Source organism: Pleurodeles waltl, chromosome 7 (genome assembly GCF_031143425.1).
Source record: "Pleurodeles waltl isolate 20211129_DDA chromosome 7, aPleWal1.hap1.20221129, whole genome shotgun sequence".
Taxonomy (NCBI): Eukaryota; Metazoa; Chordata; class Amphibia; order Caudata; family Salamandridae; genus Pleurodeles; species Pleurodeles waltl.
In genome coordinates this window covers 1,366,796,644-1,366,940,822 of record NC_090446.1, presented here as the reverse complement: position 1 = coordinate 1,366,940,822, position 144,179 = coordinate 1,366,796,644, and the positions used below count along the sequence as shown (strand labels likewise).

The window sequence follows — 144,179 nt, the reverse complement described above, 5'->3', positions numbered from 1 at the left end:
TTTTAGTTGCATTGGTTATGTGTTTTTTGATAACATATAGGAATTAAATTTATCAATTGCAGCCTTGATGAAGTCAATGCAAGGATTGGTCGCTTGACAAAACACGTGTTGGCTGGTTTTGGATGAGCTTGAAGAAGGAAGCTGCAATAAATACAAGATAACCTTTCATCTATGGATCTGTGGACTGAATTATTTAATATATACGAGTGCCTTGGACATGTTTTGCTAGACTTGTTACACTTAGCACCTAATATCAAGTTAAAGACAAGTATGCATTCTCTAGTTTCTGTTAGATGTATCACTAGAGTCTTTAGGTATGTAGTGTTAAATACTTCAGGTTTATTGTCATAAATATCTGAATTTAAATGGTGTGCGACTTGTAATTTCTTATAATCTCACACCTATGGATTTCTCACACTTGTTGGCAACACTCTGGGCTGGAATCGCAAACTGCATTGAGTAGTACTACTAAAAAACTACACAGTGCAATTCACAAACCTATGTGTGGAGATTTTTTTGTCTACCTCCGAAAACACATGGACACTCACAGGTACTGCAACACACTCCCATAGAAAATTATGGTGGCAGGGACTGAATATGAAATACCATTTAATAAATTGAATTATTTTTACATTCATTTAATATATATATATATATATATATATATATATATATATATATATATATATATATATATATATATATATATTTTTTTTTTTTGTGTCTGGTTCCACAGTGTTTCCCGTTTCCTCACTGCCTCTGGCGGTGGAGTGCGGTTGGGCTGGGAATGCCTCTACTCATTAAAGAAACACTTTGCTACACCTTCTCCAGCAACAAAATAATGCGCTCACTTTGAAAGTCGGCTTCAGTCTGATGTGATTTGGCACTTTCTCACAGACCGTGAATGATGGATTTGTTCTATCGCAATGACATGAAATTTCACATACTTTTACCACAACTTTAGTTTTAAAACAATTTCCAACTACTGTAAGATTTTTATTTAGTATATATTTTATTGTCTTAAAAGTATGTTTACAAATAACGGAAACATTTTAAAAAATGTTAACAAGTTTTAGTTAATTTTATTTTTAAAATAAGTTTATGTTAAAATAATAAAATACATTTTTTATAATTATATATTTACATTTCAAAATAAACAATACATTATTATATATATATATATATATATGCATGATCAAGGCAGTGGGGCATCTTTCTCAAAGTCCTGAGTGCATGTGTTAACGTTACTACCGAAAGCGTGAGGATTCCTATTTTAGCCTGGTCCAGCACCACGCAACACTTCCGTTAAATAGAACAGTTTCCAGCGGACTGCTATTTGGACATATATCCCATATATATATGTAAATATGTATATATATATTGTTTTAATACAATAATGTATTTGATTATATTGCTCATAAAAGGAGTTCCATGCAACTTAGTTTCATCCTAATATGGGTGTTTAAAGTGCAAGTGTATAATTCCCAAACAATCCTATATATTTACAAAAAAATCACTTCTTCTTTACATTATTTTCCAATAATAAATTGATAATATAAATAAGAGAAACATCATCATTCCCATTATTCTATAATCTGCATGTCTTGTACTGGGGCCAAATTTAAAGTGCAAATGCATAATTCCTGAGTACACACGTATAATGTAACACAATCCCCACATATTGAATTTGAACTAAGTTTTAAAGTGCCAGTGTATGATTCCCAGATATTCCTATAGGTTTTCAAAAATAAATTTTTCATCACATTATTTTCCAATACTCAATTGATAATATGAATAGCAGAGACATCATCATTCACCTTATTCCATAGTCCGCATGTATTGCATCAGGGCCACATTAAAGTGCTTATGCACAATTCCTGAGGACATACTCATATCAATATCAATGATATTATTTTCCCAAATATTACATAATTCTTGTGTATTCTGTCACAACCAATTTAAAGCACTAGTACTAAAATTCCTAAATTACAAATATATAACATGTCAAGTCCCATGAAAATTTAATATAAAGTGCAATAACCACACTACTAATAATAAAGTGCAGCATATTTCAAAAAGTGCATAGTACTATCCAAAGTTGACAGATCACCAGCGATATATAAAAATCTTAGTCCAAGGTTCCCCATATATCAAAGAATTACACATGATACATAATATTCTAGAACAAGTGATGTTGCAAAAATAGATGGTCTTCTCTAATATTCATAATTCCCGATGTGCATTAGCTCCCTACTTATATAAAATACATACTATTCAAAGTGCATATAATTTGTAAAAAAAATGCATAGTAGCTTTAAAAGAGAGGAGGGGAAGATTTTCCTTGCATGATAGTATATCAGAAATCCACAATAAACTCCACTATTATACCATAAAATACCAATGCAAATAACTTCTTATGTTCAAACTATCAAAATCAGTTCCTCAAACTAGCATTATAATGGATTACAAATAAACACCACATCACCCCATACAAATTCAAGGGGGAGGGGGAAAGAAGGAGGTAAAAGGCAATATAGAAAGACATAAAATAAAAAATGGAAGGAAAAAATGAATTAAAAAGGAAAAATTATAACAGAACATAATGTACTTTAATCCTCATTTACAAATGCACATGTAATTCAGCATCAGAATTATGACCCCCATGGCGTATCAGTGCCCAATGCTATTATTAATCGTGACTCTTGTTTCCTTAGTTCTCTTTCCCGATCACCATCTCTAGGATGGGCATGCACATATTTAATCCCATAATATTTAAATGTATCCAGGGATTGATCGTGATACTTCTCACAATGACAAGTCATTGGGTAGTTAGTGGTACTAATACCAGTGATTAGTGCCAAGAAACCACTATAGTAATGAACATGTGCTTTACAAATAGATATGGGGTTATTTTGTACCCATTTAGGGGGCACTGAGACTTTTGGTCAGACAGAGAGACTACCGAGACTTCAGAGAGCTCTAGGCTTAAAATAGTACTCCTAGTAACATGGAAAGTAGCCGGGCTCCTAGATATGTCAACCATCACTTTCAGTGTTGCTCTGCTACTTTTGGCTATACCACTTCTGATTCTGGGAGCTCTGAATTTTTTGGGGATTATCTGCAATATCATGGAGAGACATCCTGTTAGTCTTGGTTTAGAGCAAGAGTCACTCATTCTTCCGTCACGTAATCAGGCATTGAAACACGTCTTACTACTACTTCCCTGAATGGGAGAGTCCATGGGCACTATGTATGACCTGGAAACGATTCTGTGAGCTTACCCATGCAGGCCATGCTCTTGCATCTTTTTCCAAAGGTAGACAATCTGCCCTTTTGTTTTTGGCATCATTTCAATATACGCCATTCAAAGTTTCTTTAGGTCGCAGCCTACCAGACAGGGCAGCTGTCTGGTTTGCTAAAGACATTTTGGGGACATTCAGAACATTTACCTAGGAATGTATTCTGCCCTTTGCTTACTGTTGGCTTTGCATTTTAAAAGTCACATTTTCTAACTTTCTATTTTCTGGCTTTATTTGCTTTAGGCTATCTAGCTTGAGTTCGTCCCTCCCATTGCCTAAACCTTGTTTATTATATTGTTCCACAAACTCAGTTTCTGTAACCAGGCCTTTACATCCTATTCTTACCTTATCAGGTTTGCTGAGAGTTCAAAGACAGAGGTCAAATGTCAAGCTGTGTCTTCCGAGGGAGCTTGCTTTCACTGACTTCAAGGTGATAGCGTTTATAGGAAAGAGGAATGCAGATTACTGTCCCCATGAAGCTCGCCCATGGCCCTCCAGTGTTCCAGTTCACAAGGCTGTAACATAACCCTTAATTGAATAGCACATCATGTAACATACATATAACAGATTTGATTTAAGCTAGATAGCTAAGCAGGTTACTGCTTTTAACACAGACATCCTTTTGTTACTTGTAGTAATACATTGTAATCCTTTTAATATAGCACAGTAATGAAGGGCATGGTATTCCTACACCTTTTAACCATCGCTGTTTTATGCAACAAACAACTTGTCCATTGATTTACATACTTACATGATTTATTGTCAATGTATAATATGTATGTTACATAAAGCACTCTGACACCCTGCACTAGAATGAGTAACGCTATAAAAGAAATACAATAGTGGTATTTAAATTGTTATTTGTGCAAATACTGGGACAGACCAACACATCTGACGTTCTTACAGTGCATGCATTTCTCTTATAAATAAGGACTGAACAAAGTAAAAAGCATGCCTTTCTTAAGCACATGTGAAGTGATAACATGCTGTGAGTCTTTCTTTCCCCTCCTATCCATTTGCAGCTAAGTGTGAGCCTCCAGACTGCACCCAGCCAATATCAGATTGGAATAAAAGGAGGCCTGATGGCCCCTTAACTTCGGCCTTTATCTTTGGCCCAGTCGGAGGTGAAAATAAATAAAAAAGCCCCCTCCCCGCCTGCATGTTGCTGCTTAGAATGAAAGCAGGCAGTGCATGCGCTGCTAAACGGTCACAGGAATAAGTTCATTAGAGGCAAAGTTGTTCTTCACATATAACAACACAACATCATTCCTGTACTGCATGCCTTGAAAATGAAAATTGCAAATAATAGAGAGATTTGGATTTTTTTTTTTTACTTTCAAAACAACATGACTTAAAACATTACAACTCCAAATAGTAGAGATATTAGTTTTTTTGTCATGTTGTACAGCTGCATAGCTGCTGTGCTGCTTAGTTAAAAGCAATATATATGTAACAGCATTAACCGCATCTTAGCACTTTTTAAAAAATATTTGCCAAGCTGCATTGTTGTGCAACTTGGCTAAAACAACCTTACCAAATTGAATAAATATCACATAGGCAAGATCGCCTGGCTTTGCCATTGCTTGTTATAAGGATATTAACATGTATGCCTCTCAGTGCTTAATTTGTAACATAATGAGTGCCGATGCCTAACCCTCTGCTCTGAAGCCCGCGGCTGGTGATAATAAATGCCCCAACCTCAAATACCAAGGCTGCACAGACCTCAATCTGTTTAATGCTTTCTCCCTTGTTTAGTTTTTCTGTCTTCTGTTTCATCTTCTTTCCCATTTTGTGCTTTCTGCCCTCTTGCTCTCTGGGAACGTCTGATAAGGGATAAACAATTGCTGGTGGACCCCACAGACCCCCAAAGTGAGTGCCCGTGGGGTCCACTGGCACCCACCATTGTAAATTAAGCACTGACACCACTCTCATCAGTTCTTATTCATTGTGCTGTCTACAGACTTCCCAATTTCATATTGCCTGGATGTGAGAAACTTCTGGGCCAAAATAAATTGCTTCTTGGCTTTCCAGGGCAGATACTAACTGCTCAAAAGATTCTGAGTTGACCTCTAACACCTGAAATGCTTCAATAGAATGGAAGGCTTTACTGTGGTGGATGTATCCATGCTTATTTAAAAAAGAGTTTTCATCTGTTTAACTATTTCTCCTTTTTAGGTCGAAGTCTACCAGACAACTTTGCGCAGCTGTATGGTTTGCTAATTATTTCTTGTGGGCATTCTGAAAGATTCCCTGGGAATGCACTCCACCCATTGCTTACCATTCGCTTTGTGGTTTTTAACTCACAGTTGTTTGCTTTCTATTTGCTGGCTTTATTTGTTTTAGGCTATCCAGCTTCATTTCATCAATCCTGTGAGCATTCCTTGTTTCCTTGTTTCCTGTATCCTTCGTAGTACCTGTCGTCTGTAAAAAGGTCTTTTAATTGTGTTCTTTTCTTGTCACATTTCCTGTGCATTCAAAGACAGAGGTAAAATGTTAGGCTCTGTCTTCCAAGAGAGCATGGTGTTTACTTTTCTTTCTATGACTTCGAAGTGAGAGAATTTATGAGGCAATCTTGCTGTGCAATGAAAGTCTTTTCTCTAGGACACAAAAACAATGAACTGTGCTGAGATTTCAGATTATATCAGTATCAGGAAAGAACAAATTAAGCACATTTTTTGTAATTTTGAAGTGTGATGGAAACAAATATTTGAATTCCATCTAAACACATTGTAAGGAAATGCATTTTTTTGTATGGTCACTCACCAGTTTTTAAATGGATGCTGCTGGTTTTTCAAATGAGAATGAGGCCTGCTAACCAGACCTGAGAGCCAGTACCCTGACCCTAAAGTGTATGATGAACTGGCTATACCCAATTGAAAATGGCAACTTACCTGTACGTCCCTAGCAAATGGTACCCTTGTATACAGGGCTTGTAAGTTAGAGGGGTGCTCCAGGGCTTGCAGCACTGTGTGTGCCACCTTGGAGGCACTCCGAGTAATACGAGTTCCCCAGTCCGACACTGAGGCATGCTAGAGCATCCCTGCGCTGCTAATCCAACTGTCCCATTGAAAGCAATGGCAAAGCCACTTCTTCCCTTGTACATGTGTATAAGTCAACCTTTTAGCAGGCCTACCAAGCCCTAAAGGCACGGTGCGATATATGCCCAGGGCAGGACATCTACTTTACATGTCCTGACAGTAAAACATGACATTTTTGATGCGGAAAGACTTGGTTGCCCAATTGGCATGTGCAGAGTTGCATGTACAGGGTTACACGGTGATCCTTCTGCTGTGCTAACTCCTGAACTGTGCAAACAAAGTGGGCACTCCAAGGTATCAAACAACTTCTTACATTAAGCCCGACTTGTATCTCAAGTTGAAATTAATGTAACTTGTTGGCGTGTGCTGCTTTAGCAAAGCTGCCACTTTGCTGCCTTTAAAACACCTGTGCCTTCCCAGGCACACATGATGCCTGTGCCACAGGACAGCTTTCTGCCCCACTAGAGGGACACACACTAATTGCTTTCAGGAAGGAGAACAATGTGAGATTGTAGGCCACGGAGGTGTCACCTCCCTCCTTCAGGAAACCACAAAGGCGTTATCCCCAAAAGACAGGATTCAAAGGTGAAGCCACCTTCAAAGATCAGATGTGAGACAATGGGGGGGAGGTCTGTCTCACTGTTGAGCTAGACAGGCTGCCACAGACAACAGAGAGGGGAACACAGTTGCCAAACCAGTTTCCCCAGAGGCATGTAGCCCTGAAGTGGGCTAGGAAGGTCTGATCACCAAGAGAGGGTTGTCACCATCTTGAGAGTGGGCAGAATGGTGCATCCTGGGATAGCCAGATGCCACACTCCACAGGTAGTGGTCAACAGGTGGGAGAGCACCTAATAGCCCATTGGATACCAACCGCATCCTGCCCTGGGTGCACTTTCTGAGCATAAGAACGGCACCCCTGGAACCCAGACCTCAACCAACTTAGAAGAAGGACCGAAGAAGGACTACCCTCCTGCACCAAGAGGTCAGCAAAGACAGGCTGCACTGACAAGGACTGCTCCCACTGCACCTGGTGGCTAGCGAAGAGAGGGAGTGTGTCTGCTGTGTCCTGCTCATGCAGAAACTATCTCCAGAGCCCAGTCAAGCCAAGAGAACTCCAAATTATAAATTGGTATCAGATTTCTTGAGTATTGTGCTGATTTCGTCTTCATTTGTTTTGGTGCTGTTTAAATGCTGTGCACTTGATCTAATGTGAAAGCCTTTCTGCTCAGTGCCACAGCTATCAAGGATTGAGCTGAAGGTTTGACAGATGAAACCCTAGGGTCCTAAAGGGGTTAGTAAGTGTATTACACAGCGAGACTGCACTACTACACCATATAATACACCCCATATCCTCATAAACATCAATACACTTCATGATTACATTTCCACACATTATTATTTGTGCACAGGCAAACTGTATGCCTGTAAAAATGTAATGGTCATTTCAATTGAAAGTACGTGGTCTGTAATGGTAGTGCGCCACCACACCATTCCTATGCCCCACTATGCCACCCCAATCTACACCACTCCACTCTACAACACTCTACTCCACTCTATGCCCCTCCACTTAACTCCACTCCAACCTACCTCAATCTGCTCACTTCATTACACCCCCATCTACCCCACTCCACTTTACCCCAATTTACCCTACTTCACTCCACTCCAATCTACCCCCCTCTATTACAATCTACCCCAATCTACCCCACTCCACTCCAATCCAATCTACCACAATCTACCCCAATCCACTCCAGTCTACCTCAATCTACTCTAATCTATCCTAATTGACCCTACTCCACCCCATTCTACCCCACTCCACCTACCCCAATCTGCCCCACTCCACTGCACCAAATTCCACTGACCTCCACTCCGATCTACCCCATTCCAGTCCAATCTACCGATTCCACTCCAATTCACCCCACTTCACCCCAATACGCTTCACTCAAGTTTATCACAATCCACCCCACTCCAATCTACCGCAATCAAATCAACTTCACTCAACCTCAATCTACCCCATTCTACCTCAGTCTACTCCACTCCACCCCACTCTAGCCCAACCTGCCTGGCCCAACTCCAGTCTACCCTCCTCCAACCCAATCTATCCCACCCCACCCCAGTCCACCCCACTCTACTCCAGTCTATCCCAATCTCCCCAACCCCACTTCAGTCTATCCAATTCCACTCCAATCTACGCATCCCAATCTACCCCACCCCAATCTACCCCACCCAATCTACCCACTCCACCCCAAAATACCCCAGTCTACCAGACTCCACTCCAATCCACCCCATTCCCCCAATCTACCCCACTCCAATCCATTCAATTCCACTCCCATCAAACCCTCTTCACTCCAATCTACCCTCCTCCAAACTACCATAATCTACCCCACTCCAATCTACCCCTCTACAATCACCCAATTTACACCACTCCACCCCAATCTACCCTACTCTACGCCATTCGACCCTACTCCAATCTACCCAACTCCAATCAACCCCACTTCACTCCAGTCTACCACACTCCACTCTACACAACCCTTCACACTACCTCAAACTATTGCACTCCCCTCTACTCCAATCTACCCAACTCTAGCCCAATCTAGCACACTCCACTCCACCCCAATCTACACCACTCCATCCCAATCCAGTCAAATCTACCGCAATCTACCTGACTCCACTCCAATGTACTTGGCTCTACTCCTTCCACCCCAATCTAGCCCACTCCACCTAACCCCCCTCTACCCCAATATACCCCACCCCACTCCAGTCAACCCCTGTTGTGTAGCCATTTTAGCTATAGCTCCATGCAAGTTATTTTAACACACTAGGCCAAGCCGCTGTGCACTCTAACCTAGATATATTTTATTCGGCTTTATTTTATAATTGTTACAATAGCCTCTTTTACGGTCTTGTTTTACTTTCTGTTTATCTCACTGTTTTTGCCTAGGCCAGCACTCTGTCCTCAGACAAGACATTCTTGCTCACTCTGTGCTTCTTCCAAGGCTACAGCACGGTACATTGCCGGTGAACGTGGTAGAAGTTTAGTCTCCAACATTCTTAAAAAATACGCATCCTTACGTAGGGACATTTTCTCAGAACATCAGTTGTTTTATTATAAAACACTTCCCCGTCTCTTACATGTTAAGAGGGAGATTCCAGCCAAAGAACCACAACTGTATGCTGATTGCCGAATGCTTTGCTACAGATGCTAACGCAGACTACAGGCCTTTGCTCATGTATGGGGGAATGATGTCTTCCCAGGGGAACCTGAAGGGCCAAATTAGAGCTAAACACGCTGTGCTCTACTATAGCCTAGGTAGGAGTTAGTCTATTGACCATAGTGACAGTATGATAGCGTTATTTCTATGCTTCACTCTCCTAGTCACAATTTTAATATTGTTATGCTGTGTCGTCCTGGTTATTGCAGCTCACACTTTGCTATCTAGGATGCAGTTGTTTTATTAAAGTCATTATTGAAACATATACTGCCTCTGTAATTTATATATGAGACTAAGGTAACTGAGAGAAGCGGATGAGACCTGAGTGACCACGGCCTCCCTGAGAAACCAATTATGTCATGCGCTTGGTTGCCCAGTCATCCCTGCCCTTAGGTAAAGATGAGGCACTGCTAGTTAGCCAGAGCAAAACCTGGATTGGAGTGACAGGTGTCACCTGCAGTGGGTCAGACATAGTCTCCCATGCCGCAGGCAATTCTGCCACTCAAAATCCAGTAGTCTCATTAGAATAATGAGAGTTTACACGACACCCCTTTCTACCAACTCCACTCAAATCTACCTGACTCTAATCCAATCTACCCCCCTCCACCCCATTCCAATCTACCCCAATCCACTCCAATCTACCATAATCTACCTCACTCCAATCTACTACAATCTACCCCACTCCACTCCACTCCACTCTACATCAATGTACCCCACTACAATCCATCCAATCTAATCCACTCAATCCCAATCTACCCCTGTCGTAGTTGGATTCTTGCTCTAGGCAAGTCACAACTGCTGTCCCAAATCTCCCAGATCACAAGCAGCACCTCACCAAAAACCCAAACAGTAAAAGCTGATTTGTGGCAGCCTTTGTGCATGGACTCAAGAGTGTGACATCTCAGAGAGTGTCATGGTTAAACGGAGATTATCCCTCTCTCACATAAACACCATGTCTCAATCAAACACAGGCAATGAAGAAGATGCAGTAAAGGTTCAACAGGTTTTATTTAGCAAAACTGCAATCTGTGATAAATTGCATAGGCTGCAATGATTAGGATGATGAACAGTGCAAGAAACAGAATGGTAAAGACAAGAGTCATTAATACAAAGACCCCCCACCATCTTGCAAAAACATGTAATGACATGAGATGTGCTATATGTCCTAATACCCTACCATAGTGAGCCTAACCTCTAACCTAAAAGAGAGCTAGGTATGTTAAACCTAATCTGCCAGTGCCATGTCCATGAGAAGAGCCCTCCAATCCTCGTTACCTTGGAATGAGATCTCTAGCTCAGGCTCCATAGGAACACGATGACTGGGTCAGCGTCAAGACGACGTGCAGCATCGACAGCAGCGATGGCATCTGGTCGGAATCCCTCTGACTATCTGTCTGTGTCAGATGTATTTATACAGATCTGATCAGACTCCTGACATAGGTCTGTTCCCAAACAATATATAACAAGACATGCTTGGGACGGTAGTTTATATAAACAATTCCCTCGAAAGTGTGAAGAGGGAAAGTACCTAACGTGAACACCTACAGTTTGTTTATCTTTGTAGCTTCATATTGACACCTTAGTGCGGTGGCACTGATAACGTGATGAAGCAGAAAATGAAGGTTTTACATTTATTAACACGTAAACGTAGTGTGAAATAATCATGTGTGACTTTAACCGAACTAATAAAGATTGTACGGGGACAAAATGTACCCTCAGAGTAGTTTGCCAACATTAATAAGCGTGCTTTATATAACGTGGTGTATTAGAATTGCACTAATCCGACATAATCGTAAACGTGTGCTATGATTTGCTTGTTTGAAATGTTTTAGCTTAGCATTACTTTAGTACAGGCTTCGGCCTAGTGGCCTGGTCTCACGGTTTAGATGCTCGTATTTTTCCAATGTGCTATTAAACGTGTACTTTTGCTTGAAGCTGTACTTTTCCACTGAGACCGTTCACATGCTTATCTTAAGGTTTCGTGCCAGCCTGGCATATTTTCTCTTTACTCCAAGGTCGATCTGCAGGTGCGGACAATGGAGGCTCTGAAAGTGAGCTAATTGGTATAAAATGTTGCAACTTGCGTACCCATCTCCAAGGATAATGTATGCTTAAGTAAAGGCTTGAGAACTGTCGTTTTTGATTGGACAATTTGAAGCTAACCTATGAACCCTCCAATGGAAGACCCTACTGGATTTGAACTGTTGTCTATAAAAACCAGGTGCACGAGAAGAAGGTAGCCATTTGTCAGCGATTACGAACATTTGGACATTGCAGCTATTATGGCCCACTTTGCTGCGACGCCATTTTGAAAGAGACTTTGATGCTTTCTCTAATCGAGAGAAAGAGACTTTAATGATTCTTGCCCTAGAGACTTTAACTTTGATCCCTTGCATGAAGTAGTAGTTTTACCTTGCCGCCGTGAGGCAACTGCCCCGTCCACCCCTGCCCCTTTGCCCCGTCCCATGCTGATCGAAACGGTACCCATGCTGATCGAGAAACGGTACCTGTGAGATGAAGACTTCCTTGATTGCTGATCGTAATTGGTAAATATGAAAGGAAATTGTAAAATTGCATTGTGTTTCCTTTAGGTAACCAACTGCTGATTTTGATAAGAGCCCTAGTTAGGAATTTTTCTAAATTAATGTTGCTAAATTGTTTTTGCATGAAGTCCCACATGCCGATGCTAATTTGAGGTTAGACGAGGATTCCATATGTCGCACGATGCAATTTGAGATCTTGTTATGCTGACTAAATGTATGCAATTAGTTCGTTACAGATTATCGTATTAGTGATTTGCATTGCTATTATCGAATGCCTTGTGATTCAAATGCTACATAGATTGCACTTGTTTCGCCGTTATGGACAGCTATTAATGTCCATATATGTTTATCATTTGGTGTTGAGACACATTTATATTGTGCTAGCTTTGTTAATATAGGGAAATAAATTCACTAACTTTGAATAAACTGGTGTGGTTATTCCTGACTGAAAGGTCAGGGTTCGTCGAAATGTATTCTGGATTAATTGTCAAGTGTTATGTTGATCAGGGTATTGCTTATGTTCGTTATTGATTATTGATTTGATGCAATTGATCGATATAGAGTACGGAGAGTTCCACTTAGTCAAAAGATTCATCAGCCTAAAGAGCATCCGAATACAGGTAAATTATTAGTACGGAACGCTCTATCAGTAGATGGTAGCAGAGGACGGTTTCGTCTTTTGGGACCCTGTACTCTTAAAGTACATGGTGTTGAATTAACGGTTATGCATTTTGAGACCCCACTCGAGAAGTTGAATTAGATTTTTTCTTGGATAAAATAGATTGACAGAATGATGATGGGCTAGGTCCACCGCGACTTTCCCGGGATCTCGGAGCTTGCGAATGGAGAGAATGGAGGTGTGGATTCGGCGTTGGCGGTACTAGTGATGGTATGAGTGAAGTTAGGGTTTTGCGCTTGCACAGCTTATTGCCGCAGGGTGTGTGAAAAGGTTGCGAGGATTTTTCTTTTTTAGAAGATAGCGGAGGTGCGACTCCGAGTGTAGAAGTAGAGAAGTCGTCGAACTTCATAGAAATAGCGGAGGTGCGACTCCGAGTGTGAGAGTAGGGAAGTCGTCGAACTTCATGTGCATGTGGCGCTTTGTGCATAAAAAGGTCCACGTGGTTGTTGTTGTTGAGACGGGCCCTGCGAGGTCAAGAGACTCCGGAGTATGTTGTTCTATGTTGTGGTCTGGGCGGTTTAGTAGGTTGATCGGGCGTGGTCAACGAGTCGGTACGTGTGTTAGGGAGTGAAAGAAACTTCGACTTCGGGCTTTGACAAGATTCTAAGTGCACTAGAATAGATCATTGACAAGTTGAGAGTAGGTCTGCGGGTCAGATTTGCTTGCGAACGTGGGGACCGAGAAAGATGGAATAACTGCCGAGGCTAGTGAAAAATCCCTAAGGTCCTGAAGCGATTGTGTTACCCTTCCTGTAGTAAACCGACAGATCTGTTTTAGTTTTTGGTAGCTCGCGATACATGCAAGAAGTTGTTACGAGAGGAGCTGAGTGAAGGAAGACTAGCCGCAAGGCTTTGTCAGCCGCAGTGTGTGTGAGTGTGACGTCATTAGGAGCCGCGCTGGGATAGGTTGGTTGCAGAGAAGGGTCGCGCACGGATTGGACGCAGTCCGTGGGACTCGATTGGAAGGGGAAAGGCAAGCGAAGAGTATTCCGGGAATCAAAGTCACCTATTGATTACAAACTTTGTGAAATAAAAGACGAGAAAATGAAATTCTTTAAAGCATTTAGGAGTGCGATGAAGGGGGAGTCTTACATTAAAGCGAGCGTAGGAGAGGAAACACCGCCCGAGGGCACACCAGCTTACATTGTAATGGAAGAGAAGGGGGTAGCTCCGTGTCTTTGGCTAAAGCAATGGCACAAACTGACAGAGAAACATGGGAGCGTAGCGTTCCCGATACATGGGACATTCAATATAAGGATCCTAGAGAATTTGAGATTCACGATGTACGACATGAAGGTACCTCCAAGGCCAGCACAGTTTGAGGCTCTAGCAATTTGGGAACTAATGGCTAGACAGCAACAGCAAAAGAAGTTCGAGACCAGAATGAGAAAGGTAGAAAAGACACTAGCGGACGCTAGGTGGGATAATGCACAGAAGGTGTGGAGGTCAGATGTATTGCAGGGGATAAAATTGTTTCCCGCAATTACTAAGGAAGAAGAGGAGACAGGTAAGAAAGCTACCTGTAAGACAAACAAGAGGTGTTCCAAGGATAGAGAGGACGAGGAAAAGTTGAGAAGAGAAGAGGAGTTAGAAGATGAGGAGTTAATAATGCAATTGCTGAACAACCGTCCACCACCTTATGCGGAGAATGGACAAGGTCCAAGTACCAGTTCTGCCCCTCCGGCACCGGTACGGAACAGTGAAACCCAGAGTTCAGGAGCGTCATCGGGATCTAAGGACCCGAGTTTATTGTTCACCCTGCAGATACCGCAGGTTAGGAGAATGTATCCAGATGTGCCCATGTTGAAACCAGCAGAAAATTATCAGCCGCAGATGCCAGGGTACTACAGCAGTGACAACAGTGGAGGAATGATTCTAGAACAAACCGTAAGGGGAGTACAGAATGGTCACAATCAGACATTGGCACAAGCTGAATCAACTCAGTTTTTGATGCCCCAAAAGCAGATGCAGGGGGGAAACGCACATGCTCAAATGACGGGGAGTCAGATGGGCATGCCGGCAATGATGACCCATGGTGTGGGAATGAACATGCCTCAGAACATGGGAAATGGACAAAACCCAGATGCGATATCGCTACCCATTACTGTAGGTCCACCGGTACCTTTGTATAGTCAGCCTAATTTAGGTATGAGCGGTCAGGGATCAATGCTGCAGAACGGGACAGAAAGGAGGTGCATAGAAAACACTCCAGGGATAACTCCGATAGCGGCTCAGCCAACTGGACCCGGATCCTTGATGGAGTTTAGTCCCATGTGTGCTCAGTCAACACTGGTGAGGTCGAGCCCCCCCCTGATAATACCTCTAACATCGAACACTGAAAAGTTGCCGCAACCATCAATGGCCGTCGATGTGAACGCTACACTGATGGGGGTGAATGCGCAACAGCTGACACAGTGGTTCAACAGTTTGAATTCCACACAGGGCTCAGCCAGTGGGAAAGGAGAAGATTATCTGAATAGGATGAGGTTAAACATGGAAGCACAAGAATTGGTGGAAGGGACTATGGGTGTGAATAGGTTAGAGTCCTACTAGGAAGAAGAGTTGAGGTATCTATGTCCAAAGATTACGAAGGAAGCGAACAAGGTACATAAAAGCTTGCAGGAAATAGCCGACAAAAATGGGGTTGACATAGACAAGACAAAACATTTGAGCAGGAGCTACAGGCTGGATTTTGGGGCCACAGATTTTGAACACATGAGGTCAGCAGGCATGAAGGCGCACCTTAGAGAATTGCTGCAGAGTGCACAAGTGTGGAGGTGCTTAGACAAGTGGGAAAGCAGGTGGGTAAAGAGAAAGGAAAAGAGGAGGGACAGTGCTACAGAGCATAATGAGAAAAGACCACAAAGCAGCGAGACAGTAACCATGTTACCAATGAGGGAGACAGCAGGGGGAAAATTAATACATGTACCATGGCACAGAAGCGATATTCAGTCTTTTACGGATGATTTTCCCAAACTGAGAGAGAAACCGATCGAATGGTATCAACAGACTGATAGGTTTGTGAAGCTTGCAAAATGCCTCTGGGAAGACCTGAACACTCTCTTTGAGATCGTGGTTCCGGCAGATTTGTGGGAGGATTGCAAAAGAGCTGTAGGTTGGCCGACGAGTGAACCAGAGGGAGACGGGTGCACCATCACCTATGGTGATGAGCCTGTACTATAAGGTGATTGAGCATTTGAAGACGAAGGTAGCCGCGAAAAATGTGGATTGGCAGAAGATCGATCGAACTGCCCAAGAGGCTAAAGAGTCGATTCATAGTTATTATGAGAGGTTGTTAAAGGCGTTTAAGAACTACAGCGGCACGGAAACAATAGAGGCAAAGGACATGCTTCATTTTGTGTTTAGATTTGTGGAAGGGCTGAGGCCAGAGATAAGTCAGATGATAAAGTCGCACTTGATTTGCTGGCAGTCGAAACCGATTGACGAAGTCTTGAATTATGCGAAATACTGTAGCGACGAAATTGAAGTGAAACAGAAAAAGTTGAAAGAGAAGGTGATGATGATGCAGCTTAACGCAGCTCAGACAGGTTTGCAAGGTCTGCAAGGGTTGCAAGGGTTCCAACAGCAGATACCGCAACCGCAGCCGCAGTTACAGGGAAACACGGCGTTTCAGCCACAGGCCAGAGGCAGAGGAGGTTTTGTGAATAATGGTCCGGATTTGAACACTGTTGTGACGGGTGTGCAGGCAATGAAGAAGGTGATGCCGTGTCACGCGTGCGGAATCGTAGGTCATTGGAAACGCGAGTGCCCGATGGTGGTGCAGGAAGGTGCAGGTGCAGGTGTAGGTATTGGTCAGCAAAACAATGATGTCAATGCATTTCAGACAATGAGGGGACCGAAAATGAGAGGTCCAAACCCAAATTTTCAGACCATAAATCAATTGCAGGGATTACAACCTATGCAGCCGCAGCAGATGCAGATGCCTCGTATGCAGATGACGCAAATACAGCCAATGCAACAGCAGTTACCCATGGTACCTAATCAGCAAATGCAAATACCCTTGGCACCAATGAGTCAGCAGCAAGTGATGGTTCCTCCACAGGTCTCGGGTCAGGTAATGAGTACAAATGGCACCGTGCAACAGTTCCCACTACACAGTGAGAGTGGAATAAACAATGTATGGGAGAGTGAAAGCTCAGAAGAAGAAGGAGATTGTGTGCTTGCAGCATCCTTGGAAGTTGATCAAAAGGGTCCGTACGTAGAGGGAAGAGTAATGGGTCATCGTGTCTCGTTCTTGGTTGACACGGGAGCCACACGTTCAACTGTTAAGAGCAGTGAAGTACCAAATTTGCCACTCTCAGGGAGGACAGTTCAAGTGGTGGGAGTAGCAAACAGGCACCTGACGAACCCAATAACAGATCCGGTACCAGTCAGCATCGGTAACTATCAAGGGGTGCATCAGTTTGTGGTATGTGACTCAAGCCCGATAGCACTACTAGGGAGAGACCTATTGTGCAAATTGGGTTGTTCGATCATGTGTTCGAACGAAGGAATAACAATACAGACGAGCAGTGATGGGGAAGAAGAGGACAGTGTAGAGGGGGATGAGATGGAAACTGTAGATGAAGAGTATCCTCTGATTTGTCTTTTCCCGATGATAACTGAAGAAGATATTCCAGCCGAATTACGGGAGACAGTCGGAAAGGAAGTGTGGGACATGACAGGGAAAGAGGTGGGATTGATGAAAGGAGTGGAACCAGTGAAAGTGACTGTAAAGCCCAATGCAATCTTTCCCCAGACCCCACAATACCACATGGCACAAGACACCCTCATGAAAGTTGCTCAACTTATTGACGAATTTGTAAAACAGGGAGTACTGAAAGAAGTGTTAAGCAGTCCATGTAATTCACCAATAATGGGACTAATAAAGCCAAGTGGAAAGGTCCGACTAGTGCAGGACTTGAGAAAAATAAATGACATCATAGTCAAGTGTTGCCCTGTCGTACCAAATCCAGCTGTGATAATGTTTCAAGTCCCTTGCGATGCCGAATGGTTCTCAGTCATCGATTTGTCACAAGCATTCTTTTCTGTGCCTCTTCATGAGGACAGCCAATTTCTCTTTTGTTTCAAATTTCTAGACAGAGTGTACAGTTGGTGTCGAATTCCTCAAGGGTTTTCTGAGTCACCGTCAATCTTCAATCAGATTCTAAAGAAAGATTTGGAAGCATTAGAATTGCCATTCGAGTCAACCCTAGTACAGTACATTGATGACTTACTGGTTGCATCAAAGACAGAAAGTGGCTGCACAGCCGATACCATTGCTCTGTTGAACCATTTGGGAAGGAATGGACATAAAGAGGGTGATTCTGATTCTGGCGGGCGGCGGAGGCCGCCCGCCAGAATTCCGCCCTCCAAAATACCGTGCCGCGGTCAAAAGACCGCGGCGGGTATTTCAAGTTTTCCCCTGGGCTGGCGGGCGGCCGCCAAAAGGCCGCCCGCCAGCCCAGGGGGAAAACGACCTTCCCACGAGGATGCCGGCTCGTAATCGAGCCGGCGGAGTGGGAAGGTGCGACGGGTGCATTTGCACCCGTCGCGTATTTCACTGTCTGCCAAGCAGACAGTGAAATACTTGTAGGGGCCCTCTTACGGGGGCCCCTGCAGTGCCCATGCCAGTGGCATGGGCACTGCAGGGGCCCCCAGGGGCCCCGCGACCCCCCCTACCGCCATCCGGTTCCCGGCGGGCGGACCGCCGGGAACTGGATGGCGGTAGGGGGGGTCGGAATCCCCTCGGCGGCGCAGCTAGCTGCGCCGCCTTGGAGGATTCAACAGGGCAGCGGTACACTGGCGGGAGCCCGCCAGTGTTGCCGGTCTGACCGCGGCTTTACCGCCGCGGTCAGAATGCCCTGCGGGGCACCGCCGGCCTGTCGGCGGTGCTCCCGCCTACCCTGGCCCCGGCGGTCTAAGACCGCCGGGGTCAGAATCACCCCCAAAGTGTCTCCTTCCAAATTGCAGTTCTGTCAGAAGAAAGTGAAATACTTGGGTCACCAAATAGAGAAAGGGTCACGGAGAATAATGAAGGAAAGAATAACAAGTGTTCTTCAAATGAGTCCACCAAAGACAAGGAGGGAGGTGAGGAAGTTTTTGGGAATGGTGGGCTACTGTCGCCAGTGGATTCCCAACTTCTCAACCCTAGCAAAGCCTTTACTGAAACTGACCCAGAAGGATGCATTGGATCAAATTGAGCTGAAAGGAGATGAGATGGATGCTTTTGTTGAACTGAAAGAATGCATGTGTAGGGCTCCAGCTTTAGGTATGCCTGATTACACAAAGCCTTTCACATTGTTTTGTCATGAACGTGATGCATGTTCTTTGTCTGTCTTGACTCAAGCCCATGGTGGCGTAAACAGACCAGTAGCGTATTTTTCAGCTACTTTGGATCCGGTCGCAGCAGCACTCCCAGGGTGTTTGCGCGCCATAGCAGCAGTTGGTATCAGCCTCACTCAGAGTGAAGGAATAGTGATGGGACACCCAGTAACAGTCATGGTCCCTCACTCAGTTGAGATACTTTTGACCCGCTCCCGAACGCAACACATGACCGGAGCAAGACTCACAAGGTATGAAACGATAATTCTGGGCTCACCGAATGTGCAGCTGAAAAGGTGCACTACGTTGAATCCAGCAACCTTGCTTCCTGGTGAAAATGCTGAAATTGAGAACGCTGAAGACGTCGAGCATGACTGCCTTCAGGTGACTGAATTTTGCACAAAACCTCGACCTGACATTAAGGATACTAAACTTGATGAAAATGACCAAATTGTTTTCGTTGATGGTTCATGTCTAAGAGATGGGATGGGGATTTTGAAAGCAGGATATGCTGTATGTACTGTAACAGGTGTCTTGGAAGCGGCCTGGCTCCAAGGAGTCTATTCTGCACAAGTAGCAGAACTTGTAGCCCTTACAAGAGCATGTCAACTGTCTGCATTGATGAAAGTCACCATTTACACTGATAGTCAGTACGGGTTTGGGATTGTGCATGACTTTGGACAACTATGGTCACAGAGAGGTTTCCTGACTTCTTCAGGATCCCCAGTGAAAAACGGGGAGAGAATAAGGGAATTGTTACACGCCATTCAAATGCCAGCTGAAGTTGCAGTGGTAAAGTGCAGTGCTCATACAAAAGGACAGGACTATGTTTCTCTGGGAAATGCATATGCGGATCAAGTCGCAAGATTCTGTGCCTTGAACTGTATATTACTCAGGGATGAATGGAATTCGATAAGTGAGCCAGAACTCGAACCAGCTGAAGCATTTGCCTTAAAGGTCGTAGATACAATAGATGAACTAAAAGCATTGCAGAATAACGTCAGGGAGGATGAGAGAGATTCCTGGATTAAATCACAGTGTATAAAGAGACCAGACGAGTTATGGGTTTCAAATGAGGGAAAATTTGTTTTGCCAAACAGTCTCTTATCACAGCTTGCGCGGTTCTATCATGGGCAAGCTCACCTAGGGAGAGATGCCATGATAAGATTGTTCAAAACTGATTGGTTTAACCCCAGATTTCGTCAAGCTGCAGAAGCAGTTTGCCATCGATGTGTCACTTGCCAGCAGATGAACCCAGGAAAGGGAACAGTTGTGAACGCGAGCCACATTGGTAGAGCAAGTGGCCCGTTTAGTCGTATGCAGATAGATTTCATTGAGATGCCTGTGCATGGAGGTCTAAAGTATGTGTTGGTGATTGTGTGCATTTTTAGTCACTGGATTGAGGCATACCCACACGTAGAAATGACAGCCTTACAGTTGCAAAGCTATTGTTGAGAGAGTTGATACCACGTTTCGGATTCCCGATCTCTTTAGAATCAGATAGGGGAAGTCACTTCAATAACGAGGTGATAAAGTTACTTTGCGAAGCGCTGAACATTGAGCAAAAACTGCATTGTAGCTATCGCCCTGAAGCATCAGGATTGGTGGAGCAGATGAATGGTACACTGAAATCAAGAATGGCGAAAATATGTGCATCGACAAATTTGAAATGGCCTGACGCATTGCCCTTGGCACTAATGTCAATGAGAAACACCCCTGATAGAAAGACTGGATTGTCTCCGCACGAAATTCTCATGGGCAGGGCTATGAGACTTCCTGCAGTTCCCGCAAACGCGCTTTTGAATATTACAGATGATCTGGTGTTAGACTACTGCAAGGGTCTGGCTGACGTGGTTCGCTCTTTCTCTCACCAGGTGGAAGCGACCACCTTGCCACCGATCCAAGGTCCAGGACACGCACTGAAAGCAGGTGACTGGGTCGTGGTAAAGAAGCACGTGAGAAAGTCGTGTCTGGAACCCCGTTGGAAAGGCCCTTTCCAAGTGATCCTGACGACAACTACCGCTGTGAAGTGTGCGGGGGTTCCCAACTGGATTCACGCCAGTCACACAAAGAAGGTGTTGTGTCCCACAGATGAGGAAGTTGAAGCGCTAAAGCTGCCAGTGCCTGACAAAGCAGTGCTGAGTGCTGAGACAGAGCAAAACCGAACTGAAAGCGAACAGGCAGAAACGGGAGAGAAAGAGATATTCTCTGAGGACGAAGAGACTAACTCACTTGGGGAAGACCAAGGAGAAAGTTCAGACAGCGACGAAGCAGCTGAAGGTGACAAAGAACCTGAAGCAGCTGAGGGTAGCAAAGAGCCTGAAGCAGCTGAAGGTGACAAAGAACCTGAAGCAGCTGAAAGTGATACAGAGCCTGACGAAAGTAACGGTGACGAAGGGCTCGAAAAAGGTGAAAAAGCAGGAGAGCCTGATCAGAGGAGGGCTTTCCCAGAAGCAGACGATAGAGAAAAAGAAAAGGAGAACGTGATTGATTCCCCAGAAGGAGGGGACAAGGCAGAACAGAACGAAAAGGTTCAAGCTTCCTCAGAAAAGATCGCAGGTCCATCAAATGGACACGGTGCAAAGAGGAGACTAAGTATTTCACCAATAAAAGAAAGGACTAAAGAAAGTTTGAACGACGGAGAAAGGCCAAAAGTGAAAGAGAAAAGAAAGGAAGTGACTGTTGTGGAACAATCCTCAAGTGAAGAAAAAGACTTGACAAAAGAGGAAAGTACCAGCGAAGCAGAATCAAAAAGAGAAGCAAAATTGAAAAGGAATAGGATACCAAACAGGAGATATTCCGGTCCTGAATGGGCATATGCAGTCAATGACGATTGGACTGACGAGTTTGTATCTCTAAGCATCGAGAACGAAGAAGAAGAGATACCAATAGAAAAGAAAAGTTTTATGGACAGTGTTGATTGAAAGGGTGATAAATGACATTGCCTGCTACAATCTAAAGTGATAAAACCAGCTGAGACATTGCTAAACCGGATGAGACATTTGCTAAACCGATAAAGACTGAGTTATTGCCGAATTGAGACAAATGCTGCTAACCGATAAGTGATTGGCCTCTTGAAGAAAACTGTGTGAACATTGCGCTCGTTCAGCTTTGTAACTGAATTGCTAAATAGTTTCATTTATAGGTGCTTCTAGCTCTCTGATTCTATACAGATCATGACGCAGAACAGTAGAAAGAGATACTGTAAATATGTGTGTATAGGCTTGATAATTGCATGTGTACTAATAATACTGGCAATAGTGCTTGCAATGCATGGAAAGGGTGAGAATGAGAAAATTGACGCTTCTACTTTTGCTCCTGTTATTGTTACCGAACTAACCGCACTGAAAAGACTAGAAATAGATGAGAGACTCTTGCATGATAAGAAGGAGCTTTCGTATAATGTTTTCTATCGCTTACTAACAGAATATGTTGAGACTATGGATGCGAAAGATTGTTATGTGTGTACACAGATACCGACATCAGTAAAGGAAGGGGTGACATATCACCACATGCCTCTTACATACGGGATTACATGTAGTATAGTAATGTCTAGGTTTTATGGTCAAACTAACATACAGTATTTTTACTCAAATTATGATGTTACCTTTGCATATGTTCCTATAATAGCGCAGCTAAGCCAGATTGCTAAAGATTGGGATGCTAAGATAATGAGGGAATTTTTCGAGCCAATGCAACCTTTTGAAACGGCTCACGCTCATAGGGAAAACCTTACCTGCTCGCTCTCTGCAATAGAAATAAGTTTTTTAGATCGCACAGATGATAGAAGGGCACAAATGAATGCGAAATTAGAAAAGGAGCTACATAAGAGGACTTCAGTAGATAATTATGATTTTGCTGCAATAAAGACACAAGGGAAAATAGCTTTAGATGCTTGGCATGTAGGGAAATTTTGTATATATCGGGGTGAATCCTATTATGACAACATTTTTGTAGGAGCGAGTGAGTGTAAACATACGTTTATCTTTAAGGCCAAATGGACATTCATGATGGACGGACTTGACCCTGTCATTCCAGGTGTATATTACATTTGTGGGTATAATGCCTATTTCGTCTTCCAAAGGGATGGTGGGGGAGATGTTATTTGGGTATAGTGTTCCCAAAGGTTTATCAACTGGATGACCTATCGATGATTCAAAAGACATCTGGATCCCATCGTATCCAGAAAAGAGAGACCGCAGCTGCTGTGGTAGGAGATATATTTGGAGCCATGATTCCTTCGTTGGGAGTCGTGTTGAATTCCATCAAAATAAGAAAGTTGTCTACTATAGTGGATAACATGTTGACGAAGTTTTCAGGTGCTATAATCCTGATAGATGCTGAGCTTGCAGCGGAAAGAGCTATGACTCTTCAAAATAGGCTTGCTTTAGACATTCTTTTAGCAAATGATGGTGGCGTTTGCAAAATGCTTGGTACACGACACTGTTGTACATATATTCCTGACAATAGTGTGAAAATTAAAACTATGCTTGCTAATCTAACAAAAGAGAGTGCAGATTTGAAGGAATTGAAAGAACCAGGAGTGTGGGAGAAGGTTGGAAAAGGACTTGCTTCAGTGGGGAATTGGATTGGGGGAATTTGGAATGGAATATTGTTAAAAATAATAGAGGGAATTTTAATAGTGATAATTTGCATATTTGGAATTTGGGGAATAAAAAGGGGAATAGTAATGATTATGGAAAGAATTAAGAGAAGAAAAGAAGAGAACATTATGAAAAGAATGGCAGAAGAATACAAAGCGCAAACTAGGGGAATTAAAAGGAAAAGAGAACTGACAGAATTCTAATGGAATAAAATTTGTGGGCATGATTTGGTGTGATGACAAGTAGTCATCAGAGGAGGGATTGATGAAGCAGAAAATGAAGGTTTTACATTTATTAACACGTAAACGTAGTGTGAAATAATCATGTGTGACTTTAACCGAACTAATAAAGATTGTACGGGGACAAAATGTGCCCTCAGAGTAGTTTGCCAACATTTATAAGCGTGCTTTATATAACGTGGTGTATTAGAATTGCACTAATCCGACATAATCGTAAACGTGTGCTATGATTTGCTTGTTTGAAATGTTTTAGCTTAGCATTACTTTAGTACAGGCTTCGGCCTAGTGGCCTGGTCTCACGGTTTAGATGCTCGTATTTTTCCAATGTGCTATTAAACGTGTACTTTTGCTTGAAGCTGTACTTTTCCACTGAGACCGTTCACATGCTTATCTTAAGGTTTCGTGCCAGCCTGGCATATTTTCTCTTTACTCCAAGGTCGATCTGCAGGTGCGGACAATGGAGGCTCTGAAAGTGAGCTAATTGGTATAAAATGTTGCAACTTGCGTACCCATCTCCAAGGATAATGTATGCTTAAGTAAAGGCTTGAGAACTGTCGTTTTTGATTGGACAATTTGAAACTAACCTATGAACCCTCCAATGGAAGACCCTACTGGATTTGAACTGTTGTCTATAAAAACCAGGTGCACGAGAAGAAGGTAGCCATTTGTCAGCGATTACGAACATTTGGACATTGCAGCTATTATGGCCCACTTTGCTGCGACGCCATTTTGAAAGAGACTTTGATGCTTTCTCTAATCGAGAGAAAGAGACTTTAATGATTCTTGCCCTAGAGACTTTAACTTTGATCCCTTGCATGAAGTAGTAATTTTACCTTGCCGCCGTGAGGCAACTGCCCCGTCCACCCCTGCCCCTTTGCCCCGTCCCATGCTGATCGAAACGGTACCCATGCTGATCGAGAAACGGTACCTGTGAGACGAAGACTTCCTTGATTGCTGATCGTAATTGGTAAATATGAAAGGAAATTGTAAAATTGCATTGTGTTTCCTTTAGGTAACCAACTGCTGATTTTGATAAGAGCCCTAGTTAGGAGTTTTTCTAAATTAATGTTGCTAAATTGTTTTTGCATGAAGTCCCACATGCCGATGCTAATTTGAGGTTAGACGAGGATTCCATATGTCGCACGATGCAATTTGAGATCTTGTTATGCTGACTAAATGTATGCAATTAGTTCGTTACAGATTATCGTATTAGTGATTTGCATTGCTATTATCGAATGCCTTGTGATTCAAATGCTACATAGATTGCACTTGTTTCGCTGTTATGGACAGCTATTAATGTCCATATATGTTTATCATTTGGTGTTGAGACACATTTATATTGTGCTAGCTTTGTTAATATAGGGAAATAAATTCACTAACTTTGAATAAACTGGTGTGGTTATTCCTGACTGAAAGGTCAGGGTTCGTCGAAATGTATTCTGGATTAATTGTCAAGTGTTATGTTGATCAGGGTATTGCTTATGTTCGTTATTGATTATTGATTTGATGCAATTGATCGATATAGAGTACGGAGAGTTCCACTTAGTCAAAAGATTCATCGGCCTAAAGAGCATCCGAATACAGGTAAATTATTAGTACGGAACGCTCTATCAAACGCAAACTAAAACATGGGCCTCGCTAAAACAAGGCAGCCATTTTGAAAGATTTAATTAAATAAATGTGCTAAAACAGAGCAAGATAAGTAGGGTAAAAGTCTCTAGGTGACAGGGCACGAGTCTCAAGCCAAAGGCTAAGCTAACTCCTCTATCCCAATAAAACAAACTAGGATTCACTACACCCCACTCTACTCCAATCTACCCCACAACAATGTTCCCAACTCCAAACTACCTCTTTTCACCCCACTCTATCTCTATTCACCCCAATCCAGTCTACTCCACCCTACTCCAATCTACGCCTCTGTACTTTACCCTAATCTACGTCACTCCTCTCCAATTAACGGTACACCACTCTACCCCAGACTTATGCTACTCCAATCCAACCCACTCTACCCCAAACTATCTCACCCAACTCCAATCTACCCTACTCCAATCTAACACAATCTACCCCACTCCAATCTCCCACGATCTCAACACCACTCCAGATCTATCCCACTCCGATCCAATCTATCCCACTCCACACCAGTCTACCCAACTCCACTCCAAACTACAGTACTTGGACCCAATGAACCTCACTCTACCCCAATATCCCGGACCCCAATCAAATCTACCCCACTCCAATCTACGCCACTTCACTCCACCCCACTTCCAAACTACCCCACGATACCCCACTGCAAAATACCCCACTCTACTCCACTACAATCTACCCCAATGTAGCCCATTTGACCCCAATCTACCCCAGTCCAATCTACCCCAATCTACTCCACTCCACTGCATTCCACCCCACCCCTCTCCACGGATTAGCAAAGCTGAGCTGTGGCCATACTGTTATACAATATGGGTAAAACACATTGTAAAACCCGCATGCAAAAACTCCGAATTTCTTTGTGCCTTCTTACAGTGAGGTGCGTCTTGAGTAATCTTTGAACTCGGTTACACCTACTTCTGAACTCACTCTTAAACCTAGCCAGCCGCAAGTTTTATAAATGATGGTTTCAGACATCGCAACCAAGTCTCATTTATTATTAGTAAATAGTTGTACTTAAAACGCCCTAGAGTCACACATATGACGTCTTGGCCTGTTAAATTTCACCCATCTTCATCTGACTATGGCTTCTGTAATCCACAGGCACAAGAGAGGTGGTATGTGTAACCCGAATGTTATCCCCAGTGCACTGGAAATTATTAGAATGTCATCGAGCAAGGACTCGTCACACTTTACTAATGTGAAACCTAGAAAGTAAATGAGAAGGTGAAAGAAGCACCTACCCTGGAAAAGATACACGTTGTGGCTGACTACATCAAAGCATTTCTATATATAGACTTTCTACCACATCTGTCTTGTGAGCATATGATTGCACAAAAAGTGTATCTTTAGAACCACCCAAGTATGGGACTATCCAGAACCTACTTTCACAGTTCATACCTTAGTTCTGCTTGCTCTAGGCATCGGACATGCCTGCAAGAACACTGGCTGGCTTGCCACTCACGCTCAAAATAACCTCCGACACAAGCGATTTTTAAAGTGTGGTTTATTCATATTAACATTTATGCATATATCACTTTCGAGGCAAGTCTCCGTTAATGAGTTAATAAAATATTTCAGACAGACATTAACTGTAGGGCGGTGGGCGTAAGAGGACTTTTGCTTTGCAATTCACATCACTTTTTGTAGACAACCAAGCACCAGGAACCAGAGGCCCTAAAGCTGCCACGTGACTCTCCTTGCCATTTTCGTATATTGTCTCGTCCAGGGGCGTAGCTTGGTGAGTAAGAATGTGGGGGCGGTGCGGGTTAGCTTCAGATATCCCAACAGTCAGGCTGGCATTAATGTTAACATACACTATATGACAAGCAGGGCGCGTGAGGGGGGCTTCAGGCAGCGGAATGGGAGAGGAATGCGGATTGATAGGGATACTAAGTAAGAGAAAACATATATTTTATAAAATACCCAACAGTTTTTAAGACTTAGGCCCGTATTAATTTTTTTTAGCGCCGCATTTGCGTCATTTTTTGACGCAAAAGTGGCGCAAACTTACAAAATACAGTTGTATTTTGTAAGTTTGCGCCGCTTTTGCGTCAAAAAGTGACAAAAAATCGGCGCAAAAAAGTATAATATGGGCCTTAAAAAGAAGAGGGTGTGTGTTTTTTTTTTTTTTGTCTCTGGCACTTGTGCCCAACCTTTTACCAGAAACTATAATTTTTTTCTGAGGGGGGAGGAGTGTAACACCCCCAAACACCTTCCTCCCCCCAAGCTACGACCCTACCCTCATCCTGCGTGACTGACCAGCCCCACCCAACTTCAACTGCAACCACCTCAGCCAATTCTACATTAACGTGGGAGAATCCTCCATATCTGTTTGCGTTCTTCCTGACTTCCTGGCAGTGGGGTAGCGTGGGGGGTGCAGGGGGGGCCGGCTGCACTGGGCGCAACATCTTGGAAGAGACTAAATCCACGGGTTAGGGGGCGCAAATTACTTGCCTTGCCCCGGGTTAGGGGGCGCAAATTACATACCTTGCCCCGGGTGCTGACAACCCACGCTACGCCACTGCTTCCTGGCACAAATGGTGCCGAAGGTAGGCACTGTTATGCGAGGGGGAGCTGGTCCATTCATTGGTTATAGGGAATCATCTGTTTTTATAGTCTTTAGAAGCCAGAGGCAACCCAGAGGCGGGCAGTGGGGCACAGAGTGCCACAGCACTCAAGCTAACAGTCTGATTGTCAGACATAATGGTAAAGCCCCACACCTCGGTTTCTCGAAGTTCCTCTTAATCTTCCATCAAAGCCTGGCATGGTTGGTACACAAGGTAACTGGACAGAGATGAGAATGGAAGAATTGAGCTTCAACAATGGATGAAAGGATGGTGCAACAGCATTTCATCCATAGTAGCGATCTCCAAAGTTTCCTTGGAGGTGTGGGACTTCCCAAGACACACACCATTCAGCTTCGAAAATATATTTTAAAGCGACAAGTGTCATAGCCAGTGTAACTAGTGCATATAAGAGCAGTTGACAATGTAAGGATTCTCCAAATGAACTTTTAATTAACCCCTATGAGATTATACTCAAATATGAGTAGCTCAGAAGTGTTTCCATGCTTCCATCTAAGTTAGAGACGACACAAGACAGCTTCACTTTCAAAGACATGCTGCATGGAAGGCCCTTCCTTCAAAAATGTGATTGTCCTGAATGCTAGGAAATGTATGGGTAATTGAGAAAGAAAAGTTCTTAAGGGGTTCAGCATCATTCCTGTATTAAACCCCTCTGGCATATAACGATGCATTTGTCATATTGCTTTCTTATGTACCTCATGCCACACAGCCAAGGCCACTGTTTTGCTTTGCAAAGTTTTTGAAGTAGACCACTTTTGTCCATAGAGGTGTTCTAACAAAATACCAAGGTTTTTATATTGATGCACATTTGTATTCACTGCTTATTCTCTAGCCTACCAATGTATCATCAAGGTAAGTAGAGCCGTAGTATAATAAATCTTGCCTGCACAATGTATACTTACTTTGACAATATGTTGGAAGTCTATATATTGTGAAGTCAAAATAAGTTCACCTCAAAATTTTCGACCTCAATTTTTCAAAATACAACCATCCATAGATGACTTTATTAGGGGCACTTGAATCAAGTCTGTCTAAGACAGGAATCTTCAAAGTTAAAGACCCCACAGGGCTGTCACTCAAAGTAAGAGACCATCAAGGTATGCTTCTGACCAGCAAGGTGCTCCTCAAAGACAGGGTGTAACCAGTCAAGTATTAGTTATTAGTAGACTTAAAATAAGTGATCTTCTTCACTTCTTGCAGGGAAGCTCCGAGGCACCGCTCATGGTGGTGCACTAAAACAATGGTTCTTAACCTGTTGTCTGGGGACCCAAAGGGTCTGCAAGGCATACCCAAGGAGTCCCTGAATGCTTAGAAAATTAAATGTTACCAAATTAATACAGTGTATATAAATAAAGGCGTAAACTGAAAATCAAATGAAATAAAGGGCATAGCATGGATGAAACTGAATTTAGCTCTATCCTTCCAATTAAAATAAAAACATTGTTTTTTTCATATTTGTTTGTGAATTAAAATAAATATTACATCATTGTGTGTTTGTTTGATGAATGCCTGTGTCCATATTTTTGTGTATTGTTTTGCAGTTCAAACCATCAAAATTGCTTAAGCCAAGATACCTGGATTTTTAAGAAGACTCAATTGTGGTTCCCTGATTCCAGTAATGGTTCATTGGGAATCCGCAGGTTCTCGTAATAATTAAGTAGGGGTCCACAGAAGTCAAGAGGTTAAGAACACTGTCATTGAAAGTAAGCTTACAAACTGATATAGAGTTGAGTAGTAATGAAAAATCCTCTGATTTGTGGAGAAAGTGCTAAATCCAATCCAGGTGATAATCCAGAATTTCCTCCAGTATGGCAGCCCTTCCATACAAGGAATTTCACTCAGCATTGTCCCTTAGATTTAGCACTTTCTCCACAAATCGGAAGATTTGCTGTTGCCTCTCACTTTTAAATCAGGGCCCAAGTTGGCTTCCCCCAGATTTAGCCCTACCCTAAAGAAAAGCAAGTGCCCAAAAAGTTATGTAACCTCAAACAAGCTCAATAGGTAAAGTGAATGGAAGTGTTCTTCTGATACTGAACAGTTCCAAAATTAGCAACTATCCAATAAAATACGTGTATGAACTTCTAGGCCTGTGGACCAGCTACTGCAAGGTTTATGGTCTTTAACATTCATTTTTACTACGTCAACACACCTATAAAACTTGAGACATATTATTTCAAAGACCCTTGCTGGAAGAAGGCAATTTGCAGAGGTCAACCAGTATAGGAATTGTGCTTTCTCAATAGCTCGTGACAGAAATATGGTATTCAGCTGTATCCACTGCAGTTTCAAAATGTGATTGAATCCTTAGGCAATTTAAGTGAGTCGATAGTGAGGTCTTACTATTGGCAGACTATGAAAAACAATCAAGAATTTACTTTGCTTAATCAAGTGACACGAAACCTAGGGCTGGCTTGTGAATAAGCTGAGCATCACTTAGCTAGAGAAGTATTGTACAGAGGACTTGATTGTCATGAATAGGGTTGAGTATAGCTCAGTTTTGGTGAATTAGGTGTGGGTAGGTTGGACTGAATTAATTTTAGCTTTAGTTAGGATGAGTTGAGTTGGGTTAGTTGGGCTGGCTCGAGTAGGGTCGGTTCTGGCTCAGTTTTGGTTCGGATGAGTTTGAGTTAGGTTGGGTTGGGTTGGAGCTGGTTCAGTTTTGGTGAGGTAAGTCAGACTGGGTTAGGTTGGGTTTGCAAGAGTAGGAGCTGGCTTGGTTTTGTTTAGGGTGAGTTAGGAGAGGCTGGATTGTGTTGGGTTAGCTTTATTTGGGTTCATCCTTCCCTTTATCCGAGGTTGGCTGACCAGGAGGTAAACTATGGGCTTCGAGTCAGGCTGGTAAAGTCAGTCACATGGCAGACAGAGGCACCCCCACATCTGCAATTTGTTGAATTGGGAGCCCAAACTACGTTATTTTACAGTTTTATCGGTGCCTTTCTTCCTTCTTGTGTATCCTCACGTGGAACTTGCTTGGTGTTTCAAAAAAAGTAATCTGTTGATATATGTAAAGGTTTGGCTGAGGTCACAGGGATGAGAGGGCTTACTGGCTCTAAGTCTGGCTGGATTCCTCTGAGGAGACTGGAAGAGAGAGATGGTCCAGGGCTCCCACCTCTAGAAGAAGAAAAAAAAGTGTGTGTTCAGCTACAGGACAGTTATTGTACACATAGGATATAAAGTGACAAGATGAATTTTCATACATCAGGACGTGCGGGTTTAATTTGTCCAAGAAGGCTCCCTTCTGTTTACACTGAGGGCATAAGGAATCCCCCTCTGCCCTGCTATCGAGGGAGAAGACATATCCCTCCTAACCGTTCCTCGTGGAATTAGACCGTTTCCTAGCAACCCAATAAAGACGTAATGAGATATTTTGCTTCAACCTTTCACTTAATGAATACGTCCATTTCCCCCCTACCTTATTTCTGAGAGGACATAGCCTTTCCCTCTGAGGAGCTAAATCGTGCCCTTCCAATCTGTCACTCAAGGAATAAGGTATGTCCCTCAAACCTGCCACTGTCTGAGAGAATAACAAGTGTCGCTCCAATCTTTCACAGCAGGGATAAGATATGTCACTCCAATTCCAATGCCGCTCTAACCTGTCAATGACAGGACATGATATATGCCACCAGCCCGTTGCTGAAGGAATGAACAGCACCTCTGTGGCCTTCTCTCTGACAGCATGTTTAGCATAACATCGGACATTTGCATCTAGTCTGTCAAGAAAAGCAGAGGCCATGTCTCTTCAATCGGTGGACTAGTCACAGGTTGAGAAAAATGTCCTTCGGACTGAAATTGAAAGAATAAGACATTTCTTTCTGAATTCGCGACGGAGACATATCCAGCTCCCTCCAACATGACGGTGACTGGAAAAGATGGTTCCCACTGACCTACCACTGAGGGCATAAGACAAGCTCCCCTGACACTGAGACACTGAGATACTGAGCTATATCACTCAGGCTTGTCAATGGGGGGAGGATACATCACTGCAAGGTGCTGACGTGTCACAACTTCAAAAAGGCACCCCACTCCCCGCCTCCCCTCCCCCATCCACTAATGGGGTAAAACAGGTACCTTCTGCACATCACTGAAGTAAAACGATATATGTAGCCCCCACATGGCGCCGAGTGACCATCACTGAGGGTATACTACATGACTTTCCGACACGTTTTAATAAGATATCTACCTGCACTCTGTCGCTGAGGAATGAGACAAATCCCCGCCGCTTTCTCTTAGAGCGGTTAGCACGAAGGTTTGTCCTTTCATTTAAGGCATAAGACATGTCCCTCCGGTCTATCACTTGGGGGACAAGCTAGGCCCCTCCATCGAGACATTGAGTAGATTAGATCTGTTATTGAGGTGTAATAAATGGCTCCTTGACCTGCCGCTGACCGCATAAGACAAATCACTGCAAACCATGGGTGAAGGGAAGAGCCCGCCCCTCGCCTCTCTCTCTTCTGGGGTGTTTTAGACACGGTGAAGGGGAGATAAACTATATGCAATTCCCACTCAGTTTTACAAGTTCAGCATCAGTGGCTGCAGAAAGGTGGCATGTATGCAGAAAGCGGGATTCGAGTGTGCAGGAACTGAGGGAGACACTTACCTTTGAGACGAAGAAAGGAGAGAAACTCCAGGATCATCTGAAGGGAGTCTTCATCCATGGAATGGAGCTGAGGGCCTGTGTGCAGGAGAGAGAGAGGAGACACAGTGAAGGGACACGAGCACAACAAGAGAAAGAGAGGAAGACATGGTGAAAGGTGAAGAGGCCATGGGGAGGAGACGTCGTGACGTCGTGAGAGATGATGAGAGCTGCAGGCAGTCATGGGGAGAGGTCAGGCGAGCGACAGAGGAGAGAGGATGGCATGGTGGTGGGGGGCGGAGGGGGCAACAGGGGAGTGAGAGGGAGACATGGTGAGGTGTGAGGAAAGCTGGAGGAGAGAAAGAGGAAAACATGGTGTGCTGTGAGGAGAGCTGCATGGGAGAGAGGATGACGTGGTGTGATGTGATGTGATGTGAGGAGAGGAGAGCTGCATGGGAGAGAGGATGACGTGGTGTGATGTGATGTGAGGAGAGGAGAGCTGCATGGGAGAGAGGGCGACGGTAAGATGCGAGGAGAGCTAAAGGAGAAAAAGAGGGAGATATGGTATGATGTGAAGCTGGATGGAAGAGAAGATGAAGTGGTGTAGTGTGAGAAGAGTTACTAAAGTAAGCTGGGAACAAAACATCCAGACTCCTGGTAGTTGAATTTTAGTTGAATTTATTTCAAGTTACGTTTCCATCAATAAAATCACCTCAGCGCGTAGTAGAAACGGCTCTTCTCTCCTCAGATTAACAGCGCTCACTGCCGTTGCCGTCTTCCGAATGTTCGGCGTTCCTCGCGCTAATCACACGGAAAGGAACCCCGAACAACAAAAGACAGCCGTGTGTGAACACCCCCGCTGCGTGTGCGATGCCAAGGAAAAGCTGATCGGCACGCGCAGCGGTAACCGCTGCTATTAAGATACAACTTTTAGTTTTCTCTTTTAACACTTTAACGAAACAACAAGCAAAGAAAACAATAATAATTTTTTTTTTTTTTTTTTTTTTTTTTACATTAACCCTTACACAAAAAAACTAATGCACCTGACATTTGCTCAGGCGCACAATATAACCACTGGTGAAAACACCAAACAAAGGTAACCATACATGTTGTGTTTAACAATATCAAACGCTACACATAAAACCTAGTATAAGCAATTCTCACTTAATGAGACCTTAAAGGTAATTTGTGCACCCTATCACTTCTCCTGACAGGCACAAGATTGGAGCATGAATCCACCTCCTTTAAACTCGAGGACTTAACCCCACCAGATTTTTGTACATTCAAGAAATTCTGTGCTTTTGAAGTGTGATCAACCTTCTTGTGAAAAGGTAACAATACATCCTTAGGTTCAACCTTTACAACCTTCCCCATATTCCACCAGTTACGTCCATCAATACGCACAGCATTCCCACAAACTTTGTCAACCTTGAATGGTTCAGAAAACTTGGAATCACCTTTCCTGACAAACACCGGTAATTTAACCCGCACCCAATCACCCACAGTGAACTGCACCTCCTTCACACCTCTTTTCTTGTCATAATATGACTTTTGTTTCTCTTGTGAATTTTTAATACTCGAACACACCTTTGCGTAGATGAGTTCCTTACACGTAGAATGTTTAAAAAACTTGGACAACCAAGCTGGTCTAAATAGGGTGGCAGGCTTCCTCCCTCTAAGTGCCTCAAACGGAGATATCCCCGTGCTAGTGTGGGGTGTTGTTCTGTAAAACCAGAGCATACTCTTTACAACGGCATCAACCACACACCCATTAGCTAACCCCCACTGGATACACTCCCCAACCACTCTATTAAACCGTTCAACCAAACCATTTGTTTGCGGTTGATAGAGAGAACTCTTCAAATGTTTGATGGCACACTCACTCAGAAAATTTTCAACTTCACTAGACACAAACTGGACCCCATTATCAGACACAAGTTCTTTGGGCAAACCTTCTTCCAAAAATACATCTTTCAGACACGACACCACTGACGTGGAATCTGCATGACTCACAAACTTCACATGAGGCCACTTAGAAAAATAATCAATTACAACATAAGCATACCGCAAATTAGGAGGAAGAGAATTGAAGGGACCCAACAAATCGATGCCAATCTTTTCCCAAGGACCAGCCGGACATTCTATTGGCCTTAACGGAGGAGTTGCCGTTTTGAGAGCCTTATCACTAGTTGAACAAATGTGACAGGACTTGACCAAAGTTTCAATGTCTCTGTCCATTTGCGGCCACCAATAGTATTCCCTAACCCTTTTTTTAGTAAGAGTAGCACCCAAGTGACCTTCATGTGCTTTTTCCAGAATAATGGATCTTATAACATCAGGAGGCACAATTTTATAATTTCTCAACAGTACACCATCTTCAATCGACAGTTCGTCAGACACTTTGAAAAAAGGTTGAGTACTCAAATTCAAACATTTTTCATGCGGCCACCCACTCTCAACATACGTCAAAACATTAGAAAGTACATTATCACTTGTAGACGCTTCTTTCCACATCATTTCAGAAAACGATCCAATACGTTCTAATTCGACCGAAGCAATGAAGCAGTTTTCATCCTGAGTGTCCATTTCCTCTCCAATGTCTTCGGAAACAGGATACCTGGAGAGGTAATATGCTCTCACATTTTTTCCACCAGAGATGTGTACCACAGAAAAATCAAATTGAAGCAACCTGGCCGCAAATCTTGCAATTCTTGGTGAGCTACCTTTAAGATTGGTACCATTTAGAATAGAGACTAATGGCTTATGGTCTGTTTGGAGAAAAAAATGTCTTCCCCATAGAAAAGACTTAAATTTCTCTATACTCCACCAACATGCTAATAATTCTTTTTCAATTACAGAATAATGTACTTCATTAGGTCTGAGCACTTTTGACGCGAACCCAATGGTAGACTCCTGCTTTTCATTAATTTGCGTCAAAACAGCTCCAAGACCGAAATTGCTGGCATCGACAGTCAAACAACACTTCAAGTTATGATCATAAGATTGTAACACATTGGCACTACTCAAACTATGTTTTATAGTATCAAATGCTTCCGCACACTCAGCATTCCACAAAAACTCTGTTTTAGATTTCAACAGATTAGAAATTGGTCTGACTAGGGTAGCAAAATTTTCAATAAATCTGGAATAAAATTCACAAAGACCCAAAAATTATTTGACCCCAACTTTGTCCTGAGGAGCAGGTGCTTTTACAATCGCTTCTACAAGACAAGGTCTGGGATAAACACCTTCTGGTGTGATGACGTGCCCCAAATATTCTACAGACGTTTGGAGAAACTGACATTTCTCTCTTCTTAATACGACACCAGCACTATCAAACTTACTCAAGACCTGCCTCAGAATCGCATCATGTTCATATCGATCAGAAGCATGAATCAACACGTCATCCTGAAAAACACACACTTTATCGATGCCTTTAAGAATGGTAGACATTATTCTCTGGAATACTGACGCTGCTGACGCCAGTCCAAAAGGCATACGACAATATTGATACGTTCCCCACGGGGAGACAAAGGCAGTAAAGTGTCGCGACTCGTGTGTCAATTCTACTTGGTGTTAAGCAGTGGCCAAGTCGAGTTTAGTAACATATTTTGCTCCCTTAATACAAGAAAGCATCTCTCCAATCTTAGGCAATGGATGAGAGTCCACCCAGATCTCCCTGTTGAGTGCCCTCAAGTCAACACATACTCTCAATTCCCCATTTTTTTTCTTTGCCACCACCAACGGAGATAACCATAACGAAGAATCAATGGGTTCAATGATTCCCTTCATCCGTAAACTTTCCAATTCTTTCTCCAACTCATCCCTGACACTAAATGGCACACCTCTCAATTTATGTTTAATAGGAATGGCATTGTCCTTGACCTTAATTTTGTGTGTAAAGCCCCTTATCTTACCTAATTCACCCGAAAAAACTCTGGGAAACTCATTTAGCAAATTCTCTATATCAGAGGTATCTCTAATAACTGTCACCTGATCACCCGTACCTGAATGCAAAACCATTCCAAACAGCCCTTGGTGAAACCATCCTAAAATGTTCAAACCTTTTACAGCAACATAGACTTTCCCAACAATACGTCGTCCTTTGAAAACCAAAATGTCTTCAAAGAAGCCAACTAAATCAATCCTCCTTCACTCATATGAAAACGGAGTCCTATCTGGAGGATTCAATTTTCGCATGCCCCAATTTTGTTGGTAAAGTTCCTGAGTAATCATAGTGATTCTAGCCCCCGAATCAGCCAACAACTTTAAATGTTTGTCACCTACTTGTATTAAAACGTACGGATCAATGCAGTCCTCTGGATTGCCAGTGATTATGTCACAGTCACCCACAGTCAGAATCATTTCTTGCATTTCACTCATCAACTCATCCATCCTGCCATCATCGTCATCCATGACAGTATTAACCTTAGTGTTACCACTTTTGTTACTTTGACACACTCTTGCAAAATGACCAGTTCTGCCACATAATCTGCACTGTACATTCTTTGCCGGACATATCTTTCCTCCTTTTATATGTGGTGGATAGCCACACCTAAAACAAATGTTAGTCTGCTTGAAAAAACTATTGGATTTAGCCACTTCCACTTTGTTGTGCAAAGGAATACTCATCTTGCGTCTGTCGTCAGATCTCTGAACTACGTTCACATGTTCCGCCTGTGCACGTTCCAACTCTTTAGCAGATCTCATTGCTGTTTCAATGCTTTTAGCTGATAGAATCTGACAAAGATGGATCTCCTAAGGACAACAACTTTTGTTTGATCGATTTATCTGCACAGTGACATATGAATTGGTCACGTATTAACTGATCAGTAAATGTGTCAAAGAAACACTCAGACGCAAGTTTCCTCAAAGCAGAAATATAGTTATTGACATCCTCTCCATTTTTTTGTTCCCTCCTAAAAAACGTATGTCTTGCAATAACCAAACTTGGAGGTGCGTCAAATCTGGTGGCCAATTTCTTAAGAGCTTCTTCAAATTCATCCAGTTCCTCGCCTTCTTCCAATTGAATATCCGGTAAATGTTTAAACACCGACCTACCCTCGAAACCTAAAGAATGAAGCAATATACTTTTCTTTCTTTCAGGTCTGAATCTTGACGCTCCGATGGCACCCATATACGTTTCAAAAGCATCATACCATTGCTTCCAAGGTATAGCTGGCTCACCAGGAGTTTCCAAGAATGGTGGCGGAGGGTTGACTGACTGCATGACAGAATTTAAGAGAAAATAAAGTCACTTGAGACCATATAATAGCAGCTATATTAACTCCTCCACAGATTTTAACAGTAAAAGGCTAAAAAACTTGGTTAAAATAGCCGTTTAAAGATGGCCGCTACGCTTCCTCAAGAATGAAAACCACCTGAAGACACACCTTCTGACCTGAGGTTCATGGAAGATGAGACACTCTCACCGTACATACAGCTGACCAGAAAATCGAGGATAGATGCACGAGTGGGACTCGACGTAATAGCCTGGGGTGATCCAGTTCCACAGCTCGTCGCCACATAAAGTAAGCTGGGAACAAAACATCCAGACTCCTGGTAGTTGAATTTTAGTTGAATTTATTTCAAGTTACGTTTCCATCAATAAAATCACCCCAGCGCGCAGTAGAAACGGCTCTTCTCTCCTCAGATTAACAGCGCTCACTGCCGTTGCCGTCTTCCGAATGTTCGGCGTTCCTCGCGCTAATCACGCAGAAAGGAACCCCGAACAACGAAAGACAGCCGTGTGTGAACACCCCCGCTGCGCGTGCGATGCCAAGGAAAAGCTGATCGGCACGCGCAGCGGTAACCGCTGCTATTAAGATACTACAGTTACATGGAGAGAGAGGGAGACAGTGAGATGTGAGGAGAGCTAAAGGAAAGAAGAAGGGAAACATGGTGTTACGTGAAGCTGAATGGAAGAGAGGATGATGTGATGTGAGGAGAGCTAATAAGAGAGAAGGAGACATGGTGAGATTTGAGGAGAAGCACAGGGATTGAGGCACAAGGGCATCGGGAGAGTGGAAGAAATATTCAAGTAATACAGGATGACAAGGTTAGGAGAGCTAAAGCAGAAACAGAGGAAATAGAGAGGGCACAGTGAGAAGAATGAGAGTTACTGGGGGAAAAAGTCAGCCTGTTAAGAGATGAGGAGGCATGTTGAGGTATAAGGCGAACTTTAGAGGAGAGAAAAAAGAGAGAAGAGATTAAGACAACTAACAGGAAGAGCGAGACAGTGAGACATGCTGAGAGTTGAGCAGAGCTACGGGACAGATACCACCAGGCATGGTGAGGAGATAGTAATATTAAGTGTTAGAAGAGCCTAGTTCCAGAATCAGAGTGTTTGACTACAACCAATGGGACTCTACCCCAGGGCTTGGGGCGAACAGGATAAACCTAAATGCTCATTTGAGCCCGGGTATGGACTGATACAGACTCCCCTGAAATCAATCTTAGGGCCATGGACAATGCAGGCTCGCTTGCAGTCTAAGAAGGGTTCCTAGAGTGCGCTCTACCAATGATCTCACAGATGCTCCAGAGGTTGGGTCTGGCCAGCTATGGTGCAATGTCCTGGATGTCTCACTGCTTCAAGATGTCCTCCATGCAGGCATCGGTCAGCTGGGCGTAGGGCTCTTCCTGGTCAGGTGCCTGCTCATCTACTCACAAAGGGCAAGACATTATTTTCCCTTTACGGAAAGTTCCACTAACAGGGATTCTTCAGAACCTAGGGCCAGATGTAGCAAAACGCCAATTTGCGAGGTGCAAAGTGCGAGTCCATGCGACTCGCAATTTGCACCTCGCAAATTGGTATGCAGTACGGTGTCTCAGACACCGACTGCAACTCGCTATGGGGTCGCAATGACCCACCTCATGAATATTCATGAGGTGGGTCGCAAATTGCGGCCCCATAGCGAGTATAGGCACTCGCAAACATGGAGGCCTGCTGTAGTCAGCAGACCTCCATGTTCGTGACTGCTTTTAAATAAAGCAGTTTTTTTTTTCTCTTTGCAGCCCGTTTTCCTTAAAGGAAAACGAGCTGCAAATAGAAAAAAATACCGAAACCTTTTGTTTCGGTTTTTTTCAGAGTAGGCAGTGGTCCATAGGACCACTGCCTGCTCTGAAAAAATAATTTTGTGAGCATTCACAAAGAGGAAGGGGTCCCGTGGGGACCCCTTCCCCTTTGCGAATGAGTTACCATCCACTTCAAGTGGATGGTAACTGCGAGTTGATTTGCGACCGCTTTCGCGGTCACAAATCAACTTAAATTGCGGTGCGAGTCGCAAATAGGAAGGGAACACCCCTTCCTATTTGCGAGTCGGAAACACATTTTGCGAGTCGGTTCCGACTCGCAAAATGTGTTTCTGCATTGCTTGAGGGCTTTTGCACCTCGCAAACGGCGTTTTTCGCCGTTTGCGAGGTGCAAAAGCCTACCTACATCTGGCCCCTAGACCCTTGTCTGGAGTTAGCCAGCAATCAGCAGCAGTCTGTTGCAGTAAAATGTCTCTCTCAGATGGTGCAGATAGTCTTTCCGAAGCCCAAAGGAAGTACACCTACTGGCTGGATGTGGCTAGTATTTAGCTTGCTTTGAGACACTGGTGTGGATCTGTGGCTAAAATACATACTTTATTTACAATGTGGGCACCCTACCACTACAAATAGTACAGCTTTCCAGGCCTTTCCAACAGACAGGGTCAAAAGTTGCCTTTAACTGGTCAGTCCATGTGCATAACCATTCTTTGACGAATACCAGAACCTTTCATCCAAGTACCTCAGGTTAATACCTTATGCAGGAATTGGGGACAGAGAGCTCAGGTACTGGCAGACAGAAACCGAATGGCAGAGAGACAGAGGGGGTCATTACGAGCTCGGCGGTCTTGTAAAAAGACCGCCGAGGCCGCGGGAGACAGAATACCGCCATTGCCGGCGGTATTCCTGGCTCCCTATTATGACATTTCCGCTGGGCCAGCGGACGGTATTGCTGCCGGCTCGTAATTGAGCCAACGGCAATGCTGATGTGCAGCGGGTGCAGTAGCACCCGTCGCGCATTTCACTGCCCGAAACTCGGGCAGTGAAATGCGCGACGGGGCTATGCCTGCGAGTGCATGGGCAGTGCAGGGGCCCCTAGGGGCACCCTAAGCCCCCTTACCGCCAGCCTTTCAATGGCGGTGTCTGCTTGCACCGCTGCCCTGGGGATTATGACCGCCAGGCGGAATCCTGGCGGAATATTCTAGGGGCCGGCGGTATGGGCGTGGCAATTCCGCCACGGTCATAATTGCTGGCGGAACACCGCCAGCCTGTTGGCGGTGTTACCGCCACCTTATTGCCGGCCGCCAGGGTCGTAATGACCCCCAGACTGTACTTATTGAGCAAATGACAAGACAATTGCAGAGTGTCCGAGCAGGGAACATGAGGTAATGTAATTTTGCATTGCCACAGGGAAAGGACAGTAACAACCTTGATATGAAATAATATTTCTGCAGGCACTTATGTTGTTTTCCAAGGAACACCATTTCCCCCACCACACTATATCCCAGGCACAGAGCACCCATGTCACATGCCACTCACACCACACACCACACTACACACCCCAGGTAGGCATTCTCCCTCTTGAGGTACAAGTGAAAAGCATTGTGGGCCTCGAAATATGTCAAAATAAGTCATTCACCCATAGCCTTATACAAAGAGGCTGAGGCCATCCTCCACTATAAGTGGCCATAGGAAAGTTGGAAGAGTTGCATTAGTCAACTCACAGTAAACTGGCTTTGGTAACTGTTCAAGATGCTACCAGAAAACTTTTCAGATATTGACTGGTGTATTTATAAACAACCACTCTAGGAGTCGCCATTTTACCTATCTCGACATTTCCATCATATCTACCTTCAAAGAAGATGTAAGGCAAGGAGCAGCATGGAGGAAGCTTGCTATAGCCCTTCTGGGCATTTGTTGATGTGTGTATGTATGGTCTCCAGAATTACTCTATTGAATTACTGTGGGAGTTTGTTGTAGCATCCATGAACCATGAATGGAAACCGGTGTGTTGTGTGTGAGTCAAGCAATCAATCAACTCAGATTTGCAGAATGAAGCTAATCACCTGTGGGGGTATCCAGGCACTAAGTTCTTGCTGAGATCAGTTGAAGAGCCAGGTCTTGAGTCCCTTTCTGAATTCCGGTAGGGAGGATGATGTATGAAGGTGAAGGGGAAGGTCATTCCAGGACTTGTCTGCGAGGTAGGTGAAGGATAGTCTTCGACTGTAACTTCGGGGAGTGTATGCGAGGGCAAGGGAGGTGGAACGCAGGTGTCTGGAGGGGAGCTGTAAGTATAGTCGATGGTTGATGTACACTGGTCCTTGGTTGTGGATGTCCTTGTAGGATTGTGTCGGCATCTTGAATTGGCATCTCTTCTGGATGGGGAGCCCATGGAGGTTCCTGAGGGTGGGGTGGTGTGGGTCAATTTGGGGAGGTCGAGGATGAGTCCAGCAGCTGAGTTCTGCATCGTCTGTAGTCTCTTCAGAAGTTAGGTGGTGATTCCTGCGTAGACTGCATTGCCTTAGTCCAGCTGGCTGGTGGCTAGGGCTTGAGCGACGGACAGCCATCTGAAGATCTTTTGGAGCATTCAGAGGGTGTGGAAACAGGCAGAGGACCCGGGGTTGATCTGGTGTTTCATGATGAGCTTGCTATCCAGGATGATGCCAAGGTTGCGGGCATGGTCTATTGGAGTGGGTGTGGGTCTGAGTTCAGATGGCCACTAGATGTTGTTCCACAGTGAGGTATTGTTACCAAATATCAGCATTTCCGTCATGTGTGTGCTGAGCTTCAGGCAGTTGGTCTTCATCTATTCGGCCACACTCATCATGCAGTTTTGGAAGTTGGTCCTTGTGGTGGAGGTGTCTTCAGAAAGTGAGATGACGAGCTGGGTGTTGTCTGCATAGGAAATTATGTTGAGGCCATGGGTTCGGACGATGTCTGCCAGGGGCGTCATGTAGGTGTTAAAAAGGGTGGGGCTGAGGGATGAGCCTTGAGAGACACCGCAGAATATGTTCTTTGGTTCTGAGGAGAAGGGTGGTAGACAGACTCTCTGGGTTCATCCTGTGACGAAGGATGCAATCCATTCAAAGATGTCTCCCTGGGGTCTGAAGTGGTGGAATCTCTTGATGAGTGTGTGATGAGATACGGTGTTGAACACTGCTGAGAGGTCAAGAAGGAACAGGGCCACTGTTTCACCCCAGTCGAGGCAGGTTCTGATGTTGAGGCTGGCAGCAATCAGGGCAGTCTCCGTGCTGTGGTTGGTGCGGAAACTGGGTTGAGAGTCAACCAGTAGGATGCTTCTCTCCAAGTGTTCAGTGAGCTGTCTGTTAACGGCCTTCTCAAGGACTTTGGTGAGAAAGGGGAGCAGTGAGATGGGGCAGTAGTTCTTGAGTTTGCTTGGGTCTGCAGAGGGTTTCTTGAAGAGGGGTCTGACCACTGTGTATTTCCATCTGTCGGGGATATATGCATTGAGAATGAAGATGTGTTTGCAGCTGATTTCCCTGTTCCCAAGGTTAAAGAAGCGGTGGGGGCCGGGGTCCATGGGTGCTCCAGAGTGGATGGAGTTCATAATGGAACTGCTCCCATGCCACAAGTGGGTGGGTGTGGGTGGCGTCCGTTGGTGTGGGAGGTTGTAGAAGTTGGTGGGTTGATGTATAAAATTTCTGTAGCTGATGGATATCTTGTTGTGTAAATAACAGGGTGTCGCAGAGTTCCTGGGAAGGGGAGATTGTGTTATCAGTGGCTGATGGGCAGGAAAATTCTCTGACAATCCTGAAGAGCTCCTTGCTTTGGTTGTAGCTTCCTTCGATGCAGCTGGCCAGACCACATTTGCTTATGTCTCTAAGGCATTGGTGGTATTTGTTGAGAGCTGACTTGAAGGTGGCTCGGTCTGTGGAATCTCTGCTGGTGCATCATCTTCTTTCTAGTCACTTGCAGTAGCATTTCATTGTCCTGAGTTCTGGTGTGTACCATCTGAGTTGTTTTATGGATCTGCAGGTCTTGGGTGGTTTGATGGGGGCGACTCTGTCGGAGCAGTTGGTGATCCAGGCAAAGAAATTCTGGACAGCCTGCTCCTGACTGCTTGCAAAGTTGGACTGTGTGTGTTGAGGGCATCCATGCCCTGAGTCTCTGTCACGTTGTTCAAGCTGCAGTGGGAGGAGCTGGGGGGCCTGGTGCTGGTGCCTGAGGATGCTGCAATGATGAAGTGGATGATGGCATGGTAGAATTTGAGGTCCCAGAAAAAGATGTGGTGCTTCGAGTAAAAGGCTAGTGGGGAGATGAATTTGGGGATGGTGTCGCAGAAGCTGGGGCGTGCCCCTAAGGGACTGTAGGTGGGAGTGCCGCTGATGGTTGTTTTCCTGTTGGCTTGGAGTTGGAAGTTCAGTTGTTCTATTATCGGTGTAGTGTTGTTTTCTGAGTTGGTGCAACAGGTGATGTCTTTGTGGATGATGGCAATGCCTCCTGCTTCTTTGTTGGCGTGGTCCTGGTGTTTCATCCTGCAGTCTTTCGGCATTGAGGTGGCAATGTTGGGGGTCAAGGAGGGGTTGAGCCAGGTCTCTGTGATGAAGAGCACGTTGGGGGTGAGCGTGGTGATGGTGTCCCATATTTCGGTGGCATGTTTGCAGAGTGATCGGGCGTTCAGCATGAGACAGTGTAGTAGTTCCAGGGTGGTCATGGTTGGTGCGGTGGATGTGCCGAGGGTATCCGTGACAGAGAGAGGTCCTAGGTTGCAGGTGAAGAAGCAGTGATGGCAGTTAAACATTTCTACTATTCTATAGAGGTATCTGGGGTTGAGGACTCGAGCTTGTGCAGCAGGGTATCTGTGGGTGGACAGAGGGCCAGTGTTCCTGGCACTAGGCGCTCTCCAGGTGCAGATGGGCAAAGACAGGATTGCCTTTGGTGTGCCTTTGGAGCGCCAGTGGCACACCCACTGCACTAATCCACTGCATGATCATGCTGCAACCTCCATTAAGTAGGTCCTGGGAGGTGGGAGGGTTGCGGGGAGACAGTGGGCAGGGCCAGTGCTAGGGAAAAAAATGGTGAGAAGCGAGCAGGTGGTGGGGAGACAAACACAGTAAACAGACAAATGAATCAGGCAAGTAGACAAAACATAGGCAGAAAGTGACAAAACACGCACAATATGGACAAAGGCAACTGACCAGAAAATACAGGGTGTCGCAGAGTTCCTGGGAAGGGGAGATCATGTTCTCAGTGACTGGTGGGCAGGAGAACTCTCTGTCACAACATTCAGAGGCACAGAATAGCAGAAATGGCAAAAACAAACATGATATGGGCAGGAGCAAATGACCTGAAAACAGGGACACAATAGCAAGCTAAGCAATCAGATGCACAGAATTACCAGATTAGGGTGAAAGCAAACACAATATGGGCAAAGACAAATAACAAGGAAAACAGGACACAGTAGCAGATAAAGCAGTGAGGTAGCGAAGGAGCAGACGCGCATGTATGTAATATTGTGTGTTGCACGTTTAAACCCTCAGGTAATAGGCCTTTTTATGGAATGGAATACTGAGGGATTCCAAAAGGGTAGGAGAGCAATCCAAGTGGAGGACGTGTATGGAGAAACTGAAGGAGCAGCGTTAATGTTGTGGTTGCATCTCTATGTGATTCCTTATGTAAAGCAGCTAAGGACCTATGACTACCACTTCCAAATTCAATGAATAACCATTATTGTAACCATTACATATCTTGAATTACAAGGTACAAAATACCTATTACACATGCAAGTGGCCTATTTTTTTCTTATTCACTCTCAAATCCGCCACTTTGACCCCCCTGGCCAACATCGTCAGATCCAATAGAATGAACATCATATCCTAATCAGACGACACCCAACTTATCCTCTCATTTCCATAATACCTATCACCATGAAAGCCAGCTTCCACAGGTGCATGACAGACATAGCCGAATAGATGGAAAACAACTGTCTAAAACTCATTGCAGACAAGATGGAAGTGCTGATATTCAGAAACAACATCTCCCCATGGTACGACTCCTGTAGCCTACAGAACTAAGACCAGCACCCACCCAACAGACCATGCCCGCAACCTCAGCATCATCTTCAATAGCAATCTCACCTGAAAAACTGAATCATTGCAGTCTCCTCTGCCTGCTTCCTAACACTGCACATGCTCCATATGATCTTCAAGTGGCTCTCCATCAACACCAGATGCACTGGGACTCAGGTCCTAGTCACAAGTTGACTGGACTACAGAAACACACTCTACATAAGAATCACCACACACCTCCAGAAGAGACTGCCGACCATACAGAGCTCAGCAGCCAGACTTATCCTCGACCTCCTTAAACAGACCAACGTCACCTGTACCTCAGGAAGCGCCACTGGCCCCCCATCCAGAAGAGATGGCAATTCAAGATGCTGATCCACACCTACACGGCGCTTCACAACCAAGGACCAGCCTACATCAACCACCGCCTGAAATTCCACCAGCCCCCCAGGCTTCTGCCCTCCACGTCCCTCTTCCTCGCACACACCTCCCACTTCCACCAGAGCATCCGTTGAGGACGCTCCTTCTCCTACCTCGCAGCCAAATCCAGGAATGACCTCCCCTTTCACCTGCGGACCTCCTCTTCCTTTCTGGAATTCAGGAAAGGACTCAAGACCTGGCTGTTTGACTGAGCTAAGCAGCTACACTCTCAGTGCCTGCATACCCTTGCTGGTGATAAGCCGCACTCTACAAATCCAGTTTGGTTGATTGTTACATTTCTGAATGATTTAACAGTCAAAACCACTCTTACCTGCCATGCACTTGTATCTCCATTCTCATGCTCATGTACACGAGTAGCACTTAACAATAACACTTTGACAGAGCAAACCAGGAATTTAACAAGTCACCGCGCTATCCCCATCAGCATTGTTGCCTTTTTACACGCAACTGAACTTGTTTGAAAGTTCCACAGAGAAGCTTCTTTCTTTGTACTAAATTAGTCACCTGACTACTCAACAAGACCAGAAGAGACAACAAAGGCAATTGTGTGCATGGGATGATTATATAAAGCATTTTCAGTCCCATTTTCAACAGCATTTCTCTATTGTTGATTCGCTATGTGTGTAGCTTCTGTGTACTTTTGGGGGTTACCTTTCAAAATATATGTATCTTACACTTGTTATCCATTGAAAAGTTATGGCGACAGCATCATGTCAATTCAAATCTTCCTAATGAATGTTTTTCTATTGTGGATCAACCTAGTTTACTTTCAGAATGAATGGAGGAAATATTTTATTAATTACACTAACAAAATTGAGGGTGAAGTTGTCACATTATCAACTGAAAAGAAATGTGTGTTGCTACTGAGTCTAGGCCCTAAGGACCTCAGAATTTCTAAGAAATGGAGAAGAAAGAGAGAGGTACTGGTGCCACAGTTGTTTTTGGGCACACTACCAATAACTTAATTTAACACTTTGCGTCTTCTATGTACATAGCGAACACAAAGGCTCCGTTTTTTTTTCAACTGAAGCAGAACAAGTAAGAATCTTTTGAGGACTATGCAGCTATTTTGAAGACTTTTGCAATTAATTTCAAATTTGCCTCTCTACAAGTCAATCAAATCAATTATCAGATTATAATGCATACTAAGGGCCTCATTACTACTTTGGCGGGCGGCGGAGGCCGCCTGCCAAAGTACCGCCGTCAGAATACCGCTGCGCGGTCAAAAGACCGCTGCGGTAATTCTGAGTTTCCCGCTGGGCTGGCGGGCGACCGCCAGAAGGCCGCCCGCCAGCCCAGCGGGAAACCCCCTTCCACGAGAATGGCGGCTCCGAATGGAGCCGGTGGAGTGGAAAGGGTGCGACGGGTGCAGTTGCACCCGTCGCGATTTTCAGTGTCTGCTATGCAGACACTGAAAATCTTGGTGGGGCCCTGTTAGGGGGCCCCACGACACCCGTTACAGCCAACCAGGTTCCGGCGGTCAAAACCGCCAGAACCAGGCTGGCGGTAAGGGGGTCAGAATCCCCATGGTGGCGCTGCCTGCAGCGCCGCCATGGAGGATTCCTCAGGCCAGGGGAAAACCGGCGGGAAACCGCCGGTTTCCCTTTTCTGACCGCGGCTTTACCGCCGCGGTCAGAATAGGCCTGGATGCACCACCAGCCTGTTGGCGGTGCATCCGCGGTCCCCGGCCCTGGCGGTCCATGACCGCCAGGGTCGTAATGACCCCCTAAGTGTCAAGTAATACAAGATGATAGCCATCACCCTTTGAAAGATGTTATTGCAATGATAAAAAAAAAATGTGAACAGAAAGATGTGCCAGAGCTGAAGACACCAAGACTTAGGTCATGCACACATTTCCCAAAGTGTTCAAAAAAAAAATTGGGAAACTAAAAGAATTTACACACAAGATTATTCTAAAATTAGATGCTAAACCCAATATTCATAAAGTCAGATTCCCCTTAAAAGGATGAATTCAAAAGATTACCAGATGCTAAGATAATCGAACCAATTAAATCCTCCAAATGTATTCCTCTACTGGCAGTGCCATGCCAATAGAAAGATCAGTCTGTATGTAGACCTTAGATGTCTTAATGACAACATTGTGGTTGATCAATTTCCATTACCAAGAATTCATGAAATGCTTTCCTTTACTAGAAAAGCTCAATAGTTTTCCACAATTGATCTCTCCTTGGTACATAACCACATAAATGCATATTAGACTGAATATTCTTCACCATTTATTACACTATTTGGGTGTTATAAATTCTTTATGATGTCCTGTGGTTTAGCTTCAGTGGTCGCCATTTACTAAACGTTGATATCAGAACTATTTGGTGGTATGCTGGGGGTAGTTTGCTTCCAGAATTACATTTTTCTGGGGGGGGGGGTGTAGTAAACATGAACATCATATATGTCTTTCTGAGGTGATAATAAAGTATACAAAAAGTGACGGATAGAGTACTTGAATTATCTCAGCCACTGGTAATTACTCGGACCCCATCCTAATCCATTTTTATTTTGCCCACCATGCCATATAAGTTTGGACCCAGCTATATGTAAGTCAGTTTTGACCCTGCTCTATTAGGGACAGCATGCACAGGACCCATGTCTAGGCAAACCAACCCAACTTAGGACGACAAACTAAAGTATAAAAAAATTGGTGGATGGTATCCTTGAATACCTGGGTAAGATTTGTATATAGCTGGGTCCAAACTGAGGTGGGGTAGTGTGCAAATAACAGTGGAATGGGATGCGGGCCAGAGAAATTACCAATGGCTGAGATTGATTCAAGCATTCAATCCATCACTTTTTGCATACTTTAGTACATTTGCCTAAGTGGGATGGGTATGCTCAGACATGGGTCCGGGGCACACTATATCACTGGGACCAAGTTATACCTGGCTGACGAGCCCATAACTAGGGCAAAACCTGTGCTGGATTGCTTTTGCTCTGGTTCAGGAAGAACCTGGTTTAGCAGTTCGGGCTGGACAGTTCTTTCTAAAAAAAAATATCAAATTGCAAACATTTCATAAATTTAAGCCCACCACACTTCTGTCTCACCTGCAATTCTTCCCAATTTATATTCAGATTGGGGCCCCAGAAATAATGTTATGAACTTGGCCTCCGTGATTGCGTGGGCAAAAAATGTGCACCAGCGCAATCACTGCTGCAGAAGGAGCTCCTTCGTAAATGCCTAGGTGACCCAGAAAGCGAGAGCAAATATCACTGTTTCACCCAGGAAACGTTTAGGAACGTAATCGGACCCCTGATCCGGGTAGGAATCCCTGGCAGTAACCACTGCCTAATAATTTCAAGCTCCACTCCAGATTGGCAAATAACCCGTTATGTAGGTGTTATGTTGTTGACTGTATGTTATCTGTAGCAGGGCACCTTTATGGAAGGTTCCCTGCGGTGAATTCTGGCATGCTCAGCGGCATTCCAGAGTAGACAGTTGACGGCTGGATTTTCCCTCTGGAGGGCTGCTGAGGACGTCGGTGTTGATACGGAAAATAAAACACTGAAATACAAGAATAATTCTCGTGCTACTGATCTTCTTCCTGCACCGGATTCAACATAATTTGGCGACGAGCGGTGAACGTATCAACACCATCGGAACCTTCGCGTACTTGCTATAGGTACTTTCAGATGTCCTCGTAGTCCTTTTCTCTACTTGTGTTTCATTTCAAAGCGAAGGGCAAGATATTTAATCCAGAAAACATAGCTGCCTTCCCGCATTTCATGTGACGTATTTGCCTTTTCAAGTCTGCTGCCAGAATTTGTGGATAGTTCCTAGCGCTGCACTTTCTAGTACTGAACTACATTTTCTCGTCAATTTCAAGCGCTTTTTCCAATTCAAGTCTGCTACCAGAGTTATTGCTGTAAATTATTGACAGTTTCTAACGCTGCACGATATACAGTTGAACTACATGTTACTGGACAACTTCAAGCGTTGTGTACTCATGTCTTGTTTGTGATTTTGGCAGTGCGTACAATTACAATTTGGAGTTCATACCGGCATTTTTTCAACGTCGGTCTGTGCGCTTCCCACAGTTTCCATAGTTACTGTTCATTGTTTACTTTCTCACTCTGTTTCTACCGTGAGCGGATTTTCCAGGGTGAGACGGAGACTCTTGTGAACATCTGCTCGGCAATTATCACAGTTGGAAGCTAAGCAATTTGTACAATTGTTCTACTTTTGGCTCATTTCCAATAAACTCAGCTGTGAGTGGAATATACTGTCGCACACTTAAAGCGTCTAGGCGAATCATCGAATTGTTATACAGTCGGAGTATTCCTGCGTATCTTCAGTGATTCGCACACTTTATTAACAGTTGTTTGAGGAAACATTTTACAAAGACGCACGCAATGGACTGGAGTAATTGTTTTTTCGCTCTGTGTGTTTTCCGTGACTTGCACATTTCAGTTTAAACACTTGTTTGTGAGTTAATTTCATGGTGACTCACACACCTTAAAGGAAGCGAATTGAAGTATCCTTCAGGTGCTCACTTGGTCGCACTCTCTAGTCAATCCAGCTTTGCACCACTTGATTTTTTAAACTGTTGGCTATTTTCACCATGCAAACAGCAAATTTACCAGTGGCATTTTTACCTGAACCTGGTAATCCTACATTAAAATGGCACAACTGGTACAAATCTTTTGAAAGCTATTTGGTGGCTATTGATGGGCTACATTTTTCTCCTATTCGGAAGAAAGCGATTTTATATAATTGTCTGGGAACTGAAGGACAAAGGATTTTTGACCACCAACCTCAAGCAATACCTTTGTTCACTGATCGATGGGATGTTTTCACAGAGGCGGTCAATAGACTAGAAAATCATTTCAAAGATGATCTTAGCATTATTGTTGAGAGACACAAATGTTTCACCAGGAACCAATTTCAACATGAGTCGATTGACAGCTTTATAGCTGAGCTCAGGGTATTGGCTGCTACTTGTGAATTTATTGGTCCTCTAGATCAATATCTTAGAGATCAATTAGTAGTGAATTGTTTTGATACGAGAATTCAAGAGAAAAATTTATGTTGCAGGAACCCGACACTGAATGAAACATTAGAAATAGCCAGGGGTATTGAGCGTTCCTTAATAGCTTCTACAGAACTGAGCAAAACAAAAATGAACTTAATAGAAAATGTGAACATGGTTTTACCTAAATCTAAAACACTTACGTCAGCGACATCTGAGTTAAAGAAAAATAATGTCAAAGGTGTGCTTTGTTTTAGGTGTGGCTCTAAGTCACATTTAGCTAATGCAACTAATTGTCCCGCTATAGGAAAGGTGTGTATGAAATGCAAGAAAACTGGCCATTTCGCACAAGTTTGTAAACAATCGCAAAAGGTCATGATGGTTGAACAACAACATTCCCTATGGCAGACAGAGGATAGTGATCTTGACCTTGTTAAAAGATGTGTCTTGATGGTGGGTGCAAAGTCCAACTGTAATTCAAGTTGTAAGTCTTTGAAAGATCCTGTATGTGAAATCAAGATAGGTAATACATTATTAGATGTTACAGTGGATTCTGGTTCACCCATAACCATTGTATCTGATGTGAACTACCATTCGAATTGGAATGAGTTTACCTTAATGCCGCCTGACATAAAAACTGTTGCATTCGATGGTCAATAAATATATATGATGGGGTATTTTCAGGAGAAGATTTGTTACCAACATAAAACTATCAATACTAAAGTTTACGTAGCTAAAAGAGGGTATAACATCTTGGATTGAAGAGATCAAGGGCTGTTCGGCATGGTTCTTAGACCAGGTACGGATCAACCAATTACTTTGGTTGAAAAGATTGATGTCAAGTTAGATTCTCTTCAAGTGGTACTTGATAGGCATACTGCTATCTTCAGAAACAAACTTGGCTTGGTTAAGGGATATGAACATAAAATTGTACTTAAACCGGAGGCAGTGCCTGTAGTGCACAAAGTTCGGAACGTACCATTGAGTATTAGAAGGAAGTTGAAGGAGCATTTGTGTGAACTATGCGCTGAAGGGATTATTGAACCAACTGACTCATCTCAATGGGTGTCTCCGATTGTAGTGGCAATTAAGAAAACAGGTGATTTAAGACTGTACGTGGACTTGAGGTCTTTGAACAAGAACATTTTGGTAGACTGTTTCCCGTTGGCTAAGATTCAAGATCTGTTAGCACAATTGGGGGGGATGAAAGTGTTTTTCTCAATTGATCTTAAATCGGCTTATCATCAAGTTGAATTGAGTAGAGATTCTCGTAGTCTTACCACATTTGTCACACCATTTGGTGCTTATCGTTTTTTGCATATGCCATTTGGGTTGGCTTCTGCGGCTTCCGTATTCCAGAAGCTTATGAATCAATTGCTCGGTAATGAGTGCAGCGTATTAGCCTATCAAGATGACATTTTGATTGGTTCGGAGTCAGTCCAAGAACATCTACACAAACTTGATAAGGTTATCGGAATACTGGAAGTTCATGGAATTACAGTTAGAAAAGAGAAATGCAAATTCATGGTTGATTCAGTAGACTATTTAGGACATAGAATTTCGGCTCAAGGGATTTTTCCCAAGAAGGATTTGTTAAGTGCAATCGAAAATTCACCTTCCCCTAGGGATAAAGATCAATTAAAGTCATTCTTGGGTCTATGTGAGTATTACTCACGGTTTGTGCAGAATTTTGCTTATTTTACTGAACCATTGAGAAAAATATTGAGAAAAGGGGAAAAATTTAAGTGGCAAGATGAGCAGGTGCAAGCATTTTCTACGCTGAAGGAGCTCATAGTGAAGGTTCCTGCCCTTCAACCTTTCAGCAAAGATGCACCCTCCATCATTACTGTGGAGGCGAGTGGAGTTGGCTTAGGTGCTGTTTTGAGTCAAATGGTGAATGGTATGGAGCACACCATTGCATTTGCGTCTAGGCGTCTTTCTGAGGCTGAGGTAAATTATAGCACAATAGAGAGGGAGGCATTGGCTTGCGTGTGGGGTGCTAATCATTTTTTAACATATGTGTGGGGTAGAGAATTTACTGTGGTCACGGACCATAAACCATTGGTTTATTTGTGGAATGACAAAGTTTTTAATAAAACTAGTCCAAGGTTGACCAGGTTGTTAGCTAAGTTATATGAATTCAACATGAAAATGAAGCATATTTCTGGTGGGAGTAATGGCAGGGCTGATTTTCTTTCTAGGTGTCCGGTTTGCATTCCTAGTGATACAAAACAAATTGAAGATGAAGAGATTGTAGTGGGCATGATTGATGGTGTGGTTGTTTCAGGAGGAATCATTTCTAGACAGGATTGGAAGTAGGCAGTGGACAAGGACAACTCTCTTTTGCTTCTTAAAAAGTATATTTGTGAAGGTTGGCCTGGAGGAAATGGTGCTCCTGAAGTTATGAGATCATTTGGTAAAGTAAAAGAGGAGTTGAATGTGGAGGACAACCTTGTTATGAGAGGGGAGTGTTTGATACCTCCTAGTAGCTTAAGGTACAAATTAATTAAACTGGCTCACGAAGGACATGTGGGGATAACTGGCACAAGAAAACGGTTGCGATTGTATTATTGGTGGCCGGGTATGGACTCGGAGGTGGAGATGGCAGTCAAGAATTGTTATGAGTGCAAAGGGGCAGACAAAAGTTTGCATACGAGGGAGGTGCCATTGTGTCCAGTACCTTTTCCTGATAAACCTTGGCAAAAACTAGGATTAGATTTTATTGGTCCAATAGGGGGAGTGAATGGAGGCAAGAGGTATGTGTTGGTTGCAGTTGATTATCATTCCAAATGGATTTCATACAAATTTTTAAGAGAACCTAATACTATTAGTGTAATTGGATTTTTGAAAGAGATTTTTAATCTGGAAGGAATTCCTAAATATTTGGTCACGGACAACGGCGTACAATTTGTTTCGCATCAGATGAGGGAATTTTTGAAAGGTCTTAGTATTAAGCATCTTACTACCGCTTTATATAGTCCGCAAGGTAACGGTCTTGTGGAGAGGGTAAATAGAATGTTCAAGGAAACTATTTAATTAGCTATTCGTGGGGGGAAGAGTGTGCAGGATTCGGTTGCGGAAAGAATTTGGTGCTATCACAATACTCCTCATTCGTCTACAGGGGTAGCTCCTTTTGTTTTGTTAAAAGGTAGATACTCTTGCAATGAACTATCTCCTGAGTGGGTGGTGGAGGAAACCATGAAGGGAAGGGTCATTCCTGATATTAAACAAGTGAAAGAGAGAGTGGAGAAACTGCAAGATAGAAGTAAATTGAGATATGATCATTTAAAAAGAGTGTGGGATATGCAGTTTGTTGTGGGTGACAAAGTCAGAGTGAAGAGGCCTCATGGTAAAAGAAGTGGTGAGTCGAGTTTTTATCCTGTTACTAGGGTCATCAGAGTATCAAAGCATTCTGTCATGGTGGAAAATGGTAAGTGGTGGAATAAGAGGAATGTGGTGAAGGTTCGTCATGAGCAAGAGGTGGTTCATGAGGTTCAATCTCCAAGTATGCTTGTCGGAGGGGAATTTACTCGTGGGGGTATTGTTGGTGATGGTCAGGAAGTGGGTTCTGGCGAAACTATGCAGAGAAACCGGGTGGGACATGAAGGTGGAAACTACAGTATGGGAGGTGTGAGTAATCAGGAGGAGGGCTCTGGTGAAAACATACAGGGAAGCAATGTGCAACATGGATACAACGGTGGAAATTCAAGCATTAGATGTGAAAGCGTTCCGGGTGGAAATCTGGAGACAAACGTTAATAGGCACAAAAGGAATGTTGTTAGACCTAAACATTTAAATCAATATGTATTGTATTAATGCAGATGTACTTTGTTTAAAATTGGGGTATTTGTAGATCAATATCTGTTGTTGTATTTGTTAAGGGGGAAGATGTGTTATGTTCTTGACTGTATGTTATCTGTAGCAGGGCGCCTTTGTGGAAGGTTCCCTGCGGTGAATTCTGGCGTGCTCAGCGGCATTCCAGAGGAGACAGTTGATGGCTGCTGAGGACGTTGGTGTTGATACGGAAAATAAAACACTGAAATACAAGAATAATTCTCGTGCTACTGATCTTCTTCCTGCACCGGATTCAACAGTAGGCTTGCAATATGACAGAGACAAGAACCTCTGTGCATAATTTAGTTACAGCCTTTTGTACTGATACAAGTTTGGTCCTTCCCATAAATAGGAGAAACCCGATCTAACAGCAAATCACCATTAAGCATCAAAATCAACTCAACATCTTCAGGCAATGTCCCCTCGCCACAGTGAGACCGGCAGTAAGGCAGTCACCAGTCCTGGTTACAGAAACTATACGAGGACTCCATCGAACACTCACTTGTTTGTCATGGAGAACAAGGAACTGGAACAAAGCAGGGTGGTTTTGGTCCCCTTTTATCCACATTTACCAGAGAGTGAATGTGTATCTACTATCTAAGTCTACAGATCGGGTTTGGGGTTGTTCTCTTTAAACGATCATTTTCTCGCTGTTCCTCAGACCCAGTCTTTGTGCAAGGTGAAGGGACTCACAACAGGTAGCAACGGGGCTAACTCCAATTAGGAACACCCATGACATGGTCACAATGAAGTGTGAGATATCTGCACCTTGCTGTCACCAAGACTTTAAAAAGGCACAATCACGAACGAACAAAAGGACCATCCCTGTTTAAAAACATCCTCACCATGAAAAAACGAAACTGTAGTCCCACCACACACCCCTATTGTCTACCAAATGGTAATTCTCAAGAATAACTAATCAGCAGCCTTTTACTTACAAAGTTTTCATTGCATTTTTAGCAGAAGCCTTGTCTCCATCCTCCTTCACTTGAGTGTCTGGGCCTTCACCATGCAGTCCTCATCCTTCATATTGTGCTGTGCTGAACCAAAACCCCTCGCATCCAAAATGGATCACACTGGCCCCAGTACTCAGACACACACATACAGAGTCCTACTACTGCAGAGGTGGTGCATATTTACAACACACAAACACACTCAACATGCACATGGGATGTCAGAGTAAGGTTATGGAGGTTCACATAACAGCAGAACTTTACATGAGAGGAGTCAGTAGACTGCACCCTGTCTGATGTAGAGAAAAAGCTTGTCTAGGCCCACTAAAGATACACACAAAACATACTTTGCTGAGGCTTCACTCAAACAGTAAACACAATACGAGTCAGGCTGAACCAGAAACAGTTACTAAATAAACCTTAATTTAACCCTCTGATAGCTTGGCACAAAGCTGTCAGGCTTAACTTTGAGTCAATGTGTGAAGTATCTATGCAGGACACAAGTAACAACATGAAAGCACAACACAAGAACAATCCAACACTTAAGAATATTCTGAATATTTTATTAAATAAAATTACATAAAAATGGCAAAAATCCAATCAGTAGAACCTGAGTAATAAGTGATTAAAGCTTAAGGTGAAAATAGTAGCAGCTGAAAGTATCAGGTTGTGCTGGACCACAACAAAGTCAAGAGTTCAGGTCGACCACAATGGAACGCTGGTGAGGTATAGGACCAGATGTGGCCCACTTAGAGTTGTACTTTAGTCCTTTGTGTGAGGGCTGAGCAGTGCTATGATGCAAGAGTCCGTGCTACTTCATATCTGTCAAGCCACTGATCAGGAGCTGCAAGGTGCTGCAGTGCAAGGCTCTGCAATGCAAGGCCCTGCGTCGCACTGCATCAGACCCGGTTAAGTTGTCGACAAGAAGACATGAGGGGTTGCGATTCAAGGCTCTGCATCGTTCTGCACTGCTTTGAATCTGGTGAAATGGCCAATCAGGAGCTGCGAGGGGCTGCAATGTGAGGCTCCGCATCATTCTGAGCTGTGCTGTGCCGAATCCAGTGAAACTTTCAGTTGAGGAAGGAGGAGTACACTCTGACTCCAGCCATGGTTCTCGTACCTCCAGGACAGCACTTGGGGAGGGTCAGGACTCTCTTCCACTGAAGTCAGCAGAAGGCATCAGGTCTGGTCCGGTTAGGTCTGGTACGTTGGAAAGCAAGAAGGGCATCCAGAAGCCTGGTGTCTCCATGTAGCTCAAAAAGGAGGTCAGTCAACCGCCACTTGTCCCTGGGTCCCGGGTTCAAGGCAAGCACCTCCAGTCTTCCTTCTTCAGGCAGCAGGGCAGTCCTTCTTCTGAATCTTCTTAGGTGTAGGAGTATTCTGGTTAGAGATTATGAGGGTGTCACATTTATATCCAGAGCCAGCTGGTGTGTGGGGCTCACTCCATTTGTCTAACCATAAACTGGCTCTGATCAGTTCTTCTCCTTTGCTTGAGTTTGGCTTCAACCTATCTAGGAGGACAAAGGGCACGCAGGCCCAGGTGTGAGCTGCACTTGCCGTTGACATGGCAGGAATCTTCAGACTTCAGTAAGAGGTTCGGTACTGATCTCAGACTACCCTTTGAAACAAGGCCGGACTGGGCATCAGGTGTTTTCCTGGGAGGCTGGAAGGGTGGGGGGAGGATTTTCTTACTTCGGGCCGGTTTTACAGCAGTGTAGCAGTTTTAAAAGCACTACAGAGTTCCTTTTATACCCACCAGTTTTCAGACAAGAATAAAGCTGGCAAGATAACTGTGGTGATTAAAGTAGCTGATGTTAGGAGATCAGAGTTTTGTCTAGTGATAGTTTTGACTCATCTAAGGTAGCGCAGAGGTTTAATATGCCCGCTGCAAAAAGCATGTACTATGCAGAACACAGAACAGTATTTCACATGCAATGCTCAGTGGAATACTGCTTTTGTCACAGAGATCCTTTTGTTACTGTGTAGTTTATCATTTTCTACCATCATAATCTAGCACAGTGAGCTATGACCTGCCATCAAAGAGCTGCATGCAAACTGCATGGTACAGGTTAGAACGTTATGTGTTTTCCCCATTCTTTGACTATCATAATTTTGTTACAAAGGGTCTGTTTGGGTAGAAAGAAAATTATTATATGAAGTCAACCTTTGCCACTATGTTACTTTCTGAATCCTGAGTTTATGTTTCCCCAGACCAGGCACTCTTACAAAGTGGCCATCAATATGGATGGCATGTGAAACGTACACCTTGTAGTAGTGGGCGCTGTCTTTAGCAATACCTTATGAGTTAAAGGCACGTGCTGCAGAGTTCCCTGTGAGTCCCCTTTGTCTTATGTAACATTTTCTGTACACTGATTTGCACATGTATGATTCATTGTCTCTGTATGTGTAAATGATGTAAAGTGCTCCAACATCCTATGCTGGTAAAAGAGATGCTATAAAACAAAGGAAATACATTTGAGAGAGGGGCTATGGAGAGATGAGAGTCACTGTTAGAAGGTGATGGTGAGGGAATCATTGACGAGCCCCGATAAAGATTGCCATATACTGGTGCACTGTAAGGTCATCATTTACTATGCTTTAAAAAAAATACAATTGAATATATAATGAAAAATGTGCTGTAGAATACACAATTTTTCCCAAATTTTCTTGCAAACCCCATTGTAGTGGTCAGACTAGCTCGCTATGCACCCTATGGGGGCTGGTCTGACAACATTTGCCAGGACTGCTTTGGGTTTCCTGTCCAGCCCGGCTTTGAAGCTCAGGAAGGGTTGAGTACAAACCTGGGGCCATTCTGCTTAGGAGAGGGACTCCCTTTCACATACCCAAGGTCCTTTCGTCCCCTGTCTGGAAGGAATACACATCACATGATAGGAGAACTGGTATCACCCTTTAAGTGTAATAAGGTAACGCCAGTGTTAGTCAATGAGAGAGTGAGGCGTCTTACAGTGAAAAATGACTTTGAGGGGTTTTCACTAACAGGAAATGTAAAACCTAAGTACACATGTCCTACTTTGTGAATACCGCGCACCCTGCCTTTGGGCCTACCTTAGAGATGCCTTATAAGTATTAAAAAGGAATATTTAGGCCTGGCAAACGGGTGATGGCCAGGATGAAATGGCAGTTTAAAACTGCACTACATGCTGCAGTGGCATGCTTGAGGTATGCTTTAAAGTGCTACTTTAGTAAAAGGAACAGAGAGTGCTGCAGCCTACTTGTAGTATTTAATTTACAGGCCGTAGGTATATAAATTACCATTTACTAGGTGCTTATGAGTAAACTGAATGTGTCAATTAGGTGTGTACCAAATTAAACATGTTTGGAAAAGAAAGTACAATAACTTTACTACTGGTAAGTAGGAGTAAAGAGTGCAGAGCCATAATGCCAACAAAAACCGAAACAGCCAAAAAATTGGGCAATGAAGGAAAACATCTGGGGGAATACCACAATGGTCATTTCCAACAACAGCCACCACCACTTTATGTGTCTCAATCCAGGCATGGAGAGTAGCCCTACGCCTATTGTGAGGGCATGCTTTTTGCAGTGCTTCAGGTCACAGAACTGGTTTACAGACCTCACATTACCAGAGACAGGGACAGGTAGATTGGTGTGATGCTAGGGCCAAACTAAGTCAGGAGACCAGTTTCACATGCAGTTGAGCACTCAGAGTAGGGAGGGTTACATGTCCATTTACCCTGCAGGGGACATTCCATTTTCAACAAAGATACAAACCATTCTTGCTCTACACTGGACACAAGCAGGGCCAGCTTTAGGGTGGTGCTACCAGTGTGGCTGCACTGGGTGCTGACCTGGAAGGGGGTGGGGGTCATTGACTGCAGGGGGGGCGCTGTGTTTAGCACAAACTTATGAGTTAAAGGCATCTGCTGCAGAGTTCCCTGTGTGTCTACCTTTCAGGCAATAAGAACAATGTCAAGATAACTATTGTGGTTAATGGTCCTGCTAGAGAGAGGTTTTGTCCAGTGGCAGTTTTGACTCCCCATATAGTAGAGCAGAGGGTTAAAATGCCTGCTGCAAAGAACAAATCTGCATTTTATGTGGATAGCTGAATGGATTTGTAAAGCCAGCCTTTACCAGCACTTGAAAACAAATGAAATACATGTGAGAGAGGGGCTATGAAGAGATGAAAGGCACTTTTGCCAGGTGGTAGTGAAGGAATCCGAGGAGAAGGTCATGGGCGGGGTGTCAAAAAGATTGTCACAGTGGGCGCCACCAGCGCTAAAGCCAGCCCTGGACACCAGCATCACACCAGTAGCTTCTTCTGGTAGAAGGTGCTTAAAAAGCAGCTGAGACTTGTAAAAGAATGTCAATGTCCACTTTTCTCCATCCCATGATTTCAGGCGAGTTAACTTAAATCTGATGCAGTGCTGTTCCTTTTCAGTGTGGCTACTGACTGAAGGTCCCTTAAAGCATCAGAAGAGTCATTATGATCCTGAGCTGAATTGATTTTAGCCTTTCCAAAATATTCACAGATGGGATGCATTTATGATTGCACTATACAGAGAGGACAGTGCAACGTCCAGGGTAGCTCATATTAACAGTGGAATTTACAAATCTTATTAATAGTGGAGACAGGAAGAGAGAAATCTCATTAGCTTTCAAGTTTTGTCCTTGCTTTGGACTGCCAATAACAAGCTGCACAGGTTCAGACAAGTTGAACTCTGTGGACCATGTGTCTTTGTGCAGTCTCCTAGCCATCCCAGTCAGAAGGTGACAGAGGGGTCATTCTTACATACTGTGCCTTTTTGAGGGGACCCGCAGTCCTGCCACATCACATTTATTTATAGATTTTGAAAACAAAGCTGTTGTTTTTTTATCGATGAGGCAGCTAGCATGGCTAGTTCCACAAGATGGCAACAAATGCTGATCTGCTGTGTTCAATCTTTCCCCGCAGGACACATTTGGCAATAAGTACTGAGCCACAGCAAAGACACAGCATGACAGGGTGACCAACTCCTCCAGGTGATCAGTAACACTGTTTTCCATTTCTGCGTGTTAACCTAATGCATTGTGGGTGTTGTGGCCTTATTTTGCTTTCATTGAACTAATTAGACTAACACACCTGACATCAATAATTTGTAGGTGAAAAGTTCAAGAATGGAGACAATGTTCTTAATGACCTGGAGTGAAATGGTCACCCTGCAGCATGATAAGAGCGGTGAGACAGTGCCACTCACTGTAAATATCGAATCCAGGCTTGTGTAGATCGTCCAGCGCCTCTCGCTTGCCAGAGGGTCCACCTTTGTCAGTCAGGGTCCGGTGGGCATCTGTTGGAGAAAGACATGATGGCACATGAAGCAAGAAGTAGGCAATAAACTCCCACGTACCAACTCAAGGAAGAGTGAGAGCGAGTGGCATTGAAAGGGATGGCAGCAAAGGAGACAAAGATACTCCAGGGGCCAAGGGAGATCGGGGAAGTAAAGAAAGGGAAGACACCGCTGGGTGTGGGATTCAGGGGCGACGTTGAGATGGATGAGCAAAGATGAAAGTGCGCAAGTGAGGGTGAGGTGGAAAGGAAAGAGGGAGGAAGGAAGAAACAAAACAAGAAAGGATGGCAGGGAGAGGAAAATACCAAACGATGAAAGGAGAGGAAAGGAGTAGAGGGCAGGGTAGAGTAGGAGAGAGGAGAGGGGAGAAGAGGACAGGAGATGAGAGATGTGAAGAACTGAGGGAAGAAGGAAGGAAGGAAAGGGAAACAGAAAAACCACGAAGGAGGCAAAATGTGTGGATAGATAAGAGGAAACGATCTGACAATTAAGAAGAATAATTAAGAGAGGAAATAGGCGGGGAAATGTGGCAAGATTCGAGCGAGGCGCTTTCATCCCTGAGCATGAAAAAAACGAAATTAATACGAGCTGGTGCTGAAAACAAGACAGAAACAAAAATAACGGACTTAGGGGCTTATTACAACTTTGGAGGAGGTGTTAATCCGTCCCAAATGTGACAGAAATACCACCAGCCGTATTACGAGTTCCATAGGATATAATTGACTCGTAATACAGCTGGTGGTATATCCATCACTTTACCGTCACTTTTGGGACGGATTAACACCTCCTCCAAAGTTGTAATAACCCCCAAAGTGAGCCAACTCAAGTTTTAGTTACTAGTATATCCGTCACTTTACCATCACTTTTGGGACGGATTAACACCTCCTCCAAAGTTGTAATAACCCCCTTAATGTCAACTGATACCACCACCCAAGCCTAGTTCTCGAGTCTCATCGGAGTAACAGAAGTTCCACAATGAAATAAGACCTGCAGATAAATGGTAAGAAGCAGCATGGACCGCAGGGACGAGGCGTCCATGGCAGCCGGAGGACAGCTGCTGCGTGAGGAGTCATGTAGCCTGGCTTTAATCTGCCTGCCTAGTCTGGAGAAGTCTACTGATGCATGGAACGGCTGTTTATGTGTGCTCCTGAAGTATTCTTTTGAAATCTATTTCATGCCATTTTCCAGGTTGGTTTGACTCATTTGTGTATCTAGAAGGGTGTTTGGATCTATGGGTGGCAGAATACAACCCAACACACGTGGCCTGTTTCTACACGGATCCTGAGCTGCGTCTACTCTGCTGATGAGCCTTTTGAACTCATCCATAACTTACTTCGCTGTCGAGCTGTTCGGCTGGACATTGGTGAGATTGTCTGTGATGTTCTCAATCAGCCCACATCTGTCTCGTCTTATAAGACGTCTGTTCCAGGTAAAGGTAGAGATTTTCGTATGAAACATAGGTGTGATGGTCATTAGGAGACACTAGCAGATTTCACTGTAGGACACCAACTTTGAGAGGTTGGTAGGGCAGGAAAGTGCCAGCCACATGTCACAACTGAAAACATAACAATCATACCAAGAAAATAACTCTCAATTTCCAAAATGGACCACTCCACCTCTGGAGATATCAATATAGACTTTGGATGTCTGAAAAAACATTTTGGGAGAAGGGGCATGCATATGCTCATATTAAGAAAGCCATTTAGATGTTGGCTCTTCTCCCTACCAGACAAATTCACACCTTCCCCCTCTCATTTAGATTAGGGGGAACTGATGACTGACCACCAGGTGAGCCACTGCCAGCTAGTCATTCGAAGTCAACAACCCAAATGCCATAGTGTTGCTACTTTTCATGTATTAGGAAGTCCGACCTCTTTAGAGGGGTCATCCCAAGAGATATTTTCCCTGCAGAGCCCTGTTTTGGCAGGCATGATAGACTTGAGCAGTGAAAAATAAACAATGGACAACACATAAAGGGAGAAAACTCCCTAGTCATAAAGGCCATTGCTTTTGTGTTTTTCATAAACAAACCATACTTTGGAAATGTTGCTATAAAAAAGAAAAAGAATGCCAAAGGAGCCAAAACTCTTGGCACCCGGCTTGGCATTCGTGTCTGTTGAAAGTGCATCCTTCTCTTCGGGGGATGCACTTTTGGCAGAGAGAGCCTTGGCACACAGGTCGGGAGGGATCTCGCAGTAGAGTGGACAGGAAGCCTCTGCCAGGTTCTTAATGACATCTCTTCAACTACTGGTCCACTGCCTCCTATCCAACATGAAGCTCGACATATCTGGAAGTGTGGTGGAAAACATGAGTTGCCACTGAAATGAAGACTTCGTATTTTATCCGCCAGTTTCTGTGGTATGAATGGAACGTGTCTGGGTGACTAGCCCTGCTTACTGTGTCTATGAAAGACCATCACCATGTGTCCAGAACTGCCTTTCCTAATGGTTAAACCTGGAAGAACAGGAGGAGAGCAAGACCCAGCATAGGCCACATGAAATCAATGGATCACAATCTACACCCCGCAGAATCTACCCCGCATCATTTCAAATTGTTCCTACCAAATTGGTTCTACCCAGTGAAATGAGAGCCATGTCATATTGGCTGAGGTGGGAGTAAGCAACAACAGCTATCACTTTCATACCACCCTAGTAATCCTCTAAGCATCTTAGGTGGGTATTATTAGACCATGATAGTGAGTAGTATGCACGGTATTTGAACTGAATATAAAAGGCTCACAGTTGGTGGCAGAGCTGGGATGCAGGATGCGGCCAAGACTCATCTGAGCATAAAAACAGTAAGGCAAAGTAGTGGTATAACTATATAGCACACCAATCTAATGCATTATAATTCTGCATTAAATATCTACTGGCCCTTAACCATGTAACTCAATTTCTGAGGCTCTCCGCTGAGGCCACAACACATTGTTTATGATGTACTGGGTATGCCTCTTTATCATACCAAGCTCAAGTCTTTAAACATTGCAGGTGTCACTGTGACCATTACTTGTGCTTGTACTCTTCAGATTGGACAGGGTGCTAAATTCATATATAATATGCTATATAGAGTAGCGTTTGCTCAGATTTGCTTTGGCAATTCATTTATAGTTCTTCTAGACAGCCATAACCATATAAGAATTTGCTGTATTCGCTCTACCAAGGCCTTGCAAACCGCAAATTTATTTTCTGCTCCTACGTGTAGCTGTAACACTGGTCTTCATTGGACTCAGACTGTCTGGTTTACTTGAACACAAAAGCAGCAGGGTAACGTACAAAAGCGTACTTTGTGTGTTTATTAGGGACAAATGTGAAACACATAAAGAAAAACTTTGCAGGTTTCAGATTATGCAGTATCTACGATGGAAAAGTTTTAAATTGGCTAACAGAGAAGAGCACTTGACAAGTCGTTTCGTCTGAAGTTGCTTCTTTTTAACTTTCATAGGAAGCTGCCTGTTTTGAAGGGTTCCTTAGCTTCCATACAGTCCTAATTTTCGTTCTATGTCAAAGGAAGGTCGGATACCAAGGGAGCCTTCGTTGTAGTCCTTTTCTTTGGCTGCCATTGGACATAGAATGAAGGAATATAATGAGGACACCTGTGTCATCTGTTAAAGACAGGACTGTATTGCAGGCAAGGGTGCTTTCAATGTAGATTGACTTTTGTTTCTTAAATTTGCCTGGCTTTAATGTGCCTACACTGTATCTACACACCTTAACACATTAAACCCATACCGTTTGGCTCGTTTGGCTTTGCCAATGCCTGTTACTAATAATTTGCATCTTATTTCCTTTTGAGTAGAAATCACATGATTGCTAATTTCGAATCGCTATGGGAAATTTAGGTGCAGTCTATAAAATAAGGCATACATTTGTCACTTGATGAGGGAAGGAGGAGTTTAGGCAAATACAGCAATGGAGAAAGACGACGGAGTGTGGTACTCACGTGGTCCGAGCAGGTATCCAGCACTATTTAACGTCCATCCTCTTTTGTCTTTGGGCTAGAATAAGAAAAAGGAGGAAAGAACGAAAGAAGAAAAAATAAGGGAACGAGAATAAAATACATTAGAATGCATTTAATTTACGAATGCTGCATTTTTACACTGTTAATTTAGGTGAACACAATCTCTTTGAAACATTTTGGGCTTGACAAAGAACAGGAAACTTCCCTGGTGAAAGGAGAGATTGAGTTCTAAACAAGCTTGCCTTGTACAGCTAACCTGTCCTAGAGACGCAGAATCTTTCCCTACCTGGGAAATGAGGAACCTATGCAAACCTGACATTTAGCTGGTCTTGCAGACTGACGGGCTGATATAGGGTTTGGTGGACAGGATACTCCATCACAAATGTGACCGCCAAACCTTCAGTCCACCTGCCTCATTTAGCATCGGATGGACCACGAGGTTTCTGTTAACAGAGCCCCGACTGGCTCTGTTGTTGGAAAGCATTACACCACCCTCCCTAATGGCGATGAAAGGAATGATGACCTTCTTTTTCTGTCTGTCACCTCCAGGTAAAACTTAGCACTGATGAACATAAAAATACAAATAATGACCCTCCAAACCCAGAGGAAAATCTCAGTGGGTGTGGTTGTCATTAGTTTGTTTTGTTTTTCAGTAACAAACTCCGACTTTGGGAGTTTATTTTTGAACAACAAAACATTTGTTAAGTTTTGGTGGATGGCCACAGAAACCAAGGGCAGCGTCTACCAAAGTTTTCTCAGCTTGACAAGAACAACCATGATGGAAATTCCTGTCAGGGTACAGAGATCATCACTGGGCCAGAGGGCACTGGGCTTGGTGGACTGTACTCCATCAGGGTGGCAGACGCAATGTCCTCCACCACCTAAAGCAATGGAGTGCCATCGGTCAACCTCTAAATCTGGCCCCAAATCTGAACAAGACCTGGGCATTACAGAAGAACATGGGCTGTGAATCAGAGGGCAAAAGTCTTGCTGTCAGAGCGGAAACAATGTAGATTGACCCAGAGATTAAAGAACACAGACTGCCTATCAGAGCTACACACCTGACACCTGACTTTCACATGGAGATTGAGAATATCTGTAAACCTTGGAGAATGCAGAATCTCAATCTAATCCGGAGTTTAGAGGATCCCAAACTAACTGAGAAACTGCAAATACACAGCCTTGCAGTAAGAGTGAATAATTCACGTCTAATGTAGGGATTGGAAACCTCAATGTGACCTTCAGATTTAATTATGGAGTGCTCCAGCTTAATTTAGAGATTTGAGATTGAGGACCTCAATCTGATCTGGAGATAGCGGACCTCAATCTAATTTAGAGCTATAGAAGCTCTGATTTATCTGGAATTAGTGAACTCCCATCTGATCTGGGGTTAAATAATTTTCATCTGATCTGGAGTTAGAGAACCTCTGTCAGATCTAGAAATACAGAACCTCCAAATGATCCATATGAGCACATAGAAGGAGCAAAATTCCAATAATGATTGCCTCTGTGCAGGAAGCTGTCCCTGTGTTGGTGGTGGCGTTGCCGCTAGGCAGCTGATTTTGCACCGGCGCGGGGGAGAACACAGGGATGCCCCATATTCTTGTAAATATGGCACATCCCTGCATTCTAGAAATGACCCTGCTCAGCACAGCAAAATTGCTTGTGGCATCGCGCTGCGCTATTTCATTGCAAATGAGGCCCAAAGTATCCCAGTCTAGTTTGGGCACTGCAGAACCTCAATAGAATCTGCATAAATAGAGGCACACTAATGGAATTTCAAATGTACCCCAGCCAACATGTGTTTCGTCTAGGGGAGTGACCCCATGACTTCCTCAGGGCTGCCGTACTACTCCGTTATAAAGTCAATTGTAAAATTCACTCATCCTATTGGTCAAATTCAAAACAATGGCCCCCACATCGAATTTTCTCAAATATATCAAAACGATATTTAAAGAACCAACAATAACGGCATTCACGTCTAATGGCTGCAAGTACGCAGCCTGCATTTGAAATTCCATCATTTCACTTATGGAAACAGAAGGATCTGTTTGAAACCAATCAATTCCAGATTTGGTGAACTATACAGATGAACTCTGACGCTTATTTTCACCTTCCTAGAAAATAAAGATTCTGATTATGAGTATTTGTCTTGGACTTGAACATCTCATCGGTTTTTGAGTGAATTTTTTCCAATTGAACTTTCGTACTATTAACTGAAGCTGTGTGCTAATTTGATGTAGAGTGTATCTCTATTTATTTATGCATTTTTTTATGATTAAACTTGTTTTTTTCAGAGCTTATCAGAGCACCGCTATTTGAGTATATCCTTATTATACTGTTTGCTGACATGTCTCTGAGCACCCCTTTCTCCATTGTTCAACACCCTTATATTATTATCTCAATAGAATCTGCTGAGAGAAAACCTCAATCTGGCAGAGACCCTAGAACCTCAGTCTGGCATAAAGACTGCAGAACCTCATTCAGACACAGTGACTGGAGAAGGCTACCTGGAGATGAATAGTACCAGACTGACATAGAGATTTGATTTTCTCAGGTTTTTATAGTCTCTCATATTTTGAGTCTCATTCTTTAGGAACTGAAAAATGTCATGGGAGACTGTGATGCCTACAGAGTTTGCTTAAATGTTCTTTCTCAAAAGGCCCGTGCAACGTCTAGAAATCCAGACAAGTAAACCAGGCATTCCTCATCCTTACCTGCAATAAGGTAAGGCTTCATATTTACTAGTTGCGTTTAACATAAATGATCAGCTTTTAGTGTTAAAAAAAATAGATACTCTTCCCTGGTTGAAAATAGAGTTAGTTCACTTTGCAAATTTAAGTGGAGAAGTCAGGAAAAATCGGTCTGATCAGGCAGGGGGGTATTCATAGGTGTCAAATGATATGATAGCTATCACTCATAGATCAAACTGGCAATTAGAGGCTCAGTTGGTACTGAAATCGAAAATGCTGTTTTTTCACCACTTAACTCCAAAACTGGTTTGCATGCAACTTTTAAGATTGGTGCAGGATGGAAACATTTTTCTCAAAACAAATTGGTGGCAAAAAAGTGCCGATTGTAGCATGAAAACTCATATGCAGAAATCTTTGGAAACTGGGGGCAGTAGTAATCGTAGTGGTCTCGAGATCTAAGGGCAGCTTGCAAGAGAAAGACATTATAACTGCACAGTCTTAGAGGAGTATGCGATGGATTGATTACACTGATATAATTTCCTTGGAAATAGGGACTGCTTATGTTGAGGAGATCATGCAGACCGATATATCTGTGTAGCTTTAGACTTTTGCTACTGTTCCAAACAACTACTACACTTATACGGCACACACTATCAATGATCTGGTCTCTAGGTACTGGTGGAATTACTTATGACCAATGTCGGTGGTACTCACTTTACCAACCTCAGAAGGAAGCAATGTAGAGGGGCTCAGCGGGATTCAAACCTGTGAGCTTCAGTTTACACACACATCAATTCAATAGATATATTAGCCTAGTGAGCTGTCATGGCAGCCCACATTACAAGAGAACTAAACTTAGAACAGATAACTCTAGGAAGAGGAAATGTACTCACCATAAGAGTAAACCCAAAGCATTCAGTGACAAAGCCGCAGAAAACCAGAGAGACGCACAGCAGGGCTGTTGTGTTCTTCATCTGAAAGAGAGAAGGTGTGTTAGCTAAGCATCCACATGTCTTCTTCACCTTTGTTATGTGGCCATACAATAGGGGAATATATAAGCAGGCGAACAGAATGGTATGAATTAACATTTGGCAGACTGAAGTGTTCATGGGGATGCAGAGGATATTACCTCCACCATCCAGAGGGTACTCCACCCACCAAATTTAGAAATGACAGCACTGGCATCTGTAGCGGGAGCTAGATTAGGTCAATACCCCAGCACTATTTGTCCTGGCCCTCTGACCTTGTGCCTCACCACCCCATTGCAGAACGTGCCAAGAAGTGCACCTTGCCAGTCATATTAATTTGTCCAACTAATTTTAATTGCAAAGCAGTGTACAAACATGGGCATATAAATATATATGTATATAGCACCAGTAGGTAGTTATAGTTAGGACCTAGTTTTCATAGGAAAAGCGTTTTTTGTTTTGCCAATAACTTTTGCACAGTTTGATGAATCTTCACCAAATTTTCAAAACTAATACGACGGTCGGTTCAGCTGCTGTCTTGAAAAGTTTGGGGTGATCCGTCAAGTGGGGGGTAAAAAAAAGGGGGGTACTAAAATGCATTTTCCTCATGCATTTTCCCACAGGGTCTTTAGACATGACTACAGCCCCAACAGTTGAACGGATTTACACCAAATTTGGTAGGAAGCTATATCTTGATGAACAGATTGTGATTTTTGTTATTTAGTGTAAATCCATTCAGAAGTTTTGGAATTAATAAAGGACAAAGACATATAGATATCTGGCCAGAGCCTAAGCATAGATCTCATGGTGAGATGTGATTGGCTGTCAGCACTTCAACCAGGAAGTGCTGGCAGCCATCCTGGAACCATATACATGGTAGCACCCCATTTAAATGCATTGTAGTGAATGGCAGGTTTAGAGGTTCAAAAAAAGGGGAACATATAATGGGTGATAACAGATCTTAGTTACAATATAAATCATTTGTTGATGGTACCATAATACATTTAGGAATTGTGGTGTGTTCAAAGGTGATTTTACCCTGTGAAAAAGCTTTCTGCTGCTATTTTATGAATCATGTTGAGAGAAAACTGTTTCTCATGATTTTCCTATAGAGGTTATGGAAGGTGCTCCAGAAGCTAAAACTAGAGCATATTTTCAGTAAATTCACACTGTCTCAGTCATATGAAAATGAAGCCTGACATTCTCAGTAAAACCTGTACTTCCAAAAGGAGCAGCCTGTCAGTTGCTTCCCTTGTGTTCTACTGCAGCCTCCCAGAGGGTTGTAAAGAACAAGAGCGTAAGCAGTCTTACTCCTGAAGCCACCTTGAATGAATCAAACTGGTAACATTTAAAACATTTAATTTAGAAAGGAACAAAATGAGGGGTTCATTTTGCCATAGAAATTATGAACGCCATCTTGATAGAATCAAAGTGGAAAACTGAAAGTATTTTCTACTGAGGATACTGCAGTAAATGAGGAAATTAGGGAGCTTCATAAGAAATAGTTCTCCCACCATGGCCACCAGAGAAAAAGGAGCCCAAATTTAGCACAAATATCACCCACATATAGCACAAGTATAGCCTAATGTCAAAGGTTGCAAACCACTTAGGACCTCATTTATGAGGCCCAGGTGGGACACTGATGCTCTGGTGATGCAGTGTGCCAGCCAAAATTTACAAGGCCACGCAAAGCCGACTTGTGTGCCTTTTCATGGCCTTGTAAATAAGAACCCCTTTTATGTTCAACACTGCATGAAAGGGGTGTTCCATGGCTGTTGCTTGGGGTGTTCCCACACAACATCCATAGAACCCATGGGAATCTGACGCATTCCCAGATTTACAAGTCTGGGAATTCGTCAGATTCCTATGCCACCTCAGGGGTGGCACAAGAGTGATGTAACAGGGAGGAATATATTCATTTCTCCCTGTTGTTTCCTCATTTAATTAATTTCCCTTCCTGCACAAAACAATCATCCTCGCAACGCAGGCACCCTTGCACCAATCGTGCAAGGGTGTCTGCATTGGCTTATGGAAGCAATGTGTGCACCAGCAGAGAGGGAGAAGACAGAAATGTGCCGTATCTTGTAGGTATGGCAAATTTATGCCCTTTCCCAGTGGCGCAGGCTGGCACAGCAAGGCACTTGCTGCACCGCCCTGAGCCATGGGCCTTGTAAATCAGGCCCTTAATTTTTTTGTTCTTTGCAGTTTTATATAGCACAGACTTGACCCAAAGGTATTGGAGTGCTTTACATGAGCATCAGTTACATTACACAAGGACACATTCATTTTGGTTTTAGGCATGGAGAGATTAAGTGATCTGCCCAGAATCACAGGATGTCGAGCTGATGCTGAAACTTGAACCTGGTTCCCCAGGTGCAAAGTCTACAGCTCTGGCCATAACACAAAATCCTCTCCTCTAAGTGTAACATATAATCAAGTGATCAACCGGATAAAAAAAGGTCCATGGAACATGGTGGGCAAAAAGGAGGGAGCATTGGTATGCACAGACACATCGGAGGGCAGGGGGAAGGAGGGTAGAGGCAGCAAGCTACGTACAGAGGCTAAGCAGGAGGGCAATAATGGGGCACAGAATTGGACAACAGCGAGCAGGATGAGTGGGCAGAGATATCAAGCTATTTGGAGGGCAGTGGCAGCCCGTCAGACCATGCAGGGCAGGAGGTAGGGGGCAGGAGCATGGACTTGTACAGCAGAGGGTAGGGAGGCGGTGGATGGGGCAGCAAGCTAACTGTTCAGGGCAGGCAGGAAGGGTAGTGGCAGAATAACAGCCACACAGGACTGTAATGAGGAAGCAGGACCATGGACTTGAACAATGGATGGCAAGGAGGAGTGGGGGCAGGAGCTGCAATCTTGGGGGGGCAGTACAATACCAGGCCCTGCGTCCAACCCACCGTACATTGCAATGGACATCTTACTTAAGGTTTAAAAAACACTAGATATTCACTGAAGGAAACAAAAGTTACAGAGACGTTATAGTTAGGAAATAGAATTTTAAAAAACTTAGACATTCACTGAAAAACCAAAGGTTACAGGGATGTTATAGTTAGGTTTAGATATTACACACACAAAAACATAGAAATTCAGCTGTTATAGTTAGAGTTATTTCAAGTAACTACAACTCGTGCCCTAAGGTAACCATAACTCATGCCCTCACCATGCACTGCTAATTACCCCAGATATTACATCACTCTTGACATTTCTATGACATCATTGATAATAAAACTGTAATATTTGCAGTAAATATATTGATTATTGATAAGAAAACTGTGCTTGGTGAGGGCACGAGTTATAGTTACCTTACGGCACAAGTTATAGTTACTTGAACTAACACTAACTATAACAGCTGAATACATATATATGTGTGTGTCTGTCAGTCAAAAGTTATGTTTATTTAGACCATATGTGTGTGTGTGTGTGTCAGCCAGACAAAAGCTATATTTATTTAGACCATATTTAGGCTACAGCCTTTACAACAATCCACTTTAGTTCCACCTAGCTACATAAAATAAATTATCCTAGTAAATACTATAATATACAATAAATTTAAACATTTTAAAACATTATGGCTATCACACACAATTATCTATAATAATGTGTGTGTGCAGTGTATATATACAAACACACACACACACATACAGTATATATATATATATATATATATATATGCATATATATATATATATATATATATATATATATATATATATATATATATATATATATATATATATATATATATATAAATGTAATAATATATCTTGGAGATGGCAGATGGCCCCACCAGTTTGATCTGTGGGTCTGTAGGCATATGTATGCCTCCCCTAACTTTTACTTCTAGGCATGCCACTGGATGAGCCGACTGCAGTCGTCTCTGTACACTGAAAGGAACAGCCGCTATGGCAGTTTCTTTCAATATACCAAAAGTTTGTTTTACATCTACTGTGGGCTTTGACAGTCATACACCAAACTATTTACTTTTTTTTATTTTGAAAAACAAAAAAAACAATGGCCCCCACACCCTGGGAGTTTTCTCCCAGGGATTGTGGATCATTACTGTGTTTTTTCCTATCCCACATCAGCAGATTTTTCCTAGTGGTAACGGACAGGAAAAAAAAGGCACTACCCATCCACCCTAAATAGGGTGGGTGTTGTAATATCCTTCCTGCAAGGGCCCCTACTCCATTGGGCCGTTAAAGGAACTATTTTGTTGATGGAGCCACCGGTTTTTTTTTTGACGTAACGCTTAAGGTCTGCCTGACTCTGCAAGAGACGGGTGGACCGAGGGTCCTTCAAAAGTGAAGATAAGAGAGAAACTTGACGATAACTGTGCAATCCACAACTATAAAATAAGGGAAGTTATCAGGCAATCCATCAACCAAACCACTGGAAAAGTCACAATCACCAGGCAATTCTGCTCCAAAATGCAACTGAAACTAAAACAAACAGGAGTGGATTTATCTTTAAGGTTTACCGTGCAGCCTAACCTGTGAGATTGGGTTTCCCAGTAGAGAATCTTGTTCCTAGAAAAAAAGTAGGGGTTGAGTGGTGCAGGCAAATCCTAAACTAAAAATCTGAAGGATTCATGTGTACTAATGGGCTCCCAATACCAATCCTCCTCCTGTTCAGCCTGCCTATGCCCATTGGGGACATTATACAGTATATGATAGTGAAAAACATATTGCCTGTGATGCTTTACATATTTGGGCAATATGGATACCAGCCTGGCTGTTAGGTAGAATAGCCCTACCAGTATTAATTTTGCCCCAGAGTGTAAAGCCAATAGTCAGGCTAGTTTTTACAATCTCGGAGTATGCAAACCATAGTGCTGCCAGTTTCCATAATCCTCAGGACATGTAAAACACCACAGCTAAACCAGTATTGGCTCAGTAGGTATGAACAATAGTGGACTGGTAATACTAAATTATTTCTACCCAGATGTACTATCTATTCAGTGTGAGTCCCACATCTCCCATGTTGAAATTGGCTCTCCCTGCAAAGTCATCCCCAAATGTTTTGCCTTAACCCCCCTGTTTCTGAATCCATTTTTGTTGGCTTTTACGACTGCTAACTAGTGCTAAAGTGCTTGTGAACTCTCCTTTAAACATGGTAAAATTGTCATACACCCAATTGGCACATTTAATGTACTTGTAAATCCCTAGTAAAGTGGTATTACAGTTACCTAGGGCCTGTAAATGCTACGAGTGGTCCTGCAGCACTTTTGTGCAACCCACTTAAATAGCCCTTTGAAAGTGTCTCAGGCTTGCCATTGCAGCCTGTGTGGGCAGTTTAAACCGCCATTTCGACCTAAAAAATAAACCTTTTGCCAGGGCTAAACCTTCCTTTTTAATACATATATAACCCCTTGGGTAGGCCCTAAACAGTACATAGGGCAGGGTGCCATGTATTCAAAAAGTTAGACATATACCGTTTACTTTTACATGTCCTGGTCATAAAAAACTCTTAAATTCATTTTTATTACTGCAAGGTCTACCTCTCCCATAGGATAACACTGGGGTACATTATTACATTTAATAAGTTATCCCTCTCAATTGGGGGCAGGTAAGAATGTAGAATTTTGTGTTTAAAGAATTGTAATGTAAAACCCTCTTTAATAATAAAGTCGGGTTTTTATGTCAGAATTCTGAAATTGACACTGAGAACATTGACATTTTCTTGTCGCAACTATTGGGGGCATGTAGCTTGTATCCTGGGGCCACATGACTAGATGTATCTGGCAGTTGGTCTTTGTGTATTGCTTCCAGATTGATTTGTGGGTGTAGCGGTCACATACCACACTTGCATGTCACAAAGACTCTGCCTCAGCACACTCACAAAGGGTTTCACACCAGTCTACTATGGCCCAGACAAGCTTGGGCCAGGGCAGGGAGGCAGGAAATTCCACAACAACCGTCCGCTACACGCAGAAGGATCTTCACAAAACTGCAACAACCATCGGCGATGCTCTTCAGCTGCTCCTCACGGCCTCCTCCACTGCAAACTGGTCTCTTTGCTCTAGACTTTAGAAGGTAACTCTTTCAACAAGACTTACCTGGTCCTTGTATCCTGCCCACTCTTGAACGTGGTTGGCCTGAACTTGTGACTTTCACCCAGCGCTTTATGCTTTCAGTCACTATACTTACCTTTGAAATTGCATAACTCCAATTCTACTGATTGGATTTTTGTCATTTTGGTGTAAAATAATTTATTAAATTTTACTCTATTTTTCTAAATTGGAGTGGGCTTTTTCTTATCTTGTGTTTTTGCTCTATTACAGTTTGAAGTGCTTTATAAATGCTTTACACATTGCCTCTAAGTTAGGCCTCACTGCTCTTTTGCCAAGCTACTGTAGGGATAAGCATAGGTTACTTTGCTTGTGTTTCACCCTGACAAGAATTATTGTTGCTGCTTATGGAGGGCTTAACTCCCCCCAACCAGTAACCCAATTTTCTACATCTCCACTGTAGGTAGTTAAGTCACACTATTTATGTGCTACACTCTGTATCAACCATAGGATCAACCTATACAGACAATGGCCTGGAATCTATGTTAATGAAAAAAAGTTCAATCCCCAGCCTTGAGGATCCTGTCACAGTCCAGAGGCTTTATTGTGATTTTGGATTGTGTGGAGAGCTAACTGCCAGACTGGAAGAAACATCCGGGGTCCAGGATTCCACTTAATCAAGAGTAGTACAGCAAGTATTTAATGACAATACAACTTCACACATTCGTCCTTGGCTGGCAGCAATCAGTCATTTGTATTGACTGCAGCTCCCCCTTAATTCTGACATCTGGCTGTTTGTCCCCCACCTTTCTTGTTTTCTCCCTTCCCGGTTCCCTCCTCGGGTCAGATGTGTTACCCAGGACTCTGTTTGTTCATGTTGATCTTGGTTTTCTTTGCTCCTGTTGGTGGCTCTGCTGCAGTAGAGAGAGCTTCTGTTTCCTGGGTCTGCTAGGGGTCAATGCTAGTATCATAAGCGATGCTCTAAATATTGCAACTCCCACCTTCAGTTGGGTAAGCCAGTTCTCCTGTGGTGTGGAATTCTTAGCTGTTGAATAGTTGCTATCCCCTGTGAGGGGAATAGACCCTTGGTGCACTACTCAATGGTAGCATGTGAGTGCTCAAATGAATCCTCTGTAATGCTAATAATTTTTTTAGATATTTATTCTTGCTGTTAATATTACAATACTGACATCACATTGTTCTTAGAATTCGTCATCATCACTAGTTTCATCTTAAATCAATGTTGCAGATTTATATCATAAAGAAATCATGATGTTCGCTCAGCAAATAACATTGCATCCCCAATTAATTTTGAACTGGTTAGTCCTTTATCAGGGGGCTACACTTGCTAAGTTGTACATAAACTGTAAATCAAAATGAAACAGGAGAAATATTAATCGAAAGGTGTGCGAAAACAGGGCTTTTTGCAGTGCCCCCAACTTTTTTGGCCGATACCAATGACTTCTGACTGATTATGTCCTGGGCTTAGCTAACCAGGCCAAGGGGCAGTATTCTGTTTACACAGCTATATGGTAATAAGGCATAATTGCAGTTGGCTCTGACAACCTACGATAGGGCATGTAGGTTTAGAGGCTGAGCAGATTTATTGCATATAAGAGCGTACTGCTGTGTTGCCTGCTGTCAGTTTAAAAGCCACCCAGGCCTTGCAGGCTGCTTTTAAAATAAAACTATATCCAGATTTGGCATTGGAATTAAAAGTACTTTCAAAGTCTTAAACTACCTTATTTTGACATACAAGTCACCTCTTAGGTCTGCCCTTGGTGCCCCAAGTGTTGGGTGCATTGTAATAATAAGCAGGATCATTATAAAAGATGTTTTATATGCCCTCATGGGGGAAAGAAACCTGCCCTTTTTGTATTTCCCCATTGTAGCACTACTAGCTCCATAGGTTAGCATGGGAAGGCTTTATTAAACTTTAATAAAGTATAATTGTTGACAGGAGTGTGCTAGAACAGTCGATTAAGGGTCACAATAAGTTACAATGAATCCAACAACTTGCCAAGGTTAGATTTATTCAACTATTGCAGGAAAGTAGTTTTAGAACTGCTTTCCTAAAGTTACCTAAAATCAGCCCTGTAGCAGCCTCTCCTGATTGGTCAGTCGTTGACAGGCTGAGCCAATCTGCTCTGCTGAAGTGTGAAGTGGTCTGGGCTGAGACAAAGGAGACATCTGGTACGAAGAGATTGGCTGCCTGCAGATGCCAGGACAGGAAGGGGGTTGGGTAGCCAAACTGGTCCTCAAAGAGAGAAGAGCAGATAGTGCAGGACCCAGGCCCACCCCACAAACTGCTCCTCCAGCCAGATGGGAGCCCCTGTAATTGAATTAGGAGAGGGGCTAGAAGCAGAGTGTAGGTGAAAGTTAGCCACATCTGTGGGAGGGCTTAGCCAGAGCTGAGTCTCCAGGAGAGATTTTATCCATTTTGAATTTTTGAGGAGCAGTGTTTTTTGGGACAACATTATGCCACACTTCTAAGGAAGTTGTCATCATAGAGGGTGGCACCCTGTACCCCATTAGCCAGGGGTTCCCCTTGTTTGCCAGACCAAAAACCTGGATAAATATGGGAGAGCTGCCCAGCAACTCAGATCCCTGTCAAAGAAATATGAAGAAGAAGGACTGCCCTGCTGAACACCTGGTCTACACCAAGAGAGGACTGCACTCACAAGGACTGCACCTAATACACACACTGGGCTTCACCAAAAAGAGGGCTTTGCTTTGCTTCCAAGACTCAGGAGTGGACGCCCTTAAACTAAGATATAGAAAAGAGCTACTAAGAGTCACCTGCATCAACTCCTGAAAGAAGAGCACAGCTGACCAGCTTTCAGTGAACTTTTAAGGATTTGACCAGGTGCACTGTGGGAATTGAAGTCCGAAATCTCTTAGGAGCAAATCAGAGCTTCTGGGACCTTTGCAGGTGTTGTGGACCCTCCAAGACCCTGAAAGGACCTTCTGAAAAAAAAAGGTCCAGAAGTTTTGAATCATTTGGAGATTTTTTGTGAAAAAGCTCCATAAGTTGACCGACCTGTCTTTGCGAGTCAAGCTGGCGACGTCGAACCGCGACTCAGCCTGAAATTGAGGTTTGCCCTCCTGAAGCTCCAGAGTTCTTCGTCATTGACAATGAAAACCAAGACCTTCAGGAATCACCAAGGCCTTGAACTGAAGCAAGCCACCGTTGTCAAACTGCAACCCGGCCTGCTGAGGTGACTCGCTCGATGTCAAGAGAAAAAGCTCCAACAAAGTGACTAAGTACGAAGGTAAAAACTTGACTGGCCCCAACCACTCGCTGTATCCAACCCACGCTCCAACGTGGTCAGCCTAAAATTTTGATTTGGTCCCAGTTCAGCACAACCAGATAGCTGCTGTGGCCGCTTTTCACTTTTTGATGCTAGAAAGCCCTTTTTTACATTTAATCTTTAAAAATGAATATCTCTGGTTCCCTACATATGATTTTTTTAATTTTGGTGTCATTTTAAAGATAAATATATTCTCTATTTGTTTATAAATATTAATTTGTTTTGGATTTTTATTGTGTGTTGTTTCTTACTTATTTACTGTTTTGTTGATGTTAAATGCTTTACACACCTGTCTCCTATGTTGTGCCTGACTGCTCGTCAGCCCAGTTACCATGAGTTGAGCAAGGATTAATTTATTGAGACTTTGACTTCGTATTTCTGTAATTTTTGATGATTTTTAATTGTGATCTAGTATACCTATCTGTCATCTGTCAAGGTTTTTTTTGGATTGGATGTTTATTGGTTATTTTTAGATAATGCTTTTGTGGTATCTAAATGTGTTTTATACTATTTATAGATTTGTAATATGTATCTTTGGATGCACTTTTATGGCAACCGCCGAATAAAGTTCTTTGACTGACTGACTGACTGAGACTTTGACTGGGCCGTTTTTTGTGACTGTGGTGTTATTACTAGCTATAGGTACCTGCCTGCACCTACTAATAAACCACTTTCCAGCGAAAGTCAAAGGAGGAGGTTTGCAGTTAATACCAAAACCCTTGATGTGAGCGCTAAAGATCAATCAACAGTGGTTGTATAAATGGATGTTTCATAATGTGTCACTGCTGGTTATATCTTTAATTCACCAGTAAAAGATGGACATTTAGTGGTACACACAGATCTTAATATATTGTGCTAAAGCACTATGCATTCCATGTATAATGGACATTGCCCTGCGTTTCCACAAACTATTCCCATAACCAAAAATGTGACCAGGATGCCAAGAATGTCATCATTTCCTTATGTGATGCCTAGGGCCACAGGAATTAAGCAATTCTGCGTCCACAGCATTTTTCACATCATTGAGCGTTTGCCACATTTGCTACATAGTCTATCATCTTCTGCATAATCTACAGATTTTAACCAAAAAAGTGTTTCTAGCTCAAACGGATCAAAAGTTACTAAAACGTGGCACTATGTATTCACACATATTGGAACACCCTTAGCAAAAGTAAACTGGTCATCTTTCAGTTGCTTATTTATTTGGTTGTTAAACTGGTACAACTGAGGTGAAAGTTTTTCGCAGACAGTATTAGCATGCGTAAAAATAACAGAATAATGAAGTAATACAAAAAAAATGGGCCTCATAATGTCACATTTGCCTTTTCTTGCCACGTAATTTAGTTAACTCTGCCATATAATTTGGTGCTCCTCTGTCGCATAACTCCAGTGGCCCTAATGATACTGAATGCTGTGTTCCATTGTGTCAATATTAAGAGGCTGGTCATTTGGAGAAAAAATATATATATAATACATGTGGTTAGGTTTGATATAGAGCACTTCAAAAAAGGGCAAATGTGTGCTTACGCCTCATTATTTGTCAGTAGTCATAAGTAACGTGGAACAAATGCTCCTGCGTAAATAGTAGGAGTAAAACTGACTGCCACGTACAACATAACAAACAATGGTTGTACAGTGAAACGCTGATGTTAAAGCATACGTGGCAACACCAGGGGACAGATGTACGACCTACAGTGTTTGCGTCTCACAATTAGCATTTTTTTGTGAATTGCAAGTCGCAAATACTGATGTACAATAGAGTCTGAGACAATGTTTGCGATTCCCACATGTGTCGCAAGGGACTTCCCTCATTAATATTCATAAGGCAGGTCGCAATTTGCGACCTACTGGGAATGGCCAGCAATCACAGGGATGGTGGCCTGCTGGGTGTCAGCAGACCACCATGTCTGTCACTGCTTTTTTAAGAAAAACAGTTTTTGTTTTTAAATGTATCCCATTTTCCTTAAAGGAAAGCGGGATACATTTCAAAAATAAAAATGAAAAGTTGTCTTTTCATTTCTTAGAGTGGGCAGTGGTCCGTGCTCCGAAAAAATTTTGCTGCCCCCATTCACAAAGGGGAAGGGGTCCCTTGAGGATGCAGTCCCATTTGCAAATGAGTTACTGCCTCCTTCAAGGAGTTGGTAAAGTATGAATGTTTTGCGATTGCGTTCTCGTTTGCAAAATATTCACACATACCAGTGCAACTCGCTATTAGGAAGGTATTCTCTTTACACACCCCTTCCTAATGGCAACTCGCAAATCCTATTTTGCGAGTCAGTTATAGCTACTGACTCGCAAAATGGGGTTGGTACGTGCCAACATGCATTTTACTGGTCGCAAATGACTTAATCGGCCGTTTGCGACTGGTAAAATGCATCGCACATCTGGCCCTGAGTTATCACAAGAACGTGTTCATTAAAGCTTTCAATGCTAAATGAGTAGGTATCGAGTGTTTAAGCCTCTGGGTTGATGACTATACTGGAATGGCCACTTAACTATCCTCGCTTCAGAAAACAGAATGGTCATATATATGTTGTACAAAGACACTCACGTGTCACGTGTGTCATGTGTATGATGTACTATTGCTCCTACTGTGAAAAACCTATTGCATCACACAAATTGTGGCTGGAAAAGTTGCTGCTAGCTAGCATACCTTATATTAACTCACAAACATGTGGAATGTATTCAACACTATTGCACAGGACCTCAAAAAGACAATTGGGTGATTATATTCTTGGAAGACTGAGCTTCTGAAAGCTCCTTTACCAAATGTAATACATGCAGGTCTACTAACATCCTAAAGAGCGGCCATACTGAAATAGCTTAGTGACTGAGCTTACTTATACGAACACTACTGATGTAAATTTTACAAACATAGCATTGTACTAAATTAGATCATCAAACCAACAATGGTCCTCTGAATAGAAAAACTGGGCAGAGCCCAGTTATGTATGTTAACCATTATGTACACTCTGTTATTACATCCTAAGTAAATTGTTGTATAGCAAACAATGTGTAAGAAATAGGGCACCTCTGTGGGAAAAAACTTAGCAAACACATTACTGCCATGCTCAGACGTGTCCTAATGTCAAAACACAGAAAACATTGTTTATTAGGTAATATTGTCACAAAAACATGACATCTCAGCTCTATCATTTAAACCCCTGGGTGGAATAGTGTCTAACAGTTTCAGCCAAACAATTTCTGGTTGCAGCAATTTATTTGTGATATCACTACTTGCCATTGGGATTACCATTTCTAGTAACTAAAACTTGAGTTGGCTCACTTTGGGGGTTATTACAACTTTGGAGGAGGTGTTAATCCGTCCCAAAAGTGACGGTAAAGTGATGGATATACCACCAGCCGTATTACGAGTTCATTATATCCTATGGAACTCGTAATACGGCTGGTGGTATATCCGTCACTTTTGGGACGGATTAACACCTCCTCCAAAGTTGTAATAACCCCCTTTGTGTCTTTTCTCTCTGAAATAAACACATATTCAACTTGGCATTCTTTTTCCAAAATTTTATGTTCTGAGATACTGGTCTTCAATTTACATTCTGTCTTGCCCAAATACAGCACTCCACATGGACATTGTAGGGAGAAGGTACAATTAGAAATATACTATGTTTTTCTCTATTTCAATTACATTTACAGTTGATGTATAACTTAGTAAGTTGACCCCTCTAATAAAGGATCAACCAGTCTGAAATGCATTATGGGCACAATGTTATTTGTTGGATGTACACTATGGCCCTCATTACGACTGCGGGGGTCTTTTTCGCAGTGCTGGCGGTCTTCCGATCACCATATTATGACTGCCACCAGATGTCCGCACCACCGGCATTCGGATATCCGGCAGCATTCACGACAGTGGTCGGCGGTGCTTAGACGGTTCCACTGCCAGCACCGCCACGCCAGAAAAAGACCGTCCACAGAATTACGACCAGTAATTCTGTGTGGCGATCTTCTGGTGGCGGGGTGCTGCCAGCGGTGGGAGCGCCGGGTCTAGTACCCTCACAGATGAGCATCTTGTTGGACTAAGTAAGTGCCATCAGCAAGGGGAGGGGGCTTGGGGTGTGTGAGTGGGTGTGTTTGAGTGTGTGAGTGTATGTATGCGTGTCATGAATGTGGGGGAGGGAGAGTGTGCGTGCATGTCTGTGTGTAAATGTGGTGATGGTGATGCATGTGTGTGTGCATGTGGACGGGGTGGAGGTGTGTGCATGGGTGAATGAGTAAGGGCTAAGGAGATGTGTGAGTGAATGCGTGCGTGCATGCAAGTACATGTATGTTTGTATGTGTATATGGTGTGTGTGTGTGTGTGTGTGTGCATGCAGTGAGGTAAATTGGGGATGGGGTGTGGTTGTGTGAAGATGAGTGGTGGCGGGGGTTGTGTATGTATGTACGTAGTTGAAGGGAGGGGGTAGGTGAATGGAGAGTGTATGCCTGCGTGTGTGATGTGTATTGGTCTGTATGCATGTCTACGGGGTGAATGCTGTGAGTGCGTGTGTTAGTCAGGATGTGTTTGTGGGTGATTGTGTGTGTGTGGGTGCATGCGTGTGCGCAGAGGTGTTTGGGGGGTGTTCTGGTGACAGGAACGCAAGTTCCTGTCGTCGGGATACCTTTCTGCCAGCATTTTCGTGGTGGTGAGACTTCCAAGAAAATGCTGGCGGTGTCCCCAGTCGAAATAACTTCAGCGGTTATTCGACTCCCACCAGGATGCAGCTGGAAACCTCGAGCCCGTTGGGCCTCGGTAAAGCGGCAGGATGGACGGGGATGCATCGGTTTGGCTGTGGCCAAACCGCCACGTTCGTAATATGCCGGTCTGCACCGCCGGTCCTGTGGCGGTGAGATCGCCACCATGACCCTGGCGGTCATAATGAGGGCCTATGATTTCTGTGAGAAAGTGGAGAATTAATTGGGATGGTTGTGAGACCTCACCAAGTAATAGTGTCACAAATCCGTGTCAGGTCCAGCTAGGGTTCTTTAGTTAAAGCTTAGCTCAGCCCTGGGTAGCCGTGGCACAGAATAGTGAGGCTTAACTCAAAAGAAAACAATTGTAAAGCATTTATAATAAAGGTCTAGGACCTAGGAGGGTCCTTTTGGGGGTTAGAACTCATTCTCTTGGGCTACACCAGCAGTGTCTAGGAGGACTCAAGGGTGAACTACACAGCTGAGCACTTTGCAGGTGCTGGGCTTCGTTAGCTTCTGTGCTCTAAAGCTTAACTGAAGGCTATTCAGCTAGCCTTTGGAGTCCACTCACTTGGCACAAGTAGAAACAGTTCTAATCCTTGGGGTCTCTCTCCACAGGTTCAAGAGTAGGACCAGCCCTTTTCTTTCTCAAGTCCTGTCTTGGCTCAGTAGGTGCAACACCTGCAGTCTTGCTTAGTGTAGCCTTTCTTTCTCAGGTCCACAGGTGTAACAGGTGCAGTCTGTTTCCGTTCTTTCCAAGTTCAGTAGTATTCTGAGGCTGGAACCCAGGATTGGCACTTTTATGCCAATTTCGAGTTTTTGGGTAGGGAGGGCTCACTAGCCAATGTGGTTACAATTTCCACAGGTCAACCCTACCCACTTTTACATCATTATATGTGGAGTTGGCACTAATTTATCTCACAGTGCATTTCTCTTCCCAAATCCAAGATGTTGGGATCCTTCTTCTCTGGGACAGAGCCCTTCTGCATTATATTATAAACAGAAGAATAAACAACTTAAAAAAGTATCAATATTAAAGACAATTAATCTGAGCACTCACATGCTAACATTGAGTAGTGCACCTCAGGTCTATTCCCCTCGCAGGCATTGGCAGGTATTTGATTCATAAATGTATCCTAAAACAGAGGATATACCTGGGTGACACACTCTAAAATAGATTGAAGTTATAAACGAACAATGATCAAAGACAATCCTTTTGTGATTTTGAATTCTTAACTATAGCATCACTATCATGTGCGATAGTACATCTATCCTCCTATAATTCCAATAACTACCTTTGTATGGCTTGTGAAACACCCATCTGGCCAGCTTGTGAAACAGATGACAGACCATTCTGGATGTCCTCACAGTGCACTGCTACAACAAACTGCTCCATTGTCTCTCTCTCTGCCTTAGCTGTTTTCTCCTATTCCTTGTGCTGGGTATTCATAACATCAAATACCTCCAGAAAGACCAGGAGATTACTAGGATTCTTAGCAGGACTGTGCCTTCAGTCAATGTTTGACACAATGTTACTTTACATGCTGGGACAAACAACCTGTCCTCAGCTATTTTGTGCTGTTGTAATCTAAAGGCCTAAGGGTACTATAACGTAGTACAAGTGTTGCTTTTTGGCACCCAAATACACAGTGAAGGTTATTTTGAGGACAAACTCTTCAGCCACTGAGGAAACCATGAAACTTGTTCAACCCTTGGTACTCCACTCCATCTTTGTGAAGATAAAACAACACACTGTCTCACTGTGTTACTTTTACATTAAAGCAAACTAAGTAGTACTATGGAATCACTGCAAAGTGCTTTTAGTATAATGACTCTCAGTGGAAGTCAGGACCTCTTTCTAGTATATTTGAGTGACAAAACAGCTTGCTAACAATATAACTAGAATCCCCATGGTTTTTACAATATTTAAATACACATATGTGACAGAGCCACTTAGAGAACCTATACTCAAATTGCCATAAAAAAACAGACTTCAGAATTCATTAAGCCCTCAGTCTATGACAATTTAGTAATAGCCATTGCTGGACCTTGCCCTTTTTTCAGGGTCTCCCCAGATTGTTGTCTTCTGTTGTTGAATCTGTTTTTGTTGGCATTATGACTCTTCCCGTTTTCCCTACTAACCATTGGTAAGGTTCTTGTGCTCTCTAGGTAAAACGTGGTACAATTGGCCTACATCTGACTGGCATATTTAATTTGCTTGTAAGTCCCTTGTAAATGGTACTACCAGTACCCGGGGCTGTACATTAACAGCTACTAGTGGGCCTGGCCTGGATCTTTTGGTTTCATGCTTTCAATCCAGTAATCAGTTGAGGAATGGGCATATGGTGCATTTCATTATGTTGTACATTTTTGTATACAAACCTGTTTTGTTTAATTGCTCACTTTATATCACTCTTTCACTGCACCGTCACTTGGAGCACCTATTTGTTTATTTTCTGAATATATCATTTTTTGTAACATAGTTTATTTTCTGAATATACCATTTTTGCAACATAATGTGTGATATAATTTTTGCCCTGAAAGGTCAAACTTGACTTATGTGATTGGTCAATGTTATATTCATGTCTTGTTTTGTATCATTTATTGTTTCCTTCCCGGTTGAACATTTTGGTTGAATTCTTAGAAAGTTGGCATTTTCTTGTCCTAACCATTTGTGCCTTCTTCCAGTATCCTGGATCACATGACTGTGAATAGCTCTGCTACTGGGGTTTCTGTATTGCTTCCAGATAGTAATACAATGGGGGCTTAGGTGTGGACGACTGGGAGGGAATGTACCCAGCCCCACTTACATTTGGAAGGGCTCTGCGTCCTGCCCACACAAAGGAATTTGACACCAAGTCTGCCCTGAATGTTGTCATCCCCAAACAGACTGGAGCCTTGACAGGGAAAGAACTTTCCAGACCCAGATGTGGGGGTAGGACAGGAAGTCCACTCACTCAAAGGCTGGCACCAGGAATAAATATTGGACCTACAGAGCCACTCTTCACATTTCACCTTGACCTCTGAAAGTTATAGAAGAACTGTTGCACTGCTGCCAGAGGATTACCCTACTGCTTGAAGGACTGCCTTGCTATCTGAGAAGGATGACTGAACCTGCTTGACTTCATCCCAGACTAACAGGAAGCCAGGCAACAGGCACTTGGATTACTCTATGTGAGCTACAGAGACACAACAAGGTTCAGAGGCCTCCCTGCAACTACCCAGCTGACCTGCTGTGCTAGACCTGCAACTGGACCTGCCTGCATCCTATTGCTGGCTTCTACTGGAGTGAGTCTACGATCCCCAAGTTGTGCGTCAACAGGTCCAGGACATTAGGCTGGCATCAAAGTATACTCGTCCCTGCTTAACTGTGGGTTCCATCAGATCCATGCAATACTAGGCAGCTCGATGCAGAACTTCGCATAGGAGCCCCACACAGCTCCTGATTGGTGGCCTCATCAGAACTGATGAAGCGCGATGCAACCTGATGCAACTTCACACAGGACCTTGCATTGCAGCCCTTGTAGCTCTGATTGAAACCAACACAGCACGATGCAATTCAACAAAGGACCTTGCATTGCAGCTCTTGCAGCTCCTGATCAGAAATGAGGCAGCAAGATGCAACTCAAAGCGGGGCTTCGCATAACAGCATCACACAGCTCCTGATTGGAACCAACACCTTGCATCAAGAACATAAGGTACAGCTCTTAGCAGAACTAACCTGGTCCCTGTATCCGGCCTGCACTCCATCGCAGTCGGACTGCACTTGTGACCTTATCCCAATCCAGCTTGACCAGATGACCACATTTGGCATTTTTTGTCTTCAGGGCTATTTTTACTAAAAAACCTTAAAATCCAATATCTCCAGTTCACCTAATTGGATATTTGCCATTCTAGTATCATTTTATTTATTGGAAAGTACCCTATTTTTCTAAGTTGGTTTCGGATTTTGTTGTGTTTTGTTTTCACTTTATTACTGTTAGTGTTCTGCATAAATGTGCTGCATAAATACTTTACATATTGCCTCCAAGTCTACTGACTGCTTTTGTGCCAAGCTACCTGAGCGTTAAGCACAGGTTAATTTAGTGACTTTTGTAGTTCACCCAGACAAGGATTGTGGTTGTTGCCTGAGTGGGGCTCCCACCCCCTTAAAACAATCACCCAGTTTCTTACATCCATTAAGTACCATCATTTATACTGATCTTTCTAGAGATTATGACAGGAAAGCATGGACTGATGCTTGGATTTGTACGATAGGTGAATTGTTCTGCAGATCGTTTGATTCCTTTCAAGACGATTTTGATTTGAGTACAGAGTAATTTATGGCACACCCAGCACTTACAGCCAAATTACCATGCTGGATTATGTAAATTAACCTACGAATTTGAGCACACTCTTGAACATCCTATTGTTTGGTGATTGTATTCATCTTTCTCAATCCTATGTGCCACATTATCCCTCACATTTCAGGTCAGTACTACACAAGCTAAGGGCGTCTTGGAACGTTCTCTGGTGGATGAGATTGCAGAAGTAAGGGAACAAATATAATAGTTTAAGAAGGTGACTAGGAGTTCCCGATTGAAGATGACTCTAATTATGTACATCAAAATTATTTATCTCCCTTCAAGATCACCAAAATGTAGCATGGTGGGTAGACACTTGTCCCAAATTCCTGCAGACACAGGCACACTTTTTTCACATAGTCTGACAGTGCACGCAAATACCGGCATATTAGGGGGAGAAATTGAAGATTTTGGGAGTTTCGGATCAAGAGATCCTAATGGAACCACTAAAGTGTTCATTGGGTCAAATATGAAGGTCCAAGCCTGGGGCACACTCCTAATGGCTCTAGAAGCTAAATCAGATGAGCAACTATCTTGAAGGAACAAGTAGATCGAATGCAATGGATACTTAAGTGATGCAGTAATGAATTTCACCATGACTTTGTTGTCTTGTTGGTAGGGTCTGGCTGAACAGATTGAGGTGTGATAAGCTACACGGGGCGAGTTACACAATTTAGACTGATATTTAAGGCTCTTTATTATTAGCTATAGGTTGGACATGTTGTATGCCATGCAACAGTGAGGTCAATACATGCAGGATTCAATATGGCTGACACTGGGTATGTGTGACAATTTCTGAGTATGTGAAAACTTTAATAAATAATTAAAATGAAGTACCGTCGTTTAATTGATATTCATGCAGGGAAAATAATTAGATTGCTATATATTAGTATGCTAGACTTTTATACCAGAAAAAGTCTAGCAGGGGCAAGGGGTGCAGCCTTCCCAGTAAAAAGAGGAATTTCATTCCTACATACGTGAACAATGCTGGAGAACTGGGAGCTCCTGATCCATAATCAGATCAGAGGTTCAGTATCAGGTAGCTGCATTGGTATAACAGGGGTAGACTCAACTCAGTAGAGCTCTTGGGTTGTAATAAGTCCAGGAAGCTATGGGAGTAAAATAAGTTGAGAAGGAGCAAGAAATGCCAATGGCTTGGTCTGAGTACCGAGAGATTTTCAGTTATAATAAGGGAAAAAAATCAGCTCCTTTGAACTCTACAGGCATAATAATAAAATAGACACAGAACCATGACCTATGTAGGTATAAAAAGGACAACAGCCCATCACTCTCATACTCTTCATTGACATGGTAATAGAAACAGCAGTCTGTACACAACTCTAATATCAACTCTCACATCATAACACCAATAGTCTCTTACAAGGCTACCATTCCAACTTCATATCACACTGCAGTAGGGAGGCAGCTTTATTACAAATCAGAGACAATGCTCTCCCGACCATACATAGAGGTGACACCGGTATCCTGATATCACCAGATCTCTCAGCCACCTTTAACACAATCAGCCATCCCGCTTTCTCCCACGCCTTGAAGACCCAAACAGGATTTACTGGCATTGTTTGTTACTGGTTTTCCTCTTATCTAGCCAACTGACACCTGTTTGTCCCAGAATCTCTATCACTTAGAGTTTCCCATGGTTCCATATGGTCCTCATCATCTATGGGTCCCTACTCACTGATAAGAGCGTAAAACTTTAGCAATACGTCCATGACATTCAACTCTACTTACACGTCTCCTCTGCTCTTAACGTAATGCCTCAAAAACTGCCTACACCTCGTCCAGACCTGGTTGTCTAGAACCTAACTGAAGCTTCATTTCACCATTCCCTCCAGTCAGTGAATGAGTGTATCTCTGCCTTTAACCATGTCCAGCACTCCGCTGCCTGTTGGCTAGGTTTGCAGGAAACAAGTGCCACATACATTTATTTATCTATAAATATGGCTCAGCTCACAGGAGTTCCTTTTGTATAATAACGGAAAGACTCTGTTTCTTGGAGCTCCAGGTGTATGATTGGATTAGGAATTCGGCATGAAGGAGTTTCTACGATATAAAAGAATGGCCCAGCTACACAGCGCCCCTCGTCTATAAAAAAGGCAGAACAGAGTCATGGTATTAATGCAGGGATTCTTATGGCGTCCTGATGTATACTAAGGAAAGGTTCTGAGTTCCTATGGTTTAATAGCAGAACCTTAGCTCAAAGGAGGTCATGGGGTATAATAAGGGCATAACCTTAGAACCAGAGACTCATGTAGTATGCTAATAATAATAATAATAATAATAATAACAACAATAAAATTTACCGTAATAATAATAGTAATAATGATGATGATGATGATGATAATAATGATAATAATAATAATAACAATAATAATAACAACACTAATAATAATGATCATGCTAATAATAATAATATGTATAAGGGTGCAGACGCAGCTCCTTGAGCACCTGAGATATTAGGCCCAGAGATAAATACCAAGCAAACATTTGCTACAATAAGGGCACAGACTCATTTCCTACAGCACCAGATGTATAATAAGGCAGACAACAGCACCATGTGCATCTCAGCTACAAGAGCTGCTGTGGTGTAATAAGGTCCGGGAATTATTCCCAGTAGCTCTAACAGTGTAATAAAGCAAAGAATAGGCTAAATGATCTACTAGAGTATGAAAAGGACCTCCTAGGTATGGCAGTATGGGCCAGGCTCAGCTTGAAGAGATCTTGGATAGTAATGAGGCAAGGCACACCTCTAGGGACTCCTGGAGGTATAATAAGGAATAATACAGCAACAGACTTAATCCAGGAGCTCCTAAAGTCCACTAACCTCCAAAGAAAGGCTTCTAGGCTCAGTGAGTTGAGAACATGAGACAGACTCTGCTTAAAGAGCATATGAAGTATAGTAAGTGCAGGACATGACTTCAAGACCACCTAAGGTATACTAAAAATGCAGATGCATCTTCTGAGGAATAAAACAAGACTTTTCCCTATGCACTCCAGTAGTATAGTAAGTGTAGAACTGAGTTGTAGGTATCACATGTGGTATAAAAGAAGCAGTGTTCCAGCTCCAAAAATCTGCCTCCTAAGTGTAGCAATGTCATGAATGCAATGGCATTGATTAAAGGCAAGGGCACAAACTCATGAAGCAATAGGCACAGCTCCGTGAGCTCTGCACGTGTGATATGGGAAAGAAATCTACACCAGGAGCTCTTGAGGTAGAAAAGGGCAGGCCATAGGTCCTGGAGCTAGTGACATAATAACAAAGACTCACCTACAGGAGCAACTGGAGATTAATATACCAGGAATTAGTTTCTGCAGCCACTGATGTATATTAATGACCCACACTAATTCCGAGGAGCTCCTGGAGAATTATTTATACTAGGGCTCAGCTACTGGAACTACAGAGATAAAATATGAGAACTGGGACTACATTTAGGAGCTTGTAAGGTATATCAAAGGTAGGAATCAGTTCGTCGAATCCCTGAAGCAACTCAGAACAGTCACAGGGGACCACTCCCATGGAACTCCTTTGGTAGACTTAGAGCAGGGGCCATCTCTGATGCCTCGTTGGGTACAATGGCACAGAGACTCAGGCATAGTGTAGAGGGCCAGTTCCTGGCAAATATTAAGGCAGGAACACATCTCCTGAAGGTCGTGTGGCATTATTTTGGAAGGAATCCAGGAAGCTACTGAGGAATAATAAGGGTAGGATGCAGCTCAGAAAGCTGCCACAGCACAATAGAGGCAGAGATCACATTCCGGGAACTCCTGATGTATAAACGTCAGGGTGTCAGATCTCTAAGTTTCTGAGGTATAATATTGGCAATAATATTGACAGGGCTTATCTCCACTAGCACCTGAGATATAATAATAGGTGAAATGAGCTGTAGGAGCCAATGAGTGCCAGGCTGACCTGAAGCACGCAAAGGGCAGGGAACACTTCCTGTCGCTCCTTGGGTATTAGGATCCAGGAACTACTGATTTTTACTAAACTAATAAACTCTAGTTTGGGAAGATGTCAGGGTCTTGAAGCTTCATCAGCAGAATAACACAGAGACAGCACTAGGGAGTTGTAATATATAAGAACCTGCCTTCTTGAGCCACTCAGTAGTAAAGACTGGAATCGGACTCCTAGGGGAACAATAATGTAAGAAACTAAACTCCAACAGCTCCTGGGGTTATAGTGAGGTAAGGGACTATATTTCAAGAGCTTGTGGAGTATAGTGAGGTAAGGGATTAAACTCCAAGAGCTCCTGGGGTATAGTGAAGTAAAGGACTCTATTCCAAGAGCTCATGGGGTATTGTGAGGTAATGGATTCAATTCCAAGTGCCCCCTGGGTATAGTGATCTAAGGGACACCACTCGAAGAGCTCCTCCAAGGGTGCAGTAAGGTAGGGGATCATACTTCAAGAGCACTTGGGGCATGGGTGGGTAGGGTGCTAATGGAGCTCAATAGGAGAGGTTTAACTTCTGGAGCTGGCAGGGTATAGGAAAGGGAGAAAATAAACTCCAAGTAGCAACTCGAGATATATGAAGGGCAAAACATACCTCTCGGAGCTCCCAAAGCGTGACAGGGATTAGGATCCGCCTCCAACAACTCCTGATGTACAAACTGCACAGGGGGAGTTCCTGGAGTTTCTGGGAATTCGTATTTACAGGGCTCATCTCAAACACCTGAGGTATAATGTTAAAAATTGCCCTTTCTGCAGGGTTAACCCCAGATTTTTTGCCCTTTTCCTATTATTTTTCTGACCATCTTTATGTTGGCCTTAGGACTCTAGGAACGTTTCAACTGCTTACCAGTGCTAAAGTGCATGTGCTTCTCACCTAAAACATTGGTGTTTCCACAGTTGGCATAATTATTTACATGTGCGTCCCTTGTAAAGTGGTGCACCATGTACCCGGGCCTGTAAATTGCAAGCTACTAGTGGGCCTATAGCACTGATTGTGCCACCCACTTAAGTAGCCCTGTAAACATTAAAGCCTTAAACTCCCCTTTTCTTACATATGTCATCCCTAAAGTAGGCTCATAGGGCAGAATGCCATGTAAGCAAAAAGCAGGACATACACTTTTAAGTTTTCATGTCCTGGTAATGAAAAACTCCCAAAGTCATTTTTCATTACTGCGAGGCCTGTATCCTCTCGTAGGCCAGCACTGAGAATTCCTTATATTACCTTTAAGTTGTATTTCCTGAACTGAGAGGAGTAGCTGCATCATGTTTAGTACCATTGGAATGGTAATAGTAAATCCTTTTTATTGGTAAAGTCCGGCTTATTATTACTATTCTAGTAATTACACTTTTAGAAAGTAGGCATTTCTCTGCACTCACTGCCCGGTGTGCCCATAGCCTACCTCCAATACACCCCTGGATTGGTAAGGGCTTTACACCTCAAAGGGTAGTTACCAGAGCCCACACAAAGGGTCTGATAACTTCCCACTGTTAGTCTGGAGCCGAGGTTGACCTGAAAGGGGGACCTGCACACTTCACAAGAACTCTTTGTAGACACCAGCTACATCAAAGTCACTTTTAAGTATAAGTACTGGGTCTCTGACCCACTAAAATCACTACACTTCTGGAGCGGCCCTGCTTTCCTTGGCCACTCGCTATTTTTAGTCGACCCGAGGGGCTTTGCCCAACTTCGCTGCTTGCATCTGTGAACTGCCCGGAAGGGCACTGTTTTCCTTGGCCACTTGCTACTTTCAGTCAACCCGAGTGGCTTTGCCCAACTTCCCCACTTGCATCTGTGAACCGCCCGGGGTGGCCCTGCTTTCCTTTGTCGCTCTTTGCTTCAGTCAACCAGCGCAGCCATGCCCAACTAGGCTGGGTGCAGCTTTGATTACCTGGAGCGGCCCCAGTAGCCATTGCTGCCCGTGTTCTCCCTACACCTGGAGGGGCCTTGCTCAACCTGGCTGCCGCACCATTCTTCAGCGGTCCCTGTCAGCTTCCATGGCAATCACACCCAAGAGTCACCAGTCCACTCCCCGAGAGAAGCACAACAAGGACAGTATTGTAGTCTATAAAAACATTGCGCACCACTGCCGAGAAGTCTGCAGCACCACCCCTTTGATTTCTGCATTTACTCACCAACCTTGTTTTATTTTTGAGTCTGCAAAACAAATATTTTGTTATTTACTAATTGGATCTGTATCATGCTGATCTTAAGCTAACCAGATAAGCTTTATTTTTCTACATCCGTGTGGAGTCTCTTTTTGTGGTGTACCTCCTGTGGTTATTATGTGTGTGTAGCACAAGTACTTTACACATCACCTTCTAAGGTAAGCCTGCCTGCTCTGTGGCAAGCCACCAGAGGGTGAGCACAGGCAAATTTATGTCATGTAATTGACTTGTCCTGACTAGGATTGTGGTCCCTACTTGGACGGGTGCATACCTTTGCCAACTAGAGACCTAATTTCTAACATATAATCATGGCAGGAATCTAGCTTCCAGCTTCAGACACTATTGAGGTATTAGAACGCAGCGTCCAGATGTCATGAAGTAAAGAAATGTTGAGGGAACATTTACTGTTACTCCATAGGTATTAAGCTATCACCTGGAGGGTCCCTGCTCAACCCTGCCACCGCACTGTTCTTCTGCGGTCCCCGCTGGCTTCCCTGGCAACCATTCCCAAGAGTCATCTGTCCGCTACCCAAGAGGAGCACAACCAGGACAGTATTGTAGTCTATAAAAACATAGCGCACAGGTGCCAGGTCGTCCCTGGCACCACCCCTTTGATCTCTGCATCTAATCATCAGCCTTGCTTTATTTTTGAGTCTGCAAAACAAATATTTAGTTATTTACTAATTGGATCTGTATCGTGCTGATCTTAACCACTCGGGTGCCTTGGACGAGGTCACCTCGTCCTACACCCGGGAACCGGGGGGAGTGCTAGCGCTCCCCCCCTGTGCACCCCACACACGCCCCCAAGGCGGGGATGCAAGGGGAAGCCCTTCCCCTTCCACCCCAACCCCTGCAATCTGATGACATCAGCGCGCACACAGCGTGCCGAAGTCATCAAGTATTGCCGGGACGCGCTGGAAGCCATTTGCTTCCAGCGCGTCGAGGGAAGAGGACTTGTTCAGCTAAGTCCTTCCCATTTTGGGGGTTTTGGGGGGGGGGAAACAGACACAGGGGGAAAGGAAAGGGTTTTCCTTGTCCACTAGACACCAGGGATTTTGTTTTTATTGTTTATTTTGGGGCGACCCCTTGGGCAAGGGTGGCCCCCGGGGGTCTATTTTATTTAGTATTTCACCCCCCCTTGGGGGCAGATCGCCGATTTTTCGGCCGATATGCCCCTGGGGGGGCGAAATCCACTAGACACCAGGGATTTACTTTCATATGTTTATTTTGGGGGCGACCCCTTGGGCAAGGGTCGCTCCCCTGGGGGGCTATTTTTTTTCTGTTTTGGCCCCCCCCGAGGGCAGATCAGCCATGTTTTTGGACGATCTGGCCCCCGGGGGGTCGAAGCGCACTAGGCGTCAGGGATTGTGTGGTGTGTGTGTGTGTGGTGTGTGTTTGGGGGCACCCCTTGGGCAAGGGTCGCCCCCCTAAAGTGCGGAAAGTTCGTATTGGCCATCTCTGCCCCCTTTGGGGGCAGATGGGCCTATTTTTGTAGGCCCATCTGCCCCCAAGGAGGGCAGAAACCACCAATACGCCAGGGATTTTTTTTTTTGTTCCCCTTTTTTTTGTTTTGTGCTGGGGGTGCCCCCTTTGGGAAGGGTCACCCCCTAAAGGGGGCACAGAGCTGTTGCCCATTTCTGCCCCCAAAGGGGGCAGATCGGACAATTTTCTTTACGCCTATCTGCCCCCAAGGGGGGCAGAATCCACTTAGGTACCAGGGACAATTTCTAAGTTCTTGGTGGTGGGGTGTTTGTCAACTGGCGAAGTATTTGTATTTGTGATTATAACAATTTATTTCTTCTTTATCTTCTAGTTCAATGCTTTTGCTTCCTTTGCTGTGGATCCTTGCGGTTTTGGCAGTAGTTGTCCTGCGGTTTGCATAGTTGCATGATTTAGGTAAGTGAAAGCAATTTACTCCAAAGGAGTATTGTTGACATGCATGAATGACATGTTTGTAGGTGGTGTACTAAATGCAGTATTGTGTGTGAAATTGTCCTCAGATTTGAGCACAATGATATTTGTGTTGTCATATGTCTAATTTTCTTTTTTCTTTTTTCTTTTTAGTGGGATATCATTGGTGATTGCTGTGTCTGTGCAGAGTAGTTGCTTGGTGAGTAGCTTTTTCAGGCAAGTGAGTGGTATCGTTTTTTAGTACATAACTCTTTGTGATAAAGCTACACTTTGTTTATTACTTATTTTAGTGCTAGTTGTTGGCAATCCATTTGTTGTTAGTGAGGATCATGGCTAGCCGCAGAGTGACCGCTCAGCAGGTTGTTGGCATGCTCTTTGAGTCGCCTTCAGACCATGATTACGAGACTGACTCTGCATCTGAGGCAGAGGAGGCAGTGGGAGATTCTGGCAGTGAGTTTTCTGTCCGAGAGTATTCTTCTGATGAGGAAGCCACTCTCAGTGCAGATGAAGGGCCTGTTGTAGAGGAGGACATTGATGTGCCAAGAGTGCAGCAGTCTGGGGCTGAAGTGTTTCCCATTAGAAGACCTGACACATGGATTGCCCCACACATGGAGCAGCCACAGTTGCCTGCATTTACTGGTCCCCCAGGGTGTAGAGTCAATACGGAAAACTTTTTGCCTGTCCATTTCTTTCACTTGTTTATGGACGATGTATTTTTGGAAGAGATTGTGGAGCAGACTAATTTGTATGCAGAGCAATATTTGAGGGTCAACGCTGCCAGACTTACGCCACAGTCTAGAGCTACTCAGTGGGTTCCCACGTATCTGGAAGAGATGAAAAAGTTTTTAGGTTTGACTTTTTTGATGGGGTTGATCAAGAAGCTGTCACTGGCTTCTTATTGGTCTACTAGTCCCTTGATGGCAACAGCTATATTTCCTGCAACTATGACACGTAATTGGTATTTGCTACTTCTTCGTATGCTGCATTTTGTAGACAATGCTTTAGCCTTGCCACATGATCACCCTGATTGTGACCGTCTTTTTAAGATTAGGCCTGTCCTTGATCATTTTGTAGATCGGTTTTCAGAGGTCTATGCTCCAGGCAAGGAGATAAGTGTGGACAAGTCTTTGGTCCTTTTCAAGGGGCGTATAGTTTTTAAGCAGTGCATTCCTAGTAAGAGGGCACGGTATGTGATTAAATTGCATATGCTGTCAGAAAGCAGTACAGGATGTGTGTATAATTTCCGGGTCTACACTGGTAGGGATTCCAGTATTGAGCCTCCTGGTTGTCCGGCCACTTTTGGAGTTAGCGAAAAAAATGTGTGGGAACTTGGTAGACGGCTGTTTAACAAAGGTCACCATTTGTACGTAGATAATTTCTACACTGGAGTGCAGTTGTTCAAGGAGTTGTTTAGAGTGGACACTGTTGCTTGTGGCACAATCCATTCTAACCGGAAAGGCTATCCAAGGGAGCTTGTGTGTAAAAAACTTGAGAGGGGACAGTGCAGTGCCTTGCGGAATAATGAGCTGCTAGCTCTGAAATTTTCAGACAGGAGGGATGTGTACATGCTGTCTACCATCCATGATGAGAGTACTTCCCCTGTGACTGTTTGGGGTCAGGTTGCAGAAGTGCACAAACCTGCGTGCATTTTGGACTACAATGGGCACATGGGTGGTGTTGATAGAGTAGATCAGAGGTTCAAACCTTACACTGCTCTTCGTAAGTCTTACGTGTGGTATAAAAAGTTGGCCCTACATTTATTTCATTTGCCAACTTTTAATGCTTTTATTGTATTCAAGGATTGTTCACCTGAGTAAAGGATGACATTTGTTAAATTTCAGGAGTCAGTGATAGAAAGCCTTATTGTGGTAGAACAGGCAAGAGTTCCTAGAGTAGAAGTGGTGGAGGATGTGGCTAGATTGAAAGACCAGCACTTTCCAGATCACATTCCTCCCACTCCCAAAAAAGACTTGCCCACAAAGAAATGTAGAGTATGTGCCCGGAGATTAATCCGGAGGGAGAGCCGGATGTACTGCCCCGAATGCCCTTCAAAGCCTGGGCTGTGTGTGCCCAGCTGTTTTAGAAGTTACCACACAAGGAAAAACTTCTGGGAAATACCGTGAGAGTAAACTGTCTGTTTTATATTTTCATATGTTGAGTTTCACGGTTGGCATCACTGTCATGTATTTAGTTAGAGCTTTTGTGTTTGTAGTTTTGTACAAATTTTATAATTAGTTAGTGGTTTCTTTGTTGTTTATAAACAAAAAAAATGATGGTGGTGTGCTTGGGGTGGCGCTTGGCTGGCGGTGTGCTTGGGGTGGCGCTTGGCTGGCGGTATGGGTGGGGTGGTGCTTGGCTGGCGATGTGGGTGGGGTTGCGCTTGGGTGGCGGTGTGCTTGGGGTGGCGCTTGGCTGGCGGTGTGGGTGGGGTGGCGCTTGGCTGGCGGTGTGGGTGGGGTGGCGCTTGGCTGGCGGTGTGCTTGGGTGGCACTTGGCTGGCGGTGTGCTTGGGGTGGCGCTTGGCTGGCGGTGTGGGTGGGGTGGCGCTTGGCTTGCGGTGTGTGTGGGGTGGCGCTTGGCTGGCAGTATGCGTGGGGTGGCGCTTGGCTGGCGGTGTGCTTGGGGTGGCGCTTGGCTGGCGGTGTCAGCCAAACGCCAGTACACACACTCATCAGCTGGTGTGATTGCTGTATCAGGCATTTGGGCGTATGAAAGTATGGGCCCTTGACTGGCGCTGTCTGTCGATGCGAGTCTTGTAATGTGCTGGGCCCGTGGCTGGCGGCGTGGATGGTCTTGTGCATGTCATGTATGAAAGGTGTGTGAATGGACTGTAAAGCGGTTGGTGCCTTACCGTGGCTTTAAAGCTCACGAGCTGTGAGTCATTGGTTCAGTTTTTTGGCCTTTCAGTTATTACCAGTGCATTTCACTTTTGTGAAATCTCTTGTTAATAAAATTTTATGTACTGAACCATCACTCACCCTTGTGCCAAATCCAACCAGTATGTGTGGTACAAATGATAAAACCTGCTCCGCTGTAATCAGGCGTCGCAGCACACTTGAGACACGATAGGTGTCTCAGGTGGGACCCAGATGATGAAGCATGCCACCAACTTGGTTGGTGGGTCAGGGGTCTTTTTCACATAACCTAAGTGCGTTTTTTTTCACAATTTTAGTGTTTGGCACATCACAGACGTATGTGGACACATCAAAATTATATATTACAAAACTACCTATGTTTGGGGGGTGAGGGGCCACCTATGTTTTTGGTCCTGGGTGTGGCCTTCATCTAGGGAAACCTACCAAACCCAGACATTTTTTTAAATTAGACACCCCAAGGAGTGCAGGGAGATGTGGCTTGCGTGGATCCCCCAACATTTTCTTACCCAGACGCCTCTGGAAACCGCAAAATTTGCTTAAAAAAGCATATTTTCATGACTTTTGTTTGTACGATCACCGCTCCAGCACAAAATTCCTACTCTCCAGCGTTCCCCTCAGTCTCCCAAGTAAAATGACACCTCACTTGTGTAGGTCCCCAAAGCAGAGTCAGCCTAAAGATGTATAAAAGAAGAATATGTCCTTATCAATTCGCTGTGCTATCCCCTCTATCTCTACAAGTTTTTGGCCTTATTCTGTTGCAGGCACCGGGCCCACCCACAAAAGTGAGATATCATTTTTATCGGGAGACTTGGGGGAACACTGGATGGAAGGAAATTTGTGGCTCCTCTCTGATTCCAGAACTTTCTGTCACCAAAATGTGAGGAAAATGTGTTGTTTTAGCCAAATTTTGAGGTGTGCAAAGGATTCTGGGTAACAGAACCTGGTCAGAGCCCCACAAGTCACCCCATCTTGGATTCCCCTAGGTCTCTAGTTTTCAAAAATGCACAGGTTTGGTAGGTTTCCCTAAGTGCCGGCTAAGCTAGAGGCCAAAATCTACAGGTAGGCACTTTGCAAAAAACACCTCTGTTTTCTTTAAAAAAATGTGATATGTTCACGTTGCGTTTTGGGGCATTTCCTGTCGCGGGAGCTAGGCCTACCCACACAAGTGAGGTATCATTTTTATCGGGAGACTTGGGGGAGCACTGGGTGGAAGGAAATTTGTGGCTCCTCTCTGATTCCAGAACTTTCTGTCACCAAAATGTGAGGAAAATTTGTTTTTTTAGCCAAATTTTTAGGTTTGCAAAGGATTCTGGGTAACAGAACCTGGTCAGAGCCCCACAAGTCACCCCATCTTGGATTCCCCTAGGTCTCTAGTTTTCAAAAATGCACAGGTTTGGTAGGTTTCCCTAAGTGCCGGCTGAGCTAGAGGCCAAAATCTACAGGTAGGCACTTTGCAAAAAACACCTCTGTTTTCTTTTAAAAAATGTGATATGTCCACGTTGCGTTTTGGGGCATTTCCTGTCGCGGGCGCTAGGCCTACCCACAAAAGTGAGGTATCATTTTTATCGGGAGACTTGGGGGAGCACTGGGTGGAAGGACATTTGTGGCTCCTCTCTGATTTCAGAACTTTCTGTCACCAAAATGTGAGGAAAATGTGTTTTTTTAGCCAAATTTTTAGGTTTGCAAAGGATTCTGGGTAACAGAACCTGGTCAGAGCCCCACAAGTCACCCCAACTTGGATTCCCCTAGGTCTCTAGTTTTAAAAAATGCACAGGTTTGGTAGGTTTCCCTAGGTGCCGGCTGAGCTAGAGGCCAAAATCTACAGGTAGGCACTATGCAAACAACACCTCTGTTTTCTTTTAAAAAATGTGATATGTCCACGTTGCGTTTTGGGGCATATCCTGTTGCGGGCGTTAGGCCTACCCACACAAGTGAGGTATCATTTTTATCGGGAGACTTGGGGGAACGCTGGGTAGCAGGAAATTTGTGGCTCCTCTCTGATTCCAGAACTTTCTGTCACCAAAATGTGAGGAAAATTTGTTTTTTTAGCCAAATTTTGAGGTTTGCAAAGGATTCTGGGTAACAGAACCTGGTCAGAGCCCCACAAGTCACCCCATCTTGGATTCCCCTACGTCTCTAGTTTAAAAAAATGCACAGGTTTGGTAGGTTTCCCTAGGTGCCGGCTGAGCTAGAGGCCAAAATCTACAGGTAGGCACTTTGCAAAAAACACCTCTGTTTTCTTTAAAAAAATGTGATGTGTCCACGTTGCTTTTTGGGGCATTTCCTGTCACGGGCGCTAGGCCTACCCACACAAGTGAGGTATAGTTTTTATTGGGAGACTTGGGGGAACACAGATTAGCAAAACAAGTGTTATTGCCCCTTGTCTTTCTCTACATTTTTTCCTTCCAAACATGAGAGAGTGTGTAAAAAAGACATCTATTTGAGAAATGCCCTGTAATTCACATGCTAGTATGGTCACCCCGGAATTCAGAGATGTGCAAATAACCACTGCATCTCAACACCTTATCTTGTGCCTATTTTGGAAATACAAAGGTTTCCTTGATAGCTATTTTTCACTCTTTATATTTCAGCAAATGAATTGCTGTATGCCCGGTATAGAATGAAAACGCACTGCAGGGTGCAGCTCATTTATTGGCTCTGGGTACCTAGGGTTCTTGATGAACCTACAAGCCCTATATATCCCCGCAACCAAAGGAGTCCAGCAGACGTAACGGTATATTGCTTTCGAAAATCTGACATTGCAGGAAAAAGTTACAGAGTAAAACGTAGAGAAAAATTGCTGGGTTTTTTTCACCTCAATTTCAATATTTCTTTTTCAGTTGTTATTTTCTGTAGGAAACCCTTGTAGGATCTACACAAATGACCCCTTGATGAATTCAGAATTTTGTCTACTTTTCAGAAATGTTTAGGTTTCTGGGATCCAGCATTGGTTTCACGCCTATTTCTGTCACTGACTGGAAGGAGGCTGAAAGCACAGAAAATTGCAAAAATGGGGTATGTCCCAGTAAAATGCCAAATTTGTGTTGAATAATTGGGTTTTCTGATTCAAGTCTGCCTGTTCCTGAAAGCTGGGAAGCTGGTGATTTAGCACCGCAAACCCTTTGTTGATGCCATTTTCAGGGAAAAAAACACAAGCCTTCTTCTGCAGCCACTTTTTCTCATTTTTTTGAAAAAAACGACATTTTTACTGTATTTTGGCTAATTTCTTGGCCTCCTTCAGGGGAACCCACAAAGTCTGGGTACCTCTAGAATCCCTAGGATGTTGGAAAAAAAGGACGCAAATTTGGCTTGGCTAGCTTATGTGGACAAAAAGTTATGAGGGCCTAAGCGCGAACTGCCCCGAATAGCCAAAAAAAGGCCTGGCACAGGAGGGGGAAAAGGCCTGGCAGCGAAGGGGTTAAGTTAGCCAGATAAACAAGCTTTATTTTTCTACATTCATGTGGAGTCTATTTTTGTGGTGTACCTACTGTGGTTACTGTGTGTGTGTTGCACACGTACTTTACAAATTGCTTTCTAAGTTAAGCCTGCCTACTCTGCGCCAAGCTACCAGAGGGTGAGCACAGGCTAATTTATGCTGTGTCACTGACTGGCCATGACTAGGATTGTGGTCCCTATTTGGACAGGGTGCATACTTCTGCCAACTAGAGACCCAATTTCGAACATATAATTATGGCAGGAATCCAGCATTCAGCTTCAGACACCATTGAGGTATGAGAACGCAGTGTCCAGATGTCATGAAGTAAAGAAATGTTGGGGTGCATTTCCTGTTGCTCCTGGGATATTAAGCTCCAAAACATGTGATTTATACGAAGGGCACATACCATGCTTCTGGCTTGCAACAAGTGCATCAATCTAGGCCCCAAAGCTCCAGAAACAGAAAGTAACAGAGATAGCACTAGGGAGCTTCAAGGTACATATTACTGGTATCATTCAGCTCCATAAGCCCCCGAAGGGTACCCCAGGCTTGCATCTGGCTGCTTATCCTTTTGCGTTATAGTTAGGAGAGGAATTGAGCTCCTAAACCTGCTGGGCATATTAAGGAAAGATACCAAACTCTTTTAGCTTCTGAAGTATGATGAAAGAGACTCAACTCCTAGATTATAATAAGGCGAGGGACACACCTCTTAGAGCTCTTGGCGTTTAATAGACAGAGTGACACAACTCTGAGAGTTCCTGCTGTATAATAATTGGAGTAGTTCAGCTCCTAGAGCTCCCGGGGATTAAAATAGGGAAGGGCCCAACTCTAGTGCTCACAGAGTGCAATAATGGGAAGAACTCAACTCCTAAAGTTTCTGAGATAAACTAAAAGAAGAGATTTAATTCCAAGAGTTCCTGTGATATCTTAAGGGAGGGGTCTCAGCTCATGGATTATAATCGATATAATAAGGGTTGGGGGGTAAAATCCTAGGGCTCCTGGGGTGTAGTACATGGAGAAATGTACCTCATAAAGCTCACTGGAATGTATTATGGGGAAGCATAGAGAGGTACTCGGCCCCATGAACTGTTGAGGTATGCAAAGGACAGAGCCTTTAAGGTATAAGAACAAGGCTCAACTCATGGCTCAATGTATGGAGCTTTTCAGGTATAATAAGGACACAGGTCATCTCACGGAGCTCTTCGGGGTCGGACTGGCTGGTAGGGCAATCTGGTAGTGGCAGAAGGGCTTGTCTGAGATGCCAGTGAGTTGGCAGTTTTTTTAGCCGTTTGTGGGCCTGTTTTATTGCTTAATGGGCCAATTTGTACTGTTGATTTCTCTGATTTTACTGCAAACATTGCCGACAAGTACAAATGTATACATTTTCCTGTACCTTGCAAAACACATAAACACCTAAGTCAAAACTACCCAGATTAACAAATGTGGGACATGTTTAGCTATCTGATTCGCTCTGGGCCTATTTTCTGTCCTAGTCTGACCCTGGAGCTCTAAAGATATAACGAGGACAGTGCTCAATTTATGAAGCTCTTAATGTATAAAAAGGGCAGCACTCAACTCATTTTCATGGAGCTCTTAAGGTATTGTAAGGACAGGGCTCAACTTTTGAAGCTTCTAATGTATGATAATGACAGTAATCAACTTCCAGAGCTCTAGAGTTAGAGTGTAACAGGGGAAGATATTATGAAGTCAGGGTTCAACTCATAGAGATCCTGGAGTGTTATGGTGGCACAAAGTCATCCCCAAGACCAGTTGGAATATCATCAGTGATGGAACTCGGTTCCAGTGACATCCTGGGATAGAAGTAAGCGAGGGAGAAAGAGCAGGACTCTACCCATACAGCAAGCGCAGTATAAATTGATAAATGCACTTAACTCCTTTGAGTTCCTACAGTATAACAAGGGAGAGTACACAGTTCCAACTTAAAAATCATCAACTACTAGGAACCCAGACTACAGAATATGGAGCTCAAAAGGTTACCTAGAAGTCTCAACAAATCGAGGTAAAAATAACGAGTCCAAACAGAAATCATGCCAGCCCTCTTATTCTACTTAAAACTCAAAAAGTAATTCTTGCCACCTCAATATAATCTGTAATTCTTGCATTTCAATAGATACAGTACCCCACCCCTTTGTGTTGCTACCCCCACAGCAATTATATCCTTACATCAACAAGGTATTTATTTTTATAACTACTTTACTTACTCTTATTTTGCGCATGTGATATTTTTGCATCCTTTAATTTGATCTATTACCTCTAAGTGCAGAGGTCCAGCCCCAGAGGACGGTAATAAGTGCAGCATTTATTTGCAGTGCCTCAAGTGCATAGGTGCTGGAAGTAGGGGGGGTGCAGCAGCCCCCAAAATAGCAATGTTGAAGTTCGGAGGAGAATAAGCAATGCAGATGACTTCACGTTTTGTTTTTATTTTATCATATTTACAGCTGTTTATAGGCAGCTGTCAAATTTCAGGCTATGTGTTATGAAAAAACTGCTGCTTATTCTTTTGACATGGAGACTAGTGTTTGCGTGTCTTTCCCTGACTGCAAAATGAGAGGACTTTGTAAAGTGAACTTAATGACAATCTTGCTGGTAAGGAAGTAAAGACTGTAAGATGTCATTTTTTTCTGACGCAACAAAATCTAAATACCTATAAACGATCTGAAGCAATATTTCGTGAAAGTGCACTTTCATACCATGCTTTACTAATATATGTGTGGCTGTGTGCTACAAAATGCAACATCACATACATTCTGCGCCCTCACCACTCTCTTGCTGAATGGGCTTGGCTCATTCGCTACACTTGTGCTTTCTCTGATGCTGATTTTTTTCAGAATCCCTATGAATTCCATGATGTAAAATTGCACCTGCAATTATTCCAGCACCGCTGCTCAAGTGTCTACTCTAGAAAAACATTCTCTCTGTGCCTCCACGCCCGCCTCAGAAGCCCCTTCAATAGTCGATGCCCACAAATGGCCCTGATAGCATGCAGCAATACCCGGAAGTGAAAGAAAAGTGTTGGCCCAGCATCATAAGTGCAAGCAACCCAACTTTACTCACTGTGGCTCGAATCTCAAGTCTTCTGTGCAGGCAGCAGATGGAAATAAATGTTAGGGAATAAAGTTCATAAAACGTAATTTTACTCTGAATGGAAAAAATGGAGGGGAAGAGGGAGATTTTAAAGTCTGGTTCGGGAAGTGGCCCTCTGATTTTTGAGGCGAATATTCGGCTTCCTCGTACTGCTTCCCTCTCGTCCTGCGCCGTGAGCCTCTGGGACATCGGGGGTAAGGACGACAGTATTTATACCTCAACCGCCGATAACTACGGATATAATTTCTATCATTATCCTGAAGAGGAAGCGAAGGGGGAGTGAGATGTGTAAAAAGCTTTTTTTTTTTCTGATTAGGTGGATGTTTTTTTTTTTTAGACAGGAAAATGAGTTGATAGCTGTAATTATGTATAATTGACTTCTGCATTATGGCAGACTCTCAGGTTGAAGTATCATTCTCTGTATAATCTGCTCATCCCCGCTCCTCTCGCTCTCCATACGCCTTTGTTTGGTTTTATTTGAATTTACTGGTATTACGCAGATTTCCGATCATTGGAATGTGTTTGTTTTGCAAAAGTTCTACTTACGGCGGTGTATGTGGTAGTAAGAGGCAGTTTACATGAAATGGCCGATGTTCCAGAGAACCTGGACTCTTGGAATATATTTTGTGTCTCTGTTGTCTGCCCCTATCAGATGTTTGCTGGATCCTGGTAGACCAGCATAAAGAAAATTTGGGCAAATTCCTAAAGGGGCGGTGGCTCCCAAAGGTTGGTAGGTCTGATGAAAGGTAAGTTACGTGCCATACACCAGCTAAGCAAAAAAAATATTAATAACATTGTTTACCTAAATAAAAATTCCTTTCAGATACCTACAAGACTATTGAATGTACGCATTATGTAGGCATAGTTGTAAAGGGAAAACCTGACTAGAGTCAAAGTAATTAATCAGGTAGAATATCAGATCGTTCACTGACCATATTTACCATTCAGATCACTCAACTGACTATTACATATTACTACGTGACAAGCAAGAGCATGAAAGATCGGACACAATGCAGGGGTACTGCTAAACGTGTGAAGCATATCCAGAATTTAACTCATAAGATCTCACAACTATTGGGAGACTATGGTTAATTAGACTAACATTCTAATCTAGGAACAACTCAGGGAAAAAAAGAATCCCTTTGTTGAGCACTAAGATATCTATCTCCATCTGGTATTCTTCGGGTTCCCATTGGGAATGGTAGGTGATAGAGCGTTCCAGCCTAATAAATTACCTGTATTTGGACGCTCTTGGGCCGATGAATCTTTTGACCAAGTGGGGCTCTCTTCACCCGAGAGTAATCAATTTAATCAAATCAATAACGAACATAAGCAATACCCTGATCAACATAACACTTCACAATTAATCCAGAAAACATTTTGGCGAAACCATGACCTTTCGGTCATGAATAACCACACCAGTTTATTCAAAGTTAATGCATTTATTTCCCTATATTAACAAAGCTAGCACGATATAAATGTGTCTCAACACCAAATGATATATGTAAATGAACATTAATAGCTGTCCATAACGGCGGAAAAGATGCAATCTATGCAGCATTTGAATAACAATGCATTCGATAATAGCAACACAAACCACTAAAACTACAATCTGTAACGGGCTAATTGCATACATTAGTAAGCATAACAAGGTCTCAAATTGCATCGTGCATCAAATGAATCCTCATCTAACCTCAAATTAGCATCTGCATGTGGGTCTTCATGCAAAAACAATTTAGCAACATTAATTTGGAAAACTCCTAACTAGGGCTCTTATCAAATATCAGCAGTTGGTTACCTAAAAGAAACACAATGCAATTGTACAATTTCCTTTCATATTTACCAAATTCAATCAGCATTCAAGGAAGTCTTCGTCTCACAGGTACCGGATTCGATCAACATGGGACGGGGGCAAAGGGGCAGGGTGGACGGGGCAATTGCCTCACAGCGGCAAGATAAAACTACTACTTCATGCAAAGGGACAAATCAAAGTTAAAGTCTCTAGGGCGAGAATTACTTAAAGTCTCTAGAAGATGGCAAAATGACGATGTCTGCAAGATGGGCCATAATGGCTGCAATGTCCTGCAAAATGGCGGGCAATGTCCGGGAAATGGCCAATGTCAAGATGGCTATAATGTCCGAGTAATGGCTGTAATGGCTAAAAAAATATGGCTGCTTTCTTCTTGTGCACCAGGTTTAAATAAACAACAGTTCAAATCCAGTAGGGTCTTCCATTGGAGGGTTCATAGGTTGGCTTCAAATTGTCCAATCAAAAACAACAGTTCACAAGCTTCTACCTAGGCATACATTATCCTTGGAGTCGGGAACGTAAGTTGCAACATATTTTACCAATTAACTCACTTTCAGAGCGTCCATTGTCTACACCTGCAGATTGACCTTGGAGCAAAGAAGAAGATGCCAGGCTGGCACGAAACCTTAAAGATAAGCATGTGAACCGATCTCACTGGAAAAGTACAGCTTCAAGCAAGAATACACGTTCATTAGCACATTGGAAAAACACGAGCATCTAAACCGTGAGACAAGGCAACTAGGCCAAAGCCTCCACTAAAGTTATGCTAAGCTAGAACATTTCAAACAAGCAAATCATGGCACACGTTTACGATTATGTCAAATTAGTACAATTCTAGTACATCACGTTATATAAAGCACGCTTATAAATGTTGGCAAACTACTCTGAGGGCACATTTGTCCCCGTACAATCTTTACTAGTTCGGTCAAAGTCACACTTGATTATTGCAGCACTACGTTTATGCGCTAATAAATGTAAAACCTTCATTTCTGCATCATCAATCCCTCCTCTGATGACTACTTGTAATCACACAAAACTAATCCCACAAATTTTATTCCATTAAAATTCTGTCAGTTCTCTTTGCCTTTTAGTTCCCCTCGTTCTTGCCTTGTATTCTTCTGCCATTCTTTTCATCATTTTCTCTTCCTTCCTTCTCTTAATTTTTGCCATGATCATTAATATTCCTCTCTTTATTCCCCAAATCCCAAAGATGCAAATCAGTACTATTAATATTCCCTGTATTATTTTTAATAATATTCCATTCCAAATTCCCCCAAGCCAATTTCCCACTGAAGCAATTCCCTTTCCAACCTTCTCCCAAACTCCTGGTTCTTTCAATTCCTTCAAGTCTGCACTTTCTTTCGTTAAATTTGCAAGCATTGTTTTAATCTTCACACTATTGTCTGGTATATACGTGCAACAGTGTCGCGCACCAAGCATTTTGCAAACGCCGCCATCCTTTGCTAAAAGAATGTCTAGGGCAAGCCTGTTTTGAAGAGTCATAGCTCTTTCCGCTGCAAGTTCAGCATCCATCAGGATTATAGCACCTGAAAACTTTGTCAACATGTTATCCACTATAGTAGACAACTTTCTTATTTTGATGGAATTCAACACAACTCCCAATGAAGGAATCATGGCTCCAAATATATCTCCTACCACAGCAGCTGCGGTCTCTCTTTTCTGGATACGATGAGATCCAGACGTCTTTGGAATCACCGATAGGTCATCCAGTTGATAAACCTTTGGGAACACTATACCCAAATAACATCTCCCCCACCATCCCTTTGGAAGACGATAATAGGCATTATGCCCACAAATGTAATATACACCAGGTATGACAGGATCAAGTCAGTTCAGCATGAATGTCCATTTGGCTTTAAAGATAAACGTATGTTTACATTCACTCGCTCCTACGAAAATGTTATCATAATAAGATTCACCACGATATATACAAAATTTCCCTACATGCCAAGCATCTATTCTCCCTTGTGTTTTTATTGCGGCAAAAGCATAATTATCTACTGAAGTCCTTTTACTTAGCTCTTTTTCTAATTTCGCATTCATTTGTGCCCTCCTATCATCTGTGCGATCTAAAAAGCTTATTTCTACTGCTGAGAGCGAGCAGGTAAGATTTTCCCTATGAGCGTGAGCTGTTTCAAAAGGTTGCATTGGCTCGAAAAATTCCCTCATTATTTTAGCATCCCAATCTTTAGCAATCTGGCTTAGTTGCGTGATTATAGGAACATATGCAAAGGTAACATCATAATTTGAGTAAAAATACTGTATGTTGGTTTGACCATAAAATCTAGAAGTTACTATACTACATGTAATCCCATATGTAAGAGGCATGTGGTGATAAGTCACCCCTTCCGTTACCGATGTCGGTATCTGTGTACACACATAACAATCTTTCGCATCCATAGTCTCAACATATTCTGTTAGCAAGCGATAGAAAACATTATACGAAAGCTCCTTCTTATCATGCAAGTGTCTCTCATCTAATTCTAGTCTTTTCAGTGCGGTTAGTTCAGTGACAGTGACAGGAGCAAAAGTAGAAGCATCAATTTTCTCATTCTCACCCTTACCATGCGTTGCAAGCACTATTGCCATTATTATTAGTACACATGCAATTATCAAGCCTATACACGCATATTTACAATATTTCACTCTACTGTTTTGTGTCATGATCTGTATAGAATCAGAGAGCTAGAAGCACCTGTAAAAGAAACGATTGAGCAATTAGTTACAGCTGAACGAGCGCAATGTTCACACAGTCTTCTTCAGGAGCCCAGTCACTTATCGGTTAGCAGCATTTGTCTCAATTCGGCAATAACTCAATTCGGCAATAACTCAGTTCGGCAATAACTTAATTCGGCAATAACTCAGTCTTTTTTTTTTTTTTTTTTTCAGTTAGCAACGTTGTCTCAAATCGGGTTTAAGAGTCAATCAGGTTATCAAAGTCTTATCAGGTTAGCAAATGTCTCATCCTGTTTAGCAATGTCTCAGCTGGTTGTATCACATTAGATTATAGCAGGCAATGTCATTTATCCAGCTTTTCAATCAACAGTGTCCATAAAACTTTTCTTTTCTATTGGTATCTCTTCTTCTTCGTTCTCGAGGCTAAGAGATACAAATACGTCAGTCCAATCGTCATTGACTACATATGCCCATTCTGGACCGGAATATCTCCTGTTTGGTATCCTTTTCCTTTTCAATTTTGCATCTCTCTTTGATTCTGTCTCACTGGTACTTTCCTCTTTGGCCAAGTCTTTTTCTTCACTTGAGGTTGGTAACACGACAGACACTTCCTTTCTTTTCTCTTTCACTCTTGGCCCTTCACTGTCATTCAACTTTTCTCTAGTCTTTAGTTTTACTGGTGATATACTTTGTCTTTTCTTTGCACTGTGTCCATTTGATGGACCTGCGATCTCTTCTGAAGAAGTTTGAACAGTTTCGTTCTGTTCTGCCTTATCCCCTCCTTCTGGGGAGTCAAGCAGGTTTTCCTTTTCTTTTACTGTACCGTCTGCTTCTGGGAAAGCCCTCCTCTGATCAGGCTCTCCTGCTTCTTCACCTCTTTCGAGCCCTTTATCACCGTTACTTTCTTCAGGCTCTTTGTCACTTTCAGCTGCTTCAGGCTCTTTGTTACCTTCAGCCGCTTCGTCGCTGTCTGAGGTTTCTCCTTGGTCGTCCCCAAGTGAGTCTGTTGCTTCGTCCTCAGAGAATATTTCTCTCTCCTCTATTTCTGCCTGTTCGCTTCTAGTTCTGTTTTGCTCTGTCTCAGCGCTCAGCACTTTGTTATCAGGTACTGGCAGTTTCAGCGCTTCAACTTCCTCATCTGTGGGACACAACACTTTCTTTGTATGACTGGCGTGAATCCAGTTGGGAACCCCCGCACACTTCACAGCGGTAGTGGTTGTCAGGATCACTTGGAAAGGGCCTTTCCAACGGGGTTCCAGACACGACTTCCTCACGTGCTTCTTTATCACGACCCAGTCACCTGCTTTCAGGACCTTGGATCGGTGGCAAGGTGGTTGCTTCCACCTGGTGAGAGAAAGAGCGAACCACGTCAGCCAGACCTTTGCAGTAGTCTAACACCATATCATCTGTAATATTCAAAAGCGCGTTTGCGGGAACTGCAGGAAGTCTCATGGCCCTGCCCATGAGAATTTCGTGCGGGGACAATCCAGTCTTTCTGTCAGGGGTGTTTCTCATTGACATTAACACCAAAGGCAATGCGTCAGGCCATTTCAAATTTGTCAATGCACATATTTTCGCCATTCTTGATTTCAGTGTACCATTCATTTGCTCCACCAGTCCTGAGGCTTCAGGGCGATAGCTACAATGCAGTTTTTGCTCAATGTTCAGCGCTGCGCAAAGTAACTTTATCACCTCGTTATTGAAGTGACTTCCTCTATCTGATTCTAAAGAGATCGGGAATCCGAAACGTGGTATCAACTCCCTCAACAATAGTTTTGCAACTGTAAGGCTGTCATTTCTACGTGTGGGGTATGCTTCAATCCAGTGACTAAAAATGCACACAATCACCAACACATACTTCAGACCTCCATGCACAGGCATCTCAATAAAGTCCATCTGCATTCTGCTGAACGGGCCACTCGCCCTGCCAATGTGGCTCATGTTCACAACTGTTCCCTTTCCTGGGTTCATCTGCTGACAAATGACACAACGATGGCAAACTGCTTCTGCAGCTTGACGGAATCTGGGGTTAAACCAATCAGTTTTGAACAATCTTATCATGGCTTCTCTCCCTAGGTGAGCCTGCCCATGATAGAACCGTGCTAGCTGCGATAAGAGACAACTTGGTAAAACATATTTTCCTTCATTTGAAACCCATAACTCATCTGGTCTCTTTGTACATTGTGACTTAATCCAGGAAACCCTTTCATCCTCCCTGACGCTATTCTGTAATGCTTTTAGTTCATCCATTGTATCTACGACCTTCAAGGCAAATGCTTCAGCTGGTTCGAGCTCTGGCTCACTTATCGAATTCCATTCATCCCTGAGCAATATACAGTTCAAGGCACAAAATCTTGCGACTTGATCCGCATATGCGTTTCCCAAGGAAACATAGTCCTGTCCTTTTGTATGAGCACTACACTTTACCACTGCAATTTCGGCTGGCATTTGAATGGCGTGTAACAATTCCCTTATTCTCTCCCCGTTTTTCACTGGGGACCCTGAAGAGGTCAGGAAACCTCTCTGTGACCATAATTGCCCAAAGTCGTGCACAATTCCAAACCCGTACTGACTATCAGTGTAAATGGTAACCTTCATCAATGTAGACAGTTGGCATGCTCTTGTAAGGGCTACAAGCTCTGCTACTTGTGCAGAATAGACCCCTTGAAGCCAGGACGCTTCCAAGACACCTGTTACAGTACATACAGCATATCCTGCTTTCAATATTCCCAATGCATCTCTTAGACATGACCCATCAACAAAAACAATTTGGTCATTTTCATCAAGCTTAGTATCCTTAATATCAGGTCGGGGTTTTGTGCAAAATTCAGTCACCTGAAGGCAGTCATGCTCGACGTCTTCAGCGTTCTCAATTTCAGCATTTTCACCGGGAAGCAAGGTTGCTGGATTCAACGTAGTGCACCTTTTCAGCTGCACATTCGGTGAGCCCAGAATTATTGTTTCATACCTTGTGAGTCTTGCTCCAGTCATGTGTTGCGTTCGGGAGCGGGTCAAAAGTATCTCAACTGAGTGAGGGACCATGACTGTTAATGGGTGTCCCATCACTATTCCTTCACTCTGAGTGAGGCTGATACCAACTGCTGCTACAGCGCGCAAACACCCTGGAAGTGCTGCTGCGACCGGATCCAAAGTAGCTGAAAAATACGTTACTGGTCTGTTTATGCCACCATGGGCTTGGGTCAAGACAGACAAAGAACATGCATCACGTTCATGACAAAACAATGTGAAAGGCTTTGTGTAATCAGGCATACCTAAAGCTGGAGCCCTGCACATGCATTCTTTCAATTCAATAAAAGCATCCATCTCATCTCCTTTCAGCTCAATTTCATCCAAGGCATCCTTCTGGGTCAGTTTCAGTAAAGGCTTTGCTAGAGTCGAGAAGTTGGGAATCCACTGGCGACAGTAGCTCACCATCCCCAAAAACTTCCTCACCTCCCTCCTTGTCTTTGGTGGACTCATTTAAAGTACACTTGTTATTCTTTCCTTCATTATTCTCCGTGACCCTTTCTCTATTTGATGACCCAAGTATTTCACTTTCTTCTGACAGAACTGCAACTTTGAAGGAGACACCTTGTGTCCATTCCTTCCCAAATGGTTCAGTAGAGCAATGGTGTCGGCTGTGCAGCCACTTTCTGTCTTAGATGCAATCAGTAAGTCATCAATGTACTGCACTAGGATTGACTCGAATGGCAATTCTAACGCTTCTAAGTCTTTCTTTAGAATCTGATTGAAAATTGACGGTGACTCAGAAAATCCTTGAGGAATTCGACACCAACTGTAAACTCTGTCTAAGAATTTGAAACAAAAGAGAAATTGTCTGTCCTCATGAAGAGGCACCGAAAAGAATGCTTGTGACAAGTCGATGACTGAGAACCACTCGGCATCGCAAGGGATTTGAAACATTATCACAGCTGGATTCGGTACTACAGGGCAGCATTTAACTCTGATGTCATTTATTTTCCTCAAGTCCTGCACTAGTCGGACCTTTCCACTCGGCTTTATTAGTCCCATGATTGGTGAATTACATGGACTGCTTAACACTTTCAGTACTCCCTGTTTTACAAACTCGTCAATGAGTTGGGCGACTTTCATGAGGGTGTCTTGTGCCATGTGGTATTGTGGGGTCTGGGGAAAGGTTACATTAGGTTTTACGGTCACTTTCACTGGTTCCACTCCTTTCACCAATCCCACCTCTTTTCCTGTCATATCCCACACTTCCTTTCCGACTGTTTCCCGTAATTCAGCTGGAATCTCTTCTTCAGTTATCATCGGGAAAAGGTTAATCAGAGGATATTCTTCGTCGACAGTTTCCATCTCATCCCCTTCTACACTTTCCTCTTCTTCCCCATCACTGTTCGTCTGAATTCTAATTCCATCATCCGAACACATAATCGAACATCCCAATTTGCACAATAGGTCTCTCCCTAACAGTGCTATCGGGCTTGAGTCACATACCACAAAATTATGTAACCCTTGATAGTTACCAATACTGACTGGTACTGGATCTGTGATTGGGTTCGTCAGGTGCCTGTTTGCTACTCCCACTACTTGAACTGTCCTCCCTGAGAGTGGCAAATTTGGTACTTCAATGCTCCTAACAGTTGAACGTGTGGCTCCTGTGTCAACCAAGAATGAAACACGATGACCCATGACTCTTCCCTCCACATACGGACCCTTTTGATCAACTTCCAAGGATGCTGCAAGCACACAATCTCCCTCCTCTCCTGAACTTTCACTCTCCCATACATTGTTTATTCCATTCTCACTGTGTAATGGGAACTGTTGTACTGTGCCATTTGTATTCATTACCTGACCCGAGACCTGTGGAGGAACCATCACTTGCTGCTGACTCACTGGTGCCAAAGGTATTTGCATTTGCTGATTAGGTACCATGGGAAACTGCTGTTGCATTGGCTGCATTTGCGTCATCTGCATACGGGGCATCTGCATCTGCTGCGGCTGCATGGGCTGTAATCCCTGCAGCTGACTTATGGTCTGAAAATTTGGGTTTGGACCTCTCATTTTCGGTCCCCTCATTGTCTGGAATGCATTGACATCATTTTTTTGCTGACCAACACCTGCACCTTCCTGCACCACCATCGGGCACTCGCGTTTCCAATGTCCGACGATTCCGCACACGTGACACGGCATCACCCTTTTCATTGCCTGCACACCATTCGGAATCGCGACAGTGTTCAAATCCGGACCATTACTCCCAAAACCTCCTCTGCCTCTGCCTCTCGCCTGTGGCTGAAACACCATGTTTCCCTGCGGCTGCGGCTGCGGTACTTGCTGTTGGAACCCTTGCAACCCTTGCAAACCTGTCTGAGCTGCTTTAAGTTGCATCATCATCACCTTCTCTTTCAACCTTTTCTGTTTCACTTCAATTTCGTCGCTACAGTATTTCGCATAATTCAACACCTCATCAATCGGTTTCGACTGCCAACAAATCAAATGCGTCTTTATCATCTGACTTATCTCTGGTCTCAGCCCTTCCACAAACCTAAACACAAAATGAAGCATGTCCTTTGCCTCTATTGTTTCCGTGCCACTGTAGTTCTTGAACGCCTTCCACAACCTCTCATAGTAACCATGAATCGACTCTTTAGCCTCTTGGGCAGTTCGATCAATCTTCTGCCAATCCACATTTTTCGCGGCAACCTTCGTCTTCAAATGCTCAATCACCTTATAGTACAAGCTCATTACCATAGGTGATGGTGCACCCGTATCCCTGTCTCTCTCTGGTTCACTTGTCGGCCAACCTACAGCCCTTTTGCAGTCTTCCCACAAATCTGCCGGAACCACTATCTCAAAGAGGGTGTTCAGGTCTTCCCAAGGACATTTTGCAAGCTTCACAAACCTATCAGTCTGTTGATACCATTCAATCGGTTTCTCTCTCAGTTTGGGAAAATCATCCGTAAAAGACTGAATGTCGCTCCTGTGCCACGGTACATGTATTAATTTTCCCCCTGCTGTCTCCCTCATTGGTAACATGGTGATTGCATCACTACTCTGTGGTCTTTTCTCCTTATGCTCTGGGACACTATCTTTCTTCTTTTCCTTTTACTTTGCCCATCTACTTTCCCATTTGTCTAAGCACCTCCACACTTGTGCACTCTGCAGCAATTCTCTAAGGTGCGTTTTCATGCCTGCTGACCTCATGTGTTCAAAGTCTGTGGTCCCGAAATCCAATCTATAGCTCCTGCTCAAGTGTTTTGTCTTGTCTATCTCAACCCCGTTTTTGTCAGCTATTTCTTGCAACCTTCTATGTACCTTGTTCACTTCTCTCGTAATCCTGGGACATAGATACCTCAGCTCTTCTTCCGAGTAGGACTCTAACCTATTCAAACCCATAGTCCCTTCCACCAATTCTTCTGCTTCCATGTTCAACCTGACCCTATTCAGATAGTCCTCTCCCTTCCCACTGGCTGAGCTTTGTGTGGAATTCAGACTGTTGAACCACTGCGTCAGCTGTTGCGCATTCAACCCCATCAGTGTAGCATTCACATCGACTGCCATTGATGGTTGCAGCAACTTTTCAGTGTTCGATGTTAGCGGTATCATCAGTGGGGGACTCGACCTCACCACTGTTGACTGAGCACATATGGGACTAAACTCCATCAAGGACCCAGATCCAGTTGGCAGAACCGCTCTCGGAGTTGTCTCTGGAGTGTTTTCTATGCACCTCCTTTCCGTCCCACTCTGCACCATTGATCCTTGACCGCTCATACCTAAGTTAGGCTGAGTGTACAAAGGTACCGGTGGACCTACAGTAATGGGTAGGGATATCGCATCTGGGTTCTGTCCATTCCCCAGGTTCTGAGGCATGTTCATTCCCACGCTATGGGTCATCATTGCTGGCATGCCCGTCTGACTCCCTGTCATCTGAGCATGTGCGGTTCCCCCCTGCATCTGCTTTTGAGGCATCAAGAGCTGGGTTGACTCGGCTTGTGCCAATGTTGGGTTGCGACCATTCTGTACTCCCATTACGGTTGGATCTAGAATCATTCCTGTACTGTTGTCACTGCTGTAGTACCTTGGGACCTGCGGCTGGTAATTTTCTGCTGTTTTCAATATAGGCACATCTGGATATATTCTCCTAACCTGCGGTATCTGCGGGGTAAGCAGTAAACTCGGGTCCTTAGATCCCGATGGCGTTTCTGAATTCGGAGTTTCATTATTCTGTACCGGTGCCGGAGGGGCAGTACTGGTACTTGGACCTTGTTCACTCGCTGCATAAGGTGGTGGACGGTCGTTCAACAATTGGACGATGAACTCCTCATCCTCTGACTCGTCTTCTCTATCTTTGGAACACCTCCTATTTGTCTTACAGGTAGCTTTCTTGCCTGTCTCCTCTTCTTCCTTAGCAATTGCGGGGAACAATTTTATCCCCTGCAATATATCTGACCTCCACACCTTCTGTGCATTGTCCCACCTAGCGTCCGCTAGTGTCTTTTCTACCTTTCTTATCCTGGTCTCGAACTTCTTTTGCTGTTGCTGTCTAGCCATTAGTTCCCAAATCGCTAGAGCCTCAAACTGTGCTGGCCTTGGAGGTACCTTCATGTCGTACATCGCGAATCTCAAATTCTCTAGGATCCTTATATTGAATGTCCCATGGATCGGGAACGCTACGCTCCCATGTTTCTCTGTCAGCTTGTGCCATTGCTTTAGCCAAAGGCACGGAGCTACCCCCTTTTCCTCCATTACAATGTAAGCTGGTGTACCTTCGGGTGGCGTCTCCTCTCCTACGCTCGCTTTAATGTAAGACTCTCCCTTCATCGCACTCTTTAATGCTTTAAAAAATTTCATTTTCTCGTCTTTTATTTCACAAAGTTTGTAATCAATAAGTGACTTTAATTCCCGGAATACTCTTCGCTTGCCTTTCCCCTTCCAATCGAGCCCCACGGACTGCGTCCAATCCGTGCGCGACCCTTCTCTGCAACCAACCTATCCCAGCGCGGCTCCTAGTGACGTCACACTCACACACACTGCGGCTGACAAAGCCTCGCGGCTTGTCCTCCTTCACTCAGCTCCTCTCGTAACAACTTCTAGCATATATCGCGAGCAACCAAATAATAATAAAACAGATCTGTCGGTTTACTACAGGAAGGGTAACACAATCGCTTCAGGACCTTAGGGATTTTTCACTAGCCTCGGCAGTTATTCCATCTTTCTCGGTCCCCACTTTCGCAAGCAAATCTGACCCGCAGACTCTGCTCTCAACTTGTCAATGATCTATTCTAGTGCACTTAGAATTTGTCAAAGCCCGAAGTCGAAGTTTTCTTTCACTCACTTAACACACGTACCGACTCGTTGACCACGCACGGTCAACCTATTAAACCGACCAGACCACAACATAAAACAAGTGTCTCATACACTTTTCAACATACTCCGGAGTCTCTTGACCTCGCAGGGCCCGTCTCAACAACAACAACCACGTGGACCTTTTTCTGCACAAAGCGCCACACGCACATGAAGTTCGACGACTTCCCTACTCTCACACTCGGAGTCGCACCTCCGCTATTTTCTATGAAGTTCGACGACTTCCCTACTCCTACACTCGGAGTCGCACCTCCGCTATTCTCTAAAATCCTCGCAACCCTTTCAAACAATCTGCGGCAATAAGCTGTGCAAGCGCAAAATCCTAACTTCACTCATACCGTCACTAGTACTGCCAACGCCGATCTCACACCTCCATTCTCTCCATTCGCAAGCTCCGAGATCCCGGGAAAGTCGCGGGGGACTTAGGGCATCATCATTCTCTCAATCTGTTTTACCCAAGAAAAATCTAATTCAACACCATATACTTCTCGAGCGGAGTCCCAAAGGGCGAAACCGTTAATTCAACACCATGTACCTCTCGAGTGGGGTCCCAAAGGGCGTAACCATCCTCTGCTACCATCTACTGATAGAGCGTTCCAGCCTAATAAATTACCTGTATTTGGACGCTCTTGGGCCGATGAATCTTTTGACCAAGTGGGGCTCTCTTCACCCGAGAGTAATCAATTTAATCAAATCAATAATCAATAACGAACATAAGCAATACCCTGATCAACATAACACTTCACAATTAATCCAGAAAACATTTCGGCGAAACCATGACCTTTCGGTCATGAATAACCACACCAGTTTATTCAAAGTTAATGCATTTATTTCCCTATATTAACAAAGCTAGCACGATATAAATGTGTCTCAACACCAAATGATATATGTAAATGAACATTAATAGCTGTCCATAACGGCGGAAAAGATGCAATCTATGCAGCATTTGAATAACAATGCATTCGATAATAGCAACACAAACCACTAAAACTACAATCTGTAACGGGCTAATTGCATACATTAGTCAGCATAACAAGGTCTCAAATTGCATCGTGCATCAAATGAATCCTCATCTAACCTCAAATTAGCATCTGCATGTGGGTCTTCATGCAAAAACAATTTAGCAACATTAATTTGGAAAACTCCTAACTAGGGCTCCTATCAAATATCAGCAGTTGGTTACCTAAAAGAAACACAATGCAATTGTACAATTTCCTTTCATATTTACCAAATTCAATCAGCATTCAAGGAAGTCTTCGTCTCACAGGTACCGGATTCGATCAACATGGGACAGGGGCAAAGGGGCAGGGTGGACGGGGCAATTGCCTCACAGCGGCAAGATAAAACTACTACTTCATGCAAAGGGACAAATCAAAGTTAAAGTCTCTAGGGCGAGAATTACTTAAAGTCTCTAGAAGATGGCAAAATGACGATGTCTGCAAGATGGGCCATAATGGCTGCAATGTCCTGCAAAATGGCGGGCAACAGCCAATGTCCGGGAAATGGCCAATGTCAAGATGGCTATAATGTCCGAGTAATGGCTGTAATGGCTAAAAAAATATGGCTGCTTTCTTCTTGTGCACCAGGTTTAAATAAACAACAGTTCAAATCCAGTAGGGTCTTCCATTGGAGGGTTCATAGGTTGGCTTCAAATTGTCCAATCAAAAACAACAGTTCACAAGCTTCTACCTAGGCATACATTATCCTTGGAGTCGGGAACGTAAGTTGCAACATATTTTACCAATTAACTCACTTTCAGAGCGTCCATTGTCTGCACCTGCAGATTGACCTTGGAGCAAAGAAGAAGATGCCAGGCTGGCACGAAACCTTAAAGATAAGCATGTGAACCGATCTCACTGGAAAAGTACAGCTTCAAGCAAGAATACACGTTCATTAGCACATTGGAAAAACACGAGCATCTAAACCGTGAGACAAGGCAACTAGGCCAAAGCCTCCACTAAAGTTATGCTAAGCTAGAACATTTCAAACAAGCAAATCATGGCACACGTTTACGATTATGTCAAATTAGTACAATTCTAGTACATCACGTTATATAAAGCACGCTTATAAATGTTGGCAAACTACTCTGAGGGCACATTTGTCCCCGTACAATCTTTACTAGTTCGGTCAAAGTCACACTTGATTATTGCAGCACTACGTTTATGCGCTAATAAATGTAAAACCTTCATTTCTGCGTCATCATAGGCCACTTCTTATCACTTCTTATCACTTCTTATCACTTCTTGGCATCTCAGCATCTACTTCGCACAAGTTTTAGGAAGACAGAAAACACTGTAAATTCTGGAAGAACCCCGATTCTCTTGAGCAGAAATGTGGGCGTAGGCAGAACTGATCGGATTCTAGATATTAGGCATGTTTTGCTTTAGATGTTAGGGTGGATAGTAAATACAATATGTGGTGTTTTTAATGATTAACGAAGTACTCGGTGCTGTTTTGGTTAGTAAACTCATCCGTCCTGTGCTCAACGTCCCATTGTGCTGGGTGGGTGAGCCACTCCCTTTAAAACATCAGCAACTCACAGAGAAAGTGGGACACCCCTGGGATCCAGATCATTCCACTCTTGAACTTTGGCTTGACACCATGTACTGCACTGATCACACCTAAATCAAGTTCATAGTGATTAGCATAGCGTTCATTCATCTCTCAACCACCAACGGTCAGGCAGAATTAAAAACTCAATCCTTCCTAATAAGTCACAATGAAAGTAGAATATCTTTATTTCATACACCCCACACAAAGTGGTACTCACACAGGAGAGCAGGACACCAACTGTCTTCCATAGAATGCACTAACCAAAAAGATGACAAAAGACATTCCAATTATGTCCTACACTTTCATCACAAGACATGACACACACTGTAATACAAATGCTACTACATCACAACACCTATTTGAAAAAAAAAGTCATTGGCCAGGCTATTAGCTATAACCATCAAAGCACAACTACAAGTCTTCCAAATAAACACACTTCTTTTGACAAGGTGGCACTCCTGTACCACATACTCATAAATTAGATAGGAAAGCAAGAAACAAACAACAATTGTTTTCAGCTTGAATTATGAGATCTCAGCAGTTAAAATGTGACTCTGGAATGCCAACATGCACAAACAGTCAGGAAAAGATCAAAAGAATTTCTCAGGATAAAGAGAGGATGTCAGTGAAGAATCAGAGGCCCAGGAGAATACGCTCCATTTCACTGACCATAGAGGTCAACTACTTTTAAAGGGAAATGACAAAGCTTAGGACGCTAAAAATATTTCATAGTTGTGACACAGTAACTCCTCAATGAACAACTGACATTCTATACGCTAAGGCTTGATAATATCATACATGCTACACCAGCACTGCAGACTGATTGCTGCAGACCTACCTGTCATCCAGTATCCTGTCCTGGATACAAGTTCACACCTCTAAAAGGTTTCCACAAAATCAGTGCAACTCAATCAATCCTTCAGCACTAAACACTGTTCCGAAACCTTGGTCTTCAGACCTAATCACGATCTTAAATTCTTCTCAGCAACATACCTCAGTAGTGGGCTCTCCAAAACACAATTAGCCCCCTCTCTAAAATACCAACCCCAAACTTGATGAATATTATAGACTGACATCAAACCTCCCTTTCTCAATGTAAATTATGGAAAGGGAGGTGACAAGTCAGTCCCATACAGTTCATGGAATATAGTAACCTACTCCATGACCAGCAATCAGAGTTTCAGACCTCTATAGGATCAAGGGTTTACCGAGACATAAAGGAAGAGATAGCTTCCTATCTAGATGATAGCATGACTTTAATACTAGTACTCCAAGACGTGCCTATCGATCCACATTATGGGCCTTATTCACAAAAGGAAAACTTGTTTTTTGTGTGAGTTTACAATTGTTTGCTCTTCACAAAGGTATTTCACTAATAGTATCTTTACGACTGCGGAGTCTCCGTTCCTGAAAAGATAGGACTGGCCTATCTTTTAATATTTTTTTATGTGCGGAGACTCTGCAGTCATAAAGATGCTACTTGTAAAATACCTTTGGGAATAGCAATCATAAACTTACACAAAAGGGTACATTTATTTTTGTGACTCAGGCTCTGTATGTCTACATTGATGAAAAAGGCTAGATGGAGTGAATGGAACTGCACTTTCCAATCGAATAGCAGTGTGGGGTACAGTGGACAGATCCCCTGGTATCAATACCTACACATATACATTGGCAAAGGTAATCTAACAACCAGGCCTATTTACCATTTATGCCAATGATACACCACTTCATTGTCTATGAAAGATGATGAAGTTAAACAGTCTAAAAGTCACATGTTGGGTAGACCACAAAGTGTCCTCTCCTTAAAATGGATGGCAACAGGTTATACTTACCAAGCAGGAACCTGCCACTTACTTCTCAGGCCACAACTACTAAGACTAGGTCTAACCAGGGCTGATTCTCCATTCCTAACATTTATTCATCGCAAAGATGAGTACAGTAACCACAGGACACACACTGAACAAACTCTCCAGTGGCATCTCCAAGTCTACACTACTGTAATATGTAATATATTAAAATCTCCAAGAAACAAATGAATAGGCCTGGGCAGAACTTATGGAACTTTACTCTGCAGAGTTGCATAAAAACTCTGTGAGATTCCACGGAGTTAAGCGAGCGGGCAGTAATTGGCATGTTGCGCTGATTTTCAGTGTCAGGGGCTTGTTTTGCGCTGAGAAATTGGCGTAACCGGCATCACAAAGCGCACTAGAAGGTGCTGCTGCTGCTTGAGTTGGTTTTGCTGCAGCTCAAGTAGATTTTCTACTCGAGCTGCAGCTTTCCCAGTGCCTACCACCAGCATTAGGAAAACTGCGCCAGGTGTGCTCTTAGCACCTGAAAATCGGGCTAGGGGAGGCCAATTTTCAGTTGCGTTCACCACCTTGCCGTTAGTGAGCCGCACATGAGAAAAAACTCCACCACACAGTGTTCAGCAGCATTTGGCTAGAACTCCACATTACATGCGTAACGCGGAGTGGCCAAAACTCCACCAACTCTGCTGACAGAGCAGAGTTTATCACCCAGGCCTACAACTGACTAGAACACAACTTGCACTCCAAGAAACACTGAGAAAGGAACTGTTTATCAAAGAATTTGTGGAGACCTCTACTACTATGGGTTTCAAATAAAACCAACGGACCAAAAAAAAACATTTAACTACACAGTTAGTGAAGACAAATTGCTTAAACATGAAAAGGCCCTGGGTCTACACATGTATGTCTTTATGTTTTGTTTGTTTATTCCCAAAAACCTCGAAACCTTCCTAACTGCAAGACGTTGACAATAAATGAAACAAATGCAAAACTTGTTAAATGTTTCTCTTTCTTACTATTTTACTATTCAAACGGTAAATAACTATAGGGAAATGAGTTGAATATTTCCATCGGCCAGGTCCTCTGGATTAATATCAGAATTGTGGTAGATGTCAATCCGGTGATAGCCCGACACAGCTGGTCATACCAGATCACGAAACATCAACTAGTAGTGAACATTTGGTGAGCAGGCATAGGTCAATTTCTTAGGCCCTCATTTGGAGTTGCCTGATGTTTTCGCTAACATTTATCGACCCCGATAAACTCCTACTCAGCGAAATCGTTTTTTTTTGGGTGCCATAAATAACTTTCAATTCTGGAGAGTGTCCCTGAAAAACAGGAATAAAAGAGGATTTGTATCTGCATTTTTCACTAATTATCCCCCCCGTGCACGATCAGATGTCCCATTATCAACTTCTACAGAATGACAGTGGACCTTGTGGTCACAGCATAAGGAGGGCTTCCTACCAGCTCAGTCGCTAGGCACTACACGGAGTCCCTGCCAGGTGAGATTCTGCCATGGGATTGAGAGGCGGTGTGAGGATGAGAGGACTGGAAGGGGTTCTGCTTTCAGCTCCCACAGTAAACTTAGGGCCTCATTTACGAGGCAAGTGCCTTGCTGCGCTGTCTTGCGCCACCGAGAAAGGGCAGATATGTGCTGGATCATACTGCATTTTATATTAATTCAATTTGTGTGCATTAGGTGGAAACCCCAATTAGTGCTGTACATATTTACATTCTGAAATACATGGGGGACATAAACTGAATACAGACGAGAGGTAAGCGAAAAGGAGCTATCAGATATTAAAATTAAGGTCTGTTATAATCAATAGAAAACTAATTACGATTGGTTTTATTGTACAGAAGATACAACTTGCGATACCGAGATTTATATAATAGGGTAATCAGGAAGACGGTTACAAAAAGAAAAGACTATACTGGCTTGTAACAATGGAGGACAGGTAGGTTCTTTTTGGTTATAATATGGATTTAACACGGACAGCACTATTAAAACCCCAGTTAGGGGGACAGGTATTCAATAGTGTGTGCCTGCCTTACGACAAATAATGGTGACATCTGGTTTGATATATCAGAGTATATCACTTTTAGGATATATGGTGTTTAATATTCACAAATAAATGTAAATACGTACAGCACTAATTGGGGTTGCCACCTAATGCACACGGATTGAATTAATATAACATGCTATATGATAAGGGACAGGGGGATTTTTGTTATTTTAGATCGGATATGTACTTAAAGACTGTAAAATATATATCAATTACAGCCATATAAAGCACTGACGAAGTCGTTAGGTAACACCCTCGAAACACATGTTGGCGGCTTGGCTATAACGGAAAATAAAAGAAGAATAAAAGAAGAATATTTGGGGAATATTTTGACTTATTTTATTGACTTATGATATCTGATTTACTTGGATCAGACGAGTGCTACGTGTGTTTGATTTTGAGGATAACAATTGTTAATTGTTATTAAGCTAGGTTTTTGGGGAGGTTTTCTTTGGGGAAGCACCGTCTGGTGGAGATATAAGCAACATACTATTAATATGTAGGTGAGCGCCAGACCCGTATAAACCACCCCATTAATTTTATCTGATGTTATCAGAAATGCGCTGTATCTTGTAGATAAGGGGTATTTCTGTCCTCTGCCCCAGCGCTGGTGCACAAATTTGCTGCCTAGCCCCAATGCAGACATCTTTGCACCATGGTGCAAGGATGCTTGCGTTGCAGGGATGATTGTTTTTGTGCAGGAAGGAACACCTGCCTGCACAAAAACAATTACAAGAGGTGTTTTTGTTTTTCAGTGTGCTGCAGAATGCACCACACACAGAAAGAGGAAAAAACAGGGAGAAATAAAGATATTTCTCCCTGTTGCGTCACTGTATATCTGGGAATGAGTCCGTTTCCTTTGGGTTCCATGGGTGTTGGGTGGGAACACCCCAAGAAACACCCATGGAGCGCCCCTTTCACGCAGTGCTATGAGTGAAAGGGGTCCATATTTACAAGGCCATGAAAAGCAATGCAAGATGGCTTTGCATGGCCTTGTAAATATGGGCTGGCACACTGAGCCACGGGAGCGTCAAAAAAGATTACGCTCCGGTGGTGTAATGTGATGCTAGGGCCTCATAAATAAGGCCCTTATTGCCTTAGGATGGCTTTCCCCCCCACTCACAATAGCCATGTGAGGAAGATGAGACGGCATCAGAGAATCAAGTCAATAAAAATGAACATGTAACTGTGATCCTGAGTACAATAGGGGTGCGGATAAGCATGTGTAGTGACGAGGCAAAGATATGGCTAAAACGATTTTGCAATATTTTGTTGGCTTTCACTTACAACTAACTGCATACAAAATAAAACTTGCACACCTTAAATGAGAGATAAATGCAACTTAAACTAATATGTGGAAATCACTTTGTTCAGGGTAGGAAAGAAAGCTAAGATAAAATAAGTGCTTTATATATATATATTTATTGTTAGACTCATTTAGATTGTACCTAATGAACGAGTTCCTTACCTTAGGTAACGCTTGTAAGAAACTGGCCGCTGTTGCAGTCCCCCCATTTTTTGCCTGATATTTGATGCTACCTTGACTGTGTGCTGGGAACCTGCTAACCAGGCCCCAGCACATGTGCCTAATCAGGCCCCAGCACCTCTGTTCTTTCCCTAAAACTGTACCATTGTTTCCACATTTGGCACACCTCTGGCACACAGATAAGTCTGTTGTAAAAAGTACCAGTGGTACCAAGGGTCCTGTGGCCAGGGAGGGTACTTAAGGGCTGCAGCATGTATTGTGCACTCCAAGGGACCCCTCACTAAACACATGCACACTGCCATTTCAGATTGTGTGTGCTGGCGGGGAGAAAAAGGTAAAGTCGACATGGCAGCCCTCCAGGATGCCATGCCCACAAACCACTGCCTGTGGCATAGGTAAGTCACCCCTCTAGCAGACCTTACAGCCTTAAGGCAGGGCGCACTATACCATAGGTGAGGGCATAGCTGCATGAGAAATATGCCCCTACAGTGTCTAAGTCTATTCTTAGACATTGTAAGTGCAGTGTGGCCATATTAAGCACATAGGCTGGGAGTTTGCCATTACAAACTCCACCGCTCCATGATAGCTTCAATGAAGACTGGGAAGTTTGGTATCAAACGTAACAGCACAATAAACCCACACTGATGCCAGTGTTGGATTTATTGTAAAATGCACCCAGAGGAAATCTTAGAGATGTCCCTTGTATTTTACCCAACTCTTTAGTTCAAGGCTGACCAGTCTGTGCCAGCCTGCCACTAACAGACAAGTTTCTGACCCCACTGGGTGAGATAGTTTGTGCTCTACGGGGTCAGAAACAAAGCCTGCCCTGGGTGGATGTGCTTCACACCTCCCTCCTGCAGGAACTGTAATACTTGGCTGTGAGCCTCAAAGGCTCAGGCCTCCTTTACAGCGCCCCAGGCCACTCAAGCTAGTGGGTCTGCCCGCCCCCCAAACCAGGCCCCACTTTTGGCAGCAGGTCTGGCAGGAAAATTAGGAAAAACAAGGAGGAGTAACCACTGCAACTAGGACCACCCCTAAGGTGTCCAGAGCTGAAGTGACCCCCTCCTTGCAGAATCCTCCATCTTGGTTTGGAGGAAAGGGACTAATAGGGATAGGAATGTGGCCCCTCCCCAAAGGGAGTGGGCACAGGAAGGGTGTAGCCACCCTCAGGGTCAGTAGCAACTGGCTACTGCCCTCTGACCCCTGCAACGCCCCTTAAACCAGTATTTATGGGCACTGCTGAACCTTACTCACCAGATTCCTGGCGACCTCAAGAAGAAAGAAGGACTGCCAAGCCAACCCTAGCAGTGAAGACCCCAGATGACAAATTACTTGGCCCCAGCCCTACCGGCCTGTCTGCAGCTTCAAAGACCTCTGCTCCAAGAAGGCAATGCATCCTGCAGGACCAGTGACCTCTACAATCCCCGAGAGGACTGCCTGCCCAGCAGAGGACCAAGAACTCCCACGGAGAGCGGCCCTGTCCAGAAGAAATCTCCAAAATGACTCCAGAACCTCCTCGGAACCGCAAGCCCTGCCCCTTCTGCACTGACACTCACGGCCCAAGTCGAGGTGGCCCACCGGTCCAGAGAAGGTCCCCAGGTGATTCCAACCTTGATTCCACCCCAGGATGACCCTTCCTGACCAACACAATGACGCCCGCAGGCTGAATCAAGAGCAGACCTTACAGCCTGACCGGATCCGATGAAGATACCCGATGCCCAACGTTCCCCTGCACCCGCAGCCTCCTGACCTTGGAGAATTTGACCGATGGTCCAGCAGCGTCAAGGGGGCACCTCCCCTACCTGTCCAGCCTTTCGTTTTCCAGAACCGATCGAAACGCCCCACGCCTGTGTCCTGCAATCTGCTTTCTACTGAGCACCCTCAGTCCTCATAGGATTCCATTGTAAACCTGACATCAACTTTGACCTTTGCACCCAGTCGATCCTGTGTTGCTGGTGGTGCACTTTTGGGGTCAGCCTAAACTTTGACCAGTGGACACCCTAGCCCCCGGAGACTGAAACTGTAAGTTGTGTCCTTACCTGTTAACTGTGCTAACACTTTTCCTCCCCTAGGACTCTATTGACTCCTATGAAAAATCGCAGTGTCAACTTTTGAAATAAAAAAGAGTTACTTACTTGTAAACTGCTTTACCTGCAAAAAAAAAAGTACATTTGGTATATATGCTTGATACCTACTGAAAACTGTACTTACATGAAACAAAGACCTTCTGGTTCTAGAAATAAAATAGCAAAATATATTTGCTATATAAAACTATTGGCCTGGAGTTAGTCATTGAGTGTGTGCTTCATTTCTTGACTGTTTGTGTACAACACATGCTTTGCATTACCCTCTGATAAGCTTCATTGCTTGATCACACTGCCACAAAGGAGAGCATTAGTAATGTCTACTTTAGCCTCTGTTAAGCCTCAGGGGAACCCCTGGACTCAGTGCACACTATACCTCATTTTGGTGTAGAATATACAGAGTCAGCTTCGTACAATTCTTTTTCTGGTAGAGACTCAATCTAGGCGCAGATTCCTTACCTTACAATTATCATCAGGCATCAGACTGGATCCTGAGATTTTTGTGAGCAGCACCCCTGAATGCCTGTATGTGGCGTCATTTGGCTCCACATGGCATTGTCCGTGTCGGAAGTGAGTGCGCAGTGCCTATATAGACATCTTCACAGTATACTGATGTCAGTTTCTTTTCTCAACTTACCATACCAGAAGTGCGGAGCCGTTCGCAGAGTGGGGAAGATTGGTGGGTCAATAAGCGTGGGTGGGTAAGTAATCTGCAGCTAGATAGAGTCTTTCCCAGATAAAGAGTTATCAAAGATAAGTACTTGTTCATCTGATAGTGACTTCTAACCAAAGATTCCTTACTTTAGAATTGATTCCCAAGTAATACCTCCCTGGAGGTAGGTCTGTGGACCAGTTCCAAACGAGGAAGACCTGCAGGACCGAACAGGAAGAGTGTCCATCCTGATGGACCTGACTGGCTACGCAGTAGTGTTCTGTGTGCGTGCGCAAAGAAGCCCCCATTGCTGCCTGGAAGATGTCCAGGACCGGAACTCAACGTGCTAACACAGTGGTCACAGCTTTAATTCTGGTGGAATGAGCATGCAGACCCTAAGGGGGCTGCCTCTTGGCCAATGTGTAGCATATGTTGATGCAGAGAATGATCCTTCAGGACATGGTCCACTTCTGCACAACCACTCCTTTCTTCGTTACAACATACCACGAAGAGTAGGATGTCCACCTGGAACTCTCATGTGCAGTCAAGATAGAATGGCAATGCTCTTTTTGGGTCCAGATGATGAAAACACTCCTCTTCCTTGGAGGGATGTTGCTAAGTGTTCAGCTTGCCTCTGCAGGCTTGTATATGTGCCAGGGCTGTGCCCAGGGGGTGCATGTTTGCACTGCCCATGAGAGCTGCTCTGCCCATAAGGTAACATGGGAGAAAAGAGTCTTTTAGGTCTGTCTGCAATACTGGATTGCACAGGAGCAGCCTCATTATGTTTAGTATCTTTGGATTCAGAGTGTCAAACCCCCTATAATAGTAAAGGTGTTTTTATTGTTAATGCCCTAGAAATGTCACTTCTAGGAAGTGGGGATTTCTAGATTCTAAAATGCTTTGTGTGTCCTGTAAATTCAGCCTCATTCCACTGGGTGCTGGGGAAGAGCACATCTGTGTATTCCCCAAGCAACAGCTATAAAACTTGGGCATACAGAACAACAGCCCCCTGCCATTTGGGGCCTGGGATAGATTGGTTGGAAAGAGAGGTTTCTCACACTTGGCCTCTGAGAGCTAGAGCATGGCCCCACTAAAGGTAAAGATCTACATTCCACGTCCCCAGGCAGATGGGGAGAACCCCCCCACCTTTAAACTTCAAAAGGACACTAAAGTATAACTAGGGGCCAGAGGAATCTGTTGTGCTCAGGAGGATAAGTGTCCGAGGAAAGGATCCGTGGCTGGCCTGAGCCGACTGCCTGCTGTGGTGCTGTAACCCAAGGTGTGCTCTCCCTGGGCAGGTTGGCTACCCCCAGTTTTCTGCGGAGGTCTCGGGGACTTCAAGGACCTCCGGCGAGGGATCTATATCGCCTGCCGATACCATCTGGAGAGCAGTGCCCTCTTCTGTGTCTATATTGTATGCTGAACTCCACCGAGCAGCAGCGGCATAAGCATAGACTAAGTGTTGTGTCGGGATACCAGAGTTACCTGTTGTGGAGCCTACAAGTACTGCCCCCACTTCAGGTGAGGGGACTTTCATCATGGGGACCACTGCATGCCGAGACGTCTTGTGGTGTGAACGGGATCACCTGCTGCAGGACCCTGCGTGCCCCACTGTTGTCGAATGAGTTGCATTTCTCTTGTGTGACCCTCGGCTGCATGCGCATTGTGTGCTGTGCCCTGTTCATAGATTGCGTCCTTCTGAGTTGTGCTATACACTGCCTCGTATGGTACGGCTGAACTTGTGTCGAAGTGTGTGACTGGGGAGTCTGGTGTGAGTAAAGTCATTGTGCACCACACATTGTGCCTCATTCAAGGGCGGTACGGAAACGTAGTTCCTTGTGTGACTGGATGATCCAGACCGACTCAAGTCGAGTGCTAGACGTTGTGCCTCATTCCAGAGAGGTGCGTGATTCTTCATGGGAGCTTCCAGGAGTGCCTGGTGTGGTTCAAGTCATCATGCACCAGACTAGTGCCTCCACCTGAGGAGGTACCACATTGGGAATTGTCTTTGGGGTGATCATATGGTCGGGGGTGATTCAGGTCATCGGGTCCCTGATGTTGTGCCTCATTTTTGTGGAGGTACAGTGCTGAGCAATTTTCACATGGGAGCGTAACCATCTAGTGCAACTCAAGTCTTTGTGCACCAGTCGTGGTACCTCCTTGTAAAGGGGTTGTGGACCTAATAACTCATTGTGTGCAATCGGAATTGTCAAGAGCAACTCAAGTCACCACACCCCGACGGAGCGTCTCCATTTTGGAGGTGCCAAAATTGGTAACTATTTTGTAACACTGACTGTCTGGCTGTTCTCAGCACCATGGTGGCCAACAGGTGGCCCCAGAGACTCTCCCCTTGTGAGTTGCAGACCTCTAAGTGAACCTCCTGCTGTGAGCCCAACCGTCTCCTTGCTAATTGTTGCCGGATCAGCTGTTGTCTTTCCTTCCTCCTGTCCATTTTGTCACTGGGGTCCCGCATAGGTAACTAGGGCTGTGGGCGGCCAATTATCCAGGAGGAAGGTTGACTCAATCTATGGCTTGTGGTGGGGCAGGATAGCTGAAGCTGGCTGGTGGATGGGAGGGAGTTAGGGGACTCAGGGTGCCTGCAAACACAGTGGCATTCACTAGCCAGGTATTAGGGCACCACATAAGGGTGCCGGGAGCTTGTGAGTACGGGTTTGTGTGTGCATGAGCCAACTGATACCCGTGACACCGCCCAGCGGTGAAGAGTGGACGTGCGGGAGCGAGTGAGGGTGAATGCAAAGGCTGCACTGTGGTGTTGCTGGTCATGTTCTTCGGCCTCAGAATTCCTGAGGCTGGCATTTCAATTTACTAGTGAGGCCTACGCCTCAGGGCTACGTGGAAGTGTTACACCCTTGTACGTACTTATTGTTGCTAGGTTTGGGAACCGGGGTGCACCCTGAATTTATATAGTGTTGCGTCAAAGTTGGTAAACTCTAGGGTGGGTCTTGTGCTGACAACATTTTGCTCCACATGAGGGTGCGGGGAGAGAAAGTATTGTTTTCTCACTTGTACATACTGTTGTTGTTGTTACACACAGTTGGGCCGAATATTGTGAACTCTACTGCTAAACTTAATTTATGCCCTGATTGCCCTGATACTCATGCTGTATTGACATTGTGTTTGTTGAATACAATTTTTATATATCCACACGGTATGTGAAGTCTCATTTGTGCTGCTCAGTGTGGTTGGGGTGGGGAAGTGCTGTGCCCTTGCTTTACACATTGCCTCTGTGATATTCCTGACTACTTTGTTATACAGCAAGTGTAATCAGCCACCCCTGATGGGAGTGGCTAAATTCTGCCTGGCTGGGGCCTTGGCGCAGCCAACCAGAATGTGCTGCCTCCAACAGAAATTCAATATAGCTCCTTAGGTCTAGGCAGAGAACAACACGTATCTGTGGACAAAATGTTTGAAGAGTAAGTATGCCAGTAAGAAAAAGGTCTAAAAGGCAAAGAGTATACTGAATGTGCATGGTCTGGATAGTAAAAGTACTCCTGTAGTACCATGTGGTGTCTTACCAGCAACCTACCCGCCTCTGTCAGCCTGGAGGTGAAGATTGAGACCAGAGAAAGGGGTTTAAACATTTCGAAATAGAATGCAGGTGCTGCAAAGTGGTCATGGGTGCAAAGGCCACAGAGTACCTGGATCGTAAACCATGGCCGTCTCGTTGGGGGTAATTACTTCTATCACCAGAGGTGTAGGCTTTGCCTAACCTGTGGGTGGGCTCACCACAACAGCCAGTGTCAGAGGAGAAAAGACCTGACGCTCTCATTAAAGCGTGCGAGGTAAGCCTTCATTGAGTCACGGGGCAGCCGGACAGGCCTGTGACAGAAGGCCAACCAGTAATGAGACAGGAGGTCCCAACGCTGTCCTCGCGCCGGGGACCTCTCCAGTGAGGAGCTGGCCAGCATGTGCACAGATGCAGGTAGTACCTGCATGTTGAGTGCAAGGCATCGGTCAGACCTGCACTTATATTGAAAAGCAGGTCCATCTTGCAGTGGAGCAACAAGGGGCACAAAAAGTATGAAAACAAGTGGGTTCTAGTCAAGGGTATTTGTGAAAATCTATGTTGCGACTGCAGGAATACTAGAAACTATAAATAAAAAAGGGAGTTGCGATTAAAGCCCAGGCAATTATGTTTTTGCCATAAGGTGTGTTGAACAGAAGCTGAAGGTGGGACCTAGTCGAGGGTATTGTGACCTCTCTGTGTCCGGATATGTGAATGGTCTAGTTTGATTTCCTTAGTCGCTTTTGTTAGGTGGCATACACCACATGACCCACATAGGAAATGTCCTGTAACTATCTGGCACCCGTCCGGGGTCTGGTATGTACTAAGAGGTATTTCAAACTCTTCATGCGTTTGAACACAAAGCGTGGAGAGGGTAAATTGAAGGAACTTGAATGCAGTATTGGCCAATGTTTACTTTTTTATTTGGAACTGGGAGTGAAAGTATTAATGCATGTAATGATGTCATCGCTGGGCCTGTTTTTCGGTTCCAATAATTCTTCCCAGTCAGTGGTGTAACAAAGGCCCCTGCAGACCCTGCAGTGTGGGAGGCGAGCTCCAGGGGGCCCCCTCAGCCCAGTACTTTGGCCTGAGACCTCTTGCGTGAGTCCAGAAACGGAGGCCCTCCAAGTACTGTGCAGGTGTGCAGTGTTATGCCACTGTTCCCGATGGTTATTTTTTATTTGGAACTGGGAGTGAAAGTATTAATGCATGTAATGATGTCATCGCTGGGCCTGTTTTTCGGTTCCAATAATTCTTCCCAGTCAGTGGTGTAACAAAGGCCCCTGCAGACCCTGCAGTGTGGGAGGCGAGCTCCAGGGGGCCCCCTCAGCCCAGTACTTTGGCCTGAGACCTCTTGCGTGAGTCCAGAAACGGAGGCCCTCCAAGTACTGTGCAGGTGTGCAGTGTTATGCCACTGTTTCCGATGGTTATTTCTTGCCCTTGCCTGGGTGGTGATCTTGGAAGGGTAGTTACGAGCTGTGTGGTTAACGCTAAGTTCACTTGCCTGGGTATCGTAGTTGTTAGAATTTTCTGCAATTCCATCAAAGACAGAGGAACTGCCCATAAGGGAGGTTATCTCAGGGGGCCTTGGGTGGTGACTGTTTTATAGTAAGAGACTGTTACAATCTGTAGCTTTCTTAAAAGTGGTAGTGGACAACTTACCATTGTCGAAGGAAATTAGCAGACCCAGATATGGGAGTTCCTTGTCTTAGACTGTCTCTGTAAATTTAAGGCATGGATTGAGTGAATTGACCCACATGGAAAAATATTGGCAGGAGTCAGCATTCCTGCACCGAAAGAGGATTATGTCATCTATGTAGCGTTGCCCAAAAGATGATGATGTCATCTGTCTATCTTACAAAGAACAGGAACATCAATGGGATTTTGGGAGCTCCATGCTATGCCAATATTTTCATGGCGAAATTTTAACATCAATTCATCTTTAAAAACACAAGTTTGATTGACAATCTTCTCATGTATGTATGCTATAAAGACAACATCTTTTTGATTTGGAAGGGCACTAAAATGTAGCTGGAACTGAACATATGCATCCTGAACCCTCGCAATCACACACACTATCAGTGATGCTCAGATTGTTTTTGGATGTTCAGCTCGAATTGTCGGCTTCAGGTTTATCCACTCGAGTGTTAAAAAAAGCTACAGACAGAAATAATATTCTGCATTACAGCAGTTTTCATCCTCCATCATTGAAAAACACATTTACCACTTTTCCAATTCATTCAGATCAAAAAGAATTGCATCCGATCAGGATACGTGTTGGTTCACCTTACGTACATATCAATTTCAGTTTAAACAACGAGGTTATCCAGATCAAATATTGAACACTGCTCTAGAGCGCACACCCATGATAAACCGGGAAGTATTACTTAAACAAGACCAGAAAGAAAAATCTTCACTGGAAGTATTTGTCACCAAATTCTCCACTAAGTCAGAAGCCATCAAACATACTATCACTATATGTGATTATGTATTAATTTATTTATCCATTATAACTACCCCTGATGAAGGGTGCAATCACCAGAAATGCACTGGGTTTCAACAACAGAACTGTTTTGTTAATATTTGTCTATGTTGAGCTGTATACAGTCAGCTCAACAAATGTGAAGGAACTTCGGCATGATACTTCAAATAATTATTATTAATGATTATTGTCTATCAAGTTATGAACAAATAATGTATGATAGGATGTTGATTTTGGCTGAATTCATTGAATTTTGAATACCTCAAGTTAAAATTGGCCTACAGGCCCTTCTGTAGTGCCCTTTGGTTCTAGTCAATCACAGGTTTTCTAGATCTATGTAATGTCGCCATAGTGAGATGCTGGTACCATTTGGGTTTGTGTCAGTGAAGTATTGCCTTTCGAAATCAGCCATATACAGAGAGGCCAGACTGGGTGCAAAGGTACTACCCATCAAAGTGCCTTCTATCTGATGATAAAGTTGGCCCTTGAACAAAGAAGTTTACTTTTAGTGCAATGGTAGCACACTGGGTGATGAAACTTACTGCTGTTGCTGAGGTCCAGGCTTCGGACTTTAGGCATGTCTATATAATCTCAAAGGTGCAATCCTGAGGGATATTGATATAAAGGGCCTCAATATTGAGTGTTACCAGAAGATAATTTTCATACTGGAGATTAGCCTCTTCAATCAGGTTCAGAATGTTCCTGTGTCATTCAAGAAGGATGGGGTCTTGGCTACCATGGGGTGTAGGAAATAGTTGCAGATAACCAATATCAGACACAAGTGGTCTACCTGGTGGAGGAAAGTTCCCCTTATATATCTTCAATAATATGTAAAAGTAAGGGGTTTTCTGGGAGAGATTGACCAAGAAATCTACTTTGTTCCTCGTCACCCAACTTTTTTGCTAATGTAACCATTGTCAGGATACTAGTAGACAATCTCCTTGTTCGGTCGCTATCAATGAGGTGGTAGTGTCTGCTATATGCCAACTGACGGAGGCTCTAATTGTCATAATCTGTAGTGGCCATGATGATAATCTCTCCCCCCTTGTCTGCCGGTTTTAGGTAATCATAGGGTCTGTTGTAAGAGTCCTCACTGCATCTCGTTCTTTGTTTGACATATTGTAGAAGGGTGTGGGAGTCTTTATATGCTCCACCTCCTTAAGTATTGCTTCAAGGTATTGTTCAAAGGTAAGTACTTCATTGGGAGTCATCCCCGTCGTGGGAGTAAATCTAGAAGAGTTGCGTAAACCAGAGACCCTGGGTTCTGGTGTGGGTTTATCCTGAAAAAAGACCCAGAGACACATCTTCTGAAAGAAATGGTGAAGTTCACTAATCAAGAGGAATCTATCCTCACTGGGAGTTCGTGCAAAACCCAGGACCTTCTGAAGGACATCATTTTTATCTGGTGCTAAGACTGGTAGACAGATTCATTAATAACTTCATTTTGCTGTCTGGCTCCTGGTTTGACTTTGGGGCTCTGGGTGTTGCCGCTGTACTTGCTTGTGTTCTCCTCTTCTTCTACTGTCTCTGCCCCAACCTCTGTTGTGGGAAGAGTGGGTTAGGTGCCCGTGGAGGTATCTGAAAGTTAGGGTGCTACATTGGTTGGGGCCCAGGGTATGGGGCCATTGGTTACCCATACATAAGTAGTGGTGGTACTCCATGATGGCAATCGTGGCTTTCCCACCTGTTGGTACTCGACAAGCTGCTGAAGGAATTTTGTTTCCTATGTGGTGTAGCTGATCCCTCATGAGATAAACTATCTCCTCTGGGTGCTTGAAAGTCCTCCCTAATGTGTGGGAATACCTTCTCCTTCTCAAATTTCTTATGTCTTTCTGTAATTCAATGATTTTTTTGTTGCATCGAGTAGTCTTTGTGTTCATTCATTTCAGAGTTGATCGCAGCTAAGCATGATTTAAAACCTGGGATCCCACAGTTATCTACCACTCTGCCCTGTAAACGCTCTTGTGTGGCCATGCAACTAGCTACACTATGTTTAAAACATGGCCTCAGGGCTTGTAATGGTAGAACACTATCTGATTTGAACATTGCACCAATGTTCAAAAGGGGTATGTCCATAAGTACTATTGATTACTTTTTGGTTGATGTTAGGCTGTGGCCTTACCTGGAAGATATGAAAGTAGAAGTGAGATGTGATAGTGATCACTTCCCCCTGCTTCTTACCTTGTCTGGGGAAATGATTAGGAGAACACTAAATAATCATGCCACAATGGTTCCACCACCATGCTGGAACAATAATTTTACCAAGGTTACCTGGCCAAAAGTGATGTCCAACCCATATTTGATTAGAGCAATATATCAAACCTTTTTAGACAATTTGGCTGAGTATGAAGACCAGGCTGTGGAAAAAATTCTGATTCTTAAAATACATGACAGCCTGGCTATCCAGCTACAGGGTTTATTCTATAAAGTGGGCCGGCCAAAGCCCTGTGAAGGGAAAAGGGCTTGCAAGGGATGGTTTGATGAGGGGTGCTCCAGGGCAAAGTCTGGGCTAAAAGCAGCAGTAATGTCTGGTTCTCAGGAGGAGATCAAACAAGCCAGGTGTACATACAAAGGAACCCTGTCTAATGAGAAAAAGCGGTGGGAGGATGCTCTGTGGCAGGAACTACTAGATGCCTCCAGAGAGAAGAACAACAAGAATTTCTGGGAACTTTTGTCCAAAAAATAAAATGGAGGCAGGAATTGTCCTAGGAACCATATACAACCTGAAAGCTGGGTAGAGCATTTTTCTAGTCTTTATGCCCTACCAGAGGGCCTAACGGACACTAATGTAGTCCATCCTCCACCAACGCTATTGGATTTGAACCATAGCCCGCCCACCTAGAAGGGGTTCAGTGTGCCTTCAAGGGTCGTCTTATCTTTACAATAGAAGAAACCGTTGAGGCCATAAATAGTTTAAAACCCGGCAAAGCACCCGGACCGGATAAACTTCCTGGAGATCTCTATAGATCGGAACCAAACATTTGGTCCTGGTACTTTAATGCTATCTCAAACAGTATTCCCAGGCACATGGAAGGGGGCTGAAATCATATCAATTTATAAAAAAGGAAATGCTAATCTTCCAGCTAACTACAGGCCAATTAGCCTTATAGATAACTTACAAAAGATCCTTGCCAAACAAATTCTACAGAAGCTAACTAGCTGGGTTGAGGACCACCAAATTCTCTCCTCACTACAGGCAGGATTCCGTGCGAAAACCAGTATGATAGACCAGGTCTTCAGGTTGGCCATATTGTATTGGAAATACGTACTTGTCGCTAAGCAGCGTTTGTATGTAGTATTTATAGATCTGCGATCCGCTTTTGACCTGGTCTCAAGAGCTAAATTATGGGAATTGCTGGGTAGACTGGGAGTTCCAGAGGATTTACTACTCTTGCTAAAACAATTGCACAAAAATACTTATGCCCAAGTGAGGTGGGACGAACAAGGCGAACTGACTGAACAGATCCCAATTAGAAGGGGAGTTTGCCAAGGTTGCGTGCTAGCCCCCTTACTATTTACTTTATTTATTAATGAAGTGGTGAAGGCTGTGACCACTTGTCAGAATGATGCCCCTTCTTTGAATGCACAAAAAATTCCCATTCTCCTCTTCGCAGATGACTCACTCCTCATTTCAAAGACACCAAGGGGGCTGCAAATCCTTGTTGACCGATTTAATCTATTCTGTAGCGATCATGGGTTGGAGGTCAACATTAACAAAACTAAATTAATGGTGCTTTCCAAAGGTCCTAGCAAAAGATGTTCTATCTATATTTATGGAGTTCCCCTGAAGGAAGTTAGCTACATAGACTACTTGGGAGTCAGGCTAACTAGTAAACTAACATGGGAAGAGCAGATCACAAAGAGCGCAGGGCTGCTACAACATAGAGCTTCATCTATACTGCGCTTTTATCAAAGTTCCTTTACAAAAGTTGTATCCCCAGCAATCAAAATCTATATAGCCAAGGCACAAGGAGCAGCCTTGTATGGAGCGGAAGTATGGGGATTTTCCAATTGCAACAAGATATCAGTGGGGGAAAATAATTTCGCAAGGGCTTTGATTGCGTGTCCACGTACCACACCCCTGTTCCCATTATTCTCTGACCTGGGTTTAAGTCGAGTAGTTATTTTAAGACCTCTTCTTTACTGGATCAGGATATGGACTACTCCTGAATTAGATATATATAAGACTTCATTACTTGATTTATTAAAATGCCAAAATGTCAATACCCTTCCCTGGAGTCGACACGTATCTCACTGGTTTCGCCTGTTGGGACTGGGTGATTACTGGGAAAATCCCCATAACCTAGAGAGACGTCACAAAAATGTTTTAAAGTCAACCTACTGGTCTTATGTCAGGGATAATCATATAACCTGCAAAACACATGGTCGTTTAACCAATTCTTTTATCGATTTTAAATGGTTTCCAAAGTTTGAACGCTATCTGGACATCATACTGGATTCGCAGGGTAAACGTTTATACGCAAGGTTTCGGTTTGTTTCTCTGCCCCTGATGTCATTGATCCATAGCTGGGGGCAGATTAGTCTCCCTAACATATGCCCTGCTTGTGGTGGTACTTCTGAAACCATCAAACAGTTCATGTACTTCTGCCCAGTATATGTGATTCCGCAATCAAAATGGATCCGGAATACTTGTAGGGTCATGGGATTTAAAAACTGCTCCTCGGCCATACGGGTTTTAAAAAGTCATAATTCAGTTGATGTAACTCTTGCAGTAAGCAAGTATTTAGTGGCAGCATGGCGCATACGTTGCCGTTTCCCAAAAATAATACAAGGTCCCATACAACCGATCTAGATACGTTTTTAGAGTTTTATGTGTACATTTGATCTTATTATATGTTTTAATGATTTCATACTAATTTATAGATGTTAAAGATGTTGTATTTAAAAGTGATTATTCATTTTATTCACTATTTATTGTTTTTGTTGCTTTTATGGTCAACTGATCGAATAAAGATGATGATGATGATGAAAAAAAAGCTGTGATGCTAATGCCTGTTTTCCCTGAGATGGTGATTCTGATAATCAGTGCTTCAGATAGGCATTAGCAGTGTTGATTGTCAGGATCAACCAATCTCTGATGCATTTCTGTGCAATCTGGGACCATTCATGTCTGAAGACCATGTCCTCTAGGAATATTTGGGGTGCGGTAGTCACTAATTGGCCATAGGGTGTGATATTGACCCTCAAGTGCTCTGTAATGATTGATCCATAGAGGGCAAGTGTGACCATTTTTTTTTTTAATGCTGCAATGAAGTTCCAGTAGTTGTTATTGCTACCCGATGGAGTGCTACTGTCTGCCCCTAGCAGAGAAGGGTTTTTGAGTATCTCAGCTATGCATCATCACGATAGCTGAGAGCCTGGTTATCATCCATCTTAAGGATGTAATCAGCATTGACCCTGGGTGGGCCTGCCTGATATGAATGTAGTGTTCAAGTTGATGTAGCTGTGTAAGGGAACCTTCAAACAGATCAAGGTGCTAAATAGTGGCAGCTTAAAAAAGAAAGAATAAAGCAAACGTCCTACGGCTGAGCTGCCGCACATTAACAGTTAATTAAAGAGAGGGACTAGGAGCTGATAAAGGTCCAGCACCAATGCTTCTAACTTATCATGATAAAAAATGGGATGCTGTCCCTATAAAAATCATAAAGCTGTTAGTCAGAACCAAAGAGGGGACTGAACCACCGGATCCAGGGATCCAGGTAATCAGAAGAAAGAGCCCTCACACAATCAAATGGGTGTCATATTTCATCACTGGGCTGCTTCACGCTCGGCTGGCACTGCAATCCCACAGGTGGGCTCTTTATCCCAGATCTTCACGATAAATTAGGAGCATAGGTGCTGGGCCTTTAACAGATCCTAGTCCCTCACTTTGATTAATGGCTTGGATGACAAAGTCTGAAGCTCACTGACCCCCTTCGGCAGATGTTATAGCCAAGAGAAAGGCCATCTTGATGCTAAGGAGCCTGAGAGGACAACTGTGCAAAGGCGCAAAAGAAGCACACATAAGGAAAGTGAGGACAAGATTGAGGTCCCACTGAGGCATAGTGAAAAGAGAAGATGGGAACAAATGTTTAAAAAATCTATTTATAATAGGGGATTTTAAGAGAGATGGCTGGTTAGGCAACCACAGAAAAGCTGAAATGGCAGAAAGATAGCTCTTGAGAGTGCCAAGGGCAGAGCCCTGCTGGGCAAGAGAAAGAATGAAGAGAATAACCTGAGAAAGGGGGCAGAAAGGTAATCGATCTGTCTTTCTGTACACCATGCCACAAACGTTCCCCAACATCAGGCATATAATGGCTTGGTGGCAAGACGCCCACTGCTAAGATCAAATTTGCAGACTTCGGAAGGAAAGTCAAAAGCTGTCAATTGCGCCAGCTCAATTTCCACGCAAGAAAGCAAAGAGGTGACAGGTTCAGGTGGAGGGCCCTCCCTGGCTGCTGTGACAGAAGATCCTCCCAAAGGGGCAGCCTGATCAAAGGACTGATGGCCATGCGCACAGCTCGGGATACCAGACTTTCCATGCCCAGTCTTTAGTCGCAAGAATGATTTGGGCATGGTTCTTCCTGATCTTCTTGAGAATTCTGGGCACGAGAGGTATGGGCAGAAAGGCATACCGGACACCTGAGCTCCACTTGAGACAAAAAGCATCTCCAAGCAAGAACTGCCTTGGAAACTACAGTGCGCAGAAGTGCTGACATGGCGCATTCCCTTCAGTGGCAAACAGATCTAATCAGGCTCTCCTCACTGCTGAAAAAGACCTTACACCACCTCCGGATGGAGATGCCATTTGTGATCCACTAAGCATCTTCGACTGAGTTTGTCCAGCCTGGCATTTAGAGAGCCAACCAGGCGTTGAACCACCCAGAATATGCCCCGACATTCCAGCCATGCCCAGAGACTCAGGATCTTGATAAAGGGTACACAATTCCACCCCAGCCTGTTTGCTGCAGTATTAAATGTGTTGGTATGACTGATGGATGAGGAATGAGGAGTAGGGATGATGGATGAGGAGTAGGGATGATGGCTGAGGCATGAGAAGTAGGAATGATGGAAGATGGATGAGAAGTAGGGATGAGAAGCAGAGTTGAGGGATGAGAAGTAGGAATGATGGAAGATAAGTAGGGATGAGAAGCAGAATTGAGGGATGAGAAGCAGGGATGACGGAAGAAAAGCACGGATGATGGATGAGAAGAAGGGACGACGGATGAGAAGTTGGGAGGATGGAAGAGAAGCAGGGATGATGGATGAAAATTAGGGATGATGTATGATGGATGAGAAATAGGGATGATGGATGAGAAGTAGGGATGATGGAAGAGAAGCAGGGATGATGGAAGAAAAGTAGGGATGATGTACGATGGATGAGAAGCAGGGATGATGGATGAGAAGTAAGGATGATGTATGATGGATGAGAAGTAGGGATGAAGGATGAGAAGTAGGGATGATGGAAGAGAATTAGGGTTGATGGGTGAGAAGTAGGGATGATGGATGATGGATGATGGATGAGAAGCTCGGCTGATGGAGTAGAAGTAGGGATGATGTATGATGGATGAGAAGTAGGGATGATGGATGAGAAGCAGGGATGATGGAAGAGAAGCATGGATGATGGATGAGAAGTCAGGATGATGGATGAGAAGCAGGGATGAGAAGTAGGGATGATGGATGAGAAGCAGGGATGAGACGCAGGGATGAGAAGTAGGAATGAAGGAAGATAAGTAGGGATGAGAAGCAGGGATGATGGATGAAAGCTAGGGATGATGTATGATGGATGAGAAGTAGGGATGAGGGATGAGAAGTAGGGAGGATCAAAGAGAAGCAGGGATGATGGATGAAAGTTAGGGATGATGTATGATGGATGAGAAATAGGGATGATGGATGAGAAGTAGGGATGATGGAAGAGAAGCAGGGATGATGGAAGAAAAGTAGGGATGATGTACGATGGATGAGAAGCTGGGATGATGGAAGAAAAGTAGGGATGATGTATGATGGATGAGAAGTAGGGATGATGGATGAGATGCAGGGATGAGAAGTAGGGATGATGGATGAGACGCAGGGATGAGAAGTTGGGATGATGGAAGATAAGTAGGAATGATGGATGAAAAGTAGGGATGATGGTTGATGGATGAGAAGTAGGGATGATGGATGAGAAGCAGGGATGATACATGGTGAAAGAGAAGTAGGGATGATGGATGAGAAGTAGGGATGATAGAAGAGAAGCTGGGATGATGGATGAGAAGTAGGGATGATGTTTGATGGATGATAACTAGGGATGATGGATGAGAAGCAGGGATGAGAAGTAGGGATGAGGAGTGAAGAATGAGGATGTCCTAAAATGGATACTGTACACGTCACTTCCGGTGCGGACGATGCCAATGACACCACGTGGAGCCGATCGACACCACCTACCGGAGAGCAGGGGTACTGCTCATGAAAAATTTCCGGATTCAGTCAGATGCCTAAGAAAATTCAAAGGTAAGGAATCTGTGATCAGAGTGTCTGGTACTCCAGTATGGGCAAACATGCAGATAACAGAATGTCTGATGTGCCAAGTAACCAAAATCTCTAGAACCCCCGTCCCAGTATTAATTGAGGAGGCTGGCATGAAGCAGTGGGAACATACCAGTTCTGACTTTTGTGCCCATCTTAGACATACAGTAGCTATTGGTGGTAGTGGACAGCTACACTAAATTTCCAGTACTCAAATTATTCTATCAACAGGTTTTCAGAAAATTCAACCCAAACTTGAAAAAATATTTGCAGAATTTAGTGATTCCCATGTCTCTCAAAACGGAAAATGGATCCCCATTCCAAGATCAAGAATTCAGAATATTTATGATAGACCTGGGAATAAAACACAAGAAAATAACACATAAATGGATCTCAAACTAATGGTGCGTAGTAGCTTTCTTGTGCACCAACAACAAAACAATCTGCTTTTGAGTAGACCAGCAAGTGAATGTAAAAAACTGACATTCACTATTTCCTATGCGTATACTGACCTATTCCCTATAGCACATCCAAAATTTCGGGAGGACTATTGGCGACACTGAGCACCCAGTGGATCCCCCCCCCAGCCTCAATCAACAAAGTGGAGAAAAGGTTGAGCAAAAACCAATAGGCCAATTAGCGCTGGAGGAACAACACCAGACACCTGAAAGTAGGGGACTGGGCCCTAGTAGAAGATATGACCCCAGGGAGCAAATTCCAGACTCCTTTTGGAAGTCAATCCTGGTGAGTAGTGGCACATTTGGAACCACGATTACAGCATGAGATGCCACGACGGTGGCCCAGAGAATAGCCCTTTTCAAGAAAGTGAGAGCTCCACAATGCCTAAAGCCCATTAAGGTAAGTAGAACTGAAAAGTGAGTGAACAACAGTGTGGCCACCATGACGTTCAAGGAGTTGCCACGAAAGGGTTAGAGTTGACGAAAGAGACAAACCTAGCAGAGGACACTTTGCAGACAGGGAAGGACATTAGGGTGAGTGCATCCCAGGAAAGGTGCCCGAGATGGAGGTCCCAACTGAAAAAAAAAAAACACAAACACTGGAAAGACTGAATCACTACCTGAGCAAATTCAACAAAGCGGGGGGGGATAAAAAGCCTCCCTAAGAAGTGAGTTGAGCTATATTTATGGGTGTAGGTCGGGGGGGATTTTGTTTGCCCCACTGCACCAGCGAAGGCCAAATGATGCAGTAGTGTAGGAGGCTGGCCTGGCTTATAGTGGGTACCTGATGGTACTTACACCTTGTGCCAGATCCAGTTATCCCTTATTAGTAGATTAGTAGTGTTCTAGCAGCTTAGGCTGATAGAGGTAGCTATACCATAGCAGCTTAGGCTGAACTAGGAGACATGCAAAGCTCCTACTATACCACTTATATCATATAGCACTATA

General features: G+C 43.7%; 1 protein-coding gene across 1 annotated transcript; it reads right to left on the bottom strand.

Annotated features, from left to right (window-relative positions):
* Nucleotides 1-27,065: 27,065 nt before the first annotated feature.
* Nucleotides 27,066-104,944, bottom strand: LOC138247051 (galanin peptides-like). The gene is made up of 6 exons (XM_069201801.1): nucleotides 104,726-104,944; nucleotides 68,851-68,931; nucleotides 65,247-65,301; nucleotides 61,218-61,307; nucleotides 32,761-32,835; nucleotides 27,066-31,274 (listed from the first exon to the last, which is right to left on the bottom strand). Exons 1-6 carry the CDS (start codon nucleotides 104,942-104,944, stop codon nucleotides 31,213-31,215), a joined length of 582 nt encoding a protein of 193 aa, XP_069057902.1. The 3' UTR covers nucleotides 27,066-31,212.
* Nucleotides 104,945-144,179: the final 39,235 nt, after the last annotated feature.

Coding starts and splice junctions, on each gene's coding strand:
- LOC138247051 (XM_069201801.1), bottom strand. CDS start 104,944: ATGTCCCAGAGGCTCACGGCGCAGGACGAGAGGGAAGCAGTACGAGGA. Junction 65,302..68,850: donor GCTTTGGGTTTACTCTTATG/GTGAGTACATTT, acceptor TTCTTATTCTAG/CCCAAAGACAAAAGAGGATG. Junction 32,836..61,217: donor GCCTGGATTCGATATTTACA/GTGAGTGGCACT, acceptor TCCTGCACACAG/GCCCTCAGCTCCATTCCATG.